We start from the raw sequence: 144,179 nt of genomic DNA, 5'->3' as shown, positions 1-144,179 counted from the left end.
GAGTGAATCTGTCCTGATCTGCTTCACGGGAAAATTTTAACATGTTATGCATCAAAAAATGTTTTTGCCACGTGGCAAATTTTTCCATGACAAATTTTGTCACCTGTTTTGCTAATGGAAAGACGCGGAAATTCACCCATCACTACTCTGAGACTGTTATATTGATGTTGTTGTGTATTAGTGCAATTGTATAATAGAGTCTTATTCAATGCATGTATGCCTGCATTCAAAAAAATAAAAATCTTGCTTTAGACTGCATGGTTTCTGTGCAACAGTATGGCATATTGCCACTGTACTCTTTATAAATCAGCATGCAGGTTGTCCAGGTAGTAGGGCAGCAATAAAACGTACAGTCTTTCATAGAGAACAGTGGCTAATGTAAGGCGTAATAAAGCATGGTAAAGGCATAATAAACTAGGGGCAACGGTGGAGGTAAACGCATAATTCTCAGCTGTGTATCTAATCACTGCAGGCTACAACAGATAAAGAGTTATGAAAAAGCTGATAAGAAATCAGTCTTCAGAGATCAGTTTAGGACTTGAGCAGGTCCATTTATCAAGTACTGTCCATTGGAAACATTAAAAGAAGGACTCTATGGTGGTATTGATTTATATAAGGCCCTTTGGATTTCAAGTGAAAATGACATGCTGAAAAGAAATGGCTATTTTTCACTGTGTTCTCAGTTTAAGATTTTGGTGTGCACATTTCTTCCATCCGTAAATTCTATTTACATTTAATATTTAAATAGGTCAAACTGGAATATAAAGGAGACTGCAGTTCTTTTACACAATTTCTTCAAATTGCAGTAGAATTCGAGATTTGTGCTCTTGAATATGTCTTCATTGTAGCATATTCCCATCAAGTCCCCAATATCCCCCTGGATCCTCTTTAAGAGCTGTTTTCTTTTCTAATCATTTTCTGACCCAACAGCTGAGAAGAAACTGTTGCCCGTTTACAACCATAACAAAATTAAACAAGTGTGGTTGCCAATAGCAACCAAGCAGTAATAAGTTCTGAACACTCTACTAAAATGTAGAAAATTAAATCAAAGATCTGATTAGTAGCTACTGAAAATGCACTTGTGTAATATAGCACCTATGTTGGCATATCATTGTCATTATCTTTCTCTTCTGTTAACTTCTGATAACTTTATCAAGATAAGTGGCTGTATTTATGCTTAAAGCGCATTAAAGAACTTTAAGGTAAAGAATTACAAAAATTAGCTGCAGCCATCTACAAGCATTAGAATCACATTGAAGATTACATGGGTATCAGGGTATAAATAAATGAGTTTGCAGCTATGGTTTTTGTATGGTTTATCCAGTTGAATAATAAAGAAGCAAATTCTAACTTATCACTAACTTTATGAGCTGAGAGTAGATTTTCCTTTATGTGTTTTTCAGAGGGTTGCAAAAGCTGAGGAGCATCTAGGGGCTGAAAAGAAAGATGAGCAATTCAATATATGACTAACAATAAAACAGAACCATATATTTTTGGTGACAGGGTCAGTGATGCCCAAAACCAGATAGCATTTTCAGTTACTGGTTGAAAGTAGGCCGAAAGGTAATAAGTTAAAAACCGAACCAAAAAAAGAGGGGGACAATTAATATTGATCTTAAAATAGGTTTTTCAAAATTATAAAAGTGAATGAAAACATTTCCCTTATATAAGTTCATTGTACTCCTGGTGAGTAAGTTTCTGCAGGATTATGCTTTTTGCAAGGTAATATTTATACTGATTTTTTAAATGGTTTATGTGCACGCCTCTTTCCAGCTGATGCAATGGTATGGGCAAGGGCACACATTGTGTATCAAATGCTTCACCTGTGGTTTTTAATCAGGCAGAAAGAAGTGGACCTGATGTACAGTAATTGGCCACTTCCTATAGCTTACCTGAGTGCCGCTACATGGAGTGGAAATCGGCCTAAAAATGCCGAAAATGGTTTTGCATTTTTCAGGCTGATCTCTGCTCCATGTAGCTGCACTCAGGCTAAAGCTAAGAAAGGAAGGGAGCAGTAGTTAAAGGGTGGTGGGGCATATATACTATAATATTTAGTGCTGCCATGAGACGAATAGAAAAATATTGCCTCAGGTGGCAGCACCCCTGAAGTTACTAGGGGCAGCAAAAAGCCACTCTTGGTAACTTTAAAGAGCAAAACTTCCTACTTTTTTCCAATTTTAAAACTATCAATGTGGCCCTCTCCAATACAAAAAACCTAAGCATGGAGGGGCGACGCCTCATAAGGGTGGTACTAGGGGCCAAAACGTCTCTGCCTAGAAGAATTGTCATGCATCAACAGCATCTTCTACATGATTTGTATTTTGTTTTATTACCAGTAGGTGGCAGTACTGTACTGACAGTTTCCTTTGCAATAGTTAGATACCAAAAAAAATTCTCTCTATCTCTCTTGCATGTATTTACCCCTTCAGTGCAAGGTATCATAGAATCCATGTCGCTGGCTGTAAAGGACCTGCTGGCTGTAAAGTGCTCCGGATGTGAGCTAAATAGATGAGCATGCGTGATCCTGAGTGGGATTCTAGGGGGCAGGGAATGGGGGCGGCCTCTGGGCGCTGTTATTAGAAGCCTGGCACTGGTCACAGGGTCAGGAGTACTGTGTACTGGTGATCACAAGCAGTTATCTTGGGATCACCTGTTCTCCCTCCCACCTTATCTAATGCCTGGCTAACCCTCAGTGGTGTCAGTGCTAGCTAGCCTGATTCTAGAAGTGAATCCATTAATAAAATGTACACAGGATGTATAACGATTTTAGTTTGAATATCAGTTCTGCCAGCTAGAGGCTATATTTCCAAGTTTGTTAATAGCAAAATTTGCCACATTGTCTCCATAGATTTGTGATATATTTAACCACTGGCCCATTACATGGTAAAAAAATTGACAGCACTACGTGTACATATTATTCATTTAATGAAGGCTAAAGGTAAACTTCTAACTTCACTGATAAGCATTATTTTCTGAATGTTAATTGGCTAGTTTCCATTGTTTTAATTGCCAGCCAGGATTTGGGTAGGTATAACTCGGGACTTTGCTTCTTCCAAAAGGGAAATCAGTCAATTTAAACCTCCTTCAATATCCAATTTATGTATATACACTATTATTTTCTATAGTGAATAAAATCACCCAGTTAGGGGACCAGAAAACTATGTTGCTAAAGTTTGCTGGGATGAGGTGAGTCCTTTCTAGGGCCGCTCAGAGCAGAAGCTGTATTAAGAAGGTGAGTTTTGAAATGTAAGTGTTCTAGCCCAAATTAGACATTAGTGGTACCCTTTTAATGGGAGTGGGAATAGGGATGTAGCGAACCTAAAAAAAAAAGTTCGCGAACGCGTTTGCGAACTTACGCCAAAAAGCGCAAATATTCGTGAACTTTGCGAACCCCATAGACTTCAATGGGAAGGCGAACTTTAAAACCTAGAAAAGCCATTTCTGGCCAGAAAACTGATTTTAAATTTGTTTAAAGGGTGCCACGACCTGGACAGGGGCATGCAGGAGGGGGATCAAGGGCAAAAATTTCTCTAAAAAATACTTTGTTGAAAAAGCGTTGCGTAAAAATGGGCAGACCTAGCAGAAATACACGGCGTTTTTTGCTATTTCGCGCTATTGGCACCATGGAAATGGGATTTGCTTACACCAGTACTAGGCTGAAAAACGCCATGTGTGGTTGTGCGGCGTTTTTTTAGGCTGAGAAAAAACGCAGAGAAAAAACGCAGCGAAAAAAAACGCGGCAAACCCAAATTGCTAACATACGCGGAAAGTTCGCGAACTTGCGCGTTTGCAAACACTCGATGTGAACAGTCCGCTACATCTCTAAGTGGGAAGTGATTTAATACAAAAGCACACACAAACACACACACAATATACTTTAACAAACCATGTATTTGGTCCTAGTAGCTTTAACATTCCTCCTCAGAACCTGACTGATCACTTCATAAAAAACCCTAACCGTTCCCTTACAAGAGAGCTATTCACTTCATACATTCCAAGTGGTTAATCTGGCATACAATGGAGGCATGATGGGGCTGCTGGTATCCATAAACACTGCTCATACTTTCCCACTGGGGTGCTTGCTACAGTAAGGAGCAGAAGGAATGTCTCAGCTCCATCATATGCAGTAGTTGCATATGAAACATGCTGGGAATTATTACAATATTTTTTCAGCCACACAGAACTTTAATTCACAATTTGCAATGATTTAAGGATGTACTTAGACCTTGTCAATAACTATTGAAAATGTTTGTTATACAGAGGATAGTTCTCCTTTACGAAAACACTGCATTTCTTTGTGCTTTGATTATTGGAAACTATAAACCAGGGAAATGAACATTTGACACAGGCATACAGGGACGATTTAGCCCCCTGCCCTGAGGTTGCATTCCTGATGCTGCTCCCCCCACGCTTATCATCAGAGTGGGTCATGGGGGGCTGGCTGCATCTGCATTAAAGAGCCAAAATTCTAATTTTGAAACTGGAATTTGGACTCTTGAAGTTACCAGGAGAGTTGTTATGCCCCCCAGGTAACCTTCAGAGTGCTGCTGTCTGAGGCAAGATTCTCAACCTGAGCAGGCTTACGTTATATGGACAAAAGTTTCTGGACACCTGCCACAAACAGATCATTCCCAAACAAAGGCACTTATAGTAGAGAGACAGAAGACCTCACAGTGATAAAGGGCCTATACAGTGTTGGACTGGAGTGTCTGGGGCTGGCACCTCCGCCCCGCTTCAACCCTAGTTGCGAGTTCCTCCAGATCTTTGCAAAATTACTTCGTTTACTCCATTTTTATTTTAAAACAGAATACCAGGAATAAGGACTTTATACCAGTTCAAAACAGTTTAAATCACCAGCAAGGGCAGGAGAGCATCATCATAAGAATAACGTTTCACCCCTCCCTTTTAGAATGTAAGCTCTTGTGAGCAGGGCCCTCCCCCTAGTGTCTCCGATCCTCATCCAATGTAACTGCAAATCATTTTTGTGAATTGTTTATATGTACATGTTAACTGTTATGTCTTTTGTACCCCTCTATTCTGTAAAGCGCTGCATAATTTGATGGCGCTATATAAATAATAATAATAATATATATTTACATGTTTTAAACACATGAAAACTTCAAGGGCAGGCAGAGAGAGCAAAGGCTTCATGCGTTTCGTGACTGTACCAAGTAGCTTTTGAAGAAATGTTTTTAGAATATGTGAATAAAGTTTGTTCTCACTTTTATATAGACATTAAAGGTGAAACTTGATGGACATGTGTCTTTTTTCAACCTGACGCACTATGTTATTGTTTAACATTTCCCAAGTTACATCTATTGATATATTCATAATACACAGTTCACTATAAATATATTACATAATTTATATAGTATATGAATTAATATCTAACAGTATTTCCAGTGCTTCATTAAACCATTTTGGAAATTTAGTCAGGTAAATCCAGTATTGTTCCTTTGTACAATAGTCCCCATCCCTTTTGTAGAGCATTCCCTGCAATTCACACTCTGAAAGTAAAGAGACTTTGGATCAAATAAATCACCATAAATTGCTGCTGTAGATGACTAATTTTCTTTCCTTATACACAACATAGGTGTATTTAGAATGCCATTTATATGATCCAAGACTTTATTGGTCTCCCCCCATACTGGTAACCATTGACGCAACTGGTAATATAAATACTATGTTTCTTACTACAGGATATTCCATCTTTCAGTTTGTATATATTACAGTTCTGGAAACAATTCACATTTTGACCTTCTTTCACAAATTTACTTGCTTTGTTATTGTACATTCCTTTTATCTCCACCAAACTGGATTTTACTAGCTCCACCATACTGGATTTTAAAACTAGATGCAACCAAACTGAGGAAAAAAATACTTTGGGTCTAGATGGAAAAAATAGGAGATAATAACTGATTAACTGCCTAAATCTGCCAACATTTTGACAAATTCTTTCTGGCCTGGAACAGAATTTAAATGGGTTACAAATAACCTCCTCTGCTTTTGAGCTGTGTTTGGATTGAAAAATCTGCTTCCTATTTTTTTCTGCATTTTACTGGAAGCCTCACTTTTTGTTGTAAGACTTCTAAACTGACCTTTCTTCCACCACTCCCACCTGCATTTGTAAATCCACTTACAGTTGCACTTTACTCGCCAATACTGACCCAATGGAATATTCAACACAAATGGCCAGATCATAGTTACATAGTTACATAGTTACATAGGGTTGAAAAAAGACCAGTGTCCATCAAGTTCAACCCATCCAAGTAAACCCAGCACACCTAACCCACACCTACCAATCTATACACTCACATACATAAACTATAAATACAACCACTAGTACTAACTGTAGATATTAGTATCACAATAGATCAGTAGCACAATGTCTACAAAATGGCACCAAAATAGTTTTTTTGGGCAGTAACCATGGAACAAAAGTTCCCAAAAACCCACAAAAAGATCTGGAAAACTAAGAGCAAATAGAATGTCCATAACAATTTCAATGGTTTAATTACAGTACATGCAATAATTATGAGATAATATAAAAGGCATCTATTTCCAAAGAATCTTAATGATATTTTCAGGGCCGGAACTAGGGGTAGGCAGGTGTCGAGGCACGTGTCTAGGGTGCAATGGTGAGGGCGCTAGACATGTACATCTTCTGCCTTGAGCACAGTAAGCATTTGGCCTGGCTCTGGATCTTTTTCCTGCTTTCTCGGTTTTACCATTTTTACTAAAATTTACATTTTAAAATGAATTTGTTCAGGTTTATTACACTAAACTTCTTTTCCATATTGTTCCAGCTATGACAATAGCTATTCCTTATCCCAACCTTTCCATTTATGTGCATTAATTCTACTAAACTGGCATATTGATCTAATTTGATAAACAATTCAGTAAAAACTCTTTACTGACTCAGGAATTGAAATGCTTTAAATATTAATACTTCTGCCCCTTATGTTCCTTTCCCTCTAAAGGACATGTAAATCCCACACACAAAAATGTAATCAGTGAACAGTCTCTTTGAAATCTTTCAATACATGCCACACTGGTTGTCCAGAGGTTAATAGTAAGACTGCAACATCTCCTTAATCACTTAGATTTCCTTCTCCTCCTGTAACCCACTCGCCCCCCCCCCACGGGAATTTGCTTTGATTACTGGCTTGCCAGACATGCTCAGTTGTTCTAAGCTCAGATTACTAAACACGCCCTCCTGTCTAGCAGCCAGTAAAGAGATGGCTTTGCTGGTTCCCATGGAAACTCAGCTCTAGCTGTCTGCTTCAATTTCTTTCTCCTAACCTCCTCTCCTGAGCTCAGCTCAAACAAAGCAGAACTTTTATCAAAGACAGTTCTGCCTGTGTGAGCCTGTATTCTTGATGAAATGTATGCTGAATAAGGGTCTGTGTGTGTGTAGGCTGTTTGCAGATTTAAATGTATCTGATTATGTATCAGAGGAAATATTTGCCACCGGGTGAAAGCTGCTATTTGCTTTAGGAGAATGTGATGGTGCTGGCAAGCTGAGGGGATATATGCAGTACAAATAATGCCATTTGGGTGGGGGAGACATGCCCAACTGATATACATTGTAGGCAAATGTAGACTTTACATGTCCTTTAACTCATATAAATGCTGTGAACTGTGAACGACTATTTAAACTTGTTATGTTAGCATAAGTGTAGGGACCCATAGGGTTCACTAGTCCCTATGGCTTTAAACCCCGCAGCTTTCTTGTTTTGTGCTATTACTGGGCAAAGACCCATGTATCAATTTCCACATATGTCACTTATACCTATTGGTTAACAGGGAGACCACTCCCTTGGCACTCTGATATAGTGCTTAGCAGGGGGGTGGGTCTGTCTCTTTGGCTGCCTTTGTTCTCAGGGGAAGGAGCACTGAGCCTGGAGCAGAACTAGGCCCCAGTAAAGCCATGTGCTCCGGAGTGTTTTCATCCACTCTGGTGAAGTCAGGACAGGGACCCTGTGAATGAGGACCAGTTAGATAGCAAGTTTTGTGGAGCACTTTCTAGGAAAGTGAGATAGTGAGGGAAGAAAGCAAGAGCAGTTTGGCTCAGAGGAAAGTAGCTGTGGGAGTTCCCTCCCAGACAGGCACTGTTGCCTTAGCGTAGGGCCACGGATTAGACATAGGAGGCAGGTAGTGTGCAAACCCTGATTCAGAGTTGTCGTGGGGCCCTGAGGGCTAGAGGTGTTCAACCTGAGGAGTGGGGAACCCAAGCTGACTGTTCCAAAGAGTGGGCAACTGAACCGGTGGCACTGATTGTGCCCAGCTCAAGAGGAGTTGGGAGGAGCGGGTGCGCACCCTCTCTGTGCTGTCCTCAGGGAAATGCTATGCTAAACTGATGTGTGACTATATTGCACCAACCCTGCATATTGATTGTCTCAATAATAATAAACCAGTTCTACTGTTCAACTGCAAGAACCTTCTGGCGCCCATTTGTTATTCTGCACTGCACAAAGCTACAGTGGATTGTAGTTGCACTACACCATAGCTCAGTTTGGTCACTTGCACATAGCGAAGGCCCATCCTGAAGGATTGAGTCGCATGTACCCCATGCTCTAGGCCTATCTAGCTGTGCTGTTGGCTTGGTTACAGCCAAGAAAGGGTTACATTAGCATAGATTGTTATGTATTGGAAAACACTGATAGAACTCTCAGCACCATCTGATTTATCATTTGCTTCTATAACATGCTTATCTGAAACACAGCTTGTATTCTCAGTAGGGGCAGCTGCTAAGCAATGTACCAACTAATGTGTTAAATTATAACAAGTTATTGTGATCTGAGTTATTAAGGTGTTACTGGAAAACAAAAAAGTGGAAACAAATTGTTTTACTTTTCCCCCGACTTTATTTGTACATTTTTTTCGATAACATCACAAGAAAGGAAAAATGAAAAAATGCAGGCATAACTCTGCTGTCATTTACAAAGAGACATGTTAAACAGACATGCACCTTTCTGAAGAGTTACATAGTGCCATTGTGATTGGATTAGTGGAAGAGTATATATGCTGAGGACTTCCCATACCAGTCAGTTGAACTGAAGAAGCTGCTCGGATGAGTAGTGAAACGTCTTCAATGATTACCAAACAAGTCCAGTTGCTTTAAATGTATTTATACTAGATATACCATGACCTGGATGAATGAAAATCTTCATAGACAATGTATACCTTAGCTTATAGTTTAAGTGCTGCTCATCTCCAGCAATCATATTTCCCTCCCCTGTTCATAGCAGCTTTCCCTCCTGCCATTCCTTCCTTTGTAAACCAGTGTTAAAGAATTCAGAGTATATACAGTAGCTCTAAAGGCAATGTCTTAACCTCTATGGTAGATATATAGTAAGAGTTCATTTCAGAGGTAACATGATAACAACAACAATAATAACAAAATAATCTTAATAAAAGCTACAAATTAATGTTACGGTACATTAGGGGGCCTATTTATAAAGCTTTGCAAAATGGTCTATAGCAAAAACAGTGTAAAAAGCAGGGTGAAATTAATGGTGTATTTATAAAGCAGTGTCTCTTATTACATGTGATTTGACATCATCCAGATCACAGAAATTATCTATTAAAAATAATTGGTCACAGCATTTATAAAGGTTTATATTTTCTTGTGCATCATCTCATTGCTGTAAATTATAGTGACCATATTACTTAAAAATTCAGGGTCATGTATAATAAATACATGTTGCAGGGCAGGACTGATTGTACTTAAAATAACCTGCCATCAGTTCAGCCCTTCTAACTGGATTTTTTTTTAAATGTGTCCCTGAATTTTCAGGTGATCTTGTCACCCTATACAGTATATTACACAATTAAAATCAATGGGAAAAGTTCAGGCAGCAAGTCAAATGTGGCACTGTTACACTATATAAATTAATGTACAAAAAGGATTTATATTGAGCATCAATATTACACAGCTTATTCCATACAGCCCCTGCTTTTAATGCCAGAATTTTACACAGCAATCACTTAATTAAACAATTTACATGGCATTCATATTGTGTTGTGTATTTGCTTGGCCCCTAGGTGTTACACTATTAGCAAATGATTGCTCTTGCAAGCAAGGTTATTTACTAAAGGCCACGGCCCACACGGAGATTAGTCACTCATGGTTAATCTGGGCTACTGATCTCCCCGAAATCCATTCCCACCAGCAATATATTCGGAATTCATACAAGCCACTTTGTTTTCCAAAGTCACACATAGTCAGTCACCTAAAAGAGAATAATATTAGAATAATAAGAGAATAATAGAATAGAATTACACTTGTCATGTGTATTTCCTTTATATTGTAGCCATAAAAGGAACATTTTATTCGCTAGCAGCCTTGGAAGCCTTTGCTAGATAGCCCATGTAGTACTCTAGGAACAGCAGCCAAGTTCAGAGAAAAATCTCCCCTGGCACTTCATCACCTTCCGCATAGAACTGTGTAAGTGAGTGATGGAACCCAGACAGAGAAGGAGACATCAGTATAACATCAGTAGCACGCTGCTGTCCTCAGTGCTGGATAAAATTCAAAAGCAGCTTGATCATTTCATCCCAAGTATTAGTCCCTTCAGTATGGACAGCAAATATATAGTAACCATGTTTCCACATTTCCACTTCTGTGTACTTGAAATGCCAGGGCCTGTTTTGAATGTCAGTCCAGGCCTGATCAATGACTGGTGTTTTGAGTCCCCTTTCTGTGTATAAAGGCTGTCAAAGAAGCAAGAAACAATGGGGCAGATTTATTAAGACACGAACGCTCCGAGCGTATTTTTGCCGAATTTTACGTGTCTTGCGCAACTTTTTCGATGCCCGTGTGACTTTTTCGTACGCTTGCGCGAAAAAAACGGGAAGGTTTTCCCGCTGTTTACAATCGTTCGGTATGAAAATTTTGTGACTTTCGGATCACCAATACAATATTATTGTGACTAATACGATATTTTTGTGATATTTGCGATCTTCAGAAATTTTTGTATCCAATCAGAATTTGTCCCATTTGGGATTCGAACTCGCATTTTCATGAATGTGCCCCTAAGATTTCTAATATGGTCTTGTATTCAATATGGTACACTAAATTCTGCCTTGTGTCCTGTACTCTGTCTCCAGCGCAGATGCAGGCCTGGCTGCCATACTGCCTCTAAAATTCTTGCTGCCCTAGACCTGGCCACAAATCCTTACCTGCCTGTACTGTGCTTGCCTGTCTGGACCAAGTTGCTACTGCAGAAGTGCAGAGATGCAAAGATTTTTCATTTTTGAATACTATTGCAGGAATTAAATTAACTTTATAGCCATTTGTCACCATATTGTTGTACATGTATGCAATTCATAGTAACACAGTAAGTTAGGTTGAAAAAAGAAATACGTTCATCAAGTTCAAACTTAATGCCTATATCTAACCTACCTAACTGCTAGTTGATCCAGAGGAATGCAAAAACCCCCATCTGTATTCCTTTGAATCTGCAGCAATGGGAGTAGACATCTGTGCTGAATGCAGTGTTAATGTCGCTGGGGACAGACCCAAAGCAGAGACTCGAATCTCTTAACACTTGGGGGCACATTTACTTATCCACGAATGCTCTGAGCGTTCGTTCGATCGGTCCAATCGTATTTTCCACAACTTTTTCGTACCTTGTGCGACTTTTTCGTACCTTGCGTAACTTTTTCGGCGCTTTTGCGACTTTTTCGATGCTTGCGCAAATTTTTCGTATTTTTAGCACAAAAAAATTGGATTGGTTTTGTAACTGTTTACAATCGTTCGGTATGAAAATTTCGTGACTTTCGGATCACCAATACAATATTATCGTGACATCTCAGTGGGCCATAGTACAGTGTTTGTGTCTGTCACTAATACATAGTAACATAGTAAGTTGGGTTGAAAAAAGACATACGTCCATCACGTTCAACCATAATGCCTATATATAACCTGCCTAACTACTAGTTGATCCAGAGGAAGGCAAAAAACCCCATCTTAAGCCTCTTTAATTTGCCGCAGAGGGGAAAAAATTCCTTCCTGACTCCAAGATGGCAATCGGACCAGTCCCTGGATCAACTTGTACTAAGAGCTATCTCCCATAACCCTGTATTCCCTCACTTGCTAAGAATCCATCCAGCCCCTTCTTAAAGCTATATAATGTATCAGCCAGTACAACTGATTCGGGGAGGGAATTCCAGAACTTCACAGCTCTCACAGTAAAAAATCCTTTCCGAATATTTAAATGGAACCTCCCTTCTTCTAAACGGAGTGGGTGCCCTCGTGTCCGTTGGAAGGACCTACTGGTAAATAAAGCATTAGAAAGGTTATTATATGATCCCTTTATATATTTATACATAGTTATCATGTCACCTCTTAAGCGCCTCTTCTCCAGTGAAAACAGAGCCAACTTGGCCAGTCTTGAACTCGCGTTTTCATGAATGTGCCCCTAAGATTTCTAATATGGTCTTGTATTCAATATGGTACACTAAATTCTGCCTTGTGTCCTGTACTCTGTCTCCAGCGCAGATGCAAGCCTGGCTGCCATACTGCCTCTAAAATTCTTGCTGCCCTAGACCTGGCCACAAATCCTTACCTGCCTGTACTGTGCTTGCCTGTCTGGACCAAGTTGCTACTGCAGAAGTGCAGAGATGCAAAGATTTTTCATTTTTGAATACTATTGCAGGAATTAAATTAACTTTATAGCCATTTGTCACCATATTGTTGTACATGTATGCAATTCATAGTAACACAGTAAGTTAGGTTGAAAAAAGAAATACGTTCATCAAGTTCAAACTTAATGCCTATATCTAACCTACCTAACTGCTAGTTGATCCAGAGGAATGCAAAAACCCCCATCTGTATTCCTTTGAATCTGCAGCAATGGGAGTAGACATCTGTGCTGAATGCAGTGTTAATGTCGCTGGGGACAGACCCAAAGCAGAGACTCGAATCACTTAACACTTGGGGGCACATTTACTTATCCACGAATGCTCTGAGCGTTCGTTCGATCGGTCCAATCGTATTTTCCACAACTTTTTCGTACCTTGTGCGACTTTTTCGTACCTTGCGTAACTTTTTCGGCGCTTTTGCGACTTTTTCGATGCTTGCGCAAATTTTTCGTATTTTTAGCACAAAAAAATTGGATCGGTTTTGTCACTGTTTACAATCGTTCGGTATGAAAATTTCGTGACTTTCGGATCACCAATACAATATTATCGTGACATCTCAGTGGGCCATAGTACAGTGTTTGTGTCTGTCACTAATACATAGTAACATAGTAAGTTGGGTTGAAAAAAGACATACGTCCATCACGTTCAACCATAATCCCTATATCTAACCTGCCTAACTACTAGTTGATCCAGAGGAAGGCAAAAAACCCCATCTTAAGCCTCTTTAATTTGCCGCAGAGGGGAAAAAATTCCTTCCTGACTCCAAGATGGCAATCGGACCAGTCCCTGGATCAACTTGTACTAAGAGCTATCTCCCATAACCCTGTATTCCCTCACTTGCTAAGAATCCATCCAGCCCCTTCTTAAAGCTATATAATGTATCAGCCAGCACGACTGATTCGGGGAGGGAATTCCAGAACTTCACAGCTCTCACAGTAAAAAATCCTTTCCGAATATTTAAATGGAACCTCCCTTCTTCTAAACGGAGTGGGTGCCCTCGTGTCCGTTGGAAGGACCTACTGGTAAATAAAGCATTAGAAAGGTTATTATATGATCCCTTTATATATTTATACATAGTTATCATGTCACCTCTTAAGGGGCCTTACCAGCGCTCTGTAAAGGGGAAGAATAACCCCCTCCTCCCGTGAATCTATACCCCTTTTAATACAGCTTCAAAACCCTGTTTGCCCTTGTAGCTGCTGCCTGGCATTGCTGCTACAGCCAAGTTTATTATCTACAAGGACTCCAAGGTCCTTCTCCATTATGGATTTGCCTAGTGCGGTCCCATTAAGGGTATACAGGGCTTGCATATTTTTACATCCCAGGTGCATGACCTTACATTTACCCACATTAAATCTCATCTGCCACTTAGCTGCCCAGATTGCCAGTTGGTCAAGATCCTGCTGCAGGGATGTCACATCCTGGATAGAATTGACTGGTCTGCAGAGTTTTGTGTCATCTGCAAACACTGATACATTACTTATAATACCCTCCCCTAAGTCATTTATGAACAAATTAAACAAAAGTGGACCCAGTACAGAACCCTGAGAGACCCCACTGAGAACCTTTTTCCAAGTAGAGAATGTGCCATTAACAACCACCCTCTGTACCCGATCCTGTAGCCAGTTTTCAATCCATGTGCAAATGACTTCACTTAGACCAATAGACCTTAGCTTAGAAAGCAGTCGTTTGTGGGTAATGGTATCAAACGCTTTGGCAAAATCCAAATAGATTATATCTACTGCATCCCCACTGTCCAGCTTCTTACTTACCTCATCATAAAAAGCAATTAAATTCGTCTGACATGACCTGTCCTTCATAAAGCCATGCTGATTACTGCTCATAATGCCATTCTCCACTACATAATTTTGTATGTGATCCCTTAACAAGCCTTCAAATAACTTGCCCACCACGGATGCCTCTTCACCTCTTGTATCGGTTACTGATTGTTTTATATGTTACTCTGTATGTCCAATGTATGTAACCCACATATTGTACAGCGCTGCGGAATATGTTGGCGCTTTATAAATAAATGTTAATGTAATGTAATGTCAAACTTACAGGCCTATAATTGCCAGGCTGAGATCTTACTCCCTTTTTAAATATGGGAATGACATTCGCCTTCTTCCAATCCCTAGGTACCATACCTGATGAAAGCGAGTCTGAGAATATCAGAAACAAGGGCCACTGTAATTCTGCCCCTAGCTCTCTCAGTACCCGAGGGTGTATTCCATCTGGCCCAGGTGCCTTGTTTACATTTATCGTGTGTAACCCTTTAAGCACCATATCCTGTGCCAACCACTGTGTAGTTGGAGCTGAGGCAACAGTGAAGCTATTGGGTGGGACTTGGCCCACTGGCTCCTCTACTGTATACACAGAAGAAAAGAACTGGTTAAGCACATCTGCCTTTTCTGTATCCGCTGTAACCATATTGTTACTATAACTCAATGGGGCCACACCCTCAACCTGCATCTTTTTACTATTAATATACTTAAAAAACTTTTTGGGGTTAGTCTTGGCCTCGGCCGCAATGCGCTCCTCATTTTCTATCTTTGCCTTCCAGATTGCTGTTTTACAACACTTGTTATAGTGTTTATATTCATTAATGTATGCTTAAGAGTGCAGCCCACTGGCTTTCTGCTGCCCCCATAGCTTCTACATCCCTCCTGTCTACAAGAACCAAAGAAAGCTGATGAGAGGGTGCAGAGCCAGTGAGAGGGTGGTGACAAAACATCAAATTCTTGATGTCATTTGAATACATGACATAAATGAGTGTCAGTGTGGGCTCTCCTGTTAAAGATAGTGACCATGTTTACAAGGATTCTGACTGCTTGTTTTCTGTTATAGTAACATATTATTAAATATCAATGCCTTATATTATTGTTTAATATATGACACCATAAGGTTGATTCACCAAAGTTCGATAACGCTTATCACATGCCTTTTTGCGTTACAATTGACGCGCAAAATAAACGCGTGATTCGCTAAAGTATTATCGCATGCGTTAAGCCGCATATCGCTTGCGTTAAATAGCGCGCAATCGCATACGTTAATTTTGCCGCATTGCGTTAATTCTCGCGCAGAAATAATACTAACGCATGATTCACAAACACTTTGACACGCTAAATATCGCATTAGTCTATGCGAAAATTAACACCTACTTGGGGCAGGCAGTAATTATAGACTAGAGAGGTACATTTCCTTCAGTTCGGTTAATTGCCCCCTGCTGGGGCAATTAACCACCCACCCCTTACCCATCCCATTCCCGAATAGGCCGCACGATTTGACACCTCACTCATGTGTCTACGACAAACGGTGCGGGTCTAGTTACGCACCGAACTTTTGTACGGAAGAATAATAATAAGCCTGTGAGATAACAATAGTGATGCTCGCTTCGCAAGCACCACTAAAAAGTACAGTTCATGAGCTTTTGGCAACACAATATGGACTTTGCAGTGTTATTTATTCAAGTATGTGTTGGCCCTAGAGTGATGCATCCTCCAGTTTGCAGGGAAATGGTAATTTAAAAAAAAAAAGTAGTTTTATGAACGTAATGCTGTGTATGGCTAATATGGCGTGCGCGCAAAAAGTAGCGCATGTGCGTTAATTAGCGCGCATTGCATCAAATACCGCATGAAAATAGTCTTCGCGACTTAACGCAAACAGCATCGCGTCTAAATTAATGCAAATATCCTTTTAGTGAATAGTGCATTAAGACGCAAAAAATTAGACGCGATAAAAAATTTTAACGCATGCTATAAATAGCGCTCGTTTTAACGCACTTTAGTGAATCAACCCTCATGTCTAAAGGCAAAGTAAAATGTTTCAGAGTTAAAATAATTTTTCTTCAATGTAAAAGGAATGTTGGAGCATTTTGGAATCAGAGAAGGAGGATCATGGCAGAATCTGGACACAGACGCAGGAGCACCTGCTAGTGTTATATGTTGTATTTATACATTACAGTTGAAATTAGGTTATCAGTTGTATATTGGTACTTTCACCCAACAGACCTTTTTTCTATAGGACTTTAATAAAACAGTGTGTGTAATCTATAGCAGGATTTTTCACTGTGATGCCCCATCCAGAGGTGGGGTGTGCAGTTCAAAATTGCAGAGGCGCAGAACCAATTTCAGAACCACATAGCACAAACTTTAAACAGGCTTAGCTGGGGTCCCATTACTTATTTCCCTTGCCCCCCCTTCATATCTAACTGCCCAAGTGCAGCAACCCATAGCAGCTAATTAACTGTTTTTGATGAGCTGACCATAAATGCTGCCTGCTGATTGGTTGTTAGAGGCTATTGCACAGTCCCACTTCGTGCCTTTTAATACATAACCCCAACAGAGCCTAGTGACTCCTAGAAAATGCAAAGTTGAGACGCACAATCATTTTACTTCATTAAATGGGCAATATCCCTTTTCTAATACTAACCAACAAAGAAAAGGCCCAAATAAAACCTGCAGGATCATGGTTCAGAAATATTTTTTTTTCCTTTTCTGCAAACTGCATCTTTTTTCCAAGTCTGCTAAAACTTTAAATCTCCAAATTAAAATGTGTAACAACTTTAGTTTTGAAGATGCTTTATTTCTATATATTCCCTAATTACAGGTGGCAATGCACTACTCAGTTCCCTTGTGATTCATATAATGATCTGGGTATGATTTAGCCACATACACATTGGCTGACTTGTTTTAGCCACTTCACTATTAGTCTTGCCAACTAGATCTTAAGGGGCAGTGGAAGAGTAGAGCTTCTGCAATTTCCAGTCTGCTTCTGGCCTATAACAAATGCAAAGAATGGTTGCTCTTTAAATGCCGTTTCAGTCCAGTTTTAATGCTTTAAAAATTTCATCAAGGAGAATGAAAGGTAGATTCCAGGTGGGTGCCAAGTTGTTACCTGTTACCCTGAGCTGTCACTCATCTTTTAAGTTAAGTGAGTTATGAGCTGCCATCATCTTTTCTCTTTCCTCTATCTGAATTCAGTATATCCAGTATGTTTAAAGAATCCTAAACAGCTAAATAACTGTGCATTGCAATTATTTGTATGCAATATTGCAGCCCTGATTAATAAAATGAGAGAGGGCAGTAGCATGTTATTGACTTTATGGTGCAAGTCTTCATAATTCCTGTAATTTTATTTTCTTATCATACACCTAAGGGGTCTAGCTCGATAGTGTATAAATAGATCCATTTCACACCATTGTTGGTAGAGATGAATGCATGTTGTACCCATTGTTCCCTGTATATTAACCTTAAACCCCTGGGCAGAGAAGTTGGGGAATACTGGTAATATGGCAGCTCCTAAACAAACAAATAGATGTAAATTAAGTCCATGCACATAAAAGAAAGAAACAAATTTTACTAAATCCCTTTCAGTTTAAAATCATAATGTACCCTGAAAATTGCATTTGAGATCTTACTGTGTTTGTGTTCAAGGGTACAGGAAAGCTTTCATAAGGAAATGCTGTATTTGCAAATGTCTCTCCACTGCAACTCTTTAGATGTGGGACATGGTCTGCATTGACCCTAGGTGGTGATGTCACAAAGTAAAAGCTTTCTACAGTTGGAAAATGACTGTTGGAAAATGACTGTTGGAAAATGACTGTTGGGCAGAGCATTTAGAAGAGAGAAGAGCTGGCAGCCATTTCCAACATGGAGAAGAAGGATTTCAACTGCGGCGATTCGGGACCAGGACCTTACCAAGAGATGAAGAGAAAGCTAGAGAGTGAAGTAGAAGGAACAGCAAGAAAGAAGAAACGCAAAAAGCGTCATTATGAAGAAAAATCAAAGGAGAAGAGTAAAAAGGCCTCAAGTAATGAACAACTTCCAGAAGAGGATCAGAAGGTGAACAAAATGGATAGAGAGGACAGCAAAAAAAGTAAGAGACCCTCCTGTGATGACCATCAGAAGAAAAAAATGGACAAAGAGGACAGCGAAGAAGGGAAACCCCAATGTGATCATTGTCAGAAGAAAAAAAGGGACAGAGAGGACAGTGAAGAAGGTAAGAGACCCTGCCCATAGATGCTTTTTGCTTTCCTTCCCTCCTGTTTGCTTATAACACAATTTTGGTGTGAACTTGGCCTGGATTAGTAGAGAGTGTTTACAGGCTGTTATGAGCAGGGTCAACTGCCATAATGCTTAGATAGACTTATTTATTGTAATCCTTAAGTGAGGTTGTGTGTGCATGTATAGCTACAAGGTCCAAAATTATGGCTGCCCCTAGCAACCATACAGGAAAGTGATTTTAATCTAGTATCAGCTAGAAAAACAAAAGCAAAAATCTGGTTGGTGGCAATGGCAACTGCACTTGTGCAACATATCAGCTATCTTAATAAATGAGGCATTTGATAGGATTCAGGACCAGGGACTGCCTAATCAATAGGGGAGGCAGCATAGTAGTGAAGTATTACAAAGCAAGGTATCTGATTGGCTGCTATGAGCAACATCACCAGTAATGTTTTACTCCCCTTTTTACACACCGTGATAAATATACCCCTAAGTGTCCTAGGGCAGTATATGCTATAAGATCTGGCCCTGTATAGAATCATATTTAACTAGTTCATACCTACTCATCTATCTGTCTATCTATCTATCTATCTGTCTGTCTGTCTGTCTGTCTGTCTGTCTGTCTATCTATCTATCATCTATCTACATGACCAAAGCTGCTGCACACCTGCATCAGGAGAATGTAAATAAGTAACAAGTTGTTACTTTCTTCTAAAAAAAAATCCTGGTATAAAACCAAAATGTTGAATATCTTGCACGTGTTTGTTATCTAAGTTCGCCAATCTTTATTCATAAAAAATTGCCAGGATGTACAGTACAAAAAATATACTTTAAATCATTTAAAAACCTTTGTTCATCCCTTCATTCCACTACACCATTATAAAAACAAAAGGAATAAATCAGTGTTGGGAGGTTGGCAAAAGCCATAAAATTTGGGGCCTTGTCTGGTCACATGACTTCCTGAGACATTAGCATGGACAGCTGCACTTGCTCCTGGTCAGTGATAATACAGAAGAGCAGGGCTATATTTGGGAGTGGGGATGCTTTGGTTTATGAAGGGGACCTCAGGTGTAAGCTCTTTTGAACATAATCCACTTTACCTCTTGTATTTTTATTGGTTGTATTTCTGTATGTAATGAATGAAATAAAAATCAAATCCAATTGATACACCAATTTATTGTGCAGTGCTGCAGAATATGTTGGTACTTTATAAATACATGTTAAAAATAATAATAATGTATAAAACATTTTATACAAACTTTATACGTCACACATGCTTATGACCTGGAATAGTAAAGTAGCACTGTTTAAATGTGCTGTAGCCAATGTAGGAATTGTAAATAAAATCTCTTCTTCACTAGATGGAAATGACCAAAAACGACAACGGGCTGATCCTACAGAGCCTAACCCCCAAACAATAACCAGCTATGAGTTCCATTCAGAGCTGGGACAAGGAGGATACAGCAGGGTGAGAGATCAGTTTCCCACTAGGGATACTTCTTCTTTGGGCATATGATTAAACTATAGACGTTATAGGGGAAGAGAGGGAAGCAGTATTAAGGATATGTTCTAAAAGGATGATTCCAGTTTAGAACTAGAAATTTACTCTACTGTATGAAGGAGCATCTTTTAAGTTATGTTAGTATTAGACATTATAGGAGCAAGCATATGTATTTATAAGAGCATATAAATGTAATTTTTCTGTCTCCCTTTCTCAGGTTATGCTGGCCACATTAGGTGACAGCCCACCTGTTGCGATTAAGATCATCAAGAAGAACTCAGGGTGCATTTCCAACAGCATCCTGACAGAGGCCAACGTGCTCCGGATCACCAGCGAATGCCCATACCTGTGCCATGGGTATGCGGCGTTCCAAACTCAGGTACACAACTGGTTTATACCCAACCTAAAACCCCCAAGGAAAACAAAATTTCATTCCCTGGGAAACATGCACATTCTTTCCAGTTTGTAGTGTTAGTGCTTAAAGGGTACTTGTCATTGCAAATCTGTAAATTTGACCCTAACAATCAAATAACTGCTGAATTTTCAAACTGGGAAGCTTCTGAACAAAAATAGAAATAAGATAATGGCAAACTACCCCTGTTATCTTTATCTGCAGAAAGTATCATACAAATGTATATCTAAATATTTGTGTTGCATCAAATTTGCCTTTGCATTATATCTTTGCTACATCTTGTACTTGATATGTGTGCTCCCCTAATCTGCACTGTTTTGTTTTGTGCCATTTATTCCAATGATTCCTTCTCACTGTATTTGTCTGTGTAACCAGCGGCACGCATTCCTTGTTATGGAACTCCTCAGTGGGGGAAGCCTGGAGGAACAGATCAATGCACACGGATGCCTGGATATGACCAGAGTACTGTAAGTAGCACATTGAGGAATACAGGAAATTACTATATTCTGTTAAAACTGTTGCAGACATTGGCTATTGTGCCATTATATTTACTAATAGTTCTGAACTTGCTAACAGTTTTGCAGAATATATAAAAGAAGGCACCTTATTCCAATGTAAGGGTAAGCTATTTCCCATACACCTACAAAAGTAGCAAGGCATGCGCTAATCTTTATCATCATTTACTTCTATTTAACAGCTTCTACTCCGCAGAGTTGGTATGTGGCTTGGAATCCCTTCACAACATGGGCATCGTTCACCGGTCAGTAAAACTCAATTATATCTTACTAAATGTTTTTTCTGTTTTTGCATATTCCATTGCTTTATAGGTTTATATGAATCCCAAACCTCTCTCATGATTGCCCTTTTAATATCTATATTACAGGGATCTCAAACCTGCAAACATTATGCTAGATGGAGAAGGTCACATCAAAATCACAGATTTCGGTCTAGCGAAGATTAATATTTTTGACAACAAGACCATCACTGGCCGGGCAGGCACAATGGGATACATTGCCCCGGAGGTAAGAAATGCAATTTCAGTCTATCTTATCAAGTGAGACCTAGTAACAGCAGTATGTAAAGGGGTATGTGGGCAGAATAACAGAACTGCATCTATAGCCAAACTGAAAACACGTATAGACGTAGAAGTATCAGTGGCTGCTTACAACTGTTGGTCAGTTGCTAAAATGCAGTTACTTACCCCAATGCCATTCTTAGAAGTCACTCTGGGGTTATGTTAGTAGCCTTTTGTTAAAGTGGAACTATCATGAAAACAAAAATTTAACATAAGGTTTATCGATTGGAAATAAAAAGAGTTAAATAAAATTATTACTACACTGGCCCCTGTTTCCTTTAGCCATGCACCAATATCCCATGGTCTCTATGCCCCAATGCAGGCAGTATTTTGTAAATTGTTACCTGAGAAATCCTTCTACCAGAAATGCACCAAAATACAAAATGGCCTGTCCTTCATATTTCTATGTACTTGTTGTTCGGCTTTATAAGATAAAGGCACAAGGGTTTGTGGGATGTCTTTCCATAGGGAAGAAGTACTGCTGAGTACAGTATGGGAAGGGCTGATCTCAGGTAGAGCCAACATTATAGTGTTCAACTTTAATTTTATATCTCTGGCCACTGTAAGGTAAGACATTCTCTAATTGTTAGTGTGCCAGCCAGTTCCTTAACAGAGAAAAAAGGAAGAGTAAAAACAATGTGAGAAATAGATAGGGTAATTAGCTAAGTATGATGACCAAAGTAGCTTTGGTATAACAGTGTATGTTAAGGTACATAGTTTCAATCATGTAGGTTAGGATTTGCATATTCTTGTAGGTGGCATCACAGGATATTTGGCCACTATTTTCAATACAAATTTTGTTTCCCTTTACTTTAATAATCTTTAAATCTTATAATCTTAATATGGTTTAGGTTAAGATGTCAGAAGGGTAAATCACTGAGAACTTTGTTTTTTAGATTCTAAACAATAGGGAATATACTGCAGCAGTAGACTGGTGGGCCCTTGGAATCATTATCTTTGAAATGGCCACCGGCGAGTCCCCATTCTTGGATGGAAGCGATGAGGAGGAGCATACTGACTCTGTCATCTACGAAGAGCCTGTATTTCCTCAGTGGCTTGATGAAGACCTGGTAGATCTTCTAAAAAAGGTGATATAGAGAATTAATAGTCACAGATACATTTATGCACCACATCATTGACTAAAACAGAATAGGCTATATATATATTATATATATATATATATATGTCATGTAACAAGCATAAAAGGTACTCACAGGACTTAAAATGTAGTTCAAAAAAGTTTATTTCTAATTAAGAATCTAACGTTTCGGCTGCTGTTGCAGCCTTTCTCAAAGACAAAAGTGAGACTGTGAACCTGACATCAAGGGCCCACTCTCACAAAGGTTAGTTGTGAACAATGCTAAATATACAGCAATGTGTCATATTGCCCTATGGTGGAAATAAAACAAAAAGTTTAAGAAAATTATCCTTAGCTGGGGTCCGCTAGCACTATGACCCACTAGAAGATTTTGGGCCTTGATCTCCTTTAAAATTGTATACATATATATATATATATATTTTTTTTTTTTTTCCTGAAGGTTTAGAAAAGTATGAACATTATTTTCACCATACATATTAACAGGCAGTGGTTGTTTTGCAGCTTATTATATAGGTTCCTAGAGATGTATTGGCAGCACTAGCCCTAAGGTGGGCATACACTGGCTGATTTCAGCTGCTGATATCGGTCCTTTAGACCAATTAGGTGGCTTATCTGCCCGTGTGTGGGCACCACTGGCAGGACTCCCCAACCAACATCTACCCTGAAATCGCCCAGATCTTGATTGGGCAGGTTTAATTTTCCATCATATCAGGGACTGCATTGGCTTGTTGATGTAGTCCCCAAACCGATGGCACCTATGCCTGCTGTTTTAATTTGATTGTTTAGCCCTAGGGCCAGTTAGCCCCATATCGCCCACCCGTAGGTGTGGCAAGGGCACCAAGCGAGCAGATCTTACAGTGTATGGCCACCTTTACACAGTTTGGGTTTCTGTACATGTTCTGCATTCTTTATTGCTTTTGTTGAGTTGTTTTTTAACTGCTCCTTTTATCTAAAGCTCCTCAAGAAGAAGCCTCAACAGCGCCTTGGGGTGTGTGGCACCATCAAAGACCACCCCTTTTTTTCTTGTATTGATTGGGAGGAGCTGGAGAGCCAGGAACCACCTGTTCAGCCAATAGTAAGTTCCTTTCTAAACAATGGAAGCATAGTCTTGAATTATTTTTATACTAGTAATATATGCTAATTATAGTAGAGAGGGGACCATTAATGTAACTTCAATAAAATGTATTGTTTATATATGAAAAATATATCATAATATCTTATAGAACACCTTTATATGAAAGTTGAAAAGGGTGCAAATAATGAGAAAATAGAAAATAAAGATAAAAAAAGATCCAATCTGACTAGAATTGGTTATGTAGGAATATAAATACCTGATGTTCTTGTCATTTAGGGGTCTTTTAGGCTATATTTTAAATAATAACTCTTCCTTTCCTGCCTTAATTTGATCCCAAGGAAGGCAAAGGATTACTACCTATATAAATGGAGCTATTGATACTTTTTATATGTAGAGCATATGCCAGCATTGCATATTTACTTTTGTACATTATTATTGATTGCCTTTGCAGATGCATTCTCCCTGCACAAACAGGCATATTTATTTATGATCACTAGGGGTGCTGTAGCATTGATATCCTTGGAAAATATTGTTACCAAGGCAAACTATACTTCAGTTTCAGCTTCAGAGCTTGCTTTTGTTTGTATTATTTGTTTACATTCTAAGACAAACAAAATAAAATGCATAGTTTGTGTGTGTAACTTATTCTGTTGGATCTGCTGGTGCAAAGATAAAGGCACTTACAGGTTTTTACTTACCCATACTGGATATTCTGTATTATCCTAACATTGTTTTTTCCAATTTTGTGCAGCCAACAATAGATCTTTTGAAGCCGCTTGAAGGTAAGGCTCCGTCTTTCCTGCAGCCCCAAAGGAATGACACCACATCAGGGGGCAGCAAGAAGAACTCAGGCTTTTCATTTGTCAGCTCCACCTGGCAGAGGTAAGTATCTGAGCCTCATGGTATCTACAATCACCATCCATGGACTTAGCATTGGAACATCAGCTGCATACAGACTACATCATCTTCTGCAATGTCTGGTCATATCATCTGCTCCTGAGCCCCTTGGGATCCATTCATCTAGCACAGCCTCTCATGAGAAAAACTGACAAGGGTAAGGTAAGTGTATGGATACACCGAAAACATCAATAGGCAGGCACTCCGGGATTTCAGGTATAAAAGATTTTTGCAGAAGTTCACAAAAAGTATAGTAAAATCAAAGTATATTTATTTAAAGCTAACACATGTAACAGCAAGCCTTACGCGTTTCGTACCTTTCGGTACTTAATCATAGGCTGAATGAACAATTGCTCACAAAGAGTATTTAAAGCATGAGAGGCCAATGATCATTTAGATGTGATTAGCCAATCACAACACAGAATTAATTAAGTAAAAACAATTGGCAAACATTTAAAGAAAAAACATGTGTTAGTAGCAGTATGTACCCTAAAGTATATAATAGGGTAAATTATCTCAAAAAATGTCTGTATATTTTTTATTTATTATTTTGTTGTTTATTTTATATATTATTTTTTATATAATTTCATATATAAATGTCTTTTAGACAAAAGGTATATTTATAAAGAAGTTCATTTAAACAATATAGGAATCATGCTAATTTTAGAGTTTCCTATATTGTTTACTATATACAATATGTAACACCAAATAAAGTTATATATGTAGAGTACATTCAAACATAACAAGATACATCATAATCAAAGTTCAAGCCTTGCGGCTGTCTAGTGTTGAGAAAGAAAATCCACTTTGTTTCTTTCTTTATAAGTGTATTAACAATATTACCTCCTCTAGGGTTTGGGAGAACCCTATCAATACCTATAGCAGAAAAATGTTGTAAGGATCTATTAGAGCACTCATGGAAGTGTCTTGCTACTGGTGTATGAGATTTAATATCCGTAATGTTCAGAACATGTTCACGGATTCTTTCTTTTAATCTTCTACTCGTCTGTCCTACGTATTGTTTCCCGCAATTTTTGCAAGTGAGAAGGTAAATCACATTTCTTGTGTTGCAATTTATAAAGTGTTTGATTACATAAGTCTTTTTTGTAGTTGTTGAAACAAATGTATCTGTTTTAGTCACAAATTTGCAAGTAATACATCTTTTTGCCCCACAGGTAAAACATCCTTTTGTGGATAGCCACGTTTTTTCTGGTATGTTATCTTGGATCATGCTAGGTGACAGTCTGTTTCCTATTGTTTCATTTCGCCTAGAGATAAATTTTATGCCATCATTCAAAATAGACCTAAGAATCGGGTCTGTCTTTAATATGGCTAGATTCTTGTCCACAATATTTTTAATCATATTGTATTGTGGACTATATGTAAGTATACATGACAGAGTAGTGAAAGTGTCTTTAGGTTTGATTAAAGTAGATTGTGTAAAATTTTCTGAAGGTTTATTGTTACTATCAGTAAATTTATATCTATTAAAGAGATGGTTTCTGTTTTTAGAGGCTGCTCTTTTATATGCTGTATTGAGAATAGTAGGGGTGTACCCTCTTTCTCTCAATCTTCTAAACAGATCTTTTGATTTTACTACGAAATCTTCTTCATCCGAGCAAATTCTTTTTAATCTTAAAAATTGGCTATATGGAATATTCCTAATTAAGTGTTTAGGGTGATTAGATTTTGCATTCAAAATAGTGTTAGCTGAACACTGTTTTCGAAAAATAGTGGTAGTGATGTGTTTTTTGTCCACAGATAGGTTTATATCTAAATAATTCAAAAAATCTTCATTAAATTCTGAAGTGAATTTCAAGTTATACGTGTTTGTGTTAATAAAGGTGAGAAAGTTCTCAAAGTGACCAATAGTGCCTGACCATATAATAACAATATCATCTATGAAACGTCCATAGAATTGGATGTATTCGTGATACATGTTGTTATTATAGATGTGTGTATCCTCCCACCAACCTAAAAAAAGGTTCGCATATGAGGGAGCAAATTTGGCTCCCATTGCCGTGCCTTGGTTCTGTAAATAGTATTTCTTATTAAATAAGAAAAAATTGTGTGTCAACAAAAATTTAATAGCTTTTAGAATTAAGATTATTAAGTTTTCATCATAAGTACTGTAATGAGTAAGATGATATTTAACAGCCTCTAGACCTAGGGAGTGAGGAATACATGAGTATAATGATACCACATCTATGGAGGCCCATTTATAGATGCCTTGTTCCCATTTGAAATCTTTTAAGGTATGTATTAGATGACTACTATCTTTTAGATAGCTTGGTAGTCTTAAGACTAAAGGTTGTAAATATGAGTCAATATATTCACATAGATTTTCACCCAGGGAGCCTATACCCGCTATGATAGGTCTACCCGGTGGCGGTCTCTCCTTTTTATGTGTTTTTGGTAAATAATGAAAGATTGCCACTTGAGGTCTGTCTGGTTTCAAAAAGGAGAATAACTTTTCATCTATGATTTTATAATGAAAAGCTTCTGAAAGGAGGACATCTAGTTCAATTTCATAATCATTTAAAGGATTTTTTTCTAAAGTGCTATAGGAATCCTTATCAGAAAGTTGTCTATAGGCTTCAGTTAAATAATCATCTTTATTAAGGATGACTATGAGGCCTCCTTTATCGGCTCTCCTTATCACAATTGTATTGTCTCTCTCCAAATTCTTCAAAGCTTTTATCTCTTTAGATAAAAGATTATTTTTTGAATGTGGGGATGTGTTCTTTTCATTGTTTAAGCTATCGTACAGTGAAGTGAGTTCACATTCTACATTCTTTTGAAAAAGATTTATAGTATTATCTCTCAAATGCACTGGGTAATAATTGGATTTAGATTTAAATTTATCTTTTATTTGAATGGGATCTATTCCTACTCTCCCAATCTTAGGATCATTTTCTTTAAGTAGTGATTCTAAGTGAAGAACAGAGACCATATCCTTAAAGTTTGACATATGGGATTGTAGGGGAACAGATATACTCTTAATCATCTCACTTTTCTGTCTATCTATGTCTATAAGATCATCAGAATAATAGTGTTTTTTTAGCAAAAGCTTACGTACAAATCGGTTAATGTCCGTTATTGTGTCAAATAAGTCGAAGTTTTTCGTTGGGCAAAAAGTAAGTCCTTTCTCCAATACAGACTTTTCTTCAGGAGTTAGAGTCCTGTACGAGAGGTTCAAAATTTTCTCCTCTCCTTGTTCCTCAGTGGATATTTTGGTGTCCTGGGAGTGAATTCTTCCTCGCCTGATTCGCTTGATCGAAAGTTCTTTTTGTTTTTCCATTTTATTCTGCCATCTTGGTCGTTTTTTGTAGATGAAGAGATTTTCGGTCTGATATCTTCACTCAAGGGAGAATTCTTCATTCTGAGATCTCTAGTGTCCTGAGGAGAAAAAGGAGAGGAGGAGCAGGCACCCGTATCTGATTCGCTGTTGCTATCTAAGCTGTCTAAATCTGTCCCTGAAAAACTGACTCTTTTTTCCTTAGTAGATTTAAGAATGGACCTATGTTTAACATTTCTATCTTTTCTGGAAAAGGATTTTCTCTGTTTATTGCGGTATTGTGACCAGTTATATATTAAATTCATATCATAGTCTTTTTTATCTCGTTTAAATTTATTGGTTTTGTTATCCATGATATTTGTCTCAAAATTCTCTATTTTTTTGTTAAGTTTTTCTGACAATTTTATGTAGTCAGAAAAATCTTCAAGATGAGTGTGAGTTTGTTTGAGTTCAAGAGTATCCGTCTTAACTTTTTCGTATAATTGTTGTTTTTTATTAATTAGTAGATTCATGAGTCTCAGGGAGCAATCCGACAGAATTCTGTTCCACTGCTCCATGAACTCGTTATCATCTGTAAGCGAATTTTGATATTTCTTGATTCTCAAGCCTCTGGGAATCATATCTAAAGATATGTATTTTTCAAAAGTGGCTATCTCCCACCATAAACGTAATTCTTTAAGTGATAAAGTCTCAAGAGATGAGAAGAAATCACGTAAATTGGAAGTGGATTCAGAACTATCTTGGGAGAAAATTTTTTCCAATTTTTGTTGCCTAGATTCCATGTTGATAGACAGGACAATCAGTCAAAATGTTATAGATAGTTAGACAGAAAAAATAGAGTGTTTTAGAGATCTATCAAGGTTATTATATTCTTAAATGAAACACTTCTGTCTGAGTGGAAAAAATGAATTACAAACATTAATTTGAGTACTCAGGTCAACTTTTCTGTGAACTAATGCCTATATAAGTATATATTCTAGTGAAAAAATATAACAGTTAAATATAGTAACTTTTTAGTTATATTTATATAAGTATATATTTTTCATACAAGTGTTAAAATTAAAATTGGTGAATATACGTAATAGGAGCAACAGGAATGTTAAATACAGGTGGCTTAATAGTGTATATTACTTCTGCTCTCCTACTCAAACCTAAAAGATGTCAAACAATAGGTATGACACTTTTGGTTATTGTTAATAAGCGGTTCATAAATGGTAATTGGCTCACCAAATAGCCAAATAGACCCAGGTGCAAATTGCCCTGAGTCCTGCACTTTAGGGAGTTAGTCTTGTGTAAATTCAACAAATTGAGAGTTGTGATCTTATGCACTCACCAAAGTGTGAGTCAGACTCAGGTGCAAGAGGGCCCTGAGTCAAAACGTAATATGGTGCTGACTTAAAATTCAAAGAGTCAGAAGAAGTGTTAACAAAGTTGTAGCCAGAGCTTATTGTAATGAGCAAATATGCTAGGTCTCACCAATAGGATCCTGATGACTCAGGTGCTACAGCCCTGAGTCCGTCGCTTAAAAGGAACTGACGGAAACAGTGTCAGATTCACTTGAAGGTAGAACATGCAGAGATCTACTATGATTTCTAATAAGAAGTGAAAATGCTCACCCTTGAAATCAAGGTGACCCAGGTGCATAAGCCCTGAGCCCTGCGTATAAAAATCAAAGAGGCATATAGATCTCATAAACTATAATATTTAGCTGAAGTAATGTTTTAGTACTCTCACCCTTTTTATCCAATGACCCAGGTGCTATAATAACAACATGTATCACGAATACATCCAATTCTATGGACGTTTCATAGATGATATTGTTATTATATGGTCAGGCACTATTGGTCACTTTGAGAACTTTCTCACCTTTATTAACACAAACACGTATAACTTGAAATTCCCTTCAGAATTTAATGAAGATTTTTTGAATTATTTAGATATAAACCTATCTGTGGACAAAAAACACATCACTACCACTATTTTTCGAAAACAGTGTTCAGCTAACACTATTTTGAATGCAAAATCTAATCACCCTAAACACTTAATTAGGAATATTCCATATAGCCAATTTTTAAGATTAAAAAGAATTTGCTCGGATGAAGAAGATTTCGTAGTAAAATCAAAAGATCTGTTTAGAAGATTGAGAGAAAGAGGGTACACCCCTACTATTCTCAATACAGCATATAAAAGAGCAGCCTCTAAAAACAGAAACCATCTCTTTAATAGATATAAATTTACTGATAGTAACAATAAACCTTCAGAAAATTTTACACAATCTACTTTAATCAAACCTAAAGACACTTTCACTACTCTGTCATGTATACTTACATATAGTCCACAATACAATATGATTAAAAATATTGTGGACAAGAATCTAGCCATATTAAAGACAGACCCGATTCTTAGGTCTATTTTGAATGATGGCATAAAATTTATCTCTAGGCGAAATGAAACAATAGGAAACAGACTGTCACCTAGCATGATCCAAGATAACATACCAGAAAAAACGTGGCTATTCACAAAAGGATGTTTTACCTGTGGGGCAAAAAGATGTATTACTTGCAAATTTGTGACTAAAACAGATACATTTGTTTCAACAACTACAAAAAAGACTTATGTAATCAAACACTTTATAAATTGCAACACAAGAAATGTGATTTACCTTCTCACTTGCAAAAATTGCGGGAAACAATACGTAGGACAGACGAGTAGAAGATTAAAAGAAAGAATCTTTGAACATGTTCTGAACATTACGGATATTAAATCTCATACACCAGTAGCAAGACACTTCCATGAGTGCTCTAATAGATCCTTACAACATTTTTCTGCTATAGGTATTGATAGGGTTCTCCCAAACCCTAGAGGAGGTAATATTGTTAATACACTTATAAAGAAAGAAACAAAGTGGATTTTCTTTCTCAACACTAGACAGCCGCAAGGCTTGAACTTTGATTATGATGTATCTTGTTATGTTTGAATGTACTCTACATATATAACTTTATTTGGTGTTACATATTGTATATAGTAAACAATATAGGAAACTCTAAAATTAGCATGATTCCTATATTGTTTAAATGAACTTCTTTATAAATATACCTTTTGTCTAAAAGACATTTATATATGAAATTATATAAAAAATAATATATAAAATAAACAACAAAATAATAAATAAAAAATATACAGACATTTTTTGAGATAATTTACCCTATTATATACTTTAGGGTACATACTGCTACTAACACATGTTTTTTCTTTAAATGTTTGCCAATTGTTTTTACTTAATTAATTCTGTGTTGTGATTGGCTAATCACATCTAAATGATCATTGGCCTCTCATGCTTTAAATACTCTTTGTGAGCAATTGTTCATTCAGCCTATGATTATGTACCGAAAGGTACGAAACGCGTAAGGCTTGCTGTTACATGTGTTAGCTTTAAATAAATATACTTTGATTTTACTATACTTTTTGTGAACTTCTGCAAAAATCTTTTATACCTGAAATCCCGGAGTGCCTGCCTATTGATGTTTTCGGTGTATCCATGATGGCTCCCTCTGGCTGAAGGTCTGGGGCATGAGCACCTGGGCCCAACTACACTATGGGTGAGATTTGATTCATACCCCCCTTCTTATGAGCATATGTATCCCCCTTTTTTTTTGTTTCACTAAGGTAAGTGTATGGGTAAGTATATATATAGCACTATATAGGGAGAGACTTAGAAATGCTGTTAATGAATATATATATATATAGGAGTGAATGGTGTGTGATTGAGTGAGAGAATGTGAAGTATGAAAGGGCAAAGGGCGTAACAATAAGGCAAGCAGGGGCAGCCTGCACCCTGCCTTGCCTTCATGTCTATGAAATCTATTCCCTAGTTTTAATGCTTATATTACAATCTTGATACAGAAAGGATTTTTTCCCCCATTCTGCGGCATATTGGCAACAGCTTCAGAAGGGGTTTTTTACCTCCTGTATCAACTTGTACGTTATTTAGAATTATATCAGCAAAGGGATAAACTTCATAGGCATGTCTCTTCTAAAAGCCTCCATTATTATATTATACTACTATAGTTATTATAATATTAAGTTAATGATGAGCAACATTTGCCTTCATGGCAAATCCATACAGCACAGTGCTGAATTGGGAAGGATTTTTTCCCATTCTGCGGCAAATTAGCCAAAGCTTCAGAATGGGGTTTTTGCCTTCTTGATCAGCCTTTTTTAGCATAATAAAAGCAAATGATTTATATTCATAGGTATATGTCTTCTTAATAATAGGTAAGTTTTAAGTTGTTATATTCTATGGTACATGGAGTGAGACAACATCTCACCCATAGGGGAACCAATGGCAAATTATTCACATTGGAACTCCCCTGAGGCATGTTACGCCCGGAGTGAATGGTCAGTAACAGGGTTGAAGCCTTGACGTGGCGTTACTGCTCACATGTATAAACATGTGCTAATTCAACCAATTGTAGCCCTGTGCTCAGTGACTTACAGAGTGACAAACATAATATGTTTAGCCTTTTATCCATATTGTCAAGAAGAAAAGAAAGAATCATACAGTATATTAAGTCAGATAGTTAAAAAAGAATGATGATAGAGATAAGAATGATAGATAGATGATAGATAGATAGATAGATAGATAGAGTAAAAATAAACAGTGCTTATAGCCCATAGTAAGGTTTAGAGCAGTGTTTTAAGCCTGAGTATAAAAACTGTTGACCCTATGAATGCAGGGTATTTTTAGTAAGAAAAAAAACAACTTTTAATTAGCATAATTAAAAAGAAAACAGGCAGACTAAGCTTGGATAGCACCCAGGTTTAATGCTTTTTTGTTTCTTTGTTTGGTGTGCTTGAACTTTCAGACTTTGTATATATATATTGTGAGAGATGCAATGGAAAAGGTCATTATTTGGTGTATTTCCACCAGTGTTAAGTTGGGATACAAATGGCCCAAGGTAAAATACCTGGTTTTACAGCAGGTAATGCTGTGTTGGAGTAAATCTCCCATTAAGGTTTGATTTGGCCAGCTGTAGGGAGCTGCCTCATTAGGCTGCAGGTGAGCAGCCAATAAAAGGGCTGTATGATTTACAGGGTTGGAGTTGGAATTGATCCTTGATTGAGTGAAGGTCACTCTCAGAGCAGGGCATAGAGCAGGAGGGCTGCCTGTGTTAGGAACTCCCAGAGGAGCTGGGGGTGCCACCTGCCACTGGAGGAAGCAGAGGGAGTCATGACCAGTCGGATAAGTGCTGAGAGGGCTCAGCAAGGCTTACTGTGAAGCCTGAGTGTTCCAGAGCTTGGAAATAACCCTGGAAGGTGAGAACCCTGAAGAAGGGACATCTCAAAACCCTGAACTGTTTATGAACTTATATCTTTATGTTTCTGTTGGGAAGAATTGGCCCTAAATAAACCTGAGTTTTGCCTGAAGACTTGGTGTCCCTGTCTCTATGCCCCAGATCCTCTGCATGCCTGCCTGCCTACCATTGCTAATTCCCCCAAAATTGCATGTACAGGCATTCAGCATGTCACAATATATATATATATATATAATATATATATAATTCCACCATATTAAATCCCACCCTTACAGAAGTATGAGTGACACAAGGTATGTAGCTAAATCAAACAAAAAAAAAAAGCCAGGTTTGAGTCACTTGAGACTGGCAGATATGTGTCAGGGGTGGCAAAAATCAGAACACTTTGCACCTTGATGTCTGTTTGTAAATAAGCCCTTAGTTCTTCACTTTAGGAACAGAAAAGTACAGTGTACTTTTAAAGAATGGGTGATTTTGTCTTCTCCTCAGTTTCTTCCTCATAGATTGTGCCACCTAAGAAGGGTCATTTAAAAAAACAGCCACCTGCCGCCCAGCTGTCATATCTAAATCTGCTTTCTCTTTTATATCTCCCTTCACATCTAAGAGTGAAGACACACGGAGCTACTAGTAGAAGCTACTAGTAGCAGCTACTTGTCGTGGGTACTATAACAGACAATGCTGATCACTTACTGATAATAGTTTCTAAGTGTGTTTTAGCAGAGGCAATTCTCAGTATTGTCTATGGCATGGTATTTTCTGGCATTTAGTAGCCATGACAAGTAGCTGCTACTAAGTAGCACGGTGTGTCTTCACACTAAACCACTGCAAAGTTCTGCTCCTTTTTTTATATAGAGGCCTCAACCTATTATCCCTCTTTAATATTACATATGTAAAATCATATTTATATTAGTTTTACTAGTTATGAAGGTACCATTTAAGTTAAATAAATGTAGTCTTTTGTTTGAATAGGTGATACATTCAAAAAGGCAAGTTTTGACAAGTATTGTACAGATTTAGCCATTGCCTTTAAAGTAAAATGTATAACCAGTAAAAGTGCAACACAAAATTTTATATTGAAATATTTTGGACTCACCACCATACTAAACTAGTGGTCATATAGATATATATATATATATAAGGAATAAGGAGGCCACTGTCAGAAAGTCATACTATGCCACCCAGTATGTGACTCATCAGATATACATAACAGTTCTTTATAAGTCCCCATTCCACAAAGAACATATCCCTCAGACAGACTTATCATACCAAAAGAGACATTTGAGTCCTGGTACTTAGATGGGGCCACATAACAAAAAGAGAATGGAAGATTAAAAAAATGTTTAATAACTTTGATATCCATTCTAACAGACACTGGTGTTGCAGTAAAAGGACACCACAGTGGTTGGCAGGAATGCCTAGACAGCTGGTAATAGAATATCAGGTTATTTGCTTATTGTTTAGAATGCATGTTTAATTTTATTTCTCTACAATTATTTTGTAAAGACACAGCTAAAGGCCACCAAGGCCCAGTCTTCAAGCAATCATTCTACTATCTTTAATAACGATTTGACAATAAGTGGTAATAGTAGTATTGGAAAGTTTTTGATTAGTGTCTTCTCCTTCTCCACATACAGGAAGACAAATATGTAGTTAAATATGGTTACCTGTATACAAACTGTCAGTATTTAATCTGATCATAAAAAATGTAAATAATAAAATAAAGTCTGCTACAAAGATGGTTTCCTGGTAATTGATGTGGGAAGGGGAAAAAATTAAGTAAAATTAAGCATGAACTAAAGCCTAAAAAAAGCTAAAAAACCCCCCAAAAAAACTAAAAAAGCTATTTAGAAATGCTGTATCCTATGCTTGCTACACCAGCCCAATAACAGTAATGGCCCATGCCTTCACATTTGTACTTGGGACATATTTTGTGTGTCTGTGGCACTACATGTGCTCAGTATGCTCTGGATTCCTGTTGAGAAGCTAAGCATAAGAGTCTTTGGAAATCATCAAAACATTAACATAGACAGTACCGCTACAGGGCCGATTGTTTAATTCTGATGCAGAATGCACTGGTTTCTATGTTGCCATGTAATGTAAATCTGAATGATCTGCAGGTATGGGATCCCTTATCTGGAAACCTATTATCCAGAAAGCTCAGAATTACGGAAAGCCCATCTCCCATAGACTCAATTTTAATCAAATAATTCAGAATTTTAAAACTGATCTCCTTTTTCTCTGTAATAATAAAACAGTACCGTGTAATTGATCCCAACTAAGAAATAAATAATCCTTATTGGATGCAAAACAATCCTATTGAGTTTAATTAATGGTTTATTGATTTTTTAGTAGACTTAAGGTATGGAGATCCAAATTACGGAAAGACCCCTTTTCCGGAATACCCTTGGTCCCAAGCATTCTAGATAACAGGTCCTATACCTGTACTAATAAACCTTGTATTGTGAATGCAATGTTGTATATATTCTGTACATTGTGAGTTGGCCCCTAAACTCAGTGTGTGTAAGATGGGGACCTACTGGGTGCGTGTCCTGAGTCACAGATCTTCACATGTAGCATTTAAGTCTCAAGAAAAAAAAAATACAACAAAGAAAGTCAGGAGAGGGGCCTTTATAAAAAGAACTTCAATAAACCTTAACTCCTCTGGATCATCAAAAAAGGATATAAATGAATGGAGTGGTGGCCTCCTGTTATCTCTTTACTCACTACCCCATATAGATTAGATGTCCACATCTATTCCAGTTGTTAATCAAATGAATTAGAAGGCTACAACTTCTGAGGCAATATACTGTAGCCATGGTTAACAATTTTTTGGAAAGTCTCCTGTTTATCCAGTGCCATGTTGTTCTCATTTATTAAAATCCAACTGAGTTTATTTTTCAGTCACTCTAAATAAAGTAAAGGCGATAAGTCAGCATTTTTTATTTATACTCAGATACATTTGATCCTGATTCCCTAGCAGACCCCTTAAATTACCTGAAAATAACAGGAATCTGTAAAACCTAAAAGATAAATAAAGATATACATACATACAAAAACCTAGTAAATACTCTGCTTCTTTAGAAAGAGTTAGAATATGTAATATGCACATCAAGTATTCTGGGCAAAATAATGCCAGTTTGAGGTATTTTACAACATATGCCTTTCACTCTTACATAGTTACGTATTTAATTTGGGCTCAAAAAAGACAAAATCCCATCAAGTTCAATCTGCCAATATACAAATATATACACACACCTATAAAGAGCTATCAATACCCACATATATTACAATATATTTGATTAGTGAAGATAACTTTTTAATTATTTTAAGAAATTCCATTGGAATTCCCTACATACAGTACATACTAATAGATGGGTTTGATTTCCAGATTTTGAAAATTAATTGATTCATAATTGATATGGTCCACATATCATTAAAGAGGTAAAATCACATTTCAAAGCAAGCTAATAATTTAGTGATTTGAATCGACCCTTGCAGAGAGAAGTGTTCTTACAGAGCTCTAAACTTCCTTCACTCAAAAATTCTAGTCCATTGGAAGAGGAACCAATGCAAAGCGATTCACAAATGACAAGATAAGAGCACCACCTATACAAAATCCACATACAGTATGTTATGTTTTGCCAGAGTAACAGTGCCTATCCCACCCACCTTTGTATATTAGTGGCTTAAAAACATAAAGAAAAAAACAACACAGGATGTTACACAGGATGCAGAATTAATATGACATTATTTAATGCTATATATCAGGGGTGGGCAATCTTTTTGGTGCAGGGGCCACATAGACTGGGCCGGGCCAGCGGTATGCTCAGCGCTGGCATCAGAAATTACGGGGTCTCTCAGCTCCCCCCCAGCATCCTGCAGCTCCCCACCCCAGCATCCTCCCCAACATCCTCCAGCTCCACTCCCCAGCTTCTTGCTGCTCCTCCCCAGCATCCTCCAGCTCCATTCCCCAGTGTCCTTCCCGGCATCCTCCCCCCCAGGGACCTGCTGCTCCTTCTGTCCCTACGACATCCTCCGACTTCTGCACCCCCTGGCATGCTTTTATATAATTGCGCCCCGCGCACGCATGGGGTGCAACCAATCAAAGCCCATATTTCTTTTAAGGGGCCCGTGTCAGTGGGCCGGATTAAAAAGGCCAGCAGGCCGGATGTGGCGCACGGGCCATAGTTTGCCCACCCCTGCTATATATATATTTCTTAGTTTTCTACTACAAAAAGGCCAATAATCCACAAGAGAAGATACAAAACAGAAAGTGATGAGATCTACGTAGGTTAAAGGGTTTTTGTCATGATTTTTATGGTATATTTTTTATTTCTAAATTACACTGTTTGTGTAGAAAATAATTCACTCTACCATTTAAAACTTTATTCTTGAAACAACAAATGTATTTTTTTAGCTATAATATTGGTGTGTAGGCAGCCATCTTAGTGCATTGTGCCTGAGTCTGAGCTTTCAGAAGGAGCCAGCGCTACACGTTAGAACTGCTTTCAAGTAACCTATTGTTTCTCCTACTCCCAGACTTGGATTTTATTACCAAGTGTTATTCTAATATCTACTGGAGCTGCTATATTGCTCCCTTCCCATTGTTCTGCTGATCGGCTTCTGGGAGGGGGTGATATCACTCACCAAGTTGGACCATTATCCAGAATGCTTAGGACCTGGGGTTTTCTGGATAAGGGGTCTTTCCGTAATTCAGATCTCTTAAGTAAAATTTTTAAACAGTAATTTAAACCCAATAGAGTTGTTTTGGCTCCAATAAGGATTGATTATATCTTAGTTGGGATCAAGGGATAAGGGGTCTGATACCTGTACTGATCTGATATAAGCTGCTGAAAATCTTTTAGAATTCCGCAGTCCATATTTTAGAGATTAGGTAACTCACAGCTATTTAACCCCTCCACCCTGTTGCCAATGCTTACATTCAATAAAACATTAAAACCTCTTGACGTGTTAACTTAATATTCTTTGACAACAGCAAAGTAAAAAAAAAATTTCTTAACCACTGTTCTGAGCTGTTATTTCTTGCACTAAACAGGGCAAAATCTGAAATTTAGACCAACGTCACACCCCACCAAGCACAATAAAAACTACATTATACATCATTGTTTTTCCACCCTGAGATCTGATCTGAAAACTGAAAAAGCTGCAGATTTTTACCTCTTTAAGAAAGCTTCTCCTTAGCTCTTAAGAAGTATCTGTACTAAGCATTGACTTAACTCTGACAGGAAGAAGAGAAGTATATTATACAGAAATAATACAGAAATAAAAACTTAAAAAAGAAAAATAGGATAAATAAGATAAAATATATGTAAAAATGTAATGTTCTTTATTCGTTGGTTATTACATTGCAGATCATCATTGCAAAATTCAACACCCCCCTCCCGCCCCTTGAAGGTAGCCTTTTTTGTGCAAAAATAAAGGCTTTTGCAGAAAGATTACTTGCTTTTATTATATACACTTCTATAGAACACACAATTATTTTTTCCACAGGAAGAGAGTTTACAAAACCTATGTTTAGTGATGAACAAATTTTTTTGGCAGGCATCGATTTGCAACGAATTTCTGCATTTCGCCATTGGCAAATTGTTGAGATTTGCAGCACAAAAGTTTGTTGTACATCAAAATAGGTGCAGTTGCATCAAAATAGGCATAGTCATGTCAAAATGGTAGTTGTCACGTCAAAATGGGCGCAGTTGTGTTAAAATTGGCATGGCCACAGCAAAATAGGCACAGTCGCATCAAAATTGGTATGGCCGCGTTAAAAAAAAGAATTTTTTGGCGAGGCGAATGGGACAGATTCGCTCACTAGCTAGGTTAAATACATTGAAAGATCAGTTTAAAGTAGAAAATGGCTATGGTCAAGGTGGGATACAAGGCACATCACAGGGTAAATTCTTCATAAATAAATATTTTCTATGTTTATTTTTTAAAAAAAAAAACCTTTCACTGTGATGCCCCTTCCAGAGGTGCAGTGTGTGGTTCAAAGTTGCAGAGGTGCAGAACCAATTGCAGAACCACATAGCGCAAACTTTAAACAGGCTGAGGCTGGGTCCCATGACTTATTTCCCTTGCCCCCCCCATATCTAACTGCCCAATTGCAGAGGTGCAAGAACCACATAGCACAAACTTTAAACAGGCTGAGGCTGGGTCCCATGACTTATTTCCCTTGCCCCCCCCATATCTAACTGCCCAATTGCAGAGGTGCAAGAACCACATAGCACAAACTTTAAACAAGCTGAGGCTGGGTCCCATGACTTATTTCCCTTGTCCCCCATATCTAACTGCCCAATTGCAGAGGTGCAGAACCAATTGTAGAACCACATAGAACAAACTTTAAACAGGCTGAGCTGGGTCCTATGACTTATTTCCCTTGCCCCCCCCCCCATATCTAACTGCCCAAGTGCAGCAACCCATAGAAGCTAATTAACTGTTTTTGAAGAGATGACCATAAATGCTGCCTGCTGATTGGTTGTTACAGGCTATTGCACAGTCCCACTTTGTGCCTTTTAATACATAACCCCAACAGAGCCTAGTGACTCCTAGAAAATGCAAAGACACACAATAAATTTATTTCATTAAATAGGAAATATCCCTTTTCTAATACTAACCAACAAAGAAAAGGCCCGAATAAAACCTGCAGGGTTTAGAAAGTTTTTTTCCCCTTTTCTGCAAACTGCATCTTCTTTCAAAGTCTGCTTAAACTTTAAATCTACAAATTAAAATGAAGAACAACTTTAGTTTTGAAGATGCTTTCTTCAAAATATTGGTAATATGGCAGCTCCTAAACAAACAAATAGATGTAAATTAAGTCCATGCACATAAAAGAAATAAATAAATTCTACTAAATCCCTTCCAGTTTAAAATCATAATGTACCCTGAAAACTGCATTTGAGATCTTACTGTGTTTGTGTTCAAGGGTACAGGAAAGCTTTCATAAGGAAATGCTGTATTTGCAAATGTCTCTCCACTGCAACTCTTTAGATGTGTGACATGGTCTGCATTGACCCAAGGTGGTGATGTCACAAATCAAAAGCTTTCTACAGTTGGAAAATGACTGTTGGAAAATGACTGTTGGGCAGAGCATTTAGATGAGAGAAGAGCTGGCAGCCATTTCCAACATGGAGAAGAAGGATTTCAACTGCGGCGATTTGGGACCAGGACCTTACCAAGAGATGAAGAGAAAGCTAGAGAGTGAAGTAGAAGGAACAGCAAGAAAGAAGAAATGCAAAAAGCGTCATTATGAAGAAAAATCAAAGGAGAAGAGTGAGAAGGCTTCAAGTAGCGAACAACTTCCAGAAGAGCAGCAGAAGAAGCAAAAGAGGGACAGAGAGGACAGCAAAGAAGATAAGAGACCCCCCTGTGATGATCATCAGAAGAGAAAAAGGGACAGAGAGGACAGCAAAGAAGATAAGAGACCCCCCTGTGATGATCATCAGAAGAGAAAAAGGGACAGAGAGGACAGCGAAGAAGGTAACAGACCCCCCTGTGATCAAAGACCCTGCCCATAAATGCTTTCTGCTTTCCTTCCCTCCTGTTTATATCACCATTTTGGATTAGTAGAGAGGCTACAGGTTTACAGGCTGTTAGGAGCAGGGTCAACTGCTATAATGCTGAAAAACAAAACCTCTTGAAAAATTAGACTTATTTATTGTAATCTATTAGTGAGGATGTGTGTGCATGTATTTTAAGTAAGCGGAAAGGCACACATTTTAAGCCATGTGTTTGTTGATCCGTGAAATAACACTAAACTAATAGTAATGATCGATACTGAGAGAGAATAGGGACAGTTAATGTTGACGGCACCAGCTTTTGGTTGCCAAGGGACATAAATATCCGCCTGTGTAACTCTGACTTTAAAGTTGCAATTGTGATTAGTATTGTAAGTATAGAAGTACCGCCGAACAACGCTCGATACAGGCGGCCCACCGGATGGAACTAGCGGCACATTATGCTAATAAGTGATTTCCGGGTAGATTGGGTAGCATTGAACAAAACCGGACACTTAGTAATTTAGTTATTAGCAACCTTAATAGCGCTGGGCTAAGCTCACAAAGATGCGCCGGGTGTTTTGCAGCACTGGCAACTAGCCCGTGAATGACTCCTGACCCCGCACCCTGTATATTAAAAGGATATATAGGATACCGATACTTCTGCCAATATAAAAGTAGAATTGGGACACGATAGAGAGTCACTGTGTAAGAACAGAAATAAGGATAGTCTCCTCACGCTTAAGCGGATTCATGTGTAATCGGTAATTCAACCTCTTGTATTGCGGAGCTGTATTTGAGACCGAACTGGTGCAGACTACATATATTATTCCTCCTCAAAATAATAGTGAGAGAACTATCTATGTGAGCATGACATAACGGTGAGGGTCTCAATATATTCATCTATTGAGAAAGTATTAGGTCAGTGACCAAAAGCGGTATAAATGATCCCTGAGATACTTTTGGGAGAAACCCTCTACGCATCTTAAGAAAATCGCACTAATAGTTGCAAAAAATCCTTAATAAAGCCAGTTGGTGCGATCCATTGACTTCCCTAACTCTGTAATAGCTCTCTTAGTGACAACTATAGTAATTACACCTCCATTTGCAACAGTGTTATAATGTTGCAATAGTAAAAGTGATACTGTTTATATTAACAAACACACGGCTTTACCTCTTTTAACCTTTCCTGTCCCCCTTCAGTTTATTTTAACCAATTTTAGTAGTAATTAATAATAAAAATTGATTTTAACTTGATACTTGGTGTGCCTTAATTAAATGTGTGCCTTTCCGCTTACTTAAACTACTAACTACTACATTTAAGTGCACCCATTACATAAGCTATAGTGCGAGGCTTACCCCCAACTCCGAGTGTGTGCATGTATAGCTACAAGGTCCTAAATTATGGTTGCCTCTTGCACTGAATCAGGAAAGTGATTTTAACCTATTATTAACTAGAAAAATGAAAGCAAAAATCTGGTTGATTGTTATGGCAACTGCACTTGTGCAACATATTAGCTATCTTAATAAATGAGCCCTTTGATAGAATTCAGGATCATGGACTGCCAAATCAATAGGGGAGGCAGCATAGTATAAGGGGTTTATTTACCATGCTGTATAAACACTGGAGTAAAGCATTAGAAAGTTAGAAAACCAAAGCAAAGCATCTGATTGGCTGCTATGAGCAACATCACCAGTAATTTTTTACTCCACTTTTTACACACTATAAATATACCCCTAAGTGTCCTAGGGCAGTATATAAGCTATACGATCTGGCCCTGTGTAGAATCATAGTAACTTGTTCATACCTACTCATCTGTCTATCTATCTATCATCTATCTGCCTCTTTGGACATTAGCATGGGCAGCTATACTTGCTCCTTGTCAGTGATAATACAGAAGAGCAGGGCTATATTTGGGAGATGCTTTGGTTTATGAAGGGGATCTCAGGCATAAGCTCTATTGAGCAGAATTCTCTTTTTCTCTTGTATTTTTATTGGTTGTATCTGTAATGAATGAAATCAAAATCAAATCAAGTTGATACACCCATTTATTGTGCAGTGCTGCAGAATATGTTTGCACTTTATAAATACTGTATAAAACACTTTATACATACTTATACAAACTTTATGCATCACACATGAATATGACCTGGAATAGTAAAGTAGCACTGTTTAAATGTGCTGTAGCCAATGTAGGAATTGTAAATAAATTCTCTTCTTCACTAGATGGAAATGACCAGAAGAGACAACGGGCTGATCCTACAGAGCCTAACCCCCAAATTCTAACCAGCTATGAGTTCCATTCAGAGCTGGGACAAGGAGGATACAGCAGGGTGAGTGATAAGTTTCCCACTAGGGAAACCTCTTCTTTGGGCATATGATGTAAATATAGACATAGCAGAGGAAGAGAGGGAAGCAGTATTAAGGATATGTTCTAAAAGGATGAATTTTAATATCTCACATTAAATATCACTGTTGTCTTCCAGTTTAGAACTAGAAATGTACTCTACTTATTTCTGTATGCTGATTCTTCATCTTTTAATTATGTTAGTATTATACATATGTATTTATAAGAACATATAATGTAATTTTTCTGTCTCCCTTTCTCAGGTTATGCTGGCCACATTAGGTAACAGGCCACCTGTTGCAATTAAGGTCATCAAGATAACATCAGGGTGCATTTCCAACAGCATCCTGACAGAGGCCAACGTGCTCCGGATCACCAGTGAGTGCCCATACCTGTGCCATGGGTATGCGGCATTCCATACACAGGTACACAACTGGTTTATACCCAACCTAAAACCCCCATGTTAAGGAAAACAATATTTCATTCCCTGGGAAACATGCACATTCTATCCAGTTTCTAGTGTAAGTGACCCTAACAACCAAATAACTGCTGAACTGGGGAGCTGCAAGTATCATACAAATTTATATCTAAATATTTTTATTGCATCAAATTTGCCTTTGTATTATACCTTAGCTACATCTTGTACTTGATGTGTGTGCTCCCCTAATCTGCACTGTTTTGTGCCATTTATTCCAATGATTCCTTCTCACTGTATTTGTCTGTGTAACCAGCGGCACGCATTCCTTGTTATGGAACTCCTCAGTGGGGGCAGCCTGGAGGATCAGATCAACACACACGGATGCCTGGATATGACCAGAGTACTGTAAGTAGCACATTGAGGACTTCAGCAAATTACTATATTCTGTTAAAAGTGTTGCAGTCATTGGCTATTGTGCCTTTATATTTACTAATAATTCTGAACTTGCTAACAGTTTTGCAGAATATATAAAAGAAGGCACCTTATTCAAATGTAAGGGTGAGCTATTTCCCATACACCTACAAAAGTAGCAAGGCATGCTCTAATCTTTATCATCATTTACTTCTATTTAACAGCTTCTACTCTGCAGAGTTGGTATGTGGCTTGGAATCCCTTCACAACATGGGCATCGTTCACCGGTCAGTATAACTCAGCTATTTCTTACTAAATGTTTTTTTTTGCACATTTCATTGCCTTATAGGTTAATATTAATCCCAAACCTCTCTCATGATTGCTCTTTTCATATCTTTATTACAGGGATCTCAAACCTGCAAACATCATGCTAGATGAAGAAGGTCACATTAAAATCACAGATTTCGGTCTAGCGAAGATTAATATTTTCGGCAACAAGACCATCACTGGCCGGGCAGGCACAATGGGATACATTGCCCCGGAGGTAAGAAATGCAATTTTAGTATCTTTCTTATCAAGGGGTATGTGGCCAGAACAACAGAACTGCATCTATAGCCAAACTGAAAACATGTATAGACATAGAAGTATCAGTGGCTGCTTACAGCAATTGCTAAAATGCAGTTACTTACCCCAATGCCACTCTTATATGTCACTCTGGGGTTATATAAGCAGCCTCTAGAACTAGCATGAAAACAAACATTTTACAAAAGTTTTATCTCTCGGTAATAAAAAACTTTCTAAATGCAGTCAAATAAAATTATTACTACACTGGCTCCTGTTTCCTTCAGCCATGCACCAATATCCCATGGTCTCTATGCCCCAATGCAGGCAGTATTTTATAAATTATTACCTGAGAAATCCTTCTACCAGAAATGCACCAAAATATAAAATGGCCTGTCCTTCATAATTCTATGTACTTGTTGTTTGGCTTTATAAGATAAAGGTGAAGATGTCAGAAGGGTAAATGACTGAGAACATTTTGCTAACATATTGTTTTTCAGATCCTAAACAATAGGGAATATACAGCAGCAGTAGACTGGTGGGCCCTTGGAATTATTATCTTCAAAATGGCCACCGGTGAGTCCCCATTCTTGGATGGAAGCGATGAGGAGGAGCATACTGACTCTGTCATCTACGAAGAGCCTGTATTTCCTCAGTGGCTTGACGAAGACCTGGTAGATCTCCTAAAAAAGGTGATATAGAGAATTAATAGTCACAGATACATTTATGCACCACATCATTGACTAAAACAGAATAGGCAATATATATAATATATATATATATATATATATATATATATATATATACAGCCTGTTTTCACTTAAGTGCTTAATGGAGAATGAAACCAAAACCCTTTAAGGGGAAGGGTATGCCAATTTGTTAGGAATCCACCAGTGACTATAATCGCTAACCACTTAAAGTAAAGTGAAGCAATGCATATAGTAAAGCATATAGTTTATGTATGTGAGTGTATAGATTGGTAGGTGTGGGTTGTGTGTGGGTTTGTGGGTTTACTTGGATGGGTTGAACTTGATGGACTCTGGTCTTTTTTCAACCCTATGTAACTATGTAATGCTCAAACAGGGTAGGAAGTTAGTGGTTATAGGCACTGGGGTGGGGGGTGCAGAAGGGCCCACTCTCCACCAATTAGTTGGGAACAATGCTTAATATAATGTGTCATATTTCCCTATGGAGGAAATAATTTAAATTTAAATAGTTTAAGGATCCTTGGCTGGGTACAATAGCCCTACTGTTCTCCTTTAAAATTGTATATATATATATATATATATATATAATTTTTTTTATTTTCCTGAAGGTTTAGAAAAGTATGTACATTATTTTCATTGTACATATAAACAGGCAGTGGTTATTTATTTTGCAGCTTATTATATAGGTTCCTAGAGATGTATTGGCAGGACAAGCCCTAAGGTGGCCATATACGGGCCAATTTCAGCGATATTGGTTCGATCCAGCAGCTTATCTGCCCGTGTATGGGCCCTAGGGCCAAATGATCAAATTAGCCCTATATCACACACCCATAGATGGGCATATTGGGAGAAGATACGCTCGCTTGGCGACCTCACTCTTACAATGTATGGCCACCTTAATTATGTTCTGCGTTCTTTATTGCTTTTGTTGAGTTGTTTTTTAACTGCTCCTTTTATCTAAAGCTCCTCAAGAAGAAGCCTCAACAGCGCCTTGGGGTGTGTGGCACCATCAAAGACCACCCCTTTTTTTCTTGTATTGATTGGGAAGAGCTGGAGAGCCAGGAAGCTCCACCACCTTTTCAGCCAATAGTAAGTTCCTTTAAAAAACATAGTCATGAATTATTTTTACACTAGTGAAATAGCCTAATTATAGTAGAGAGTGAACAATTAGTGTAACTTAAATAAAATGTATAGTTTATATATTAAAAGTATAAGTCTATAACAGCCATAAAATCTTATGGAACACCTTTATATGAAAGCTGAAAAGGGTGCAGGTAATGAGAAAATAGAAAATAAAGATAAAACAAGATATTGATTAGCTTTGCAGCTAAGGATTATTACATCTCTGTAATAGCTCACATATATATCTTTAGGTGAAGCAGCCAAGCACATCAAAAAGAATAGGGGAGAAAGATAAAATATGTGTGTTTGGCGCAGATCCAATCTGACTAGAATTGTTTTTGTAGGAATATAAATACCTGATGTTCCTGCCATTCAGGGGTCGTTTAGGCTATATTTTAAATAATAACTCTTCCTTCCCTGCCTGAAGTTGATCCCAAGGAAGGCAAATGATTACTACCTATATAAATACTATTATACTATTGATACTACCTATTGATACTTACTTCTTGTTATATGTAGAGCATATGCCAGCATTGCATATTTACTTTTGTACATTATTACTTATTGCCTTTGCAGATGCATTCTTCCTGCACAAACAGGCATATTTATTTATGATCACTAGGGGTGCTGTAGCATTGATAGCCTTGGAAAATGTTGATACCAAGGCAAACTATACTTCAGTTTCAGCTTCAGAGCTTGCTTTGGTCTGTATTGTTCTCAGATGTCAGAAATATTGAACATTTAAGGCCTTATTGATTTTAACAAAATAAAATGCATAGTTTCAGTGTGTGTAACTTATTATGTTGGATCTGCTGGTGCAAAGATAAAGGCACTTACAGATTTTTACTTACCCATACTGAATATTCTGTATTATCCTAACATTATTTTTTCCAATTTTGTGCAGCCAACAAATGATAAGCCGCGCAAAGGTAAGGCTCCATCTTTCCTGCAGCCCCAAAGGAATGACACCACATCAGGGGGCAGCAAGAAGAACTCAGGCTTTTCATTTGTCAGCTCCACCTGGCAGAGGTAAGTATCTGAGCCTCATGGTATCTACAACCACCATCCATGGACTTTAGCATTGGAACATCAGCTGCATACAGACTACAACATCTTCTGCAATGTCTGGTCATATCATCTGCTCCTGAGCCCCATGGGTTTCCATACCATCAAGCACACTCTCTCATCGGAAAAACTGACAAGAGTAAGGTAAGTGTATGGGTAGGTATATAAATATAGCACTTTATAGGAAGAGACTTAGAAATGCTATAAATAAATATAAATATATATATATATAGAGGAGAGAATGGTGTGTGATTGAGTGAGAGAATGTGAGGTATGAACGGGCCAAGGGCGTAACAATAAGGCAAGCAGGGGCAGCCTGCACCTTCCTTGCCTTCATGTCTATGAAATCTATTCCCTAGTTTTAATGCTTATATTACAATCTTGATACAGAAAGCTTTTTTTCCCCCATTCTGCGGCATATTGGCAACAGCTTCAGAAGGGGTTTTTTGCCTCCTGTATCAACTTGTACGTTATTTAGAATTATATCAGCAAAGGGATAAACTTCATAGGCATGTCTCTTCTAAAAGCCTCCATTATTATATTATACTACTATAGTTATTATAATATTATTATAATATTAAGTTAATGATGAGCACGCTTTGCCTTCATGGCAAATCCATACAGCACAGTGTTGAATCAGGAAGGATTTTTTCCCATTCTGCGGCAAACTGGCCAAAGCTTCAGAATGGGGTTTTTGCCTTCTTGATCAGCCTTCTTTTAGCATAATAAGAGCAAATGATTTATCTTCTATCTATAAGTATATGTCTTCTTAATAATAGGTAAGTATATGTCTTCTTAATAATAGGTAAGTTGTTGTTATATTTTATGCTACATGGAGTGAGACAACATCTCACCCATAGGGGAACCAATGGCAAATTATTCACATTGGAACTCCCCTGAGGCATGTTACGCCCGGAGTGAATGGTCAGTAACAGGGTTGAAGCCTTGACGTGGCGTTACTGCTCACATGTATAAACATGTGCTAATTCAACCAATTGTAGCCCTGTGCTCCGTGACTTACAGAGTGACAAACATTATGTCTTCAGCCTCTTATCCATATTATCAAGAAGAAAAGAAAGAATCATATATTGTCAGGTAGTAAAAAATAGAACAATACTAGATACACAGATAGATAGACAGATAGATAGATAGATAGACAGACAGACAGACAGACAGACAGACAGACAGATAGATAGATAGATAGATAGATAGATAGATAGATAGATAGATCACCAGAAATCCTTGCAGAAGAAATGACACAAGGTATGTAGCTAAATCAAACAAAAAAAGCCAGGTTTGAGTCACTTGAGACTGTCAGATATGTGTCAGGGGTGGCAAAAATCATAACATTTTGCACCTTGATGTCTGTTTGTAAATAAGCCCTTAGTTCTTCACTTTAGGAATAGAAAAGTACAGTGTACTTTTAAAGAATGGGTGATTTTGTCTTCTCCTCAGTTTCTTCCTCATAGATTGTGCCACCTAAGAAGGGTCATTTAAAAACACAGCCACCTGCCGCCCTGCTGTCATATCTAAATCTGCTTTCTCTTTTATATCTCCCTTCACACTAAACCACTGCAAAATTCTCCTCCTTTTTTATACAGATGCCCCAACCTATTAATTCCTTTTTTATAGTGCAACCTTAGTACTTCTATTTAATAGGTGATACATTTAAAATGTCCGGTTTCCACAAGTATTGTACAGATTTAGCCATTGCCTTTAAAGGAAAATATATAAGTGCAATGCAATATTTTATCTTGAAATCTTTTGGACTTACCACCCTACTAAACTCCTGGTCCTATATATTAGCAGTTATTAGTCCATTTTCCATAGGAAAGACATACTATGCCACCCAGTATGTTTCTGGTTGCCATGCAATGTGCCATGTAATGTGAATCTGAATGATCTACTGATAAATCTTGTATTGTGAATGCAATGTTGTATATATACTGTAGATTGAGAGTTGACCCCCAAACTCGGGAAACTGAGAACAGCCCAGAGAGTGTGTAAGATGGGGACCTTCTGGGTGTGTGTCCTGAGTCACAGATCTTCACATGTAGCATTTATACACGTATTCTTTGGTGCGCTTTAGTTCTTCTTTAAGGTAAGGCATTTGGGAGGAAGAAGGAAGAGAGGGAGTGGGATATCTTTCCCAAAAAAAATCACTCCTAACATGCACATAGCCATCATGAAAGATTTTTTTAACTATGCCCTTATGTGTTTTTACACTTTGCAACATTCATGTTGCACTCTTTCCCATGGGTATTATATCCCCTGACCCCTCATTCCATCTACCTAAGCATCTAGGGGATTGTCTTAGTCCCTATGCAGTATACTTTACAGCAGTGTTTATTTTTTGGTTTAAGCTCCTTTTAGTAGACCAATATTTGGTCAGAGCCCCCTTCCTTTCTAACAATTGCCAACAATTTAACCATAGTACTAAGAATATGTAGGGGTGGAAATAATTGTCGAACTCCAAATCTCACTCTAGCAGACCATCCAGAGGTTATCCTAAAATCTCACTGTAAATAGCCCTGAGTCTTATTCCGTTCCCCCACAGCTGCCCTAAATAAGCATAGACTAAAAAGAAATCTCTTCCTCCCCTTCATGTAATAATAGATACATAGATACTGCTTATAAGTATTTTTGCCTTTTTGATTTGTCTGTGCATCACTCTGGCTTCAAGTTTGCTCTGGCAGAGCTGCTAACTGCAGCAAAATGTGTGGGATGGATATTCATGCACCCAGCATTGCCTTCTACGTACCTTCACACATCTGCCTACACTTCTATGTAGTGAAAGATAGGCACCTGCTGAGGGGGTTCATAGATCATGACTGAGAAATAAACAATGTAATGCTTCTTTAATCATAGGTATTGATTGTCCCTATGGTATTCAGCCCTTCAGACATGGTATGAATCCCCAGCACAGTGCTCTTATCATTACACAAGTAATCCTAACTTCAGTATTATAAACACCCCCATTCAAAGACTGTGACTGCAGCTCAACTGAGGAACTTGCAAACCCAGCTAGAGCTATAGTATCTGCGTGACTATGATTTTGCCATCCACAATATTACTTACATTTGTTGTAGCCTGCAGTGCTGAGATTTGTCCCTAGTTTATTATGTCTTTACCATGCTTTATTATGCTGTACCTTTGCCACTGTTCTCTATGAAAGTCCAAAGGCTGTACTTTTTATTCGTGTCCTACTACCTGGATAACCCACATATTGATTTATAAAGACTAACGCGGCAATATTCCACATTGTTGCACAGAAATCAATAGAGTTTAAGGCAAGTAGATTTTTTTTTTAAAGTAAATGTTATTTTATTTTTTATTGCATAACAAACATGTATACATGCATTGCATTAGTTTGAATGGTATAATTACACTAATATACAACAAAAACCAACATAAGAGTCTTCCCACAAATTCTTAATGGAATACTGTACTTTTTTTTATTGTAAATATTAAAAAGCTGAAAAGAAAGTGAAGTGACTGCAGTAACTATAAACTGCCATACAGCATAAAGGTGGCCACACACGTGGCGATTTGCGAAATATCGTACAATCGGCCACAAACCGTACAGGGCTGAAATGGCAGATAAGGAGGTAGAAACAATAGAATTTCTACCTCCTTCTGACGACTCAGCGCTGAAGGCAGATTTTGGTCAGGCGCCCTCTATGGCACCCGATCAAAATCTTTTAACCTGGCCAATAGGCGAGTCGACTTGCCATACACGCACCGAATATCGCACAAAACGAGGTTTTGTACGATATTATCGGTGAGTGTATGGCCAGCTTAAAAGACAATTGTCTAATCAGACCAGTTCAATTCTATTTGTGTTTAAATAAATCAGGCTTAATAAATGGCTTTTCTACAGGTAATAATGGTGATAAAATTGATCTATGATGACATATTCAGCATTTACAAGTGTAAATGAAAAAAATCTCCCTTATTATTGTTTACTTCTGTTTTTCCTAATCTCCTGGAGCTCTCTATTAAAAAGTTCAGGTCCTTAGGTCTCCCCTACCTGATGAAGGGGTTGGTGGTAAGTTTAAAAATGACCACTTTACCAATAGGGGTTCGTGCGCATTATGCAAATAAATGATAATAGACATTTTTATTAACTGGAATCTGCAGTGTAAGTGAGAAGGGATTAGGAGTAAGGGACCAGGGACATCAATTAAACCTGCATTGGTAATTAATGAAATGCGGGGTTCTCAAATGAGCCTTTATCCCTTAATCAAGTTGGCCAGAAAACTTATCCTGAATGGGTAATAAAAGGGTTCATTTACTCATTACACAGTATGTTTTATAAAATACATTTATATTTATTTTTGGCAGTTCAGATAGTTTATATGCACCTTCTCTTGTTTGCTATATTTATAATCATATTTAATATAAAAATGACATTTTATATTAAATATATTTAACTATGGCTATTATTAAGTGCACTGCAAGATAAGCCATTTCTATGCAAGGTGCTCTACGGATTGGTTTCCATCCTAAAAAGGGATTATTCTCAACACTCAAACATAATGTATCTATAAATAGTGGAGTGGCTCTTATCAGAATGTCTGCAAAGACGTCAGTGTTGCTGTGAGTGCTCTCACAATTAACACACTTCTGAGCTAAAGCACTTAAAGTGGGTATAGTGGTTTGTTGATGCTTAGTGATTAAGGCTTTAGGCATGAACTGTCATTGCTGCCAATCTGCAGTCAAGCACAGTTTATTTTCTTAAACAGCAGAAGACAATTTTTGTAGCATAGATGTAAGAAAGAGTGGGATAAAATGATGGCCTTAGTTAGTGTATGGTTTATTCCCCCATAAAGTTATGGGAGGGTAAAAAATTTACCTGCAGGAAAGTTTTTTTCCCTGAGGTGCTGAAATAGTTTAATGTAGCAATACTGGTGGTAAGGATCCTAGGTTCTAAATGCAGCCCTGTGTGGCAGACAGGGCCACATAACACCCACAGCAGTGTAAAAGACTAGAAAAGAGCTCTAGTCAATTTCTTTTAATGTAGGTCGAACAAGAATGTTAGTGGGGTCAATACACCAGTGTCAACACCTTAAGTGGATCCTGATAGGGGTTAAGTGTAACAATTCCACTAAAGTGTCTAAGAAAGAGAATGACAGTAAAGGTATCTTTGAGATAATCTGAAGAGTGTTGTACCAAGTTAGCCATAGAATAAAACCAGAAAATATGGTGATACCTTTTACTGATTAAGTGGATTAAAAAATGCAAGCTTTTGGGACTACTTAGGTCCCTCCTTCAGGTATGATGCAGAGACCTATATAGGTCTCAGGACATAAGTATTCCTGAAAGTTTGCATTTTAAATCTACTTAGTTATTCAATAGAAGGTATCACCTACTCTATAATTTCAAGAATCTGAAGAGTGAGCCTGAGGGGGTACACCAATAGTGACAGTGTATTGTGTTTGGGGACATTATTTGTGCTGAAGTTTTGTTGTGGAAATGTTATATGAAACTATGTTTGTTTGCTCCAGAACCACTAGAACCACGTAATGTTTCTCAGCAGAAGTGCACTTTATCCGAATACTGCGAGGGTCCAACCCAAAAGATTTTAGATACTGTATATCCCATACTCTGTAGAATGAGCAGCCAGAGAGGGATTTTAAATCAAGCTAAGCTGTTTCATATTAGTTACTACATATTTCAGTTGGAGCATGAAACTTGTGGACTCTTTCCTCATATGAGGTGGTGCCTACAGGTCTTGTAAGAACAGAGATTTAGGACTGTTAAGTCAATAAAGAATGAGGATCTAAGTGAATGTAGCTGGTTGCCAGAAGACTCACTGCAAAGGTTGTACAACATATTTTTCTTATGAATGTAGATAATTTGGCTATAATTAAGGGCATCCAGTTTCAAAGTTAAACTGAATACAGATATGCTTTTCTGGTGCTTCCTGGAAACACTGTGATATGACTGGAGCTGAGACCTAGTTAATAGGTGAGTAGAAACCTGGGGAAGAGTTCTATATAAAGAAGGACGGCCTGTTATGCAAGCCAAATGCTTTTATAAATTCAGTTCCATCTGAAAAACTAATGTGCTTCTTTGGAAAGCTGGATTTTTGTTTGCCTTACTAAATAATCTATACTTCTATGATGAGCATTTCCAGACAAATATGTATAGCACATTGACTGGCAGCAAATCATTCATTTTAATTGAACATAACTGATTCAACATGTGTTGAGATATTTTGGGGGAGGCCTGTTTGGTATTGTAGCAACATGGATGGTTTCTGCAGCATGGATGTAAATGTTATTGCATTTGTTATTTTGTTATCTAGCGAACTAGGTTCTGGCACTAAACTGAAATGCAGAAATGTAGATACTGGTTTCAGTGGTCACAGACAGTTATTTAGAGGAGAGCCATGTGACCAAATCACAATATCAAGGATTATTGTTATTCCACAACCTTTCAAGGCAGCTACTGGATAGGCAGCTATCCATGATAGAAATTGGATCACTTTACTGCTATGATCAAGGTACATTTAATAGTTTAATTCAGTCAGATTGCATAAGGATCTTTGCTGTAATGAATACCATATTAAAAATAGTTTCACCAGCCTTTTCTAAGAAGCCCCCACTTCTCCCTGGCTATTTTCCAAAGCTGGCTACAAGGGCAAAAAAACTGCTGGGCACTGAAACTAAAACTGCAAAACTTCTCCTTATAACTCCTCCTCCTAATAATTATGTTATTATTATTTATACCATTATGAAACAGTTGCAGAAACTTGCACCTAAGGGGCAAATTTACTAAAACTCTAACATTTCTCATTTATTTTATTTTAAATTCTAAAAAAATCTGAAATGAGCATGTGTGGGGAAAAGTCACACAAATTCCAATTTTTTTTAACTTGTCATATGAAAACTATGACTTTTTCGAATTTTGTTGAGTCAAAAATGCAAAACCTCCAACGTTTTGAAGCAAAAGAAATTTGAATTGGGAAAAAAATCTGATGCTTAGTAAATGGCCCTTTTGAGGCATATTTACTAAATCTTTGGGTGAATACAAAACCAAATCCGAATCCCTATTAGCATATGCTAATTAGGGTTTGGAAGGGTTAAATCGTGGTGAAAAATTTTCAACTTCCATGTTTACGTGACAAAAAGTCTCGTGAATTTTAGGATTCGGTTCAGCCAGGAGTGTGGATTCGGCTGAATCCGAATCCTGGCAATAAAGCCAAATTTTTGGCCAAATTCCAAACTGAATCCTTGATTCTGTGCATCCCTAGAGGTAACCAAGAGATAAGGTAAACCATAGCAACCAAAAAGAGAGGTGGTGGAACCATGATGTTTTGGGGTGGATTCAAGATGTTTCAGTTGTGATGTTTTGGGGATTGTCTGTGCCAAAAAGGGACTGCCATGCTTCAGATTAGGTGAGTAGGCAGGGTTTGGGGGAGCAGAGAGAGGGTTTTGGTGTGGATCTATGTCAGGAGGGGGGCAGAGCTACTAGCAATTACAAATTTACATTTACAAGTACATTGCCATTAAATTTATAATATCAACCCCAGTCTTGACTAGTATTTTACTGGCTAGGCTAGTAAAATACCAGCCAAGTGGAAATCCTAGTAGTCATGTGTAACAATGCAAAAAGGTACCAGCAAGTATCTATAGTGCAACACAATCTTTTACCAAATAAATCTTTAAAGGAACTAATTTCTTTCCAGTTCCAGTTTACTTGACAATTGCATTTAGAGAATATATTTTTCTATCCCTACTAACTTCCAAGCAGGATTCTCAGGGCCGGAACTAGGGGTAGGCAGAAGAGGCCTAGGGCGCAACAGTGGAGGGGCGCCAGGCAAGTATTCCGGGCACTTTCCCCCCTCTGCAGCAGCCCGGCAAACCCAGCACCCTGTTCACGTGGATTGTGCGCTCATTTTTACAGTGGGGGGCAGGACTGGTTGGGGCGGGCCAAGCCGATCAGGTTGCCTAGGATGCCTGGTCGGTTTGGCCCAGCACTGAGGATCATTTGGCAGATGCAAAGAAAATGAATTGTGAATTTCAGGTTGCATTTTAGCCTTTATTTTCTTCAGGGCCTTATTTACACAAATGTTTTACTTGCCACGTTTGTTGGTCCCAATATTTGATGTGAGCAACATAATTTTATGCATTTTTTAATTTTCACTCTACATTTCATTTTGTAAAAGCTATGTTGTCCAATTCATGTATGTAAGAGATTTCGGAACAACTGGAACCTATTCAGTACAGTATTTAGCTGTATGTATGATATTTTCAGAAGATTGCATACGTTCCCAATTAGTTTTTGACATCATCTGTGTAAACAAACAAAAACATTGATATGAAGGAGCCCTAACCGTTTGGGGTTAATGCAAAAACATTTGCAATGTTTGATAGGTTCCTGTAACCCACAGCAATCAGTCATCAGTTCATTGTTAGGGGTCCAGTACAACAACAGCAATGAATGAATAATTCATACTGGGAACATATCATAATGCCTACAGTGACCACCACATTCGCTTAGACTTTTTAGTGTGTGTGTTGACACTGCCAGAGTAATTAAAGACAATTACATTCCCAAAGCAACTGGAAAAGGTTTCACATGTTCCAAGAGTTATTAATATTCCGGAGATAATATCACTGGGGCTGCGTGAGACAGAGCACACACTAGCTTAATAAGCAGATTAGTCTCTGTTTTCATTTGAGACTTTCCTTCTCCTGAAGGCTCAGTGATGTCTGTCATATTTCATGAGGTTTATTAAAGACCTGGGACATTATTTACAAAGACCTACTATAAATCATATAAATCCTTGAAATCATGAACAGAGTAATACAGGGGGATAAAAAAAATGACCAAGATACTGTATTAGAATTCATAGAAATCCACTAAGCAATGCATATTGATACAGTCGGTACTATCCTGATCCTTAGCAGAACCAGTAGGGTGCATGCACATCCAGCAGTGAAGATTAGTGTCAGTGTTCTGATTACTCCTACTAGTTAAAGGGATATTTTAAGATAGAAAATGTGCTATAACAGACGTGCTCCTACCAAGGTCCTGCTTCCTTTAGCATGTAACTAGTAGCCTATTTGAATATTACATGTTAGCAAATGCATTATATTAAAAGGCTGAGAAAAAAATGCATTATATTAAAAGCCTGAGAAAAAAAAACAATTTGGAATTTGAGTTACATATTATACTCATTAAAAGCTAGTTAAACAGTACAAATTTTCCATAATACAACACTCTCTGGTTATTAAGGTGCTGGGAACAAGGCAGGTGTCTACAGTTGTCTGGAAGCGCAGAGTGCCCACGCTGCAGTAGAAGGGAGCGCCCAGCACAGGCGACCATGTTGGGACAGTCACATACACAAATGAGTGAGTGCCCCAGCTCACAAGCTCTTCAGAACTAAAATCAAATCCTGCCTGTTGGAGCCCTAGCATAGTATCTGGTGCCAGGTGTGATTCAGAGCTCACTCATTCAGAGTAATGGCTGTACTTATTACTCTCCATGCTTTGTCTGTAAGTTACTCAGCCACATAAATTGTAAACTTTCTAGGCCTGGAACCACCTTCCTCCTGTGTCACTGTTTCCTTGTTGGCTCACTTCTGACTGTCCTGATAATGTACTATAAAAAAGCGTAACACTGCATACACAAATAGCACTTTATAAATAAAGATTTATTCCTAATTATTCCTAATTTACAAAACCAGATGTGAAACCCCTGCTGCTCCCTATAATTGCTGCCTGCTTAGAGTAGTTTGTAGTTGCAGGGCCACTTTAGAGGATAATTTATAGCTGCCTGTGTGGGATGCAGGTTGACCAGTTTTGTTCTCACTTAAAAGACTGGAGAGCTATGAATAAAAACCATCCACAAATACATGTCTGTCACTAACTAACGCCTTAAAAGGCTGCTTGCTATGAGGTGCCACTATGCTTATCTGCAGGGAAGAGCTGTTTTATTAGAGATATGGTATTAATAGCACAGCAAGCAGAAGAATGTCCATCTTCCTAATTATCACACTCATTGTTTAAATAATTCAGTGAGTATCAAAACTCCAAAGGACTTGTCCCAGCCATTTCATTCTCTGACTGGAGGGCAGACCTGGCACACTTTAACCGCAGGTAAGGGTTGTTTTTACTTTGCACAGCAGCTAGAGACATAATATAGTATAATGCATTAAAACTCTCATGTACTTTAAAATGCCTACTGAGGATAAAAAATCAGTTATTTTATTTCACTAATTTTGAAAATGTGTGTGCAACAGGGTCCAGAACTCTAGGTGCTTAAATTGCACTCACGCCACCAAAGCAAGATGGTATTGTGTTATGTTGTAACTTGTAGTTCAGCAATAGCTGGAGAGCCACAGGTTGGAGGTTACTCTAATAAAAAGGCACTTACAATTTTGTTAATAGCACTGCAGTGCAGTTTATCCTTGCAGAGGCACAAACTATAAACAGGATACTCTGGATGAAGTGGAACTGTCTGCCTTATTCTCCTTTAGTACACAAAGCCTGATGGCCAAATAGAATTAAAACTTTCTAGAGACCTAGAATATGTATCTACACAAACCACTGTATGAATTCAAATGCAATGATTTCTTTTGACTGTACTTTTTGGAAAGGAAGCACAACAGTTTATGATAATAATATTATTGATCTCTTATGCTGAATGCTCGGCGTGCTGAATGCTCGGCGTGCTGGACTAGGTGCAACTAAGAAGCAGACCTTGCTTTATATGGTAATAAGAAATAGTGACACATTACTATCTGTTATAGGAACATGTCAGTACAGGTATGGGACCCATTATCCAGGATGCTTTGGACCTGGGGTTTTCCGGATAAGGGGTCTTTCCGTATTTCGGATCTCCTACCTAAAGTCTGCTAAACACATTATTTAAACAGTAATTAAACCCAATAGGATTGTTTTGCCTCCAATAAGGATTGATTATAACTTAGTTGAGATCAAGTACAAGCTACTGTTTTATTATTACAGAGAAAAAGGAAATCATTTTTAAAAATGTGAATTATAGGATTAAAATGGAGTCTATGGGAGATGGCCTTGCCGTAATTTGGAAAGCAGGAACAAGTGCATGCAAGACACTGGATTATTGGAGGGAAGGCAGCTGATTTCGGCAGCAAAATAATGAGAGCTAAAATCAAAAGTACATTCGATTCATTCATTCACGTCGCTGTTCAAAGAATCATAAGCTGCATGCAGAGAGCAGCAAACCAATTTTTTAAAGGGGTAGTTCAACTTTATTTTATCCTTTATTGTGTTATAGAATGTCCTATTCTTATTCAACTGGCCTTTCATTTTTATTTTGTACAGCTTTTGAATTATTTGCCTCTTCTGCCTCTTTCCAGCTTTAAAATGGGGGTCACTGACACTGGCAGCCAAAAAACTATTGCTCTGTGGAGCTATTTTATTGTTATTGATGCTTTTTATTCCTTTGCTTTCTATTCCGTGTCTCTCTTAAATAACCCAAAAAGCACAAAAAATTTCAAAATATCTACATCATACTAAAAGTTAATTTAAGGGTGAACAACCTCTTTAACAGCTGTCTGAATCATTAACCACAGTATGGGATCTGCTTTGGGAAAAATTAAAAATATATTTAAAACAGTCAAACATTCTTATAATAAATGTAAAAAAAAGTTTTAAAAAACAAAACATTTCTGTTGGGAAATATTTGCATGTTAAAGGTGTTTGGATTTTAATTTAATGCCTTGTTATAAAGATACATGAAGAGTAAATGGAAAGATAGAAGCAGGGCACCATACAGTACATACCATTCTGGCAACTAAGCCATGAAATGCTCAGCTTATACGTCTCCATAAAGAGAATCATAACAAGCACCAGACCTTTTGAGTACTGGAATCTTAAGTATAGAAACTGTGACCATGGCAAAGACCGTAGGAATACTCAAATACCCAAATTGTTGTGGAAATGAAATCTGACAATAACATTTGGTGCAATACATTGGATTTTCTCTATTGCTCCTTGGCGTGACAGATAAAATAAAGACAGGGTACCCAGATGAAAGGGAAATCAGTGTCACATCACAGGATTAGCAATAAGGTGTGCAGAGATACAGAGCAGGGCACTGATTTGGAAGACAGAAATAAAACTTGTCTTTAACGAGCCTGTCAGAATGCTTTAGAGATTATGTTGCCATTGACAAGTATAACGACCAGCTAACGGAAGGTATGGGAATTTGCTTTTTGGAGTTTGTGATTGTAATTAAGATGGGAAGAGCTAAGTGCTGCCTTAACACTACTGAGCAGCCGCACATTAGGTTGTGCAATTATCAAGCTAAGCAGCATTGTCAGATCTACACTGGGGTACGAAACCCTTCTCACAAAACAGACAGAATTCTATGAGCTTAGCTACACAGATAAACCGCAACCCAGTATGATCCAATTGTCATTCTCAGACTCTTCAAACACCTGGAAACCTGTGACCCAAACTGAACTTGTCTTTGCAATATATTTGGATGCAGTAAAAGGCAAATTCATTCATTTTCAAACTCTGATGGCTAAATAAATCATTTGATTTTTTTCTAATTTACAGAAAAATGTGGTCAAAATTTACCTTGAAATGTACAAAATATATCTACAGTATTATAACAAAACTGTTGCAATTGATTTATTATTCCTTTTGTCTGGGTTAAAAACTTTATCTACAAGCACAAGTGCAAAGCATTACAATCAATGCAAAATTAAGGACATATTGGTGCCATTCATTAAAGTTACTTGCACTTATACGTGAGCTTACATTTATGAATGCTTCATGTAGCTCCATGGTTTCACTAACAGGTTGTAACAGGTCTGTAGACACTAACAACTTGTGGCAAGCAAATTTAGCAGAATGGCATTAATAACAATATGTACTAGAATTAATACCACTAGAGGCGGGCTGCTTCCCTGTTTTTCCCCCGTGTGCACGAATGCACACATGAATGCGCACATTGAGAGGGGAGTGCAGCACTAAAGCAGACGGTGCAAAGAGGGGGGTGCGGCCAGGAAATCAGCAGTGGGGGTAAGAGATGCCAGACTAGGGGTTGGCAACTGAGGTACCTGCCTAGCACCCCCTCACTGTTGCACCCTAGGCAGGTGCCTCTTCTTCATACCTTTAGTTCTAGCCCTGGATACCACCGCTGCTCTAAAAATATTTGGTTCAGGAAACACAGGCATTAACCTATGCACATATTAGTGCAATTGTGACAACAGTGGATCTCATCAGCTTTACTGTAAAAAAATTCTGATGCAGGATGTACTGGTTTCTGGACTGCCATATGTGAATTTGAAATAATTACTATACTGATATTGTGACATTTATATTTTATATACACAGTATATTTTGAGCTGGTCTCTACACTCAGTAACTGGCAGAGGAACCACTGAGTTGTGCAGGGCACAACTATATTGAAGAGAAAAGAGCACATTTTGTAGCAAATACCTTTAATGAAAGTAGTTTACACACAACTTACTGCGGGTAAATTGTGGAGACTGCAACTGCGCTTGTGGACATAAATGAGCCCTAATGTTAAGCATTTCTATCCTACCTCTCATTCTAACTCCAGTTATGTGGACCCCTCTGCATTAGTTACTCTGAAAAAAATTAAGAAACAAAATAAAATATGTAATTATGTTTCGATTACAAAAAAATGTTTTTCAGAAAATGTAATTTATACAAGAAAACTATACAGCTGCTTCAACATATAAAAGCAAAATACTACATTGATATTTGAGTGTTTTTTTCTGTAAAAACACAAGAAATTCAATTTATTGTCTGGGTGTTTGGGTTTCCTGTCACAGCCTAAACCCTACTGGTAGATTAGCTGGCTTCTGATGAAATTGCTTTTGCTGTGTGTGCATCTGGGTTTACCATTTGTTTGAACTTACTGGTGGCTCAAGGGGCCTGCATGCAAACAGTTACATGCTATCATTAAATCATTTATAGATTATTTCTGGAGAATTTTAATACCTTTTCTTCCTGGCAAAGTACAAAGTAACAGATTCCAGGCTTAGGAGAAAGAAATGAAATCAAAATTATGTGCTGTGAGCCTGTCACTAAAATTAAGTTATAGAAAGAAGCATTTTTCCAATGCTTTTTTACAGGGTGATTTTCCGTATGTTTTAAATAATTCACTTTTAACACACATACTTCTTGATTTTATATATTTGTAAAATGTACTCACTTAACCAAGATAAAGAGTCACTGAGAATCTGACCTTCTGCCAATTCCTTAACCTGGTGTTTGGAACCTTGAAAAACTGCAGGGAGTATTAAGTATTGCCCAGCACAGTATAACACATGTCATTTCCTAAAGCACATTTGACATTGCAAGCCATGTTGCACCACAATAGGCTAGATTTCTCCCCTCTCTTCATATATACATCCTGTTTTACCTGCTACTGCGGTTGCTTCTTGTTACAGAATGATATTACATATGAAAAGAATTATTAGAGGATTGCACCCTGACCAGTAGTTTGCATCATAACGATAAAAACATAATTGTTAATTCAGCTTGTAGGAGGGGTTGCGGGTGGCGATGGCTCCTGGGGGGTGTGTGGGGGGCCCCTAGGGTGGCAGCCCTGGTGGGCACTGCACTCCCCAGTTTGACCCTGGATATGTTCACAAATTTAAACAAAGAGTATACAATGTTTGGAAATTCAAAAGAGACTTGAACATGTAAAGGTAAACAAAGGTCCAGGGCCGGATGGGATTCATCCCAGGGTAATAAATGAGCTGAGCGCTGTGATTGCCAAACCTCTTCACTTAATTTTTCAGGATTCATTGAGGTCTGACATGGTGCCAAGAGACTGGCGGATTGCTAATGTGGTGCCGTTATTTAAAAAGGGATCCCGTTCTCAGCCTGAAAACTATAGGCCTGTTAGTCTGACATCAGTAGTAGGAAAACTTTTGGAAGGGGTAATAAGGGATAGGGTACTTGAATCCATTGCAGTTCACAATACTATTAGTTTGTGCCAGCATGGTTTTATGCGTAACAGATCTTGCCAGACTAATTTAGTTGCCTTTTATGAGGAGGTGAGCAGGAACCTTGATGCTGGAATGGCAGTTGATGTCATCTACTTGGACTTTGCTAAAGCGTTTGATACAGTACCTCACAGAAGGTTAATGATCAAATTAAGGAATATTGGCCTAGAACATAATATTTGTAATTGGATAGAGAACTGGCTGAAGGATAGAGTACAAAGAGTGTTGGTAAATGGAACATTTTCTAATTGGACCAGTGTGGTTAGTGGAGTACCGCAGGGGTCAGTCCTTGGTCCTTTGCTTTTTAACTTGTTTATTAATGACCTGGAGGTGGGCATAGAGAGTACTGTTTCTATTTTTGCTGATGACACTAAATTGTGCAAAACTATAAGTTCCATGCAGGATGCTGCCGCTTTGCAGAGCGATTTGACAAAATTAGATAACTGGGCAGCAAACTGGAAAATGAGGTTCAATGTTGATAAGTGCAAAGTTATGCATTTTGGTAGAAATAATATAAACGCAAACTATCTACTGAATGGTAGTGTGTTGGGGGTATCCTTAATGGAGAAGGATCTAGGGGTTTTTGTTGATAACAAGTTGTCTAATGCCAGGCAGTGTCATTCTGTGGCTACTAAAGCAAATAAAGTGCTGTCTTGTATAAAAAAGGGCATTGACTCAAGGGATGAGAACATAATTTTGCCCCTTTATAGGTCCCTGGTAAGGCCTCATCTTGAGTATGCAGTGCAGTTTTGGGCTCCAGTCCTTAAGAAGGATATTAATGAGCTGGAGAAAGTGCAGAGACGTGCAACTAAACTGGTTAAGGGGATGGAAGATTTAAACTATGAGGTGAGACTGTCGAGGTTGGGGTTGTTTTCTCTGGAAAAGAGGCGCTTGCGAGGGGACATGATTACTCTGTACAAGTACATTAGAGGGGATTATAGGCAGATGGGGGATGTTCTTTTTTCCCATAAAAACAATCAACGCACCAGAGGTCACCCCTTTAGATTAGAGGAAAGGAGCTTCCATTTGAAGCAGTGTAGGTGGTTTTTCACGGTGAGGGCAGTGAGGTTGTGGAATGCCCTTCCTAGAGATGTGGTAATGGCCGATTCTGTTAATGCCTTTAAGAGGGGCCTGGATGAGTTCTTGATCAATCAGAATATCCAAGGCTATTGTGATACTAATATCTACAGTTAGTACTAGTGGTTGTATTTATAGTTTATATATGTGAGTGTATAGATTGGTAGGTGTGGGTTAGGTGTGCTGGTTTTACTTGGATGGGTTGAACTTGATGGACACTGGTCTTTTTTCAACCCTATGTAACTATGTAACTATGTAACTATGTAAATTGTGAGAAATATTAATTGTGAGAACTATAAAATGTGCACATTCAGTATTTTTTTCCTTCTGCTTTTGATCTATTTTAGTCTCCATCTACAAAACAAGATACCAGCAGGGTAACCATAACTAGTGGTAGGCAGAAGAGGTACGTGCCTAGGGCACATTGGTAGGGGAAAGGGAAAGCTAGGCATGTACCTGCTCTGTCTGCCTACCCCCTTGGGTCCTTCTGTAAGAGAGGGAGCAGTGGGTGTTTTGAGTTTTTCACACATAAAGTCCCTGCCCATTACCTCACGGGGGTAAAGTTTGATGGGTGGTGGAGCTCTGCCTTGGCAACCCTTGCTGCTTAGTCCAGTGCTGAATACCAGCACAATGTGGCAGTTGTAAGCAGGAAATAATCTCCTGCATGTTGATTTGTGAAGTAGGTTTCAAAGTTCTGGGGCATACCCATTTGTCACACATGTTAATACTCTGCAATGACTACAAGATATGCAAGTACAAAAAATGTAACTTGTTTCCTTTGATGTTCAGTCACCAAATTCCATTTTTCATAAAGAAACCTTTTTTCTCTAGAATCACTGTGGCATCTCATTTCAAGCACTGATATAGGGTGAAGTCACATGGAGCTACTTGTGGCTGCAAAAACAGACAATGCTGATCATTTGCTGACACCTGTCTCTACGTGTTTTAGCTGAGGCAATTCTCAGTATTGTCTATCTCAGGGTATTTTCTGGAGTTTAGTAGCCATGACAAGTAGCTGCTACTAAATAGCTCCGTGTGTCTTTGCCCCTTGCCTGGCCTCTGCAACCTGCGCCTAATCAGGCTCAAGTGCTGTTGCACACAGGGCATCCCTGAACTGGTTCTCCTTAGCCTGTATTTTGAATGATGTGTAAGCTATAGGGCCCACCATGGGCCACCCACCTACCCTCTCTGTATGCAGTGTCGACAAATTCAGCCAGTGCACTATTTATAGGGATGTGCAGCTCTTATGCTGTATTCCAAGACTGCAAACAGCCGTGCTTTTGTGGTGCTGTCTATTTCAAGCATACTGGATGATCGGATAGATGTGGTCATTGTGTGATTTGCACTCAAAATCAAGCTTATTATCTGGAAGGTGCTGATCAAAAATTGCTGTGAGCAGTGGTGGTGCTGGCACATCTTGCTACCCACATAGTAAGATGTGAGGAAAATTGCTTGCCTGATTCACTAAGCCACTGCTCCTGTTTGCAAAAACTGCCCCGGTCTGGGGTTTCTCTATAAGAGCACCATGTTGTGATCTTCTTCCACTTTCTAGTTCTTCTCTTTAGCCCCAGACCAGTGAACAAGCTGTCTTTTTACTTCTAAGTTTGTCTTTTCACTGTACTATATCCAGACCAGAATGTATTAGCAGAAGAGGATGGTGGTGTGGCACTCCTGCATTACAAGAGAAACGGGGTACCAGGTGAGCAAATATTATCACTAGGGATGTTTAAAATTTTGGAACATGCCTTTACTTCTCCATTAAATAATACATTCTGACCAGGCTTTGCACCAGTGGTGCTCGAAAATATCTGATGAATTTTGAAAGCTCTGGTTAGAGATGTATGCCTGTTGTTTGTGTCTTGTGGGCCATGTCCTTGTCCTCAATAAGGGCAGTGATAACTGTGTTATCAGGACCTGGTGAAGATGTTACAGTAAAGAGAGACAAAACAAGAGAAGTGTAAGGTCACTATGTTTATGACAGGGGAGTGGGGATGTGGTTAATGAACACAGAGTGGGATATTAGTAAAAAGAGCTAAGAGAAAGCAGGGACATTAGGATTATTAATATTTAAGTCACTAAGAAGAATAGAGGGGTGTCAGGGGAAAGGAAATATTAAAGCCAAGCAGCAAAGTTGTCAAAAAGTGAGATTGTAGACCAGGGGCTCTGTAAATGGCAGCAATGCAACACAATACAATAGAGAAGAGATAAATTTAGTGAACTTCAAAGGAAGGAAATAATAATGATGGAGATGATGGAAAAGCTATAAATGTGCAGTGGGGAGAGAGGGAATCCTTCACCACCTCCTACACTGTGCCCTGCTCTGGGCGTATGACTGAGGTGCAGCCCCATAGGATAGCATAGCAGCTGAGGTGGTATTTGAAGAAGAACACCATGTTTCAGCTCAAGCAAATCAAAGGAATTGGCAATAAAAAGATCATGGACAGATAAAAAGATCATGGACAGAGGTAAACTTGTTGTTCCAAAAGGAGAGAATGGTGGTTTTGGGAAGGAGAGTAAAAGGGATATGGTTTCTGTATGTTTATGGTTACAAGGGGAGAGGAGATTAACTCGGCTGTGACAAAATGGGGATTGGGTAGGTGCAATAGTTAGGGGATGTGTCCCTAGCTGACACTAATAAGGTGAGGAAAATAATTTTTTAAAAAGACAATTTAATCAGTTTTAATTTTTTAAAAAGACAATTTAACACCCCTAAAAATGCTTTTTGTAAACAGTGCATCCATGTTGCCAACCATGTTGGTAATGGTGAGGTACTGTATATAAAAAATACCAACTATAAAATAATGGGTGAAAAAGGGTATGGTTAATAGAACCCTTATAACATAATCCAAAATGTGTTGTGCTGTCATCATAATCCACACTAGTAAATTTACAATCAAAATTTCATCCTGGGATTATCTACAAATGCACCTCCTAAATTTCTAAGTATCATTTCCAACATTTTAGAGTTTTTTTTAATCAGTTATAATTTTTTAAGGAGGTGCAGCTTTTTGGCAGATTTTTACAATGTGTAGAATTTTATGACCAAGTTCCATTACAATAAGCAAACCTACTCTACTTTTCTAAATATGTGTTGGACCTTGACAGAGACTACATTTTTCCTTTTCTGCTTCTTTTATGTCAGTGGCTGCCACCATTTATCCAACTTGCAACTAAAAGAAATTTGCAAGATTCATGAAAATCAGCCTTTGTTTCAATAGGCTCAATGAACTTTCTATAAGTTGTTTGTAAACATGGCAAAGCAGATATATGCAGTTTGCTTAAGGCTGATGCTGCACAGGGCTGATTTTCAGCCTGTGGAAAAACGCAGATAGAGAATCAGCCCCTCCGCTGGCATCAGCCTCCTACTTACCTGTGCCCAGAACCATTGTGTTGGCCCGGGTGTAGGCACATGCAGCAGATATCAGCAAAAAACGCAAATGTTCACATTTAAGAGCTGATATCTGCCTTGTGTGCCTGCACCCAGGCCAACACAATAGTTCTAGGTGCAGGCAAGGTAGGAGGCTGATGCCAGTGGAGGGGCTTATTCTCTACATGCGTTTTTCCACAGGTCAAAAATTACCCTCATGTGGCATCAGCCTAAAAATGTATATTATTTTAATATCTGAAAGCAAGAGTAACTTGCTTTGTTGTGGCAAAATATATAATAATTGTGTCTTGTAACATAGGTTTTTAATAATTGTAATTGCAAAGCTTGAGTTTAATAGCCTCAGGTTCCAAAAAGAACTCAAACACAGAGGTAAATGCCAAGTCCAGCTCATCATTCTCTATTATACTAACTTTCTCTACATGCAGCTGAGAATTTAAGTCAGTAGAGGTCATTAGACCGCCAATACAGCGTGGCTTTATATACACATATGCATGGAAGCTTGAGCAGCTGCCAACTACAGCAGATCATAAATTAAAAATAGGTGTGGAAAATAGTTTTAGCTTAAAAAACGCAGATGCGGAATGGATTGTTTTGAATTTTTTTTTACATTAAATCCTACAACCATAAAATCATTGACTATAAGATATGACAGTAAACACTTTATAGCTATTTGTCATTCAGTTGGTTTTGAAGTACAGTTATCATTAAAACAAAAATGTAATAAAAGCTTCCATCTTCATGGAAACAACACATTTTCTTAATATTATCAGATAAAAGTCAAGTTCCTTTAACACTATAACCCACCTCATCATTCTGTCTCTCTACATGCAGCTCTGTGTTTGAGTAGGTTATATTAATTTGTATTTAACAAATACATTTGTTGTATTGCTCACTATGCTTAGCTGATGCATTAAAGCTGTCGTACCAAAAAAAAAACAACTACACACAGTTGCATGTAGAGAAACAGACTGCTTAAATTGGGTATGCATTATAACATATAATTATATGATAATAGCTATGTGCAGATCTTAATTGCTTGACTGCTCTCACACTGTGCCAGGATTGCTCTTGGTACCAATGACTAAATGGCACAGGCTTCCAACTATTGTATTTCTGTGTACATAGATAAAAGAAAAACCTTTAAACAAATTTAGGAATTTGACTGACTGTTTTGTGCATGTACCCCAGGGGGTCAAACATAAAGCATAAATGAAGTTCCATTATTAACAATTATTGTATCATATTTAGAAGACCAGAGTGAAATATGTAAATATTTAGCTCTGTTCCACATACAGTGTGTGTAACTGTGCAGTTTTATCATATACACTATTATGCCAGGACATTCCAATCTGTACTTCTGTGTAGGAGGCTGCCTTCCATCCATCCTTTTGCTCTAAGCTAGCCTCTCAGTGTAATACATTCTGCTCTGGGTCACAGTGACATCCACTGGCGATTGCATAATGTTGAGTAACACTTCAGATGTCTGTGCAAATAGCTGTGAAGGCAAAACCTTAGCATAGTTCAAAAGGGTTCTGTCATGTGCCGATAAGTGTAAATCTTTTTTGCATCACGTTTATATCTTATTACTTTAGTTTTTATAAAAAGACATTCTCAGTTAAGTATCTGTATGCATTTAATGTATATATGTTTATTGCATATGGTTACCTCCATAACAAGAAGATTATCACTGGAACTCACCATTTACAGGGTTGCTGAAGGCAGTTTGCTGTCAGAGCTCTGTGATATATATCCTTGAGAAAGGTCCTAATGAGGACCGAAACGTTGGATTTTTGTGCGATGTCCTCACAATAAAGACACTGTAATTTTAAAATGGTGTGCTGGTCTGAAAAATAAATTTTATATATATATAGTGACATGTATAACACAGATATGGCTAATGAAATAGTGGCAAAATGCGTGTTTGGCTTTTTAGGCAATAACTTGCAAACTAAGTACAGTAAGGGGCTGATTTACTAACCCACGAATCCGACCCGAATTGGAAAAGTTCCGACTTGAAAACGAACATTTTGCGACTTTTTCGTATGTTTTGCGATTTTTTCGGATTCTGTACGAATTTTTCGTTACCAATACGATTTTTGCGTAAAAACGCGAGTTTTTCGTATCCATTATGAAAGTTGCGTAAAAAGTTGCGCATTTTTCGTAGCGTTAAAACTTACGCGAAAAGTTGCGCATTTTTCGTAGCGTTAAAACTTAACGCTACGAAAAATGCGCAACTTTTCGCGTAAGTTTTAACGCTACGCAAAATGCGCAACTTTTTACGCAACTTTCGTAATGGATAGGAAAACTCGCGTTTTTACGCAAAAATCGTATTGGATCCGAAAAATTCGTAAAGAATCCGAAAAAATCGCAAAACATACGAAAAAATCGCAAAGTACCGATCATTACGAAAAAAACGCAATCGGACTCCATTCGACCCGTTCGTGGGTAAGTAAATCAGCCCCTAAGTCTTCCTCACCCAAGCACGGAGGTTCAGTGGCAGGCAGTCCTTGGGTCCTGAGTTTGATTCTGGCTTGAAAACTATTTGCAAGGAGATTATATACTGTATATTCTACCCTACTTGCCTGTGCCCATAACCATTGTGTTGGCCAGGGTGTAGGCACACGCAGCAGATATCAGCAAAAAAAAAAAACGCAAGCTTTTGGAACCTGAGTCTATTAAACTCAAGCTTTGCAATTACAATTATTAAAAACCTATGTCACAAGACACAGTGATTATATATTTTGCCACAACAAAGCAAGTCACTCTTGCTTTCAGATATTAAAATAATATACATTTTTAGGCTGATGCCACATGAGGCTGATTTTTGACCTGTGGAAAAAGGCACATAGAGAATAAGCCCCTCCGCTGGCATCAGCCTCCTACCTTGCCTGCACCCACAACTATTGTTTATACCAATACTTCAGGAATTAACAAGCAGTTAATTAGCTCTGGATAAAACTGAGTGTGTGTGAATATGATATGAATCTTAAATTGTAAGCTCCACTGAGGCAGAGACTGGTCTGAATGATGTATCATCTCTCTAAAGCACTGCATAAATGTGTTGGTGCTATATAAATAACAGATAATAATAATATAAAAATCACAGATGACAGACAACCTTAAACATCTTGGCTTACTAATCCAAAGATTAGATATCCTAAGCCAAAGTACCATATATATATCGCTGTGGGAACAAGAAAAATAAAATGACATTATACACATTTTGTCACAGTTTTATTGGTCCATTCTGCATGTTTAATACACTGAGAGAAGTTAAAATGTCCTGTTAATTCTAGGAAAGCCCATAAAGGTCTCTTATCTATGTCAAGGCAGGGTGTCAGGTACCTATTCTTGGCCGCTGACCTGGATAAATGTGTTCTAGGATTAGAACTGGCATTCTGTAAAGTATATATTTAAACAGGCTGTTGGCTGTGCCATGATGGGGGAAAAAATGAATCAATAGAAGGAAAAATTCCAACTCAGACATTATCTTAGAATGCTTAAAAAAAAATCCAGAAAACCACAACCTGAGAAAGAGTGAAAGTGTTGGATGCCAGATGCAGGGAGCCTGTAAGAGTGAGAGTGCGTGATGCTTTTGTCTCCTTATATGGTAAAATGATAGGAAGGGGGTTTCACTGGGCTGTGAAGGCAGCCGCTTTCCATACAATCCAGGATGCAGAGCTAAGATCAGACTGTTGGGATTGTACAGTGACCCTGTCACAGCTGGGCAGGCCAAACTCTGCGCCCCTTCAGCTGCATGTGCGGCCCTTCTGCTGGGATCTGTAAGTAGGCTCCTCACCTTGCTTATTGTATGCTGTGGGCAGTACCATTCTGTGTGCCCAGGCTGCCAGTGTCTGCACGTGCTTACAGCAGCAATGCTATGGCAGGGCTTACACTGTACCCAGGTAGCTATAGCAGGGATAGGGATGCAAGGCTAGAAAGCTGGACATTTATTTTATGCAGGCCTTACCTACAGTTGCAGAAGCGAGATACCCAATGTACTGCAATTTCCTCTGGTAGCTTTATTCCAACTTATGCAGGCGATTCATAAAGAAGAGCAGAGATATTCAGTCTCTGGCACTGTTTTATACATCTCACAACTTGATGATATAATTTGGGATTTAAAGTGAATGTGAACTTAAAACAAAAATACTGTTTAATGATATAAAATGGAATGCTAAGCAACTTTGAATGATTCATGTTTTTTAAGTTATTTGTTAATGCAATTTCAATTGAAAACTTTCTTTCTGCTCTGCTGCTTGAAATAACAGGTCAAACTTGCATGCTTCTTTCCAGGTCTGTTAATCAGCTTGCTCCTGCTACATTGTTACAGAAGTCAATATACCGGTATATTGGAAAGTTGCTTAGAATTTACGTTTTTTCAAACAAACTGTTATTTTTGGGTTTACATAGCCTTTGTGTATAAAAATGTAATTAAACATCCAATTCAGAAAAGAGCAGGTTGGTATGGTATCTGAATTTAAATATACTGTACCTTTATTGCTCTCAGTCACAATTTTAAATTGGCCAAGGAAAGCTGTCAAAAGCTTTAGCTAAAACCCAGTAATCCCTAGTGATTCCCAGCATTTTCCTAATTCACTCCGCAATTTGTGTGTTTAAAGCATTTACTAAGGGACCTCACTGGAACTGATACAGGGTTGCTACCTAGTGAAATCACACAAGGGTTAGATGGATGCTGAGGATTAGCTACTGTTATATGTATCCTGATGAAGTAATACTTAGGTAAGGAAAGAGCTGATGGTATTTTTCACCTGGAGAACCCTGCCTAGCTCCTAGTCTGTGGGATTTTCATGCACTGTCTGAAGAAGAGATTTATTGGATAGCTGCATATTTAGCAAATAACATTTTGGAGTTTTGTAAATACAACATACTTATTGTAATTTAAAAGGGGTAATTCATGTTCAAGTTGACATTTAGTATGTTATAGAATGACCAGTTCTTAGTACCTTTTCAATTGTTCTTCATTTTTTTTATTTCATATAGTTTTTTAATTATTTGCCATCTCCTTCTGACTCTTTCCAGCTTTCAGATGAGGGTCACTGACCCCAGCTGGCAAAAACTATTGCTCTGTGAGGCTACAATATTATTATTATTGTTACTTTTTATTACTTATCTTTCTACTCAGGCTCTCTCCTATTTATATTCCAGTCTCTCATTCAAACCACTGCCTTGTTACTAGGGTAATTTAGACCACAGCAATCAAATGCTAAAATTCCAAACTAAAGACATGTTACACAAAAAGCTAAATAAACAAAAAAACCCCCACAAATAATAAAAAATTAAGACACAACTTGTCTTAGAATATGACTCTGTATATTATAATAAAAGTTAATTTTAAGGTGAACAACCCCTTTAAGATAACATTTGTTCATAAATAGGATCAATAAAGGTTACGTTTTAATACACATGGAAAATACTTCCCCTTTGATGCAAATATTTGTTTTCTTTGTGGATTCTCTTGCGTGTAGGTGTTTTTGTGAGCTGTTCTGATATAAATGTGCACTCCACTGTATGCTTTCCGTTTATAGCATGTGGAATTTATTTTCTATCTAAACCTATATAGCTAATGTGTCATTTGAAACAGTGGCATATTGGATAGCTATAGCGCTAGATGACAGAGAGATCAATAGACCCAGATATGTGATTGATAGACAAGACAAAAGACAAGCAAACAGAGAGATTGGTGACAGATGGATGAATTGATAGACCTGATTGATATAGTTGATAGATACAAAGATGGCATGAATGGTATGGACAAATAAATAGATAACTAAATCATAGAGATTTAGAGATAGACCAGTGGTAACTATGTAGATTGACTGATGAACACATAGAAAGACACAGAGCCAGATATAGACTCTTAAGCTGATAAACAGAAAAACAGACAGAGATATAGATGATAGATAGATAGATAGATAGATAGATAAATAGATAGAATTCTTCTGAATTGACTGATGTTTGAAATATTTTTGTTATTTTGGATAATGCTAGTCAATATCAATAGTGGTGTGTAACACTACTATTACACTGAATATTAATTGCTTCCAGACCACCAACTCGTGCTACCTGAGCTGTAAACCCATGAGCAACCTCACTCCTTATACAGCCATAAAATAACTCTGCATTCTGGGTCCTTCCTGCCCCCCAGCAGCAAAAGGCACCACCTACCACTACACCTCTGGGTAAGAGAGGAAAGTCTTCGATTTCCTATATATTTTTGTCAGGGAATGGCTACAAAGCTTGCATTGTACAGACTAGTCCTACCTTAAACTGAATTTTGGAATGTCTGCGTGTCAGATAACAAACCATAATAATGGAACGCTAACAGAGTTGAAGAGTAGATTTTATTGGACTGAAGCAGCCTGCTGCTCCTTGTATTTTCCTTCAATGAAATGAACCAGAAAAAGACAAAAATAGAAAAAAAACCATTTTCTTTAGGGATGATTGGACTGATTTGTGCTCAGCATACAAGAATATGTTTTGTTCTAAACCTACCCCTGTAGAGTTCCTAAAGATAACTATCAAAAATTATGGCACTGGTTTTGTAGCCCCTGAAAACAGAACAAATACAACAGTTGCATTAGTTACATGAATCTCAGCATACAAGAATATGTCTTGTTCTAAACCTACCCCTGTAGAGTTCCTAAAGATAACTATCAAATTAACTATCATAAATTATGGCACTGGTTTTGTAGCCCCTGAAAACAGAACGAATACAACAGTCTCATTAGTTACATGGAGCAGCAGTTTTTGCCAAACTAAATTTTCCTTTTGGAAACAGATATATGTGCCTGAAATTAAAGGCTAAATTTTCTAAATGACAATCTGAGATAGAATGGGGTTGGATTTATAGGCTAGAAAATCTGTTCAGATTTCTGTATATTGGGGTAAAGTGCCTAGTAAAGAGTCTAGTACGTAGTAGTAACCAATCTGCAAATAGTATTTATCAATTACCCTTGGAAAGGAAGATTATGAGAGGGAACTGGTGTAGATGTTGGCTCTTTTATTGCATTACCAAAACATTAATGTCAAGACTGATGTTTATAATATACAGGCAACTTCCTATTGGTACAGTCAACAGACATGATTGTATTGCAACCTAGTGCAAATGACAGAAATTTACTTAACTTACTCTGCCCATAGGTACCTGTCAGTCAGCTCTGCTTCACAACACTAGCAATAAAAAGTGTGTGTATTTTCTAACGGAAAAGAAATGCCTGATGTCCATATCATTTTCATTATTATTAGTATCTTTTAATTATGAAGAACCAACAAGTTTTGCAGAGTTTTACAGAGACTGTTTATCATTCACATCATTCCATGCCCCAGTGGAGCTGTATGTTTTTGGAGTCTGAAAATTTACGCAGGTACAAAAAGAATATAAAGACTCCGGGTTGTAGTGCAACTTACTACATTGTTCCATTATTATTAGAGACCAGAGCACACACCCCACAATTTTAAAAGCACTGACAATGCAACACTAAGGAGCACATTTACTAACCCACGAACGGGCCGAATGCGTCCGATTGCGTTTTTTTCGTAATGATCGGTATTTTGCGATTTTTTTCAGAAAATGATCGCAACTTTTTCGTTACCAATACGATTTGCGCGAAAAAACGCAAGTTTTTCGTAGCCATTCCGAAAGTTGCGCAAAATCTGGCGATTTTTTCGTAGCGTTAAAACTTGCGCAAAAAGTCGCAATTTTTTCGTAGCGTTAAAATGTGCGCAAAACGTCGCGCCTTTTAAGTTAACGCTACGAAAAAATTGCGACTTTTCGCGCAAGTTTTAACGCTACGAAAAAATCGCCAGATTTTGCGCAACTTTCGGAATGGCTACGAAAAATTCGTGTTTTTTTGCGCAAATCGTATTGGTAACGAAAAAGTCGTAAAGTCGCCGAAAAAATCGCAAAAAATACGAAAAAGTCGCAAAATGTTAGTTTTCCAATCGGAATTTTTCCAATTCGGTTGGAATTCGTGTCTTAGTAAATCAGCCCCTAGGTTATCTGCTGTCCCTCCCTCACATCCCCCTTGCACTAAAAGAGACAAAATTTTATTTAAAAAAATAAAAAAAAAGTTAAGAAGAATTTACTGAGGTGCGCCAATATATTAGCACCACTATTTAATTTAATTACTGAGGTTCTGCCAAAGAAAATTCCCCAGGCTTGTGTAATGTGCATTTCTTTTCTGGAGAGATGTGTTAACCAGTGGCGTAAAATTAGAAAAAGCAGGGCCCTGGGAACAGGGGGGCCCGGACCCCAAGGTCTGCTTCCTCTATTGTTGTTTATAAATCCCCACTCCCTACCAGCTCTGAGGTAGAATAGTGGACAAGTAGAGAACATTTAGACATCAGTGGACAGGAGGGAGGGGGCCAGGTAGGGTTTACTTCTCTGCACCGGGCCTCTCTGAAGATATTTTTTACACTGATGTCAACCATGGACAATAACTTTTGAATTTTAACTTTTCGAATAGTTTTTCTTGCAGGGCCAAACTCACACACTGTAGATCCTGCTGTAAGATGCTATACATAGTCATCATTCAGTGGGCCTGTGGGGGGCTGTTTGAGCCTATTTGTACTTGACATGTCAGGGCCTATTTTATATCTCAGTCCAGACCCAATTCCTTGCATCTTGTAAAGTTACATTCTCCATTTTCTGAAGCCTCATCAATAATTTCTGTTTATTGTAAATAGAACATGTTTACATGTTCCTGCTGTTTGGATTCTTGACAGTAACTGCAGAAGGAGAGTAAAATGATTTTGTCCTTCTTTTTCTTACAGTTTATTACCCCAAATTGTGAATTAGGGGCTAGGAGGTGGATATTTACACAGTGCTCTTCTTTTGTCTTTGCAGTGGGAATGAGCAAATTCCTGCATTTTCCAAGAGAATAAAGAAAGTTAAAAAAAAAACCAAAACTATGCTCATTTCGCAATATTCTATTAAAAACACACTGAACAATCTGTTTTTATTTAACAGAACACATAAGTAGAACATAATATTAAGCAAAAGCTTTGAAGGACTTACAGATTGCCCTGTTAAACTGAGTGATTCATGTTAAAGAATTTATTTTCTACACGACCCATAATTCTGTTTTTGTCTGTTGTCTAATTAGTGTTCATATGCTATATATTAGTGATACTAATATATTCCATTTAAATATTTTATAATGTTCATGCTAATACCTGAGACAAAAGGGCGTATTTACAACCACAGGTACAACTTGCAAAGTGTAATTTTGTAAAAAAGTCACTGTTTTTTACCCACGATGCATTGATTCTTTGGGTGCAAGTCTGTTACATCTACTGAAACATAGAAATAAACTAGTTTACTTATCAGTCACAGCTCTACATGTGCTTCACGTTTTGCCGGTACACAGAAGGCAATACAGCTCAGTGAAATATCATAGTTTTTTTGTCATTTTAAAAACAAAACGTGCATGTATAATAATGGACTTATTAACTTAACGCTTAACGCATTTCATGGCCTACCACCACTTCCTCAGATGCTACCAGTCCATTATTATACAAGCACATTTTGTTTTTAAAATGACTAAAAAAGCATTGATTGTTTCAAATTCCAGATCTTATTTGGTGCTCCGTATATTTTTGGGATTACATCTTCTGATACAGTTGGTTTACAGAACCCTTGATCCTCACTCTGGGGTTCCCTTGCAGCAGAGCAGTGCAGCAGCGTACCTGGGCGCCATCTTCTGTTCAATCATAGAAGTTTTGGGTCTCACCTCCAATACGGACCCTGCTTGAGCATTAGCAGTTGGGGCTATCAGGAAATCAGCTTCAACTGCGCATCATCAAGCAGGGTGTTGGCAGCGAGACCTAAAACTTCTGCGCTGCTGCGCTGCTCTGCTCTTTTAGGTTGGGGTTTGCAGTAGGGGAAGTTTTTTTAAGTTACAGAGTATGCGATAAGGGAGAGGTGAGTGGGGTCAAAGCAGGCCAGGTAAGGGGGCTTTTAATAGCTGGGGGGGTGTAGTTCTCCTTTAATTGAGGCAATGTCATTTAGTGGCTACTAAAGCAAATAAAGTGTTGTCTTGCATAAAAACTACATTAACTCAAGGGATGAAAACATAATGTTGCCTTTTTATAGGTCCCTGGTAAGGCCTCACCTTGAGTATGCAGTGCAGTTTTAGGCTCCAGTCCTTAAGAAGGATATTAATGAGCTGGAGAGAGTGCAGAGATGTGAAACTTAACTGGTAGGGGGGAAGGAAGATTTAAACTATAAGGTTAGACTGTTGCGGTTGGGGTTGTTTTCTCGGGAAAAAAGGCGCTTGCGAGGGGACATGATTACTCTCTACAAGTACATTAGAGGGGATTATAGACAGATAGGGATGTTCTTTTTGATGTTTGTATAAATAGTTTATGTATGTGAGTGTATAAATAGTTTGGTATGTCCGTGTGCTGAGGTTCGCTTGAAACTTGATGAACTTTGGTCTTTTTAACCCAGCTTAACTACTGTATATAACTATGTACATATGAGCTTGGGTGCACTAACACTTGTGTTTGTAAATGAGCCCTAAAGTCTAGAACCTGTGTATATGACCACCACTGAAAGGCACTAAATGTGTCTCAGAGTGCAGGGCCTTTGAGCCCATAGTTAGTAATTCCTTTGGGAGTAATGCCCTTGGGGCTAATTTAATAACAAAGGTGGTAAATTGTACCAGTGCAGTTACTCATAGCTGCCAACTAATTATTGATCCCATTTAACCAAATTCATCAAGATGATTTATCTGCATTAACTGATGTTATTAGAGAGATACAATAGCAGCATCTTTGCACTCTTTTGCTTTTTGACATGAATAAATGTGAAGATTGTCTCTCTGCCCTGGCCACATGGTTATCACTGATCAGAAATTTGTTTAATTACAAACTGCTGAGCTCCTGCCTCTATAATGAAAACCAATAGATTTGGCCTTGGCCTGTCATATAAAGTAACTCCAAGTGTGAGATGTTGTTATTTTGTTTTTCTGTTAAGCATGGGAACCTTTTAAGGAAAAGACATGTTGTACTTATCTCCCAGGCCTGCTGTCATCTAAATGTAATTTCTCCCTAATGGGAAAACTAAGAACATTGAGTTGTTGCTTGTGGGCACCTCATGACTCTTTTTATTAATCTGACATGAGAAACTGGCACCTAACCCAATCTAATTCAGCCAGCTTGAACCATCCCTACTAGCATCTGTGTCCAAATGGGAAATTAAGTAAATGGTACTAAATTGCCTTTCTATAAAAGAGATTTATGAGGTTGGGCAACACTAAGCACATTGAAAAGTATATTGAGACAATCTCTTAGCAGCCCAATCAGTCTTTAGTCTGAGAAAGGTTTACTTTTTAATGGAGGTGATTGGAATGTACAGAAATAACAGGCAGGGACTTTCTTCTAAAGTGTGCGCAGTGTGCTCTTATTTGGATTCTTCCCCTCAAATGAAAAAGTTTCATGTTACATGTAATGTTACACAGATGTACCTGGTGTTTTCCCATTAACCAGAAGAACTCAAGCCAAGTAACACAGAATGTATATGATCATCAAATATGCGGTCGGTATTTCCTAAGCAAGTATCTTGTTTCTTTATGTCAGCAAAAATATTTAGTGCATAGGCTGATAACAGGAAATATATATGCATATGTGTGTGTATATGTATGCATGGATGTTTATATGTACAGTCACAGTAGTTCTATATTTTATATTGAAAGTCACTGTATGACTTCATGATAATTAATGGTGTCGGTTGTACCATTTCTTCTTATTCATAGCTTCTAAACTTTTTCAAGATTTTTCCACCATTTGCTGCCCACCCTGAGTTAAATATACAGAGAGCATGTGACTGTTACCTACCGTAACTTTAGAGGAGAGATGAAGTGTAACAAAAAAATTAAGCTAGAATACTTCACTTTATGTTTTGGGCTTCTATACCAGCCCAAGGCAACCACAACCCTTTGGCAGTGAAGATTTGTGCCTCCCTGATGCTTCCAATAGCTCCCCATCTACCTTTAATACTGATTCACAATATAGTTATCGGATCTTAGGCTGGGGTGGGAGGGCATGTGGATATGCCAAGTGGAGCAGTTAGAGACTGGGGTGGGGGGCCCTGATCCCCCCACTCCAACACTGATCAGACCCATTATATCAGAGGACTTGATCTCCCATGTGGTTCAACCCTTTCAAATCTTTCTGTTCTTGATCTCAAAAAAGGTGAATGTGCTTCTGTTTTGTAAAAAGCCAACAAATAGGGGAAAACAAATCTATTTTTTCAAGCATCAAAATAGCTAAGTTCATGCATTAGTTATAGATATGCAGGGATTGCTCATGCAAACACCTAACTTGATTAAACAACCTTCTGTCATTATTTTATTGTGCTATGTAATAATTCTTTCATGTCCGTCTGCAGCATGGCAAGGCTACAACCAATCGTTAGGAAATAAGTGATACTTATATACAGTATATATAAGTGATACTTGTATGGTTCTGTAAGTTCAAGTTCAAATCTGGCATGTTGGACCTATGAATTGAATTGAACATTTCCACCTCCATCAGCATGGACTACTACAACCAAACTTCCTATACAGTAAACATAACCCTTCCTATGCTGATGGTGAAATTTCATCTTCCTCCACCTTTAGCAGCTAAGTGATGCACATTTGTTAGGCAATTGTTTGCAGCATTGAATCTCTAAGCTAAGTACAAAACAGTAACATGAAAAAATTATGTATTGCTCTGCATTAACATGGTGTTTATGCCTACCGAGTACTTGCAGAATGTCTTCTCTAAAAATTAAAAATGCATATTTTTTACAGGAATGTGTTTGTTTATCCTTTCCTTTACTGCAGATAGATCTGATACACAAACACCCAACTTGTCAGTGTCTAAGTTGTTCTTTTTAGCTGAGCTTTTGATTATACTATATTCATATGTGGATTTGGCCCCAAGGACCCAATAAAGTGAAAGTACATTAATTTAAACTAAATATATTATTCTGGCTAGAAATTAGATTTTTCATAAACGCAGACTAAGTGCACATTATATTTATACGGTAAATGTATATTTATATATTTTCGTACTTTAAGCTTTAATCTACATATGATGAAAGCAGCTTTTTATTTAATAAGAATTTTTGTTTTCTCAGGTGTTGGACCCTTGAGTTCACATTTATGGTTACATTACCTACAGTGAACAAAAATATTAGTATAATTACTATAGTATTACTATAGTATATTGATGTTAGGACCTCTGTCTGTGTCTATTATACATTTACATCAGTACATTTTTAGTTTATTGGATATGTCAGCATGCCGGAAGGCCTAAAGTTATATATATGGACCTCCCTACAACTGAAGGATTTCTGTGTGCGTTGCCTCATTAACCCGATGGCATTTGCAGAAAAAAAGAGCAAATCTGAAGGGATTTTGATGCAGTGGATAGTGGATTAATAATGACAGGCCTCGCTAAAACAGTCAAGACAGTGTTTATCTTCACTTGAATTTGCTGAGTGCAAATATTTAAATGGAGGGCATGATTTTCCTACACATGTGACTGTTTATATTCCATAAGAGTACGTGTAGAAAATGACAGATCTGATATTAATAAGTAGCTAATGCGTTTATGTAGCATTACAGCAAAAGAGAGTGGAGCTCTTAAATATATTGACATTATATTTAGTGGTCTTGGGACACTTCAAAGAGTCATGACATGAAAACCCCAGATTTGTATATGTCAATTCAATAACCCTGAGCAACAAATTGGACATTAGATTTTATGTTTCTGTTTATTGATTGGTTGCTGTCAGGGTAGTATTACAAATCTGCAACTGTGTTAGTCAGCTAGCCTCACTGACTTGTGCATACCTTCACTCTCAATGTGTTAGTCAGCTAGCCTCACTGACTTGTGCATACCTTCACTCTCAATCTGTTAGTCAGCTAGCCTCACTGACTTGTGCATACCTTCACTCTCAATGTGTTAGTCAGCTAGCCTCACTGACTTTTGCATACCCATAAGGTTAAATGGCCCCTATGGTTTTAAATCCTTACCGGTTCAGGTCCCTTAGTTGCTGGGCAGAAAGAATGTATCTAAGTAAATTAATTTACATATGTATGCTATTGGCAAGCAGGTATGGTGACCAATTCCTGCCTCACTTAGTGCTGGGAAAGAGCAGTTTTGAGCTCCTACATAGGACTGTTATTTTTGGAGGTCTCTGTCCCAGGCCATATTGCCTGTAGTGACAGGGAATCAGGATAGAGAATTGCCTAAGGTGATCCAGGCCACTATGGGGTGTTGCAGAGGTGAAGTGGGATTCCTGCCGAGTCTCTCCTGGGGGGGCGGGGTGTCACCCTGTATTACTCCCTGCATGTGATTTTGCCATTACCACTTGCCTCAGAGAAGCTGTATTGTGAGTAAACCTAGTGGATGATCAATAAACACTTGTTATTTTGTTATTTGCAAGAATCTCTGGCACCCTCTGTTTTTATTTTTCTGTATAGCAGCAAGAGTGGTGTAGTAGTTTTTTCTGAAGCAAGTTATTATCGCTGTTCATTGCACCTTAGTAAATGGACGCCCTGAAAATAGGCCCTGAAATTCCAAGTACACGGAACTCCAAATACGCCCCACATAGGGTAGCCACCTCTGCCGGCTTTTTTTGCCAGGTAGGGGGTGGGTGGTGACATCACGGGGGTGGGGAAGAGGCAGGGCTGTGACTTTGCAGGGGCGGGAAAGAGGTGTGGCAGTAACATCGCTGGGTGGAGATATGTCAATCTTAGTGAGTCCTGTCCAGTTTTCCTTATTTGGAAATCCCGGGATGGAGGTTTTGACCTGGACAGCCCTTCCAAAAATAAGGCTGTCTGGGTCAAAACCAGACAGGTGGCAACCCTAGCCCCACAGTAGGGTTGCCAGATCACTTGGAAATTAAGTGACACATCTAGAAAATGTCAGTGGCAGTGACAGTGTGGAATGCCTGCAGCCAGAGATTGACAATGTGATAATGGGTGCCACAGTGAGTCATAAACTACTGTTCAAAATAATTTGCATGTACGCAGAGTGCGAATGGAGCTATAGACATACACTATGCCCAAAGTAGTTGCTGTTATGGGTTAGACACACTAGGGGGCACATTTATCAAAGTACGACAGGTACGAAATACATAAAATTCATATTTGGTCGTACTGTGCGTATTTTCTGTGACTTTTTCGTACTTTGCGCTTCTTTTTCGTGCATTTGCGCGACTTTTTCGTACTTTGCAACAAAATTTGTGCGACGAGTACGAAAGTTTCGGATTCATTCAAGCTTCAGTATCGTGACTTTCCTTGGGCCAGGTTGGAGCTGCAGAGTGCCATTGAGTCCTATGGGAGGCTTCCAAAATCATGCACAGAAGGATCAAAGTCAGAAAGGTTTTCCCGTTCGATACGAAAATTTTGTGACTTTCAGCCAATATGATATTATCGCGACTATTCCAATTTTTTTCGTAAGCATTTTCTTGGTATTTGCGATCATCCGAAATGATCGTATGTAATCCGAATTTTTCCCATCTCGGGATTCGAACTCGTACTTTGATGAATGTACCCCTAGGTGTAAAAAGAATGATATGCAAGTAGCATAGTGCAAAGCTTTTTTTTTTAATTTTTAAGGCAAGCGTTTTGCCGCAAATATATGCCATACGCCTGGTCTGACATTAGCCTAATATTACTTAGAGCTTGACTGCTAAGGGGGCATGGTTGCAGCATGTTTTTAAGTGCTTCAGATTAGTGCTAAATATTAGCACTGTGCATCCATAGTAAATGAACCCTGACAATATTTAAGACATAAAGGCGCAGGATGTCACTCCCCCCAACAGCATTTTTCCTCCCAAAGCTGCAGACATGTAGGTATTCCCATTTAGATTATATATTCTTCTGCAGCAGAAGAAAAATGTAAAACATTCCAAATGATTGCTGGTCTTAACCAAAAAGTTCAGTGTAAGCATATGGAACAATTGGCTTGTGTTATGTGCAGAGAAATTACTTTGATTAAATATACAGGCCTGCACAGGAAAAATATACACGAGCAAGATGGACTCTGTTTATTGACACAGGCGTTGGATAGCAGACTGCATGGCATCGTTTGGAACTAATTGAGAAATTGCCTAAGCAAAACTTACATTTGTGGTATGTAGCAGAGTTTTTTTATTCCCCAGTGATGACAAAGAAGTTTGTTTCTTGCTCTCAGCTGTATCAGTTTTTTTTATTTCAATAAAGACATGGGAAAATCCCATTTAGCTTGCTTGCCAAGGTGATTTCAGATGATTTTGCAACAGAAACACTGTACTCATATCTTAAAGAGAAATACAATAGAGGCTGTGCCTGCACTTAACAGAGCAAAACAGTGTTGAGGCCTGTTTCAGCACCTCTGTGGAATCTACAATAGGGTGATCAGATCACTTAAAAATTCAGGGACTTGTTGCAGGGCAGCATTGATTGCATTTGAATTAAACTGCAATTTTTTAGACGTGCCCCTGACTTTTCAAGTGATCTGGTCCCCCTATCTACAAGGTAATTCCTGGTTTTGGACTTTGGAATTTCCAGATAGGATGTCTTTTTTGTGACGTTGAGTACCATGCCTTAAGACTATTAAAGTATTTATACTTGAAAAAAACCCAACAGGATTGTTAAGCTATCAACATGGATTCTTCCTAGCTAAGTTAGCATCAAGATTTATTCCAGGGGAAAAGAACAAATCAGTTAAAACAGGACATCATTGGACATGGCAATTCTTTATTTTAGAGCTTTCTATATACCAGCTATATACCACTGTACACAGTGCCGGATTTATATCTTGGGCTGCAGTTTTCCCTTTGCCCACCCTTTTCCTTTAAGATTGCCAGGTGTGCATAGCCTATTGTGCATTCACTGGTTGAACTGTATCCCAGAATTTATTACCTGTCCACCAATAAAAACTTTCCTGCCTGTTGCAAATACAATTTACAATTTTTTTTATGTTTGAAAACCTAGTAGGTAAAGGTATGTGCTTCTAACTTACCACTGTGCAAAAATGTAAATATGTTGTATGTTGCTAGTGCAATATAAAAAAAAAACTAATTTCAAACATGACATTAACCATTTTTTTATTCTCAAAAAGGTTAAAAGAATTGTGGACTTAAAATGACTGAGCGCTTTGACTGCCACTACTGCAAGGAGTCTCTCTTTGGCAAAAAGTACCTGCTGAGGGAGGAGAATCCCTACTGTGTGAAGTGCTATGAGAGCCTATACTCTAACTCATGTGAGGAATGCAAGAAGCCAATAGGTTGTGATGGCAAGGTATGCTATATTTTCCTTTGGGTCATTGCCTGTATGGGCTAATTCAAGAAGATTTGGCATTTGTCTTTAGAAAGCTACACAATTGTTTCTAGTGAGATAATAGTCAAATAGCCAGCAAATTCAATGTTGAACCTCAGGCCCTATCTTCCCAATCAACTGCTGTGTGATAAGAAAGGGTGGATTTATCATAATTTTAAAAAATATTTTTTATTTTTCTGTCTGAATGTTTCTTGATTTTTTTATTCTTGGGTATGTATCATCTGTTGCTTTAACTTTCTCAAACAAAAACATTGTTCTCAAATTGCACAAAGTTCCTATAAACATTAAATTTTTAAAGAATTCTCAGCTATTTGGAATGATAGCAAGTGAACCATTGGTTTTGAATGGGTTTGTTGAAGTGCTAAGAGGACACAAGAACATTTGAATAGCTGAATATCTCAAAATCTCAATCTGTAGAATTTGTTTTTATTAAGAAAGACCTTCATTTTTCATATTTTCCTTTATTAAATGAGTCAGTAAGGTGACTGGCTGGGAAACTGGCTCTTTGGCAAGCAATGAGTTTTTTTTAAAGGGCTAGTTCACCTTTAAGTTAACTTTAAGTTTGTTATAGTAAGACCAATTCTTAGCATCCTTTCAACTGGTCTTTGTTTTTTGTTTTGTATAGTTTTTGAATTATCTGCACAAAAAGCTAAATAATTTAAAAACCGCAAATAATAAAGAATGAAGACCAGTTGCAAATTGTCTCAGATTATCACTCTCTACATTATGCTAAAAGTATGCTACATTTTTAACACTTTAACACTTTTTTACAATCCCTTTAATTCTGTTGGTGCTATTTGAACCTGTCAAATGTACATTATTATGATACTAGAACTTCAGCTTAGAAACTCTGGCCACTTTTTGTTTATGACCCCCTCTATACTATTGTGTGCTCATTCTCCAAATTGAAGGTAATAATCAGAAAACATTTGAGAAATAGTCATTTAGTTAAAAATATACTTATTTCTCTTTGTGCAGTAGTGGGAACTAAATCATAGCTGAAAAATGTCTTACATTTTTCTGGTGATATCTGGAATCTGAAAAAGTTGGAGGAAATTCAGACCACTCGAGTCAGAAATAAAGGAATTAATCAGAGTGAACTTTTAAACTCAACTTTATTAGTCTGTTATTTGATGTAACTCAGTCCCATTTGGAAAAACTGTTTAGAGAAAGATGCTCGGCTGCCAGATAGATATTTTAACTAGGCAATAAAATAATCTGTAGAAATCATCACTGTGGTTTCCAAGTTAGAATAAATAACTACTACAGATAAATCGACTAAGTGACGGGATAGTGTGGAAGCAGAGATGTATTGTGTAACACTGTTATCCCTTTGCCAGCAGTGATTAGGTGGCAAAATTGCTTTATTCATAACTTTCATGTATTCCTTTCCTGTGCTTTTTATATGCTCAAAGAAGTTAATGAGAAGCTAAAAATTTTTTTGCTTATTGCTGCTTGGTATAGGGGACTGTAGGGTTATGGCATGTCTCTGTGCAAGGTATAAGCTCTTTTAGTGATTACTGAAAGCCCAGCCTGAAAGCACATTAGAACAAGTGAATAGGATGGCCCATAGATAATGGGCAAACGTCAGTAACGGTAACATCAGAAACATAGGAGCGAGAGAACATAGTCCCAAATGTTATTTTATATACAAATTAGACACAGATTAGACACACATTAGACACAAATGTAGGCGTAGTGATCCTGTTAAATATGCAGCAGCCTTGCAGCACTGGGGTCCTGCGTTTAATCCCAGCCAGGGCATCATCTGCAAGGAGTTTGTTTGTTCTCCCCACATCTACATGGGTTCCCTCTGTGTTCTTTGGTTTTCTCCAGAAAGGAAGGTTGACTAAACTGACCACAGTGTGCATGAATGTGATAGGGACCTTAGATTGTCACCTCAGCTGGGGCAGGAATTGACATGAATCATGTATAATCTCTGTTAAACTCTGCAGAAATGTTTAGGCACTACATAAATAACAGAAAATAAATAAATACACCTCCCCCCATCTGTTTAAAGGAGAAGAAAAGTCATTTTGGCATTTTACTGCCAATAGATTTGCCACATTAGTGCCGCCTAGAACAATATATTTATTCTGCAGAAAGCATTACCATACCCGAGTAAAAAGCTCTAGAAGCTTTCTCTGTTTGCTTAAGAAAACAGCTGCCATCTTAAGTAGCTTCCTGCTTGCAGCTAGCAAGTTGGTAGCTCAGATCACACATTCCTAAGGGAGGGGGGAGGGAGTACTTAGCATTCTTGTGGGAGGGGGGGCAGGAGAGGGGAGAGAGGAGAGAGCTGCCCAGACTCTGGCCCCTCCAAGGTTGTATCATTGTCATTTCTGTGGAAGTCTGTTACAAGTCATGGTTCATTGAATAAACATGTGCAATCTATGTAAATATATTTGTGCCATTTCTGCATTCCAAAGTAAAGGCCTACTAATACTTTTCTAGTTACAGGAGCTCACTGGCCAAGAAGCACCTGTTACATAAGGGGTACACAGAGGCCAGGAGTTATTTTAAGATTTGTTTTGTATGCTCAGATGGGCATCATAAACTGCCTCTGAACTCTAGAGAAAACATGTAGATTACAGTTGTACAGAAATTATATTTGCGACTAGTGTAGTAAATGCTATTTCTGCACAGTTATATAATATTAGTAGGAGAAGAAAGCACTGTAAACTGAGCAACAATGAATACAACCCCCCCATCAGAACCAGGTCAGTGAATACTAGTTACATGTGCTATTTATAATAATATTTGGAATAAACCCAACAATTAATATGTTTTCCTCTGTGGTCATTATTTCTAAAACCTGGGAGTAAAACCTGACTTTGTCTTTTTAAAAAATGCACAGTTTATCTTCACCTGACTGTATGTTAAAGAGTAGATGGGTTTTCTATAACTGCGTAGGCTTGAAGAAGAAGGATTTTGGAACATTGAGTAATGTATCATAATGTAGTCACTAAGAAGAGATACATTATTTTTAAAAGAAGAATACTTTTGTTTGTGTGTGTTCTATTTTCTTGTGCAGCTCTTATGATGTGTGAGTTGGTCAGCATCACTTAGAGACGGGAAAGGGCATTATTATAAATGTATCATTAACCAACAATACACTAGCCCACATTTAAAATAATTAGCTGTCCACAGAGCAGAGCTCTGCATGATATCACATGGCATATAGTAGGAAAATGATCATGACTGGTGTATTGATGGATTATGGGACAGTAGAAGTAAGCCTCAAAAATACATTCATACATATATATATACATACATACATTTTGAGGTGATATTTTCCTGTGTATTAAACATACAGTGATTCTAATAGAATTGAATCAAGGATAATTTCTAGCATTTTCCTTAAGATATAATATTTTCCCTGAGTTTATCTGCCCTTGGGGGTTCCTGACTTTCACTTATATTCCCCACCATTGTTTGGTAAAGCTACCATAAGCTTATAACAAGGCTATTGAAGTACTGAAATATTACTGTATGAGCCATACAGGCATAGTTCTAAGGACAGCAAATAAGTGTTCAGTTCTCACCCTATTTGTCTTTTATTTGGACTTATAGCTGTGCCGAGGAGAGCAAATAGTCATTCCACCCAAAACTCAACCCAACTGGTCTTAAAACTGGTCCCCCTAGCTCAGCCCCAGTTTGGGATCCACTGCACTATGGTATATAAAACAATACTGAACACCCAATTTTAACTCTTTGTGCTAAAGACAAGACATTTCCTATACATAGAAATGAAAAGTTACCATTGGTTGGTTTTAGTTTCTTTCATCACCATCATTTCCCTTCTCTTTATAAAGTATAAGCAACCATATTGTAAGAGCTAATACTTATACTTGGAGCTATGCATTGTATAATACCTATAACCCAGTCAAGGTAAGGATACTTATGCATACTAGGACACATAATTTCAGTCCTTGCTTGGCCACTTGCTTGAACAGATAGAGAACCACAAAGAGATTCTTTTTCTGTTGAAGCATTCTATTATGTCTGCCAGTTGTAATTTGCAAAGCAAGCAGCCTTTCTGTTTTTACCCCATTTTTTCCTCTTCATTGTAAAAGATAATGACATTGCTTTATAGCGTTTATAGCATGCACGCACAAACAGCCGCTGCTATCCATTACTGTAGTGTAACACTGGATAGTCCTTTTATTTTCTTCATTAATAGAGAAAATAGACAAAGACTTCTTGTCTACAGTTTTTTCTTATATTTTCTAATGTAATTAACTTATTAATGCTTGTTAAAACTGAATGTTTAAACAATGTATTTGTGTTTTAAAATAAAGTACATCTGAGCGTTCAAGGAAAGGAATCTTGAATTCTGCTTCATTTGTTTGAACTAGATGATAAACCTTATGTTGGCTGGAGGTCAGGGAGCCATAGCTCAAATGTGTATATTATATCTAGATGCTCATTTTTATTCCTTTATTTGGCCAAAGGTTTGTGTTTTTGACTGTCAGAAATGTAAATGGGCAGTATTTCTTCTGCTTCAGTAAACGAATAAGCAGCTCACAGATGAGACTTTGCAGCTGGCTGTAGTAGCAGGAAGCTGGAATCAAGCCAGTAAGAACTTGGTGGCTTGTATTTAATGTTCCATACATTTTCCTACAACCTTATTTTAGATTAGTAAATTTGATTTAGCTACAATTATTTTTTAAATTAATTTGTTTTAGTTTGTATGTAAGACTTCCGTCCTGTAGCCCTACGAATATTTGCTGCTGTATCCTCATGATTATTGTGATGTCTGTGCACTTATTTAGTTGTAAGAAGCAGCTCAGAGGGAGGCAGCTAAAGGGTTGGATGGTTGTGCCATCTGTGCGGGGCCTAAATTTTGAGGGCACAGAGTTACAACAGCTACATTCTAAGGGCACAGTACACATTATTTCTGTACTTGGTGCCAGGTTTGCATAATATAAGCTTGACTGCATCAGTACTTTGGAGTCAGCACATAAAATCACAATTGTATTTTGTGTGCTGAACGCGTGTTGCACTGTGTATGATCACATGCAATCCATGGGTAACGTGCTAATATCTAAGGTAGGGTAACAGCCACTGCAATAAATGGTCATCAAGGTCATGGCAGGATAATATCCTAATGGATGTACTTTAGCATGTTGCCAATTTTAGTGATGATCTGGATATATGGATGAGTGTTGTAGGCAGCATTCATCTAGACCTACATACACCGTGTGTGCTTTACTGGCTACATGCAACAGAATAGAAACAAGCACACACAAGGGAGAATGACATTAAAATCTGTTATTGTAAGTTATACAGTACAGAGTGTGGCATGTGCACTGCCTACCACCAGAGCTGCAAATTGAGCCAGATGAGCCATAAGCGAGATAAGCAATGAGTGCAACCCATCGTCAGCAAGCTGCTGCCCTAACTCTGCTCTTTATTGTAAGGGCCTCACCCAAGGCTGGTACATCACATGGAACATGTACATGCACATCTTAATACATATGGTGGAATAAGGGATAGTAGTAAATAATTTTTATATCGAATTCAAAGTATGCCACATGGGTATTTGAACATAATGGGGCTCATTTTTTGACAGAGGTTTCCCCCAAAAAATGTGCATGTACAGTGGGGCAGTAAGCACTGTTACCTATATTAACTATAATGGGAGATTGTTGGCTTATAATCAAGCTTATGCATATACTCATATCCATTTTCCTGCAAAAGTGGATTTTTAGAAAACTCTTCTCTTTTTATAAAATTTTCACACCCAGAAAATATGTGGGCCCTGGACAAAAGTTGTCCACCAGACCGACACTTTATTAGAGATAAATCATACTTTATGTGGCCTTATTAACAAAAATCATTTGTTGCTATGCTGCTTTACCATGAAAACTGTAATTCAAATGCCTAGATATTGGCCACACCTATTAGGTGGTATCCAGGTCACAAGAAATGTACATCATAATTTCCTTATAGTATGGTTTTGTAGTGGTAATCAGAACATACTGGGACTCACAGCAACAATATTAGGACCTTGTGAAGATTATCTGTTTTGCAAACATATATTGTACATTAGTCAGGACCTCCAATGGCCCCCCAACACTTTGCAGGAACACCTGCCTATCTTAATAACAGTAGAATCCTCATTTTACATTTTCTGGGGACAAGGAAAAATTGTGTAAAATTCTGGGAAATGTGTTAAATCAGCTTATTCTTCAAGTATATCTTCAAGGATTACACACAGGAGTCAGTTTTACTTTGAAACACAATATTTATTGTTTTAATTACAAGGGTTAGGGCTCTGGCACACAGGGAGGTTAGTCGCCCGTGACAAATCTCCCTGTTCGCGGGCAACTAATCTCCCCAAAATGCCATCCCACCGGCGAAAATGTAAATCGCTGGTGGGATGGCATACGCGGCGGTGCGATTTCAGTTAAATCACGGAAGTTGCCTTGAGTGGAAACTTCCACGATTTCACTGTATGTAAAATTGAGGTTTTATGTATCATACAGAGTCAAGAAAAGTACAGACCCACACAAAATGGGCACTAGTAGGCAGTATATCCAACTGTGGAGTATCATATTATTTTGGAATTTCGGCTATAGTATTTATAGTTGAACTCACCTTCTCCTGTTTTTCAAAACATTGTTTTTAAGTGTGAATCATTGAGAAACATCCCACTCCCAGTACATTTATATAGTTACATAGATACGTTGGGCAGACAGAGAAGAATATGTTGGGACTCAAAGTGAGATGTACCCGCACCCAAGCATGTCTGTTGTATCTGTTAAATTATTTAATGCTCTTGCCAGTATTATCCAGTGCATTATTTATTGTTACAGATTTTTCAGCTAGCAACTTTTTATTTCTAAATTACACTGTTTACATAGAAAATAATTCACTCTACTATTTAAAATGTTATTCTTGAAGCAACAAATATATTTAGCTGTAATATTGGTGTGTAGGTGTAGGCAGCCATCTCAGTGCATTGTGTCCAATGTTACTCTAAGCTGTGAGCTTGTGCACACACACACATTTTGAGGCCAGCCACACAACAAATTGTGGTAAGCACAAACAATTTGGTACAAAAACACAAAATTTTGTATTTATTCTGAGCTAAGCACAAAATAATTTTTTTGCACACATAGCCAAAAAGGAATTGATTGTGACTGATTCTGAGTTTTCAGAAGCAGCCAGCGCTACACATTAGAACTGCTTTCAGGTAACCTATTGTTTCTTCTACTCCCATTTAACTGGAGGATTCCCAAGCCGGACTTGGATTTCTTACTATTGAGTGCTATTCTGATTCATACTGGGAGCTGCTATCTTGCTCCCTTCCAATTGTTCTGCTGATCGGTTGCTCGGGGGAAAGGCAGGGGGTTGAAATCACTCCAACTTGCAGCTCAACAGTAAAGTGTAATTGAAGTTTATCAGAGCACAGGTCACATGGCTGTGGCACGCTGGGAAAAAAAGAACATGACTACCCCCATGTGAAATGTTACAATTAAATCTGTTTGCCCTTTAGAAAATGGATTTCAATGCAGGAGAAGCTCTATTAACTGAGAAAAAACTTAAAAAAATTAACTTAAAAAAAAATCATGGTTTCCCATGACAGTATTTCTTTAAGCTGGCTGACCTTTTTAGGATTGATTTCTGTGTAATCTAATTGGCCAGCCAAACTGCTCTGACAAAATCACAACTCATAGGGGCTGATTTACTAACGCACGAATCCGAAAAATTCCGATTGGAAAATGAACATTTTGCGACTTTTTCGTGTTTTTCGTCGCCGTTACGACTTTTCGTAAATTGTCGCAACTTTTTTGTAACCATTACAAATTGCGCGAAAAGTTTTCGTATTGAGCGCTCGTAAGCAGCGGGCGAAACTTTCAGACTTAGCATGATTTTGGAAGCCTCCCATAGGACTCAATGGCACTCTGCAGCTCCAACCTGGCCCAAGGAAAGTCTCCCATAGGGCTCAATGGCACTCTGCAGCTCCAACCTGGCCCAAGAAAAGTCTCCATACTGAAGCTTGAATGAATCCGAAACTTTTGTACTCGGCGCAAAAGCTGCGAAAAAGTCGCGACTTTTTGCGAAGCAATCGTAATGGCTACGAAAAAGTTGCAACAATTTCCGAAAGTACCGATCATTACGAAAAAAACGCATTCGGACGCCGTCGGACGATTCGTGGGTTAGTAAATGTGCCCCATATAGTTAACAAGAAGAAGGTGCTGGCTTTAGCACTTCCAAGTTCATCAGTGAACAACATTATAAGGGAAACATAGAGTAAACCTGGCTAAACAGGTAGTAAACCTTGCCAAATATCCTATACACATTTGTCTGTTTTAATTAGAACTGTATGGTTGTCTCTAAGGGTTCTGGACTAAGAGACTTAATTGTGAGTGATTCTTGTTTGATCACACCAGCATCAGCCAGCATAGAACAACTTGGGCTTGCAAATCATTTTAGCAATCCATGTATCCATATCACAGAAATATCCAGCCCTTGAGACCCCAGGCTTTTTACCTAGATAGCCAGTAAGTCTGGCCATATGGGTATGAAGCTGCAAGACGTAGAAGATAAAAGCACTGATATCGCTGTAATGGGAGGAATTTTATGAAAGCAAAATATGTGTTTTGCTATTTTTGTTTGTGTTATAAATATACTTGTTATATCAGATATTTACCAAGACAGTAAGGTATTCTGCAGAGGCACAACATGATGAACACAAACCTCCTACATAAACATAGTTATTTATTGATTAAAGTTGTTCATCCTCTTTTCAGACAAACAAACTGCGAGTTAGCGCACAGGAGATTCAGGGGCAAGCCAAGTTTTCTACACTGTCTGCATTAGTTAACATGACAGATTTATTCTGATCTCCTGGCTCAGCCAAGAGTATAATCTGAGATTATGCAACGATCCTTAGTTCATCACAATGGATACCAGAGACGCACATAAAAAGAGGCTGTTAAGAAAAAAAAAATATTTTTATAAGTGCATCTTCGTGATTCACACACCATGGGACCCACAGCACATTTTTTAATGTTCCAGAAGCCTCCTGATTCTAATTTTCCTTAAGGATATTATCACTGCAGATAAAAACATTGCCCAGCTCCCTGTTCTATGGTCAAAACACAAGATCCAAATTAAATGGTGACTGACTGATTAAGTGATATATTTGTTATATGCTTATCCTCACACTACACAAATATTGCATTCAGTCTGACTGTTATTTGACTAATTGGTTAATTAAATGTGAGTGCTCAGATTAGTGAACTGGCACTGGAATCACACTTCTGTGCTCTATGTGTGCAGCCTGACATGACATAGATATATAACTGCATTAGCATTGCTTACATTGTTAACATTAATAAATACAATTTATTATAAGTAATAGTATGTACACAAATACCATTTATTATAAAAAATAGTATGTGGATAGGACTGATAAATTTGGTGCACTGAGCATGCTGGGACACCAGGAGATTACGTGATTTGCCCAGGGTCACAAGAAGTTATCACAGGGAATCAAACCAATGTCTCTAGTATGAGATCTCACATCAGAGCCTGATCAGTTATCCTGTAAGTTTAGTTTGGTCCCACTCTGACCAAAAGCGTTATAAATAAACATTATATTATTGAAATTCTATCATGAAAAGGAACGGTTAGTATTAACAGTGTGCCATTCTTTTTCAGGATCTTTCCTATAAAGACCGCCACTGGCATGAATCCTGTTTCCATTGCTTCCAGTGCAAGAAATCCCTGGTGGACAAGCCTTTTGCTGCTAAAGATGAACACCTCATTTGCACTGAGTGCTACTCTAATGAGTATTCTTCTAAGTGCAGCGAGTGTAAGAAGACAATCATGCCAGGTAAGGAGTGCTATGGTGTAATATTGCAGAGGATTGTACAGCTCACATAGTGCAAATGTTGTTAATGTTTATGTACTCCTTTGGCTGACATTTTTGTACCTTAAAGAAAAAGTAAGACTTTTATTTTAAACTCCCCTAAAATTACTCTAAACAGCCCCTTGAATAACATATCTTTCTCCCTTCATGCAGATTTGTTATAAGCAGCTGATCTGCAGCCTCTTTTGCGGACTCCCTTGTCTTGCATGAAGCACCTCCCCATTTTGCTTTCTGAGCAGGGAGAAAAGTATGTTATTCTGGGGGGTGTACAGAGTAATTTATATTACTTATGCTTAAAAATAAGTATGTTTTTTTGCATGGGAATAGAATACTAGAATACCTGCCCATTGACTTCCTTGGCGTGAGAAAATATACCCATTGTATTTGGTTAAAAAAAATGAAATTTGGCTACTGACTTCAATTCATTTGGAAGGGAAAAAACTATTGATTCCAATGCAGTTGGAGCAAGGAAAACCACATATTGACTTCAATGCAATGGGGGGCCAGAAAAAAATGCAGTGAAAAAAGTCTATTGACTCCAATACATTTGGAAACATTTCTACCAAATGTTGCTATTTTGCTAATTTTTCCACAAAGTGAAACAGGACAGTTTCACTCATTACTGATGGACACTAATTCATTAATTGAATATTATAATTAATTAAATTAACTATTTTCTTTGCTTTCAGGGCTGAACTTTACTACAACAATATCAAATAGAAATTCTGGCCTATAATAATAAGATTATTATATTATTTATCAAATAAGATATTATATTATTTATTGTAAATGATTTACAATAAGTATATTGTATATATTATAATATAATGCTTTAAAATGACATATTTCACCAGCAGCCTCCAATTATGAAGGAAATATAGTAGCTGTTTTCAATTTCTAGAAATGGCTGCTCTGTACACTGAGCAGAGGCACTGCATGAACAGAAAGGGAGATGCAATTAAATGATTACGACGGGAAAGGGATAAATATATTTTTCATCCAGATGGAGCATTTGGGAGGGTAACCCATTAGTTCCTAAGGTCTTTACCGTTACATCCTGTACACTCCATTTCTATTTCTGCCAGGTTAGAATCTGCTATTCCTCTGGGTGGAAAAAGAGGGAAAGACTTTGCACATGGAATGTGCAAAATGTGCAGTTTCACATGTTTCTAATTTAACTTGACCACCAATGCCTAGGCTGTAGTATGTCTGGTACAGACCTGCTGGGTTACTGTATATGTAGTGGATTGGATTTTATTTACTTTTTTATTTGAGTAGGAAAAATCCTGGGGAACTGATTTATAACAAGGAAGCCAATTACATAGCATGTGCCTCAAAAATCAGTTCAGACATAGGTTTTAGTCTGCAGTCCTTAAGCACCTATTATAAATATCCCTTTTTATAATTAAAATTCAATGGGAAGCCTGCAGTAGCAGCCAGCTGGTGTCACAGCGCTGTGATGGGGATCTTCCTGTAAAATTCTGTTCCTCATTTGTTCTAATTTAGGAGAATAATTATGATCACACGCCATGCTATTTACAACTTAGTATCATTCTGTCTACTTTTCAGGCAATTTAGAGGTAAAACTGCATTTCCTGAAGCTATTTATACTCATAGGCTTCTGCTAATACAACATACCATATATCATGTAATTCAGTACAATGTACACATTTTGCATTAAAGACAATGCCAGACTGGAGTGCTGGGGTGCAAGTGGAATGTTCCCAGGATCAGTAATGATCTTGTGGTGTCCCACATTTCTTGTGGTCCTTCCCTTTGAATATAACAACGTCACAGATATTTTATACAGCATTGTATCAGCAGATCAGTAGTAGTTACAAGAGTATCTAGAGGCAGCAAAAAAGTGTCCACCACACAGTAAATGGATTAAGGATACCAAATCAAGCTACCCAGATCTTCAGGTTGATCCCCCTACCTACAGCATTCAGTGCAACAGGGGAACTATTACCTTAGAGAAGAGGATTTTAATTTCTCTCTTTATTGGTTTTCCTTTGACCCTTTATTTGTATTTCTGCCCATTTGCCTTGACTAATTTGCCCAGGTATTCTATTACAGATTTTTATTTATGTTTCAAAAGAGAAGAGCATCAGTGGTGGTCAGGGCTGCCATCAGAAAGTTTTGGGCCCTATACAAGTTATTTATATGGGCCCCCCATGAACACAAGTGTGCGGGACCAAAATCTTGTGTGTGTAATATAAACAGCTGATGTTACTCTGTAATAAGCAGTTCATATAGAGTTCCATTAATTAATATACTAATTAACAGTAGGTTTATTGGGGGTGAAGTTTGCCCTAAGTTCATGCCCCTGCTCTGCGCTGTCATTGGCCCCAGAAGAACAGTCCCCCTGTCCCCCCTGATTGCTACCCTGCTGGTGGTAGTGTGGGGCTGTAGCAATGGATTAAACTTGTAGCTATATAAGAATAGTTCAGACATGTGCTGGGCAATAATAACTAGTAAGTTAAGCCATGGCCCACTATTTTTTCAAATTTACTTTAAAAAATTTGGAGGGCAACCATGGAGTCTCAGCTTTGATACTTCAACTTCCATTACAAGGCAGACAAAAGTAATGTTAGCAATTGTTCTTATTGTGGGTGTAATTGCCTGCTCTTTATATAACATTGAATGGATCATTTGTAAATGTGCAAAATCTTGTATTTTTTAACCACATCTTGTTCTTTTTTTTTCATTACAAAAAGTGAATGAAAAACAAATTACTTTGTAATGATTTTGGAGCAGTATTTATATAGTACAGGTATCGGACCCCTTATCCGGAAACCCATTATCCAGAAAGTTCTGAATTACAGAAGGGCCGTCTCCCATAGACTCCATTTTAATCAAATAATTCACATTTTTAAAAATGATTTCCTTTTTCTCTGTAATAATAAAACAGAACCTTGTACTTGATTGCAACTAAGTTATAATTAATCCCCATTGGAGCCAAAATAATGCTATTGGGTTTAATTACTGTTTAAATTATTTTATTAGCAGACTTAAGGTAGGAGATCCAAATTACGGAAAGAGTTTCCCTGGACTCTAACTGTGCAACCTCTGTTACAGGAACTCGCAAGATGGAGTATAAAGGTAACAGCTGGCATGAGACCTGCTTTATTTGCTCCCGTTGCCAACAACCCATAGGGACAAAAAGCTTCATTCCAAAGGATAATCAGAATTTCTGTGTGGCATGCTATGAAAAACAATTTGCAATGCACTGCGTCCAGTGCAAGAAGGTACTGGAAATGTCATAATTATTATAGAACCAAAAAATGTATATGTATAATACACAAGAAAACACAATAGTGTTTAAAGCCTGTGAAATAAAGCCTGATTGTAAGTACAGCAAATACAAACTTCAACGCCCCCATTGTCTTTCTACTGAAATAAGTGCTTTTCCAAGAATGACAAAGCTAACGAGTGAAAAATTTACTTATACGCAAACAAGATATAATAATGATAAAATATTATTATTATTATTATTATTATTATTAAGTATTAATATCAATAAATATTATTTAACTTAGTGCAGACACTGATGGCCAGCACAAGGCCTATATTGCAGAGTTTACAGTTTTATAGTTTCAGTATTTGAATTTCAAGCAGTGTGCATGATGTACACTACAAAAAACAAGTCAATTGGCCATCCAGATCTGACTTAATGACCAGCTTTAAACTCCATTATTTCCTTTCTACCATTTTGGATATTTAGTACTTTTCTTGATGATGAATTGATTTTGCTGAAAAGACTTGAGACTGATTCTTTTAATTCTATTGTCATATAGGCCATCACTACTGGAGGTGTTACATACCGAGATCAGCCTTGGCATAAGGAATGCTTTATTTGTACAGGATGCAAGAAACCGCTATCTGGTCAACGCTTCACCTCTCGTGATGAATTTGCCTACTGTCTGAATTGCTTCTGCAACCTGTATGCCAAGAAATGTGCTGGATGCACCAACCCTATAAGTGGTACATGTGTTGGACTATAGTTTATGTTCTCTTTTAAATTACTAATAGCACTAATTACTAATTAGGGGCAGAATGATTAAAATGTGAGTTTACAGCTTAATACATATAAACTCACCAACGTTCTATTCATTCCAGTGGGATTTTTTAAAAACTTATTTATCAATGGGTGAAAATTAGAACTCACCATTTGATAAATACGCTTCTAAAAATCTCATAGGAATGAATAGAACATGGATGAGTTTTTATGTAATAAGCTCTTAACTCACATTTTGATAAATATCCTCCAATATGTGTAATAGTAGAAATACAAGTCAGGTTTTAGACAGGATTTAAACTTGCTCTTGGTAGTAAAGATTCAAGAATAACATTCCCAAGGCTATCAAGGCTTGGAGTTGGCAGCTTTGCCATACATCAGCAAAACAAATACAGGTATGGGATTCCTTATCCAGAAAACCATTATCCAGAAAGCTTTCAATTACAGAAAGGCCATCTCACCTAGGGGCAGATTTATCAAAATGTGAGTTCAGCGCTTAATACAGAAAAACTCACCCACGTTCTATTCATTCCTATGGGGTTTTTAGAAGCGTATTTATCAAAAAGTGAGTTCTAACTTTCACCCATTGATAAATACACTTCTTTAAGTTCCATAGGAATGAATAGAACGTAGGTGAGTTTTTATGTATTCAGTGGGCCCTTTTGACAACTTAACAAGAAGAAAGAGTTAGATCATGTTCAAGCAGTCAGGACCGAAATTCCAGGCAACCTTTAATCTCAATCAGCATGCAATGGAGATAACAGGTCAACCTTGAATGAGCCTCACATACTGAACTTTTGCAATCTGCATTTTTCTGAACATAATAACATTTATTGTGGTACTTAGAAGCATTTAGTGATACTAATTCTAAGCAAGCCTCTCACACCCACACTATTTAAGAGTCTTTGAATATTTACCTCTGAGAACTAATAATCTAATATTTGGCATCTGGGAAATGACACACAAGACTAAAGTTTTATTTCATAAAGCTAAGTCCCATATCATAGTTCAGTATTTCTACTCAATACTTTAAAAAGGAAAATGGTACATTATTATGATCAATATGATGAATGTGAATTCAGGACCTATGGCTTAGCTTTCTGCAGAGCAGATGCTAAGCTGTGATCCAAGGTGTAATAAACAATTGTATTTAGCACTCTGTGTTCCATGTACCCATACATGCAACCCCTTCCCTTACTGGTGTAATATGCACGTACTAATTGGCAATGTACCAGCTGGCACAATTCTTTCATCTGCTGTGTGCCATTATGCTTAGAGTTTGCATCATGGGTAAAAAAATGGGGCAAATGATGTGCAATAATTTTTTTTTTTTTTTTTTTTAACTTTTTACTTCTGTATTAAATTAGCCCTTTTATGGTTCTTTTGCTTGATTTTATTTTTCCATTTGGATAATCTTCTCTCTGTTTTTGTAGGGCTTGGAGGAGCCAAGTATATCTCTTTTGAAGAACGTCAATGGCACAGTGACTGCTTTAATTGTAAGAAGTGTGCTATTTCCTTGGTGGGCCGTGGTTTCCTTACAGAAAGAGATGACATTCTTTGCCCTGAATGTGGAAAAGACATATAATTTAAAAAAGGCATACATGAATCAACATACCTACATGTGACGTCATACATATTCTTATAAATATATATGCTTTTATTCCATTAAATCAGTTGTAGATTATTTAACATATATCTCTCAGAGGTAACATTTTATTCCCAGGCCATCTGTATAACACATTATAGCAAAAGTTTAGGCTTGTAGGTTATGGAATACTGCACATTGTGATATATTAAAGAGAAAGAGACACTGAATGCACTATACTGAAATCTTACATTCTGTGCAGACACAGTGCTAATGCTGACTAACCTCTTGGGTGCCAGTCAGTTTCCAGTTGGCACAAGGGCAGAATTTTGGAGTTATTTCAAATGTAGCACATGTTCCAAGTTGTTTCATGCTATACATTTTCCCTGTTGCTTTTCCTGTTGCATCTGACTAAAGGAGCAAAAAAACACTAAGACATAGAAGGGCCTTAGGGTGGTCCACATTCCGCAAAACCTCTAGCAACTAGTCTAATATAAAGGTTCACCTAGAAATGGGTCATAGCAAAAACTGTATAGTTTAGGATTTGACACCCCAAAATAACCAATAATAGATTAACTTTAGAAGCTTGCTTATAATATACCAGTAACAGAGTAACCACATTTAATTAATAAACCAAAATTTAATTATACAATGTTTCCAGGCAATTTATATTTATTCCTTGCACATATTTCCAAGTCATCCACTCAATGGGACTGTATAACTTGGAGTCATATAAATAAAAGCCCTTAGTTTATAACTGGTGGATATTTGTTTGAAGTTGTTATTAGAGGCTCGTGAGAAACATGTTGCTTCCCACCCCCCTAGATGTTGCTCCCAGTGGCCTCAAAGTAGGCACCCATTTTTACATTTCTGGCTTGAAGGCAAGAGCCTCCTGCAGGCTAGCAGCCCACATGGGGCTACCAAATAGCCACAGTCCTTATTTGGCATCCCCAAAGAACTTTTTTCATGTTTGTGTGGCTCTCTAACACTTCCTACATCTCAGTGTGGCTCATGAGTAAATACATTTGGGGTTCCCTTTTCTATGTACACCTTTATATATTCTCTCTTTTCAGTGATGTTCCAAAGATAAGAAGAGATCAATGATAATAGGATTAGTGGCAGCTATGTTTCCATGCTCATACATAACTTCCTGTACAGCAATACAGAGGGCATGCTCTTTGCCTGTCATACTTGTCCCCATTATTTCCTTCTACAGGGTCGGACTGGCGGGTGAAGGGCCCACCGGGGCCCCTAACCCCCCTCCCAACGTCCTACCCCAAGCACGTAAATATAACGCGTCAGGGGAGGAGCGGTTGGGCAGGGGGAGCGCTGCAAGAGTCGGGTCTGGCTGCCAGGGCCCTGTCCTTCTATCCTTTCCCCTGCAGCCTGCTTAAGAATTCTATGTTTTCCCTACCTTCAAAAACACCAGCATTCAACAAGGCAGCAGTACCATAAGGTGCCTTGATAAGTTTAGCACATCTTAGCCCAACAAATTAGTAGTTGGGGAAACTCTTTAGTATGTGTTGCACTTTGTTTTCTAAAGAACTGTTATTGCTATTATTCATTTGACTATTTGTGAAAAGACTAAATACACTAGGGGGCTGATTTATTATTTTTGAAAGGTAGGGTTTAATTATGTCAATGTAAATAAATGTGGTTATGTTCTTCTTCACAATACATGTCAGATACATTTTAGTATAAACATGTGAGCTTGTGAAATGTAGAATGTAGCGAATCCTACAAAGTGAACCAACCTACATCCAATACTTCTGGAATATTTGCCTAAATATATTGTTATGTATTAAATAGGGTAATACATTTGTGTTCTGAAAAATGTATAAACCAATTTGCCCTTCATTTTGAACCTCCCTATTCATTGCTTATGGCTCAATAGGAGGTCAGGCCATCCTATTGGACATCTCTAGTTTTGACCACCATTCCTCCAGCACTATAAATGATCTTTTGCACCATAAATAAGGAGGTAATCATTTTACAGCGGGGAATAGCTGGGCAAAAAGTAAAACTATATCTGCATTTCTCACAGCTGCACTAATGATTCTTCCTTCATTTCTAATATGACACCAAATATTCTTAAAAGATTTTTAGAATTTTTATTTATATTTAAATAAGAGTACACTCAAATTTACGTTGAGCACAGGTGTATATTGACTACTCGATGTCACCTCTCAGAGCTTTGTACAATTCATAAATTGTTAATAATAATAACAGCTACACATACAAGAATTCAAGAACTGTCCTTGGTCCTCCCAAAGTCAGAAACTGTTTGGATTCATGGTGTTATTTTAGGGCTTGCTGATTGAGTCTATTTAGAGTCCATTGCTTGAAACCATCTGGGCAACTGGCCAGTATTAAAGCATTAAATCATTTCAAACTCAAATCTGGGTGGTTGCAAAAGGTTGAAAAAAATGGGTCAACCATCTAGGATCATGGCAGACATTTGACCCTAATCCTGACTTCAGAAAGGGCAATCAACCCACATTTATGATAATACCCCAGCAAAACATGTTTTGCATAAATAAATCATTTATTATTAGTGTGCTGACCTACTGTGTCGAGAGAGGTCGCTAATTCGGATTTTAACCTCTCGATCCTTCTTACATCTGAAGATATGAGTATATTTATCTTCTGCAAAATTTCATAACATTAAGACAGCAAAAAGTCATATATAATAGTCTTGCTTAAAAAATGTACAAAATTGTATGTAGATCACTTACCTTAATAATGAATGGGAATGGCTCCTAAGTGCCCTGCTCAGGTAATAATTGTGCCCATATTATAGATGTGTAGACAAGTCCTATACTTTAAGAGATTCATAATAATATTCAACATTTTTATTGCCTAGACATTTTCAAGAAAATGTCAAAAAGACATAATGTCACATGTCACACTCCTTCGAGGTTATGGCACAAATCAAGGATTGAGCACTGCTATTCCTTAGTCAGGACACTCTACAAGTTATGTACATTATTGTATTGACATACAAAGGAATATCATAAGCAGCTTACTGCTGGTCATTATCAATTAAAAATGAATTTCCTTTGTATTTAATAGGAAGTGGCTTGGGTTATCATTATTAAGTGGCAACAATCAAAATCCTAAAGCCATATGTATACTAAAAATAACACAACACTCTTTATCTACCAGTGTGTAAATGGCATACATTTTATTTTGATTTATTGTACTCAATGCAGCAAGTTTTTTTCTACTGAATTGAATGGTGTGCTATGTGTGCTTCTGTGTGTGAGAGGCCAATATTAACTGTGCTCTATCTACACATAATTATATTTGATGGGCAGGGTTATTAAAAAAAGAAATAACATTTTTATTCCTAAAAAAGATTTAGACTTAAATATTAAAATATATAGAAATATATAATCTTAAAGAAGAGTACTGGCTCTCACACTCTCACAGATGGTTTATTGCATGAATTGGTGTGAAGAGGAAAAATGGACATCACAAAGTCAGTATTATTTTACATGAATTGCATTGCACTATATTGTTTTTTGTTTGTTTGTTTTTTCGCAAGAATAAAACGTTTTAAACAGATTTTGGCTATTTTTTTTAATTCATACTCAAAAAAACATTTTAGAATACATTAGAAAACATGTATTCTTATGCTGCAAAAAACATCACCTTTACAGTATTTAGTAGTTTATTCTGTGTTAGGGGTTGCATATAACAATCATACAACATTCAATACAACTGTGGGCCAGTCCTAGACAATGCCTCTGCTTGCTCATAAACTATCATTGGAAATGGCCTTTTCCAAGTAGGAAGCATGTCTGTAACACAGGCCTACAGGTATAGCATCTATTAAACAAAATACTAGGGACTTGGGCCTTTCTGTAATTTGGATCACTTGAAAAAGGAAATCATTTTTAAAAATTAGAATTATTTCTTCAAAATGGAGTCTACAGGGGATGCCCTTTCTGGATAACAGGTTTCCAGGTAAGGAATTCCATACTTCAAATAAACAAATATCTGTGCTGTTTTGGGGAAGCCTATTACAGATTTGCATCAATAGCCATCCTTAAAGCAGAATAAAAAATATTTTATATGGTATTGTAGGAGCTGAAAATTATTGAAAATGTTAGCCCTTATTATTCTTACACTAACATTATTATAACATAGATATATTGTGGTGCAAAAATTATGCTAAACAACATTCAAATTTTACTGTAGTGATGAGCAAATCTATCCCATTTCACTTCACAAAAATTTGCAAATGTTGAAATTTAGAGAAACACATTGAAGTCAATGGGTGTTTTTTTGGGGGGAGACCTTTTCCATGTTTTTACAGCCATTGGAGTCTATGGGTGTTTTTTTGTGGCAAAACATGGCAGAAAATTCACTCATCACTACTGCAAAGGCTCAGGTTAATGGCACCTGAGACTCAAGTGGTGCAAACTCCAGGCCTTTTACAATATACTTTTCACATTTTTTTCTATCAGAATAGAATTTACATATATATGATATACATACAGATAAAGAAGACTTGGTATACAGTAGTTTTAAAGCTACTGCCAGACTGCCAAGAATTAGCCCCTAGGCATGCATCAGTGTGACTTGCCTTGTGACTACACCCAGGGGGTGCAGGAAAACAGAATGAATTACAGCACCAAAATTCACTCCATGTTCCTGCAAAGAGATTTCAGAAACAAGGCTAGGCTGAGGCAAGCATAGGCAAGGATTAAAGTTGAAAGGACGCACACTTACAGCTTTAGGGTAAGAACCAAAGGAGTGGTTGAGTCACCTGCGATAGATCTCTGCTATGGGGTTGTAAAATCTGACATTGTAAATTTTTCTCAAACCATAATTCCAGATGGGAATAGGGATAGATTATAACCTGGGTCACTGAAGCCACTGTGGGCATACCCACTAGAAACTGAGCAATGCAATGTGCAAACATTTACCATCTGAAGAAAAGCTCATGGTAAAGAGATTAATAATATCATCTGTGTGTTTTACCAGAGATATAAGCCTTAGCCCATGCCTATGTAACCAGATTTTTAATTCATTTTTTGTATCTTTTGTCTGCCTGCCTAGGTATGGCACTACTGAGCAACTACCAATGAAAGCATGATATTCACTGGATCATAGGTAGTCTTTGGTACCAAAAATCCTGATAGCTAAAGTTTCCCATGGTAAAGTTAAAGGGTATAGTGCAACAGGATTTTACAGGTGCCACACCCATATGTATGATCATGCATATGATATAGCTAGCTCAGGCTGCAAAGGAAATTGGCCCATGTATTGTGCATTACATTATCAGATACTAACATATGTATTATCTGCCAAAAAATATAAACAATTATAGTCTATACTCACTTCAAGGCTGAAATACCCTTGGTACAATGTGAATGTTTAAGTACCATATTTACCAGTAATTTTTTAAAAAGTGTGAAAAAACCCATATAATCTCCCCAGCCCACTGTGGGATACTTGCAGCTGAGTACAGTAGCAGAGTTGAGGTGAGGTGTAAGGTATCTGGATCCTCAGATCAGCACATATGCATTACAATAGGTCCACCTGTGCACGCACCAAGGACAGCAGCACTGTACCTAAATACAGCTCTGATATGTACCAGCTTTGCACAGTGATGTTGGCCCATTCTTTCAGGCAGAAGGCAGATTTACTTAATGTTATTCAGATGATATTTCAACTGACTTTGACTGGGCCAATAAAGGATATTAAAGTAGAAGGAAAGGGTAATAAAGAATTAATCTCAAGCTGCAGGCATACCTTCAGTTGTCTCAATAGTGCCCTTAAGTCTCCCCATATTTCACTTGTTCAGAAGATCTGAAGCCAAACAGGAAGAAAAAACGCTGAGCTGTGTAAAGAAAGTTCCCATAATGCCTTGCTCCTGCACAGACACCGGGACCAAGTGTACATGCTCAGTTAGACTATGGGGCCGATTCATTTAAACACAAGTTCGAATCCCGAATGGGAAAAATTCGGATTGGATACGATAATTTTTGAAGATCGCAAATATCACGAAAATGCTTACGAAAAAATCGTATTAGTCACGAAATATTTAATGTCTACTATTAAATTTATTTAAAATGTCAGATATTTAATTACAAAATGGCATTACAGTGTTACAAACATAGCTTAGTTCAATTTGTATTTGCTTATTTCACTTAAAACACCTTTTAAAACATTGGGTGGCAAACATGGTGTTAAAACAAAAGCTGACTCTTTATACAGGTAATTTACAAAATCAATTCTACAGGATGGCACACTGTATTGTAAAATGGTTTAAAGAGCCAGCCTAGAGCATGCTCTGTGTGCATATTGGGGTGATAACTGCAGAAAACCTAATAGCCACGAGAAATTGGTTCTATACAGTTTGCATGACACCAGGTCCTCAACATTTTAAAAGAGATGGAATGTTGGAGGCTGAGTTGAACTTTTCACCAGAGAAATTTTGAAATGAAATCTGAAGTTCAAAAGCTTACAATTTCTGCCATCTGTTTGCCAAAAAAAGATGCATCATTCCACCCACATCATTCCATTTCTCTATTTGAAAACAAAGGCATTTTCAGTATGTTCGTCTGTACTTACATCATTGTTAATACTATTGCTCCCCCTGGTGGTATTTATGCAGGTAACTACACTTTTGTCTGTGTCCAGCTAAAAACTACACATAAGGGACTATTCATGAAACCACGATTTTTTGCCAATTAATAGCACGATTGGAAAAAACCACGATAATTTCTGATGTGTGAAAATTCTTTTCTCGGTTGTATGAAAATATTGTGGGTTGCGATCCAAAAGTCACAAAATTTTTGTATCCAAATGATCGTAAAACCTTTCTGTCTTTGACACTTCAATGCATGATTTTGGAAGCATTCCATAGGACTCAATGGCACTCTATAGCTCCAATCTGGCCAAAAGAAAGTCGCAATACCAAAGCCTGAATGAATTCCAAAATGGTTGTAGTCGATAATATCGTTAAAATAGAACAACTTTTTCGTTGTTTTTGTTAACGTCTACAAAAAAGTCATACTATTTTAATGATATTATCGTGGTCAATACGAAAAGTTCTAAAAATTAGAAAAAATAACTTTTCTGTAAAAAAAATTGTGGTTTGATGAATGGGCCCCATACTGTCATGAAAACAAAACATAATGCTTTGGCTTGGCACTTTATCTCTCTTCATGCATCTTCATCTGAGTTTTTTTTTTTACATGATGAACAGATAGCTAATACATCATTGGTCTGCGATCTCTTTTTGAAAAAAAAAAAAAAAAAATTATATATATATATATATATATATACACAGTATTAGCTGTCTGTCAAAAAAGAGACTGATTCCTGCATGCAGGACAGATTGCTGGGAGGGAAGTAGTGCTTATTACATACAGTATTTGTTTCCATAACAGTTTCTCTTTTACTTAGAGCAGATTTTATATTTTTTTATAGGGCAAACTACATGGATGGCACCTGATGATATTATTTATAGCCAGAAAAGAGAATCTGCAATTTAGTTTAGTTGTTTAGACTGATGCCACACAGGCCAACCCTCCTCTTTGAACAGCTAATTTTTGTGCCTGCACCTGGAGCCATTCAGCCGGCCCAGCTATGGGCACACAAAGCGGAATTGGTTGCGAACTGCTCACATATATAGTTTCATGCCAAATTCCACTTAGTGTGCAGGAACTACAATCATCTGTTTAAAACATAGGGGCAGATTCTCAGCCTGTGTTTATCTGCAGGCCAAGAATCCACACATAATCATGTTTTATGATGTCACTTTAAAAACCTTCACTAACTGCAAGGCCACAATGAATTCCTCCATTATATGAACCTATACTATTAGAAGAACAATGGAATAGGGGCTGTATATTGTTTAGAATCACTTTAGTAGTTTCTGGATAGCACTTGAATGTACATACATCATTTATCTTATCCAGTGTCAGGCATGTTATAAAGCCCGTTTTATATATATATATATATATATATATATATATATATATATATATATATATATATATATATATATATATATATTTTTTTTTTTTTTTTTAGGCCTCTAGTTAACAAAAAGCCAGGTATATGCCCAGCAGGTTTCAATTAATAAAACAGAAACTGTGAATAACAAGAAAAACAAGGAGAGCTGAGACCATGGATACAGGACAGCTGCATTGACTTATACTGATATCACCAAAAAGGCAGTAGTTTTAAGCAAAGTTTTACGTTTTAAACAAACCTACACAATATCCTGAAGCTAGTTCTTTAAGGCAAACAGAAACTTCCCTTTACATACATTTCTCTTTAACTGAAGGGAAAATAGTCCTAGAACTACTTAACATGCATACCATCAGAAAAATGTACCTTACCGGAGTCATAGCAATGCCACTGACACTTACTATGAAGACCTCAGGGGTCAGACAGTCCTGCCATGCCATCCCATCCGATTATAGCTGGACTGCCCTGAAACAGTATCTAGAAGTGAGAGGTACCACCGTTCCTTCTGACTTCTATTTAGTACTTATAGGCAACTTGCCAAGCAAGAACTGGTAGTAGAAATCAAGTGTTTGACACAGCAAATGAACTACATGCACTTATACTGTTTATAGAAATAAGTGCCTGCTTTGTCTCCAGCACAAGAGTTTTATTTATTTTCCAGTTTTAAAAAATGTAACTACGTTAAAGTTGTGTAATCCCTGATGATTAAAATAAGCAGCAAAACAAATATAGCAATTAAGCAATGTAAACTAGGTAATTTACTTAAAGGAACAGTAACACCAAAAAATACAAGTGTTTTAAAGTAATTAAAATTAATTTAAAAAAATAAATTAAAAATTGTGTGCTTGCTTCAGAAAAGCAACTACAGTTTATATAAACAAGCTGCTGTATAAGCCATAGTGACAGCCATTCAAAGCTGAAAAGGAGAAAAGGCACAAGTTACAAAACAGTTAAGCTCTGTAGAGTACAATGGAATTGTTATCCCTATTTTAACTTGAATGGCTATCCCTATTGCTACACAGCAGCTTATTCATATAAACTGTATTAGTCTTTCTGAAACAAAACACAACAGTTTTACCAATGCAGGGCAACAGTACTTTTTATTTTAATTAATTACTGTGCCTTTAAAAAGTCCTTCGCAGTTCCCATTGCCTGGACTAGATGGAAGTAGAGGATCAACTGAAAAAAGACTACTACTGGGGCATTCAAGTGAACAGATATTTGAAATAAGAATATAGAAAATGCTGTGTAACCCTTACAAACCCTTATTTATACTAATAGCATTGCTTCAAAGAGTTAAGCTTGTCTCTGGATAATGCAGAGATGCTATTAGAACATCTTTCGGACAAGTGACATATATAAAAAATGTTGACAGATATGCACATTTTTAAATATAGGGTTAGAATACTGACACTAATTAAAGGGTCACTGCAGCAAACACAAGATCTTTAGTCACAAAGGGAAGCTTAGTCAACTTCACATTAAAACAATGATATTATGCTGATCGTGTAAATACCATAAAAAAAAGCACCTTCAGGGCATGCCATAACAACAACTTCTTGGGGAAAGAAACTATGATCTGTTCAGAGGAAAAAGATCTTTAACTGATGATTTTTTATGGATATAAAACATTGAAAGACAGTGTTTCTTTATACAACACTGGGATATTTTTATTTCATTTTGTTATTTTTTTAATGCACCCGATGTAAACAATATAGAGCTAAAAAATGCTCAGAGACACTAAGAAAGCTAGAAGTCTTATTAACAAACCATATATCTCCTGAAACATACTAAGAAGACAGTCATCCATTCAAATATCTGCTAAAAACAGAGAACATAGTTTGTTCCAGTTACGTTTCCTAGCACAGTGTTTTATTTCCTTCCAAGATCCACTGCACAGTCATATTAGTGAATGAATAAATACTGCATTAGTATTAATGGGGGACTGTAAAAATCTCACCCCCAGCCACACACACCCCACAACAAATACTTTAGGTGAAATACACTGTTGACACATTTGACAAGGCCTTGGTAATAAGAACAGTACTCTCTTGGAAAACAGCTGTGACCCCAGTCCTTTCATGACTTGTAAAGGGCATATAAAGTTCCATATTGACATGCCATGTTTTTCTTCTTAACCAGGAAGAGGACATTCTAGATCCTAAAAGCTTTACGGCCAAGTAACATGTTGGATCTTCTTTTTTGCTTCGGTTGGCTTTGCATCATTCTGAAAAATCAAAAGTCTGATTTTAACAACTGAAAATAAACTGGGGAGAAAATATGAATATACAAAAGTTCAATCTATATTACTTTTAAAAAACAATCACGTTTTAACACATTAGTAGATTAAGGCTGATGCCACACAAGGCTGATTCTGGGCCTACGGATAAAATGCAGGCCGAGAATTGACCTCTATGTTGGCATCAGCATTTCCCTGTGCCTGTACCTTGAGCCACTGAGCTGGCCTAGGTGCAAGCACAGGGAGAGGATTTCGGCACAGTAACACAAAAGTATGCATTTTAGCACAAAATGAATCTCATCTGGCTTTAGCCTAAATTATACAACATAAGACAATAGCCATAACCCCCAAGGATTAAGAACTAACAGTAGGTACAATACAAATTTTTTTTTCATATTAATGGATATCTAGGAAGAGTCTTGACATTGTAGAGAGAATATTGGAAGTTCTGGAGCTCCAAATTACAAGTTCGGAGATTTTCTTTCTCTCCGTAATAACAACGTTAGCTTGTACTTGATGGTAACTAAGCTGCATGAATCCAAAACAATTATATTTGGTTTACTTAACATTTAAATGATTTGTAACAGACCTAAAGTATGATCAGGACTAGACAGGTCCCTTATATAGAAAACCCAATTATGGTATAAACACGATTAAAAAAAACTCTGGCACACAATGATATATGATCTTATATTTTAAGTGTGCGATCGTTTGGTGCCATTTAACCTTACGATAATTTAGATTTTTCACCCGACTGGTCAAAAATTGATTGGGCAGGTTTGAGAATTTCCATTGTTAGCACTGAAATTGTCCAACTGTTTGCAGGCCCAAAAGATAGACAGCCGTGGCACTCACAGCAGTTACAAGCAGGGCGAACCCTTGCAAATTTTATTGCAAAAGCATGCTTGACAAAGGGGTTTTTCTGCCTGGAAACATTGCACTTCTGCAATGAAAAACAAGGGTTCCCCCTGCTTGTAACTGCTCTGATTGCCATTGCTTTTTATCTTTTGGGACAGTTTGGAAGGGTTTTGATCCCTCCAGTACTGCGCACTGAGCTTCTTGCCTTGGAGGGCCAGGGTGTGTGTGAGGAAGGTCTCCTGTATTCCAGCTGTTTGCAGGACCATGCAGGTAGTTTTCTTATTGCTTAAAATAAACATTTTCGTTGATGGACAAAATATACTTTTATATGATTGTTTCAGGATAACTTGGTCCTATAATATCTAAAATATCTTTAAAAAATCATAACGCGTATGGTCAAGCTTTAGCTTTAAATAAGGTATATTTTTTTTCTTAGGGGATATTTCCATCTCAGATTCCAAGAAAAATGCTTTACATACCGCCACATCAGATTCATCTTTTGGAGCAGTCCTTTTTAGCTTTACAGCACTCACGATTATGGGCTGTTGTAATTTGGCACTTTTTGGTGAAATTAGTGTTGTATCAGTGACTGGTGAACTGTCATGCTGTCCATGATTGGCAGCTGAGGCCCCCTTAGCCTCTTTGTTTGGAGTGGTAAAGCCAAGTTGGAGAGCAGGGCTGCTGTTTTGTGTGCTATTCGTACTCTCCTTCGGGGAGGGATTAAGTCGTTGCAATGCGTCTCCATTTTCTGTTCTCTTCACCTTTATGCTCGTACTGGTTGAACATCCATCAAAAACAATAGGGGGTCGTTTTCTCACGCCTTCGGTGCCAGCACTGGAAGCAAACCATCAGCAAATGCAAAACACAGGTCAGATCTATGTGTACTAAATTGTACAGTTAAGGCATTTCTACAACAGCCTTTGCCCGTGTTTTACAATAATATACAAATATATCTGTAAAATACATTCAACCATTTTGGTTTTACTCATGTGATAACAGCTGCTGACAGTATTTAGCTACAAGTTAATACCCCTGCTTAAAGCTCTGTCCTGACCCCCAGTAACAAGGATGAAATAACATGACATTGACATTTCTGACAAAGCTTGAGCACTAGGTGCCAACATCAGTTTACAGGAATATGCCAGGTGAACGAAAGGACCAAACTAACCACTAGAGAAAAGCAAGAAAGAGAGTGGGGAATCAATAGATACAAGAACCATACTTAATTTAAACAGATATAATATATATATCCTGTTCTAGCATTACATTGAATGTGCTCTATGAACACGCACATATAACATTTGAAATTTTGCTGTTAATTAATTTGCTCGGTAGTAAGAAAACCTTACGTAAGATGAAAGAATTGAGTATTTTAAATGCAGGACACAAGACAAGAATCCTTTAGTGCTGCAGATGTTTAAGAAACCCCTGAAAACTCCTCAGCATTCAATCAATAATAATCAGCTAACACTGAGCTGAATGACAAATATCAGTTATTTGCTCTGTATTTTATTTTAGGTCCTGGCACAAAACCTGCGATTCTATAGAGCAACTAATCAAAAAGAAATATTTTAAAATTAAACAAAAGCATACAAGAGAAAAGACATGTGACTCCCTACATGCTATAAAATAAAAATGGGTACTGGAGTTGAAAAACAGACATGTCCATATCCATGTCCAAATTAGAAAGCTTTAATTTATTTTTCATAGGCCTTACTAATTTAGCCACCAATTTCTGAATCCATTATTTGCACTGCAAGCCTTCTCTACATATACAGTGTTTTTTTTTTAACATCTCCGAAATCTTAACCTAATTGGCCCTGTGGCTGGGGACACATTTGCAGCTTTGGGCTATCCAGTAGAAGTAGTAGGAAAAATTGAAGCAATACAAAATATTACATTAGAAATTATATACACAAAGATAAATTATAGCCTTTACAGTACTATACTGGTTGTGAAATATATATTTGGTTTTTGAAGCAGCAGTTTGTATAAACCTTAAAAATAATAGTATATTTTTGAAGTTTTAGGGACATTGATTGTTTGGTACATTAGTAATGAAAGTTACCTTTTCTGCACAGTTGTAATTTTCTTCTCCCCTCTCTTGCTTTCCATCATTCTACCCCATCGGTTCCTGGGTAAATCCCTCTGTGGCAGAGGCATAGCATGCTGTACAAAGATCTTGGTTAGCTTTTCTTTGTCGTTAAAAGCATCTTCAACTGGAATGTTTCTCTAAGACAGAAAAGGCTGGGTTACCTTCGGTGTAAAGCAAATCAGGGGCCAGGTTGATGTAATGGGATTAATAAAACAGTAGAAATGCTGGTATTGTATAAAACCAATACAATAGTTGAAACGCTTTACTGTTCTCCAAAAAGAAAGCAGCAAAATAACAAAAGGCAGACATCTTTGCCACACACTGCTGTAAAACCATCGATGTCAATGAAGAAGTTATATGCCATTTATAAAGGGAATCTTTACCAAGAAAAAGAAGTTTTCTGTATTAAAGAATAGAAAATATATGAAACACTTTTGCAAGTTTTTAAGTTATTTGTACATTTAATCAGCTGAAATCAGTCCCTTTCTGTTTTGTGGTAATGACAATGTAGTAAATTCTACTCCAGGAAACCATGATAGTATGTCTCTGTTCAAAGAGCCAGTTCCATATCCCTTTGGCTGTAGTGTAGTGCGACCCCTTCCTCACTTTGTTCCATTGTGAAGTGTTGGATTCTATGACTTGACTTGATATCCTTTAGCTTTTCAGAGTATCTGTGCACCACCCATAATGGGAAGCAGATGGACTTTCCATATTAGGCAGTGCACATACTATAGAAAGCAGGACCTAAAGTCCCAGAATACTTTGGAGGGGGAAGGGAGGGGGGTTGGTCTCTGCAACCGAGACTATCATGGTTTCCTTTCTGTAAAATCAGTTATGCCGTTTTCAAGAAATAATAAAATACATTTATTAATGTGTTTGCACCCTTTACACATAAATGGCTTCCCTTTTAAAACAACTTTATAAATAGGGTATAAAATCAATCTAAAGCAAAGGCCTTTTGGCTATTTTTGGGCTTAGGCCAAGCCCCTCCATTCACAGCTAAAACTTGATTGGGCCCAAGTCAATTAGATGGTTAGAGCTTAAAAAGCTAGTATTAACCTTAAGTCGGCTATGGTACCAAAAATATCAAAGCAGTACGTCCGTTCGACTAGTACCCCAATTTTGGTTTTGTGCCCCCAAAAAGGGCCAATCCCACAACTTTGTATGTACTAAAGTAAGGTGGCGACTATTCTGCAGAAAAGATGAAGTTTTAGGTTAAGAACACTCTAAATAGGGACTCAGCTAAATATTATGACAAGCCCACAAGCAGGCAGCTGAGTTTGAGTCGCACAACCAAACCCATGCTACACATACTGATAGTGGGATAACATTACAAGGGACACATGGATACCGGAGTGTAATTGCGATAACTAATGGCGAGGGCGCCTCACCCGCTCCAGGGAAAGCAGTAAGAAATCCCGGGAGAGCAGTTCGGGATGCAGCAACAGAGCAGAGTCCTGCGCAACAACCCCAGCACTGCTACTAGCTTTAGCCATCATCCGCCGTTCCCACAATGCTCCACTACAGGACGTGACGTTTCCGAATTGTAGTGAGAGAAAAAGCTGAGCACTGTTTGGTGCCTGTGCAAAGAAAGCATTTCGCTGTTTAGACGTGCACGTTAATGTTATATGTATAAATTAGAATAGGAAAGTAGCTTTGTTTCGAAATACTGTAACTGCTTTTAGCTAATTGATAGTTTTTAAAATTATGCATATGTAAAGCAGGACTTTGCCCATTTTTCCTCGTAGGTAGGAGTAAAGTATAGGTAGAAAACATACCTACAACTTTCCATCAAAATGTTCATTTATTTGGAAAGGCCACCGATTTGATATTGCCCGACCTAAAGATGGCCGACGGGGCATTCCTTTATGAGACATCGCATAGTCACTGTAAGGAACAGAGGTCACATGACTAGGAAGCTCCTGTCCGAGGCACGTGACTGTGACACAGAGGAGGCCCAGGGCAGGCAGAGCACATCCAGGTACTGACAGGGGATTTATTTGTGCTGGCGTATAATACCTATACATGTATGTCAGGACGCCAGACAGGTGTACATAAGTGAGTTTTGGCTTTTACATGTAAATATACATAAATGTCTATATCATTGGGGCACAGTAAGTGACTGTACGTGCAATTCTTTACGACTGCACAAGTTGAAAAATTATTCCACACTTGGATCAGCTGGGTTTTATTACTGTGATGTATTGCCATTATGTGACTGTCACGTCCCATTTTTTTTCAAGAAAAACATCAAATTTGGTCTTCTTAGTTACATAGGAATCATGTTGCATCAGGTTACCATATTCTGTGAGCAAATGGGTATATGATATTGGTTCTTAATGCAGGTACACTAAAGTTTTGCTATGAAAAACTGTTTCCAAGAATCAAATTATATTACTATTTTTGAATGCATCTAAATAATGTAAATAACCTAGCCTAGGGGGAGTATATCCCCCTTCAACAGCAGTTCGATGTGCTGAACACGTCTTGCCTATTGATTTAAATGCATACAATCTATGGCTTATATTATTTTTTTAGCTAATTGGGGACATTGAAGCTACTCCAAGTTTGGTCCTTGTGAGGTAGATAATTAGATTAACAGTGCAGAGGAATCCATTATTCAGGGGAATTACACTCTTGTAATCTAATTATCTACCTCATAAGGACCAAACATGGAGTAGTTTCAATTTCTTAAATCTTGCAAAAAAAAAAAAAATTGTTAGGTTTAAAAAGTTGCCTAAATTAATCAGTTTGAGTGATTGTTTGCAGCAGAATAAATATGATAGGTTGAGGAAAGTTAAACAATATCTAAAAAGAATGGCAAGAAATAACACTGGTGAAACAAATTTGTTTAAACCATTTATAGTTTGGTTGATGTTTTACTGTTGTAACAGTTATTCTGTAAAAAGATAGCATTATAATGTGGTCTGTATGCTGTTATGTTAAAATCTTACAGGTTTTAAACTATTCATATGTATAATAGGATCACCAGTACTGCCTAGTGTGAAATGATAAGTTAAAGAGAAAATATACCAGGACTTCTTTGACATGACCTCAATCAGTACATAGACACCACGTGAACGTCCAAAAATAAATAGAAATGCATTTTTTATACAAATACTTGATTCCAGAGACTGAAAGCAAGCAACCAAGTAAGCCACTTTGGCTTACAGCAGTGGCTCTCGACCTTCCTAATGCCGCGACCCTTTAATACAGTTTCTCATGTTGTGGTGACCCCCAACCATAAAATTATTCCTAATATGTGTTTTCCGATGGTCTCAGGCAACCCCTGTGAAAGGGTCATTCAACCCCTAAAGGGGTCCCGGCCCACAGGTTGAGAACCGCTGGCTTACAGTGTAATGCAACTTCTCCCTCACTTTGTTTCACTGTATCATGTCCCTCTAAGGGAAATTGGGTGTGTAAAGTGTGTGGAAGTTCAGAAAGCATCGAATGGGACAATAGCCCACCACTCATGAATACAGCATCATCTGGGAGATAGTCTGCATCCCTGTGTAAAGATAATGTTTGATTTGCCTAGTTTCTTCTTTCCACAGACAGATAAGATTTAGCGGTGCTGCTATTATTATGTAGAGTAACATCTTGCCAGTATTTTACTTGTTTATATATTACAAAACATATACCGTGTGTGGTTTTGCTATTTTTTTTTTAATTTTCTAAAATTATGTTGCAGGTTGCCCTGGGACTCCCTCAGCATTTGGCCATGAGTGTGCAGGCGTTTCGGCTGGTGTGTGCATCAGAAAGGGAGCAGTTTCCCCAAGGAATTCACATTGAATGCTTGGAATGCTCTGGCCATGATCTGTACCTTGGCACCAGTGACTGTGTTATTTACCATCTTCTGCTAGTGGAACAGCAGCTCTCTGAGCCCACATCTTTAGTTCAGCAAACAGACCAGCCCTGTACCAGCTTTACTACTACTCAGCAAAGGCAGAGACAGCTTGGACTAAAGAAGCCTATTTGTGAACTAAGAGCTGCCTCAGCTTTGAGCAGGCTGCTGGTGCTCTGTGATAATACTATCAGTATACTGTGCAGTGAGTCACTTGAACCCCTTCCAGCACCCAAGATTCGGGGGGTCCTCACTTTTACCCTCAATGAGAACCCTGTTAGTGGTGATCCTTTTTCTGTGGAGCTCTGTCTAATCTCCTCCAAGAAACGCACAGTTCAGATCTTCAGTGTGGGACAGGAACGGGTACAATTGATTCGGGAGGTTGCCACTCCAGAACAGGCCTGTGTTATAGCAGCTGATGGGCTCTATCTATGCTTGGCACTTAGCAGCCGTTACATAACTCTTAATTATAACACAGGACATTGCCAGGACCTTTTCCCTTATCCAAGTGATCAAAAAAAACCAATTGTAAAGTGGATCAGTAGACAAGAGTTTCTTCTAGCTGGACCTAGTGGATTAGGTGAGATAATGGTGTTATAGACATTTTGTATGGTTAACTGGAATGTTATTAGAACTACATGGCTGCTACATGAAAATGCATGCATCTTGATAAAAGTTCATGTTTAATTCCCTTTAAATGTTTGATTATGTAGTAGTGGAAAGAACTGAAGTAAGGGCATTTGGACAAGTTGCAGTTTGACCCGTTTTGTACATTGTACAATTGTAACTGTACCCTCTATGGACACTTTGGCCAGTGGTGAACACCACTGCAGCACAGATAAAAAATTGTGCCCATATTCACAAATTTTATTGCTGTGTGTTGCCATTTTAGTACATATTAGTACATGTTACACTGTGTAGTCTTATATTAGAAATATATCTTGCAATTCAGACTTTTATGTTTTGGTATTCTGCATATCAAGTTTTGGGTTATCGTTACTAATGGAATGATAGTTACATATAACACATTACATGTATAGTGAGATCAAGATGCTTTTTTTTTATTTTAAATTTTATTTTCGGAAATTACTGCATTTCTGGAAACTTTCTCAATTTTTTAAATTAATCTTTAAACTGTGAAGTTATAAAAATTGGGCCTCTTTTGCAACAACACAGCCTACAGCGCACATCCCTTACACACATTTTTAGAAGCACAAATGTTTTTAAGGAAATTGAAACTGAGGGCAGAGCCAAGCTATGACCAGGTAACCAGAAACTGAAGTGATACGTTCATTTCCTGTAATTGTTAGGAGCGTGTCACTATCACTGGTTTTAAACTTTTAATTTTTTTTAAAAACTTGCCCCCATCCAAGCACTACTTAAAAGTACAGGTAGCCAGTTCTGTTACTCACTCTGGGCTAGGGGCAGGTTAGAGCTGGGACTAGCATTGCTATTCTGCCTCCAGCCCATCGTGAATGAAAGAACTTCTCTATCTGCTTACCATAGACATTGATTTAAAAAATGTTGCAGTGACTATGGATTCCTAAAAACAATTATACCATTTTCTGTTACAAGTTAGTGATATGTTCCTGTGAATACTATGTCATTATTGATTTAATGTCAGCTTACATAATACTGAATATACCAAAAAAATTAGATTGCCATTTATTCCCAAACATACTAATGTAAGGCATCCGCACACCTGCAAGTGTATATTATGATGGTCTTGGCAGGTAATTTTTTTATTTTTTCATATATTTGTGTTGACAGGCATGTTTGCAACAGTAGCTGGAATCACACAGCGTGCCCCTGTCCGCTGGTCGGATAATGTGATTGGCGCTGCTATTTCTTTTCCATACGTCCTGGCTTTGGATGAAGAGTTTATTACTGTGCACAGTATGCTGGACCAGCAGAAAAAGCAAACCCTGCCATTTAAAGAAGGCATTATCTTGCAGGACTTTGAAGGTAGGCACCATGTAACAGTGCTGTGTATCTAAACATTAGGGACATGTGATCTAGACTGTAGGTGGCAGTATACAGTGGCTTGCAAATGTATTCGGCCCCCTTGAACTTTTCCACATTTTGTCACATTACAGCCACAAACATGAATCAATTTTATTGGAATTCCACGTGAAAGACCAATACAAAGTGGTGTACATGTGAGAAGTGGAACGAAAATCATACATGATTCCATACATTTTTTACAAATAAATAACTGCAAAGTGGGGTGTGCGTAATTATTCAGCCCCCTTTGGTCTGAGTGCAGTCAGTTGCCCATAGACATTGCCTGATGAGTGCTAATGACTAAATAGAGTGCACCTGTGTGTAATCTAATGTCAGTACAAATACAGCTGCTCTGTGACGGCCTCAGAGGTTGTCTAAGAGAATATTGGGAGCAACAACACCGTGAAGTCCAAAGAACACACCAGACAGGTCAGGGATAAAGTTATTGAGAAATTTAAAGCAGGCTTAGGCTACAAAAAGATTTCCAAAGCCTTGAACATCCCACGGAGCACTGTTCAAGCGATCATTCAGAAATGGAAGGAGTATGGCACAACTGTAAACCTACCAAGACAAGGCCGTCCACCTAAACTCACAGGCCGAACAAGGAGAGCGCTGATCAGAAATGCAGCCAAGAGGCCCATGGTGACTCTGGACGAGCTGCAGAGATCTACAGCTCAGGTGGGGGAATCTGTCCATAGGACAACTATTAGTCGTGCACTGCACAAAGTTGGCCTTTATGGAAGAGTGGCAAGAAGAAAGCCATTGTTAACAGAAAACCATAAGAAGTCCCATTTGCAGTTTGCCACAAGCCATGTGGGGGACACAGCAAACATGTGGAAGAAGGTGCTCTGGTCAGATGAGGCCAAAATGCAAAACGCTATGTGTGGCGGAAAACTAACTGCACATCACTCTGAACACACTATCCCCACTGTCAAATATGGTGGTGGCAGCATCATGCTCTGGGGGTGCTTCTCTTCAGCAGGGACAGGGAAGCTGGTCAGAGTTGATGGGAAGATGGATGGAGCCAAATACAGGGCAATCTTGGAAGAAAACCTCTTGGAGTCTGCAAAAGACTTGAGACTGGGGCGGAGGTTCACCTTCCAGCAGGGCAACGACCCTAAACATCTTTATGTTTAGGGTCGTTGCCCTGCTGGAAGGTGAACCTCCGCCCCAGGGCAACAATGGAATGGTTTAAAACAAAACATATCCATGTGTTAGAATGGCCCAGTCAAAGTCCAGATCTAAATCCAATCGAGAATCTGTGGCAAGATCTGAAAACTGCTGTTCACAAACGCTGTCCATCTAATCTGACTGAGCTGGAGCTGTTTTGCAAAGAAGAATGGGCAAGGATTTCAGTCTCTAGATGTGCAAAGCTGGTAGAGACATACCCTAAAAGAATGGCAGCTGTAATTGCAGCAAAAGGTGGTTCTACTAAGTATTGACTTTAGGGGGGTGAATAATTACGCAGACCCCACTTTGCAGTTATTTATTTGTAAAAAAGGTTTGGAATCATGTATGATTTTCGTTCCACTTCTCACGTGTACACCACTTTGTATTGGTCTTTCACGTGGAATTCCAATAAAATTGATTCATGTTTGTGGCTGTAATGTGACAAAATGTGGAAAAGTTCAAGGGGGCCGAATACTTTTGCAAGCCACTGTATTTGTTTGTGTTTATATACACTGGTTTCTGTAACCTTTTCACATTTCGACTGCTATTACAGACTGGTCATGCACTGTACTTTTAGTACTTTTAAGTTAAGTAACAGGAAGCTTATAGAAACCATTGCACTTAGTTGGCTTTTCTCTTTCCTTTCTTCGTTTTGAAGGTTCAGAAGTTGGTTGTTTACAAATGCAGTTCACCCTTTAATGTAGGCAGGCATGCAGTAGATTTTCTAATAGCCAAATATATCTATAAATATCTGGAAATGTAGACAACTTCCTTGTTAATATATGAAATCTTAAAAGCTCTGTTTTTGTGGCCCTCCTTAAAAATACCTGATTGGTAATAATCTACATTCAATTAACAAATTACATTTTAATGGTTTGTTATATGTGTGCTTTAACGGTTTAATACATGCTTCGATGAAAGTTGCGTAGAACAGAACACCTCAAACTTAAGGCCACCTTGGCACTAAATGATGGCCTGCAGTGCTGCCCATATATTTCATGTTTATCTTTGTCTCTTACAGGAAGGGTCATTGTGGCATCTTGTAATGGGGTATATGTTTTAATTCCCCTGCCTCTGGAAAAACAAATCCAGGACCTGCTTTCAAGCCAGAGAGTAGAGGAAGCTTTAGCCTTGGCCAAGGGTGCGCGGAGAAACATTCCAAAAGAGAAATTTCAGGTTAGAAACTTCTATGTTTAAATGTTTTGTTTTTAAACCAGTATTTTGATTGTACTTGAATAGAAGTTAAATAAAATGGACCTATTTAACCGAGCAACAGGGCTGGAACTAGGAGTAGGCACCTACCTCTAGTTCCAGGCACTTTCCTCCTCACTTTAGTCCCCCCCACAAGTGGCCCGCAACCCTGCTGCTGAGCTGTGTAAAGAAAGTTCCCATAATGCCTCACTCCTGGACCGAGACCAAGTGTACATGCTCAGTTTGTAAGACTTACTTAGTTTTTACCTTTCTTTATCCTTTAAGGTTTGGTGAGCTAAATTAGAAAAAAGACCAGGTCCAGATCCTAAGCATTCTGGATACTATAGCCCATACCAGTACTTTATTTTAAAGGATATGTGCTATATGGGTAGGGTTGATGTAATCAATTATTAGACCCACCAAGCATTGCTCTGATTCACCCAAACTCTACCCACTCCGCAGCCTTTCAGACCCTCTTCTTTGACTGGTTCCCTGGCAGGAAAAAATATAATACTTATTCTTAAAACTGATTTATAAAAAATCAACTACACTTTGGGTACAGTTTTATAGCTGTGACATTTCCATTTTAACAGGTCATCAGCAGAAATTAATATAGTAATAGTAGGGTGTCTGAAGAGAGGTACCATTGTAAGGCGAATAATACATCACATGCTTGTCTTGCCTGCAAGAATAAAATTATTTTCATTAAATTATTTCAATATACTGTATATTGAGTGATACAACCTACATCTTTTAATGTACAAAACCATTTTCCCCATTAAAATGAACTCTAAGATTTCTAAGTTTTCAATCAGTGTAGTGTTTTTGGTTAATTTTACTTTTTAGTTCTGTAGCTCTCCAGTTTGGCATTTCAGCAGGATTTAAAGAAATAAAAGCCCACAAACAATTGCTTTTGCAAATTGCCTTGGGCTAATAAGGGGGTTGTAACTGAGATCTTGGCAGCTATTCTAGCATTCATAATGGATTAGCAGAAAGCATCTTGTTTTGTTTATAAGAACAAAATCTACACAATGCTAGCCACCCACTGACACCCAATATCTGAAGGTCTGCAGAGTGCCTATGCTTGCTTTCATTTTCAAAGACCCTTCTTTGCTTAGACGTATTTACAGCCCTGAATTATTTTTGCACTTACTATAGCACAAAACAAAATTGTTTGAAATAACCGTTTATTGTTTAGCTGTACACTTTTCAGTTATCAAATCTAGCAGTATTTGTCTTGAATATGCAATTAAAATCTAAGGTGGAAGAGAGAGGAGTATAATGAACACATGCATATACAGTGTAAAAATTCATACTATTAGTTATGTTAATAAGCTGTGGAACAGTGCAGTGACCAATATGTTATTTTTTTTGTTTTTGTAGGTTATGTACAGAAGAATCCTGCAGCAGGCTGGCTTTATACAGTTTGCTAAGCTTCAGTTTCTGGAAGCAAAAGAGTTATTTCGGTAATTTTCTGTAGGAATGCTGTTTTCTGTTGAAAGATTATGCAGACTGTCATGTGACTAATATATATATATTTTGGGAACTGCTCTGGATCTGGGCACCCACATATATCATTTGACTTATTAAATGAAAATATGATATCTTTGAGGTGTAGGAAACCCCAGAAAATGACTTTTCTGCTGCTGTTGTTCGTTTGACAGTGCTGTGTGTGTCAGTTGTCTGATAAATGTTTTTAGGTTTCAGTGCTATTTTAGAGGTAGTAATTGATTGTTTGTTGATAGAGGATTACTATACCCTCATAGGGAAAATGTAGCTGTTGATTTATATAGCACCACAGGGCTGCTGTTTGTGTTTAGAGAAATAGCAGCCCTATATGTGTTAGGGTGAAGACACATGGGGCAATTAGTCAATGCGACTTTCCCGCTAATGGACACCGTGTAAGTTGCTGAGACTAATCCGCGTGTGTCTTCACCCTTCATAAAAGCCACATTTTTCCCCCAACCTTATGCCTGCTTAATTGCAATTCATGCACAGTGTTTGTAGATAGAACTTTTGTCTACACATTAGAAGCATGACAGACCTGATTATTAGTCCCTATACCCTCTTAGAGCATGAGTAGCAGGACCATGAGCAGCCCTACAACTAGGGTTAATGTTGCCAGTGGACAGTCAGGAAAGACTCTTGTTGTTATTGCAGAATAGGAAGGCAAAAGCAGAAGCACAGGGGGTGTTTGGACAGCAGCAAAAATCTTTATCATGTTTTATGATTGTATTAATTGGGATATTTGGTGTGTTCATATCATTACAGAAGCAGCCAGCTTGACATACGGGAACTGATCTCTCTTTACCCTCTCATGCTGCCATCGTCCTCTTCATTTATCCGCACACATCCCCCTTTGCATGAGTATGCTGATCTCAACCAGCTAACTCGAGGAGATCAGGAAAAAGTGAACAAGTGCAAGCGCTTTTTAATGACTTACCTGAGTGAAATTCGCAGCACTGAAGTTGCTAATGGTTACCAGGAAGATGTGGACACAGCTTTGCTAAAGCTTTATGCAGAGGCAAATCATGAAAGCTTGTTGGATTTATTAGTCTCAGAAAATTCATGTGAAGTGTCTGATAGTGCCTCCTGGCTGGAGAAGCACAAAAAGTAAGCAAGGGGATCAATTTTTAAAGGAACATATGGCATGACCTTTCTTATCAGCAGATGTTGCAGGTGAAATAAACATTTTTGTTCTTGATTATTTTAGATATTTTGCACTTGGTCTTTTATATCACTACAACAAGCAGGATGCAGCTGCACTACAGGTAAATTATTTTGTTTATAGTTTTGAACTTATATTTAAAAATGTATGATTATGTATGGCTGCTGAATATAGCTAGATAAAAAAAAATTGTCACTCTGTTTTGCTAGAAACTAAGGTAAATCCAACTATAAGCAATGACACATTCTTGGTTTTCTGCAGTGTGTCCTTTGTTTAAAGAATCGTGTACCTTTTACAAAACTTTCACCCTCTATTTACTGAGTAAGGGACTATAAGACATTAAGTTGGCCATGCACATACAATAAATAAAAGTTTGTAAAATTATTGGTACTTGCACTATGGCCCACCGATCATTATGTTCTATGTATATTGATTGGTTCAGGAACCAAGCAGGTTTGAAAATTTTCTCAGCTCATCTTCACTTCCTGCAGAATTCTCGAAAACTTTTTTTTAGATTGCTGTAGTGTCCATTCCCTATCATACAGGGAATATACAATGCAGTTTAACAAGGTGGGTGTTGGGTGTGTTGAGTGCTCCTGTTCTCCACAAGAGGGCAGCAGCAGTTGTCAAAATACTCATGTGCCAAAGCCTTTAGACTCTTGTTATAATATTGACTAGGCACTAGTGATTTGCAGGTTGACCCGTGGGTTTACTCTTAAAGGAACAGTAACACTAAAAAATAAAAATGTTTTAAAATAATTATAATATAATGTACTGTTGCCCTGCACTGGTAAAAGTTGTGTGTTTGCTTCAGAAAGACTACTGTAGTTAATAGAAATAGCTGCTGTGTAGCCATGGGGGCAGCCATTTAAATTGAAAGAAGGAGAAAAGGCACAGGTTACATAAGAAGATAACAGATAAACTGTGTAGAATACAATGGGAATCTATGCTACTTATCTGTTATCTGCTATGTAACCTGTGCCTTTTCTCCTTTTTTCAATTTAAATGGCTGCCCCCATGGCTACACAACAGGGTATTTATATAAACTGTAGTAGTGTTTATGAAGCAAACACACAACTTTTACCAGTGCAGGGCAATAGTACATAATATATTAATTATTTTTATACACTTTCATTTTTTGGTGTTACTGTTCCTTTAAGATAGATGGGTTAGGGTTAACATTTAGGGGAACCTTAGTGGGTTCGGGTTGGGTGTGGATCACATTGTACACATTGTACATCTAAGGAACCTAAGGCACATGCAGAAGTAGCATACAGAGCAAAAAGACGCTGGTATTGGTAGCATGCGGGTCCTACAAAGGCAACGTTTTGTGCATTAGTGTCGGGTGTGGGTTGAATTTTTCACATTACAGGTATGGGATCCCTTATCCGGAAACCCGTTATCCAGAACGTTTCAGAATTACGGAAAGGCCATCGCCCATAGACTACATTGTAATTAAATAATTCTAATTTTTAAAAATGATTTCCCTTTTCTCTGTAATAATAAAACAGTACCTTGTTCCTGATCCCAACTAAGATATGATTAATCCGTATTGGAGGCAAAACCGTTCTATTGGGTTTATTCAATATTTAAATGATGTGTAGCAGACTTAAGGTATGGAGTTCCAAATTACAGAAAGATCCCTTATCCGGAAAACACCAGGTCCCGAGCATTCTGGATAACAGGTCCCACAGCACCCAAAGCGAGATGTTAATTTGAGGAACCACTCTTCCAATCATTTCCTTTTTTTTGATGACTAAGCATGTTTGTGTATTATTATTACAAACTTTATAGTTATTTATAAAGGAAACTTGTATCAAAGCACTATAACATTTAATCTAATGCAAACCTTGTGTTAATCCTGACAGATATGGGTAAAAATTATTAATGGGGAACTGGAAGACAGCACACGACCAGACCTATTTGAGTACGTAGTAGACTTCCTAACCTTCTCCAGAGACCAGCATCTTGTTTGGCAGTATGCAGACTGGGTTTTGCAGAAAAGTGAGCAGGTTTGTGGTTTTGTTCACAAGAACTTGGAGGGTGGCAACATTTGAAAATACAGGGGTGCTATGTTTCTGACATTGATCTTGGTAAAAGAGTTGATCCAGAGGAAGGCAAAAAACCCCATCTGAAACCTCTCTAATTTGCCTCAGAGGGGAAAAAATTCCTTCCTGACTCCAAGATGGCAATCGGACCAGTCCCTGTATCAACTTGTACTAAGAGCTATCTCCCATAACCGTGTATTCCCTCACTTGCTAAGAATCCATCCAGCCCCTTCTTAAAGCTATATAATGTATCAGCCAGTACGACTGATTCGGGGTATAAATGCTGTATAAAGTATAAAATCCTACCAGTACCTTCAGCTGTACCTGTACCCAATATTTGTTACTTCCCACACTGGTTTACTAGAAGAAGCATCATAGTAACTGAGGACTTGGCAGTTTATACAAAGGTTCCCCCTCCTGTAGTACCAAGCATTTCAATTCAACATCCAAGGCTAAACATAATAAAAATATACTGTATATAGAACTCATCATTACTACAAAAGTTAAACATTGTATTATATGGAAAATATACAGTGAGGAACATAAGTATTTGAACACCGATTTTGAAAGTTCTCCCACTTAGAAATCATGGAGGGGTCTGAAATTCACAGTGTAGGTGCATTCCCACTGTGAGAGACAGCATTTAAAAAAAAAATTCAGGAAATCACATTGTATGATTTTTAAAGAATGTATTTTTATTGCACTGCTAATTATAATAGTGAATTAGATTAAAAAAGAGAATCTATAAGTTATATCCCACTGATAGGTCCTGAATCAATATATGAACAAATAACAATATATTTAAGTGAAATAAACAAAACATTTATTGGCTCAAAATTAAACAAACAATTAAAAAATAAGCAGTAGCCATACTATACCAAACAATGGATAGGTGCATCCCAGTGTCTCATGGTACCCACTCTCCTAAAGTGTTTCGCACCATTGGGTGCTTCATCAGAGGAGGTCACACATATGCTACACAAGTATTTGAACACCTGAGAAAATCGGTGTTAATATTTGGTACAAAAGCCTTTGCTTGCAATTACAAAGGTCAAATGTTTCCTGTAGTTCTTGGCCAGGTTTGCACACACTGCAACAGGGACTTTGGCCCACTCCTCCACACAGATCTCCTCTAGATTTCAGGGTCGTCGCTGAGCAACATGGAGTTTCAACTCCCTCCAAAGATTTTCTATTGGATTTAGGTCTCAAAACTGGCTAGGCCACTCCAGAACCTTGATATGCCTCTTACGGAGCCACTCCTTGGTTATCCTGGCTGTGTGCTTCGGGTCATTGTCATGTTGAAAGACCCAGCCACGACCCATTTTCAATGCTCTGACTGAGGGAAGAAGGTTGTTGCTCAAAATCTCACAATACGTGGCCCCATTCATCCTCTCCTTAATACAATGCAGTCATCCTGTCCCCTTCGCAGAAAAGCACCCCCAAAGCATGATGTTACCACCCCCATGCTTCACAGTAGGCATGGTGTTCTTGGGATGCAACTCATCCTAATTTTTCCTCCAAAGTTTAGACCAAAAAGTTCTACTTTGGTCTCATCTGACCACATGACTTTCTCCCATGCCTCCTCTGGATTATCCAGATGGTCATTGGCAAACTTCAGACGGGCCTGGACATGTGATGACTTGAGCAGGGGAACCTTCCGTGCAATGCATGATTTGTAGTGTTCTACCGACAGTGACCTTTGAAACTGTGGTCCCAGCTCTCTTCATGCCATTGACCAGCTGCTCCCTTGTAGTTCTGGGCTGATTCCTCACCTTTCTTATCATCAGTGATACCCCACGAGGTGAGATCTTGCATGGAGCCCCAGTCCTAGGGAAACTGACAGTCTTCTTTAGCCTCTTCCATTTTCTAACAATTGCTCCAACAGTTGATCTGTTTTCACCAAGCTGCTTGGCAATTGCCCCGTAGCCCTTTCCAGTCTTGTGGAGGTCCACAATTTTGTCTCTGGTGTCTTTTGACAGTTCTTTGGTCTTGCCCATGGTAGTAGTTGGAGTCTGACTGACTGACTGAATGTCTTTAAAGAGCTCAGACAAGTGCTACTAATTTAGATTAATGAGTGGAGTAGAGGTGGACTTTTTAAAGGCAGAGTAAAAGGTCTTTGAGAGCCAGAATTCTTGCTGATTGCCAGGTGTTCAAATACTTATGTGCAGCAGTGCAATACAAATACATTCTTTAAAAATCATACAATGTGATTTCCTGAATTTTTTTTTTAAATGCTGTCTCTCACAGTGGGAATGCACCTAAAAAGTGAATTTCAGACCCCTCCATGATTTTTAAGTGGGAGAACTTGCAAAATCTGTGTTCAAATACTTATGTTCCTCACTGTTCAATTGAATTATATGGCAAATATACCAATGTTCAAAAACTGTGGAGTATAAATTTATAAGAACGAGTGCTGAAATTCCATTGCCTTTTACCCCCTCAAATGAACGTTGTGGTATATATGTCTCTTGCAGTTGATGTCTATGTTCTGAATTTGAGTGTCAGTCTGGTCTTTTACTACTGAGACTCTTTTATGGTTCTACAGGTTGGTGTCCGGATTTTTACAAAAAGGTCTCCTGAAGAATACACACAGAATGGCTTCTGTCCAGATAAAATTGTGAGCTATTTGTGCAAGTACCATAAGGCTTTGCTCTTGTTCCTAGAACATTTAGTCCTGGAGAAAATGTTACAGGTAAGGTTCTTGATTATTCTCTGCGTTCCATCCAACTTCATACCTTGATCAAAAGAATTAAAGTGCTAATATATCTTATGTATAGGGATTGACTGCTTTTGCTTCGTATGTCCATAGACTTTTGGGAAAACAGTGACACTCTATAGCCAAATTATCATGAAAAAAGCTAGCCTGCATTTGAACTTGTAAAATATTTTTTTTTACTAAAAAGAAAAAAAAAGTTCTATTTTAATATTTCATAAGGATGAGGGGTTTTCTTTGTGTATTATTTTTACATATTTTACAGGCACACAGATGCAACATTTGTTTATCTTTGACGCTTATTATGTGCTATGTGTAGATTGAGAGCCTGTTGTAATTGTCTGTAATTTTGTATGCGTGTGTGTGTGTGTGTGTGTGTGCAACTGATCTGGGCATGGCTAGATCAAACTTTTAGCCTATAAGAACATATGAGTGTTCATAATTCAAAGTTTAAATGCCATCTCCAGTTTTTAATACAAATACCACAAAATATTTGCCAGAAAACATGAAATTACATCTCTCTATTTATCTGTTTTAGTCAGATTAGCTGATGCCTACAAATGTGACATGAACAGCAAATTAAAGGGGAACTATAGCATCATAGAACCCCTGATGATGTAGCCTATAGTTGTTATTCATTTGACCTCCATATGTTGACAAGGCCTGTTGGTCTAATAAATGTTCTGTACATAAATGATGAACATATGATATCTTTAGTACTGTATATCACATAGTAAGGTTGAAAAGACACATGTCTGTCATTCAGCCTTTTATGTCTAAATGAAACCTGCCTAACTGCTAGTTGATCCAGGTTAGTACAGTTAATTCTATTAAAGTATGACTGATATGGTTAGCTATACACAAATGCTCATTTTCTGTGCTGAATGTAATTACTATTTATATTTTACCTGCGTGCAGAAGGAGAAGTACCACACGCATCTTGCTGTGCTCTATGTAGAAGAGGTCCAGCGCCTTAATGCAATGGACTCCCCAGATATAGAACAAGTTGAAATGCAACGAGGAAGACTTCAGAACCTTCTGCGGCAGTCAGACCTCTATAGAGTCCATCTTCTTATAGGTGGGTATTTATATAATAGTTGCTAATTTTGTTAGCAGTGTACATATTCTAAAATTGAACTTTTGAAACTGCCCTTTCATCATCTAAACAGAAACTTAATTATTTTAACACAAAAAGAAGACTGTGCATTATATTTGATAGTTACTTCACTTCATGTAAAATGAGGGGCAAACTGAGGAAGCCGCTACATTCGTGTACTAAGCCCCAGAAGAAGTGTTGTTGATTCTGTATTGCACTTTGCTTTGAGTCTTATTTATTGCTACTTCTCAGCTTTAAGCTTATGTTAAGCTTCGGTTAAATTGCATTGTGTAGCTGTTATGCATGTATCACACACACTCGCTCTCTCTCTCTCTCTCTCTCTCTCGTTAATATGTTTTGTTATTCACTCAATCAGATAAGATCAAAGGGACAGATCTACACATGGAGCGGGCTATATTGCATGGAAAGCTGGAGGAACACGGTCAGGCATTGGATATTCTAGTTCATCATCTAAAAAACTTTGCTGCTGCTGAAAACTACTGTGTATGGAACTCTGAAGGGAGGGATACCCCGTACCGTCAACACCTTTTCCAGCTCCTCCTCTCCTCCTACCTCACTTTTGCCTCTCATGACAATTCTTTTCTTGTGGCTGCCGTGGATTTATTAAATAACCACCCTGCAGAATTTGACGCGGCTAGTGTTTTGCGCCTGTTGCCAGAAAATTGGTCAGTGCAGCTTCTCTCTCCTTTCTTAGCCGGAGCCATGAGGGAGCATGTCCATGCACTCAGAATGTCACAGATAACAATAGGCTTGGCAAAAGCAGAAAATGTGGTTTACAAGCAAGAGAAGGTGAGTGTTTGTAGTATTTCATAACAGAGGCTGTACTTAACTCCATTTGCAAAGCAGCTCAGTATGAGAATATCTTAAATAGCCCAAACAATCAGGCTAATGGCATACTGGGCTGATGATCAGCTTTTCTCCACCCAAGTTTTCTATGCAGGCTAAAAAAAGCTTTTGCCATCCAATTCCAACTCTTTACAAGTGCATTGACAGGCACAGCATCAGCCTGTATGCAAAAACACTGAGCAGATTTCTGCAAGAAATACTTTAATGCTGTTGCTGCAAAATGTGTTCTGTATGTCTGCACACAAGATGCCCCTGTGCCTGTGGTGCATTTGTAAGAGGGAGTGCTTTCTAAGCAGGAGGAGAAAAGCCAATCAGCTCTGTGTACCACTAGTCTGAAATCACTCAGGGAATTTTCACCACTGTCCTGTTTCAGCTAGTGGATGATTCTCTAAAACCGCTTCTGCCAAACCATCTATACTAGCAGTGGTCAAGTGGTTCCCATTGAAGTTATGGCAGCAGGTGTACTTTTGGACCCTGTGTGCCATAATTCTAAAACACAATAATATGCTATTGATATTGTGAAACAACAATAAGAGAAAAAACAGCTAATGTAAGTGTTTGAGCTTATGCAACAACAGTTAGGTTATAGTTCCTGTGTATAAAATTAGAGATTATTTTTGTTGTGTTTATTTGCTTCATTATTATTGTTATTATTTGTTCTATTTGTTTTAGTTGAACCTAAGGGAAAAACCTATTGTTCTCTCGGATAAGAAATACTGCAGTGTGTGCCGGAATCCTTTCCAGGAGCCAGTTTTTGTCAGATACCCCAGTGGCCAAATCGTCCATACACACTGTGCAACAAAATCCCACGTGAACAGTAGTATTGGCGTCCATCTGCCAAAACCTAACAAGCAAACTTGAAATCGATTGGTGGTCTCAGAGGTGCCTGTACTATCAATCTTTATTTGCTGGACATACTCAAGAATCAGAAGTTTTGCCTGAAGGTGATAATGGTGGCTTTAGTACTATGTAATACAGGATGAGTAAATGATTCTGCATAGGATGTAAGGGATCATAGATGCCTTCATGCATTTATAAGTCAGCACAAAGCCCTTTAGCAATGATAAGCAACTTCTTTAAAAGTTGGGAACTTGCAAGCATCCAAAAATAACTTTTTTTTGCATTTTTTAAAGATATTTGCACTGAAGAAATTTTGCATATGATGTGATAAGCATTGTGGATTAAGATGAAGAACAGGCCAACTGTCTTGCACAGGAGATTTTGCTGCAATCTTAAATTTGGCTGTGGGATTTAAATCATGTCTAGGTTGGATCATGAGTGGTTTATAGCTGTTTCCAAAATGCACTTGTCTTCTGCTCTCACAGGTTATTAACACTTGATCATCAATACAATTACACATCGGTGAATTTTGATGAATGTGACTATTGCATTAATGAATTGGCTTTTGAACTGAAATAATTGCTGTTTTTGTAAGTTGGATAAAGCAGATATAGTAACATTTTAAAGCTTTCAGAAAATATCTTTCTCTTTTCCCTCATGTTATTGTGGAAAATGGAGGGGTGTTTCCCTCCATCTCTTTACTGGGAACTTCAGTTCAGGCTACTGTTAGTCACCCATGAAGGATGTCTGTGACTCCATATTTAAATTATATACTCTGTGCATCCTCTTCCCAATCACTCATTTTAGTACTGGTGCAGTTACTCAATGAGTTACTAATCTGTACTTAGCACTACAGGAGCACACAGTTGTGTAACTGGCGCTTCACCATTATTACTATCACTTGGAAACTTTCAGGGTGCATAGCCCTGATCCATTATATACCTTTTTCGGATAGAGGAACATAAAATAGTAGGCCAAGTCTCATTTACTGCATTAGTACAGTGCAACAACACACTTTATTTGAATAGTTTATTGTGTATCAGAAGGGTTTATAACAGATTGTATTCCTTTGTCAGTGTAACTGTTACTAACAATGTATCATCTCTGGTCTTTATTTTCATTGAGACCTCTTTGCAATAATGGTGCTCCTGTCTCAGTAGTCCCACTTAAGGCTGAGATGCACCTCTCAATTGTTACACAGTGGTAGTTCTATGGTTCATGCTGCATGTTTACAAAGTGTACAGAATTGTATGTACGTGAAGGGAATACACATTTTCCTTTCTTTGCAACATTGTATTAGTTACGACTACTGTGCCTCAGAATAAAACGTTTACTCAGCATTAGATACTGCATGCTGTGCCACATGATGATACAGAGAATTGCTCTGACTCTCTTGAGTGTTTCAGGGAGTTTAAAAAAAAAAATAGTTTAAAAAAAAAAGATGCAATATCTTTTAATTTTTAATTATATAGACATATTCACCAAGCAAGCTTTCAAGGGAGTCAGACCAAGCACAGTTCAACATGGCCTCACCCATGTAAAAACATGATTTACTGAAATCACAGATGCCATAAAACATAACAATTAATTCACTTTTCTACACTGCCTTCAAATAAACAAAATTATAACTAGAACAAAATAAATTATAACTAGAACAAAATACTGGAATATTAGTATAGATATCATGACTCGAGTCATTTCAGTGCAAAGGAAGAGACTGACGGCTGTAAAGACAAAGTTGCAACTGTTGATCGAAACGCTCCCATAATGTAGGCATCTCCCACATGGTCCTAAAATTCTGCTCAACCTTCATCTGTTTGTAACAAGTGCAGAATTTAACTGAACATTAGTAACTTATTTATGCAGAACCTAAAGGGAAATTTATAAGGACACATCTGGCCCCTTTTCTTTTATATTATTACACTGTGTTGATTTGTTTTTCTATGTATGTAAATGTTGAAGTTTGTTGTCACAGTTAGTAAATAAGATCTCTGGTAAGGTAATTTAGAGAATAGATATCCCGTCCATAATCTACTAAAAATGATATTGGTTTTCTGAACTAGTCTCAGGATTTTGTATGTGTTTTCAGCTGAGTCACATAAAACAAACCAAAAAAAAAGGAAACCATCAAAACCAGTGTTGGAATCTTTCATTAAACAATGTAGTGTCCAACTCTTGTACCTATTTCACTTATTGATGAAGTACAATTGTGAACTTCACACAAATTCATTATTCTGTGCCTTATTTTGGCCTTAAAATAGGAAATGTTTAGGAGAACACCACAATAATAAATCCAGTATACCACACACAGAAATGTATTCTACATCATCAAAGTTGAACAACCACTTTAAACATGTAAGTCTTAAATTGGGGGTGTCCTTACAACTCATTTAACAGCTGATTAGAATAGGATCTTCCACCCATTGGTGATAAAAAAAAAAAATCTCTAGTTGTGGAGGTCCTATTACACTTCGTCTGATGCAGTTTTACTCTTGAGTCGGTAACTTCTATACAGGTGTGGGATCCATTATGCAGAAATCCACTATCCAGAAAGCTCCGAATTACGGGAAGGCCATCTCCCATAGACTCTATTTTAATCAAATAATACAAAAATTTTAAAAATGATTTCCCTTTTCTCTGTAATAATAACACAGTACTTTGTACTTGATCACAACTAAGATATAATTAATCCTTATTGGAGGTAGAACAAACCAACTGGGTTTAATTAACGTTTAAATTCTTTTTTCAGTAGACTCAAGGTATGGAGATCCAAATTACGGTAAGACCCCTTATCTAGAAAACCCCGGGCCCTGAGCATTCTGGATAATAGGTCCCACACCTGTATTTAATAAGACAATGTGCTTATATGAAGATCATATCTTCAAAGCTCATTATATCTCTTTCAAATCTCATTATATCTCTTTAAAGGGGACCTGTCACCCAGACATAAAAAGCTGAATTATAAAAGTCCTTTTCAAGTTAAACATGAAACCCAAATTCCTTTTTTTTAATAACACATCCATACCCATTATAAAGGAATTTAAAAATCCCAGCTGTCATAGGCCTTAGGCATAGAGGCAAGGCAGAAAATACCTTTTAGCTTTACATTCAGCACTTCCTAGATGTCATTTCACTTAACACTTTTCCCCTCCCTCCCCATCACCTAATTATGTAGCCAGCGCATGGGTATGGGCATCTGGTCCTCCAACAAGATTTTGGAGTGATGCAAAGCTTGCCTTACTAACAGTGTCCACAAAATGGCACCTGCCTGCTTGCTGCTATTGAATAGTTCCAAGACTGAAGGAAACAAGATTTATACTATCTATACATAAATGAAGTTTATTTTGCTCAACTAACATGATAGAAAAGAATCTGGAGTTATTTCTTAGAGTGACAGGTCCCCTTTAAGCAAACTCAGCTGGCAACATGGAAAGGGACGTGCTAAGTGTTAAAACAGTTATCAGTTATCAGTGCTTTATAAGTAAGGGAAAATATGGATTTTTATAATTTAAAGAATAGGCAAAAATCATAGTATAACTTCAATTTAATTTGCTCATGTTGAAAAAAAGGTGAATATCGTTTCATATTGCACGCTGGTATGTGGCTTAGGATCTAAGACTAATGGCAGATGGGGAATTTTGGCTGCTGATGCATTAATGCAGACAATAGACCAAATGAACATAAGTGAAAGAATGGTCACACTGCAGAGCTAAGCTGCAACTTTCAGTGTATTGAAAACGACGTATTTTGGAACAAAGCTCTTTTACAGTGTTCAAAACACTTGAAAGGGAGCTTTGCTCAAAACATGTTGTGTTTAGTGAAACACTGAAAGCTGCACATTTTGCTAATTCTGCCCCTTAAGAGTTGTTTTTTTATGTTGAAGCACAACAACAAAAAATAGCAACTTGATCATTACATACATAAATATATGTTTGGAACTGTGGCAGATGTGTAAGTTAAATATCTATAAACCCATTAAATCATTGTTAGAGTCATGAGAAATGGCATATAATATGCTGTTTGCTGTTATAGTTTTTTTTTTTGTTTGAGATGTCACACAGATAAAAATGAAATATTATTGTATATAATACCAGAATTCTTAAACTCAGGGCTAGATATAAGCTCACACGGGTAATTCAAATCAGATATTTGCTTTTGTTTACTAGTTTGTAGGTCACCGTTCAAATCTACTTGCTGATTGGTTGCTATGGGCAACATCACCTGTGATGTTTGGCTGTAGTGTTAATAAATACGCCCCCCAATGTACAAATTACATACTTTAGGATATTGGTCATATGTTTAAACGCAATTTATCTAAAACTAACATTCAGACTGAAATAGTAGGATATGCCCAAAACCCAAAAATCTAAACACAAAATAGTTGGCAGACACCAGTCGTACGAAAGTGACTTCCATTGAAGGTCCCCCAAGGATATTGTCCGATACACAATACATGAGCAGACTTTATCATTATCCAACTGAAATTTTCTAACCTGTCCAAACAACTAAACGACCAATCGCCATTGTGACAAAATTATCAGGGCACTAATTCTGAGCCCACACACAGTCCGAAAATTGTACAAAACTAGGTTTTGTAGGATTTTATTTGCCAGCTTTAGTCTTCCACCAGGTACACACACACGGCTCTAAACCTCTCTTGAAGTTCTATTTTCTATTATTAAAAATAATAACACTAAAATTAACAGTGACACTGACTCCTTAATATCTCAATTTGACACTGCAAAGGGATTAAAAAACAGGAGATGCGGGTGATAATTAACAAACAGATGCTAATTTGCTAAGTGTAGTTGCCAGTAGCAACCAATCACAATTCATTCTGAACAGCCTGTAACCAGTTAAAGAATGAAAGCAAAAATCAATTGGATTATATTGTTAGCTGCACTTGGTCACCCACATAGTTTTTGTTTATGCATGTAATAATCCTGAACCTATTTACCTGCTTTCATTGTCTTTATTCATGTTTGTTATGTTGCTGTATAGAAACACTCCATTGTGGGATGTATGCTAAAGCCACAGTAAATGCCCTGGCTTTCCATACTTCCTGTATTTCCCACAGCCACATTATGCCATGTAAGTTCATTGTGGCAGGGTGCAAAGTGTAAAACACAGGCACAATACACCATGTTTTTTGGATTTTCCCTGACTTGCTCATTGATAAATTGCGGTAGGTGGAGGCTGATAGATGTCCCCATCCTTATGCTTTTTCAGACACACAAGTCAGGGAGAACTGGTGGGAACAGGCTGCTTGGCTGCCCTGAACCAATTGCCTGCCCAATGGTAACTTGGAAGGACAGGGCTGCCTTGTACTCTGCTGGATCTTGCAGAGTAGCTAAATCCCAAATGCAAGTGTTTTTGTGCCTCTTAGAGCTCTTGCACTTGTCTCCATATTCTTAATAAATCACTCCTCAGCTCTCCTTCCTTTTCGGGACTAGATTTATGTATGTAATTACATATCTGTTATTTTTGTAGTATTTTGCTATATAATACTTGCTGATTGCACAAAATTGTGGAAGATAATTCATAATCATGTTCATCACTTATTCACTGGACATCAATAAAACTTCAAACTTTATACAAGAATAGAACAAGGGTGTTATACAAAGGTAAATTTATAAAGGTAAGTTTAATTTTAAAAAATACAATGCACTCCATTAGTTCTAAGTGAATAACTGTGAATATCAGCCCGAAGCATTTATTCTGCCCTTGCCTAGAGATGTTGTTTTGGAGTATTAGGGCACATGGGCTTTGTATAGCAGTATGGGTTCAGTGGTAAGAAGGTAGGGTTTCTTGTTTTTTTTTCCCATAATATTTTTATTCATCATAGGAATGACAACATTGCAGAAACATGGCGTATCGTCAATCAGATGGCCCAGATGCTACCCACTCGGCATACTCACACATAGCCCCACATAGGCAGGTGCACATCGGTCTCCTTCTAAGACCTTTTTCAAGACCAGCTGGTGTGCTGGTCCCGGTATGCACCTGCCTATGTGGGACACAGTTGCAAGATATAGGGTACATATCTTTATTAATTCTAGATACCTGTCTTATATATAATGTTATTTTTTTGTCATGTAATTAAGTTCTGTAATTTTGAGCCATTATTGCTTTGATGGAGAAAGTAAAAATCATTGATGCAAAAAGTCCAAGTAATGTGCAATTTTTAATTTTTTACTGTGAAGATCAGCTACCTTTCCTATATGGTAACTTTCCAGCGTTTTTCCATTGTTCATATCTAACCTTTACTTTGGTGTAGTGCGGAAGCTGCTGGCTGTGTCAGAGAAGTCATTTTCTCATGTGTCCAGCCGTGCCAGCATTGTAGGTTGTTCGTCTTGTGTCTGGGTATATAGCCTAACACGTATCTACTAGTACCATGGAATGTAAAAATGTACATATATTGATTTTATTAAAATACATTGCTCTGTAGTTAAATTGTCTCTTTTTTTGGTATGTTGTTGGAGATGCCATAATTACAGTATTTTTATCACCATTCAGATATAAAATAAGAATGTTGTCAGTCTTAGACCATTAGATACATGTCCAGTATAGACAATTCATCTAAAATAACATACTCAGTTGGAATTCAAACTGTCTTTCTCAAGAGACAATGTCAATAATCTCAATAACTATTCCTAGGTAATGTGTAAAGGTCACCACCATTGGACACTGGTGCAGAGGAAACACAGCTGCTGGAGTAATAAATGGCATTTAACCATCTGGTAGTTTTCCAAACCAAGATTTTGTTGTCAGATACTATGAGAACACCTTATACATACATAATGCCAAAGGTAAGGTTTGGTGGAGGAGGGCTGGATTCAATAGTTTGGGTATGGTTCCAGTACAGTGTACAGTTTCCTGTTTTCTGCGTTGTGGCACTAATTTGGGGATACTAATGCTCCTATGCACAAAGCAAGGTCTGTACAGAATTGATTTGCTGAGATGGGAGTGAAAGAACTTGACCAGCCTAAACACTGACCTTAGCCCAACTGAACACCCATGGGTTGAGTTGGAACACAGATAGTGATTAGGGCTGATCACCCAACATTAGCTCCTAACCTCTCCAATACTCTTGTGGCTGAATTTATTCTGTCAATAGGGGTAGTCAGCATCTGTATTGCAATATATATGCTAGTATAGTATACTTCCTGACTACTACACCAGAACACTCAAAACAATAGACTACAGTGTTAGAATGGGTACCTAAGGCCCACTGGGACCACCACTGACTGCACACCCACCCCTAACCCACCCTCTCCCAACTCAGACCCTGCCCAAATTGGCAATTGGCGTGCCGTGATTTGAGATCAGTGATATCACATTCAGTAGGTTAACAAGCAATATCCCTACCATAAATGTACATCCCCAATATTAGCAGCAGTCTGTTTTAGTACAGTTTAGGTGAATATAATAACTGCTTTGTATTTACAAACTGGTTTGTTTTCTGTGGACCAAGTATTCAACTGTGCTCTACAGAGCAGGTAGAATCCTATTTCTAGCCAGCTACAGGAATCACTAGTATGATGTATGCTTCAAACTGCCCTTGATCTGTACTACTCACTCTCAATCTAGAACTGTGTCTCCTAACTGGCTGAAACTCTGCAGTCAACTCGCTACCCAAGATGGGGCATTACAGTCAGTAATTATTACAGTCCACAGTCCCTTGCTGCACCTCAGCTCCCAGCATCCCACTTCCACAGGTATATAATATGCTGTACAAACTGCATTTGTTTTTAGAAATGTTTGCAAGCATCAAACCTAACTCAAGATTAGGTTTGCATTAGGTTTACAGCTACCGATCACAGCTCAAGGACACATTCATTCACCTTAAAGGAGAAAGAAAGTTTGGTATGTCATTTTGGCATTTTATTCCCAATAGATTAATCACAATAGTGCAAGATAGAACACTGTAGTTATTCTGCAGAATGCTTTAGGCCAACAGAGCGAGTTAGTCGCCCGTGACTCTATTGTTGCCTTTCAATAGGAGGGGACAGTGGAAAGGCCTATGCAACGCTTTGGCTTTCCTAAGTTGCACAGTTTCATCCCCTTTTTGAAGTGGTTAGTCACTCGCAGTAGCAGAGATCTATCACGGGCTGCTAACTTTCTCTGTGGGCCATGAGCCTTAAAAACAAGCCATAAATGCTCCCTCTCTTTAAGATAGCAGCTGCCATTTTAGCTTGGTGTGACTTAACTTCTCTGTCTGCACACTGCTTCTGGAACAGTTCTAAAATCAGATTACACAGCAGAGATGGGAGGGGAAGAGAGGAGCAAACTGACCAGACTCGTGCCCTAAAGGATTTTTCTGAGAGCAGAAAATTTGACACAGAAGATGTATACAGAATAAAAGGAACAAAATGTTGTGTTTCTTTTCACACTCAGAAGACTCAGAGTAGCAGTTCTGTAAGTGCTTATGGCTGTATTTACGTAGACTTTTCTGATAAAGCTTACTTAGTTTTTACCTTTAGTTCTGCTTTAATAGACCAAAATCAAGAACAACTTGTTACGTAGAAGAGCAATCAATTATGCCCAGAACTGGTTATCTCAATAATATAAACACCAACACATCAATGTTGCAATTTTTCTTCCTCCTCCATAATTGATTCCATGCTATCAATTGTGGGCTGGACTTAAAGTGATACTGACATGTTTCTGTAAGGACACAATCTTCTTTCTTAAGAAAGTAACCCAAACTAATCCCAGTCCAGTGGTAGCTCCTATAGTCATTTTGATTTGAATAGAACTGCTGGAGCAGCGCTGCTTCCTTCATCACATTGAATTGAAGGTGGCACCCTGCTTCCATGTGCTGTAGTATAAGCATAATCAGAACTCCATCTTATTGAATGATTGGGCCACTCTCAGCCCAGCATGTTAGCTCTTCACCCTGAGGCTCCAGAAACCATGTTGAAGTGTTGACTGCAGCAAGTACCACTAATTTGGGGGATGGGAGGCTTTTCTACAAAAAGATTATTGTAGCAATTGTTTCTAAGTACTACTGACCTGTTCCTATGAATTTTCATAGAAACATGTCAGTATCATTTTAATATATTTTTAATAGGTCTCTGGATAAAGCAAGCCTAAAGGGGTTGTTCACCTTTAAAATACCTTTTTGTATGATATTAACATTGATATTCTTAAACAATTTGCAATTGGTCTTTATTTTTTCAGTTATTTAGCTCTTTGTTAAAATGCTCTCCAGTTTGGAATTTCAGCAGTGATCTGGTTTAAGGGGTCTTGGTTACCTTAGCAACCAGGTAGTGGTTTAAATTAGAGACTGGAATAAAAAGGAGAGGGACTGAACAGAAAGATAAGGAATAAAAAGTAACAATAATAATTCAAATTGCAAGCTCACAGAACTATATATATATATATATATATATATATATTTTGTTTTTTACTGCTGTGGTCAGTGACCCCCCATTTGAACACTGGAAAGATATAAAAGAGGCAGGCAAAAAAATAAAACCTATACAAACCTGATAATGAAGAACAATCACAAAGTTGCTAGGAATAGGACATTCTATAACAGTGCTGTCCAACTGGCGGCCCACGACCCCCCTCTGTGTGGCCCCCCACCTGTCTGGCTGCTTTGATGGCTTACTCTTGTGTAAGCTTTAAATGGTATCAGTACTGTGATTAACTGCCCCCCCCTGCATGGTTCTCACCTCAGATTCAGGCTGTAATCAGGCTGTATTGTTTAAATATGTAATCCCCTGTACTGTTCACACCTTTTAATCTCTGCATTCTTCACCCCCTGCAGTGTTCACACCTCAGGCTCAGGCTGTAATCACCCCCATTGTTCCCCTGTTCACACCTCAGGAGCAGTAGAAACCCACAAATAATCCCTGCACTCTACAAAAAGAACATATACTGAGGTGGTACTGCAATTAAAAACTTTTTAAATATATAGTTATTGTGCAGACTGTTGGAGCAGTGCCAGCATTGTGTCACTGTAGGCTGCCTGTGTGTGCCATACACACAGGCAGCATACGGCAAGCAGAGTATGGCACACACAGGCAGGGTAGGGAAGGCAGAGTATGGCACACACAGGCAGGGGTAGGGAAGGCAGAGTATGGCACACACAGGTAGAGTAGGGCAGGCAGAGTATGGCAAACACAGGCCAAGTTTGGCACAAACCAGCCAAGAATGGCACACACAGTGAAAGTATGACACACGCAGGCAGGGTAGGGAAGGCAGAGTATGGCACACACAGGCAGGGTAGGGAAGGTAGAGTATGGCACACACAGGCAGGGTAGGGCAGGCAGAGTATGGCACACATAGGCCAATTATGGCACAAACCAGCCAAGAATGGCACACACAGTGAAAGTATGGCACGCAGGCAGGGTAGGGCAGGCAGAGTATGGCACACACAGGCAGGGTAGGGAAGGCAGAGTATGGCACACACAAAGGCAGGGTAGGACAGGCAGAGTATGGCACACAGGCAGGGTAGGGCAGGCAGAGTATGGCAGGTTTTTGCTGTACTACAACCATTAATATGGGTATGGTCATGTGATAACATGGGTGTGGTTTCAAGTGGGTGCGGTTTCAAAAAGGGGAGTGGTCAAAACTGGCTTCCATTATCGGCCCTCCGCCACGTAGGTCGGAAATATTCCGGCCCTCGGTACAACAGAAGTTGGACAGCACTGTTCTATAACATACTAAATGTTAACTAACGGTGAACAACTCCTTTAAGAATGAAAGACTTTAACATCTCACTCTGCGACCCATGGCGCATGTTGCAGCATTTTTTTCAATGGAAAAAGGCATTGTTGTTATTATCCTTTATTTTACATAGTACCAACACATTCTGCAGTGCTTTACAAAGATATTTCAGCGGAGTGACATGGAAGGCCAGTCCTGAATGTTAGCGGGATTTACTACACACCATTTTCTTTTTTATACAATATAGCACTCATGCCTGTATTCTGACAGTCAGCTAAATGCAAAAAAATGTCAAAGGCACGTTGTGAATCATGAAAGAGGTGGATTAAGGTTCACAAAACTGGCCATGTATCTGTATTTATTGCACTTTTCTTAACAAATTGCTATTGCTAAAGGTTATATTTTATTAACTTTAAAATGTAAAACAAAGTAGGATGTGGCTTTCTAGGCATACGTGGCAGGGCTGTTAGTTCAGCCAAATCGTGAGGGTCATGGGTTAGTTGCTCCTCCTTTAGAGTCATTTTATATTTTTCTTTCCAATCTGGGAATTACCAGAATATCACATAAACAGCTTCTATAAACCAGCTAGTTATTAGGTTTCCCAAATCCAAAATTAAAGCACTAAAGGGAAAATATACCCACCGAGGTGTTCAGCCTGATAATTCCACTGCCATTTGTATGGAGACCTCACAAAATGAGCAGATCTTCAAGTGTAAACCCAGATTTATATGTGAGGCGTAAAGGAATAGTGTCATGGGAAAACATGTTTTTTTCAAACACATCAGTAATAGTAAGAAATCCAAGTCCAGCTTGGGACTCCTTGAGTTACATGGGAGTAGGAGAAACAATAGGTTTAATGTGTAGGGCTAGCTCCTTCTGAAAGCTCAGACTCAGGCACAATGTTCTGAGATGGCTGCCTACACACCAATATTACAACTAAAAAAAAACACATTTGTTAGTTCATGAATAAAATTTAAATGGTAGAGTGAATTATTTGCTATATAAACAGTATAATTAAAAAAGAAAGTATCAGAATCCCTTTAAGGGGATTGGACAACCGCTGCCTGTGAACAGAGGTATATATATTATGGGTTCCATTCAATCTGTGCAATCAGTTATGTTTGTGTAGGGAAAAAAAAAAAATACATATTTATATCTGGAACTTCAGATAGCGTTTATGCATCTTTTCTAGATAAGCCCACCTAAGTGAGCTCATGGGGAGTACAGTTTATACCATTAACCATACAATGAAAGATGCCAAACAAGCGGATCTTTCCCCCTACATGCCAACCTTGAGGGTGATATTGGATTGAACCAAAAGTTTGGCCCTCGGGCCAAATGATTGGTTCACATTGACGGGATACATGCATATTCTTTAGTGTAAAGAGGTCAATTGAACCGTCTACACTAAAGTTGGCCACACATGTGGCGATTCACGAAAGATTGTTCCAACCCTCCACTGACGTTCAGGGATCAATCGTCAGATATGGAGGTAGAAACAATAGGATTTCTACCTCCTTCTGCCGATTCAGCCCTGAAGGTAGATTTTGCTCAGATGCCTTCAATGGCGCCCGATCAAAATCTTTTGAGTCGTCCGATATCTGCAGCCTTCTGCAATACCGGCCAGCTCGCCGAGTTGCCATACACGCACCGAATATTATCGGTGCCTGTATGGCCATCTTAAGAGAAGTTTTCTGGAAAAATGGAAATGCAGTTCTTAAAGTTACCAACGGCAGCCTGTTTTCTCATCTTGGCTCATGGCTGAAACAACACTGTTACTGACATATGAAATACAAAAAAAGCAATTTCTTCCAGCTGCAAAACTACTACTGTAAAGCGCAATGTACTATCTCAAACAATTCTAACCATCATGTAACATATGTGCAGCTGTAAAGAGAAATGTTCCATTTAATAAAAGCTTCCATTTAAGTATAAGTCAGTGGGGCTGTAATTCACCCACTGATAAACTCCTATTTATGTTTTCATAGACAGTACAACACAACATCACTCGCCATTGTTTGCACAGGACATTGCTCTTTGCAGGTTTCCATTTATTAAAGTGAGTGCTGCCTAACTTTGCAGAAGCATGTGCTAAAGACTGCAATAATAAGACTGCAATAGTAATCTATA

At 37.9% G+C, this 144,179-nt stretch overlaps 5 protein-coding genes across 8 annotated transcripts; 4 read left to right on the top strand and 1 right to left on the bottom strand.

Annotated features, from left to right (window-relative positions):
* Positions 1 to 18,299: 18,299 nt before the first annotated feature.
* On the top strand, positions 18,300 to 25,891 carry LOC101732914 (protein kinase C delta type). Its single transcript, XM_004912352.2, has 10 exons — positions 18,300 to 18,648; positions 20,015 to 20,121; positions 20,372 to 20,533; positions 20,942 to 21,033; positions 21,264 to 21,326; positions 21,450 to 21,588; positions 22,538 to 22,729; positions 23,696 to 23,815; positions 24,567 to 24,697; positions 25,888 to 25,891. Exons 1-10 carry the CDS (start codon positions 18,300 to 18,302, stop codon positions 25,889 to 25,891), a joined length of 1,359 nt encoding a protein of 452 aa, XP_004912409.2.
* Positions 25,892 to 44,420: 18,529 nt separating this feature from the next.
* LOC101732896 (protein kinase C delta type) lies at positions 44,421 to 45,272 on the top strand. Its single transcript, XM_018091837.2, has 2 exons — positions 44,421 to 44,554; positions 45,072 to 45,272. The coding sequence occupies exons 1-2, from the start codon at positions 44,438 to 44,440 to the stop codon at positions 45,270 to 45,272; spliced, it is 318 nt and encodes a 105-aa protein (XP_017947326.1). The 5' UTR covers positions 44,421 to 44,437.
* An 11,964-nt stretch (positions 45,273 to 57,236) lies between these two features.
* On the top strand, positions 57,237 to 103,314 carry fhl2 (four and a half LIM domains 2). Of its 3 annotated transcripts, none has more exons than NM_001126761.1 (6): positions 57,237 to 57,574; positions 84,044 to 84,222; positions 93,934 to 94,108; positions 97,223 to 97,392; positions 97,942 to 98,128; positions 99,596 to 100,504. In NM_001126761.1, the coding sequence occupies exons 2-6, from the start codon at positions 84,067 to 84,069 to the stop codon at positions 99,745 to 99,747; spliced, it is 840 nt and encodes a 279-aa protein (NP_001120233.1). In that variant the 5' UTR covers positions 57,237 to 57,574; positions 84,044 to 84,066; the 3' UTR covers positions 99,748 to 100,504. The 3 variants fall into 3 exon arrangements, with proteins under 3 accessions (NP_001120233.1, XP_031751545.1, XP_012811927.1); XM_031895685.1 differs by lacking the exon at positions 57,237 to 57,574 and adding an exon at positions 65,159 to 65,227 and having other exon boundaries at positions 99,596 to 103,314; XM_012956473.3 differs by lacking the exon at positions 57,237 to 57,574 and adding an exon at positions 70,572 to 70,698 and having other exon boundaries at positions 99,596 to 103,314.
* A 4,688-nt stretch (positions 103,315 to 108,002) lies between these two features.
* On the bottom strand, positions 108,003 to 114,509 carry c2orf49 (chromosome 2 open reading frame 49). The gene is made up of 4 exons (XM_002941153.5): positions 114,323 to 114,509; positions 112,905 to 113,068; positions 111,316 to 111,670; positions 108,003 to 109,966 (listed from the first exon to the last, which is right to left on the bottom strand). The coding sequence occupies exons 1-4, from the start codon at positions 114,428 to 114,430 to the stop codon at positions 109,910 to 109,912; spliced, it is 684 nt and encodes a 227-aa protein (XP_002941199.2). The 5' UTR covers positions 114,431 to 114,509; the 3' UTR covers positions 108,003 to 109,909.
* Positions 114,510 to 114,573: 64 nt separating this feature from the next.
* tgfbrap1 (transforming growth factor beta receptor associated protein 1) lies at positions 114,574 to 133,491 on the top strand. 2 transcript variants are annotated; one of them, XM_002941156.5, is made up of 12 exons: positions 114,574 to 114,912; positions 116,623 to 117,355; positions 118,546 to 118,740; positions 120,971 to 121,125; positions 122,524 to 122,606; positions 123,412 to 123,753; positions 123,854 to 123,911; positions 125,677 to 125,820; positions 128,402 to 128,548; positions 129,488 to 129,647; positions 130,042 to 130,475; positions 131,205 to 132,812. In XM_002941156.5, the coding sequence occupies exons 2-12, from the start codon at positions 116,653 to 116,655 to the stop codon at positions 131,391 to 131,393; spliced, it is 2,610 nt and encodes an 869-aa protein (XP_002941202.2). In that variant the 5' UTR covers positions 114,574 to 114,912; positions 116,623 to 116,652; the 3' UTR covers positions 131,394 to 132,812. The 2 variants fall into 2 exon arrangements, with proteins under 2 accessions (XP_002941202.2, XP_004911850.2); XM_004911793.4 differs by having other exon boundaries at positions 114,902 to 114,989; positions 131,205 to 133,491.
* The last annotated feature ends 10,688 nt before the right edge of the window (positions 133,492 to 144,179 follow it).

The sequence above is a fragment of the Xenopus tropicalis genome, chromosome 2, assembly GCF_000004195.4.
Source record: "Xenopus tropicalis strain Nigerian chromosome 2, UCB_Xtro_10.0, whole genome shotgun sequence".
Classification (NCBI taxonomy): domain Eukaryota; kingdom Metazoa; phylum Chordata; class Amphibia; order Anura; family Pipidae; genus Xenopus; species Xenopus tropicalis.
The sequence above is the reverse complement of the archived record's forward strand: the minus strand, read 5'-3'. Positions and strand labels throughout refer to the sequence as shown.

Bases quoted from the DNA above. Each gene is read 5' to 3' on its own strand.
- c2orf49 (XM_002941153.5), bottom strand. From the start codon at position 114,430: ATGATGGCTAAAGCTAGTAGCAGTGCTGGGGTTGTTGCGCAGGACTCT. The intron at 111,671-112,904 runs GTAACTTTCATT...GTTTGCTTCCAG, and splicing joins ATTACAACTGTGCAGAAAAG to TGCTGGCACCGAAGGCGTGA. The intron at 109,967-111,315 runs GTATGTAAAGCA...TTGATTTTTCAG, and splicing joins AAGATGAATCTGATGTGGCG to AATGATGCAAAGCCAACCGA.
- LOC101732896 (XM_018091837.2), top strand. From the start codon at position 44,438: ATGCTAGATGAAGAAGGTCACATTAAAATCACAGATTTCGGTCTAGCG. The intron at 44,555-45,071 runs GTAAGAAATGCA...ATTGTTTTTCAG, and splicing joins TGGGATACATTGCCCCGGAG to ATCCTAAACAATAGGGAATA.
- LOC101732914 (XM_004912352.2), top strand. From the start codon at position 18,300: ATGGAGAAGAAGGATTTCAACTGCGGCGATTCGGGACCAGGACCTTAC. The intron at 20,534-20,941 runs GTACACAACTGG...CTGTGTAACCAG, and splicing joins ATGCGGCGTTCCAAACTCAG to CGGCACGCATTCCTTGTTAT. The intron at 22,730-23,695 runs GTGATATAGAGA...TTTTATCTAAAG, and splicing joins TGGTAGATCTTCTAAAAAAG to CTCCTCAAGAAGAAGCCTCA.
- fhl2 (XM_031895685.1), top strand. From the start codon at position 84,067: ATGACTGAGCGCTTTGACTGCCACTACTGCAAGGAGTCTCTCTTTGGC. The intron at 84,223-93,933 runs GTATGCTATATT...ATTCTTTTTCAG, and splicing joins CAATAGGTTGTGATGGCAAG to GATCTTTCCTATAAAGACCG. The intron at 94,109-97,222 runs GTAAGGAGTGCT...CCTCTGTTACAG, and splicing joins TAAGAAGACAATCATGCCAG to GAACTCGCAAGATGGAGTAT.
- tgfbrap1 (XM_004911793.4), top strand. From the start codon at position 116,653: ATGAGTGTGCAGGCGTTTCGGCTGGTGTGTGCATCAGAAAGGGAGCAG. The intron at 129,648-130,041 runs GTGGGTATTTAT...TCACTCAATCAG, and splicing joins TAGAGTCCATCTTCTTATAG to ATAAGATCAAAGGGACAGAT. The intron at 130,476-131,204 runs GTGAGTGTTTGT...TATTTGTTTTAG, and splicing joins TGGTTTACAAGCAAGAGAAG to TTGAACCTAAGGGAAAAACC.